The 143,168-nt window shown below is 38.1% G+C and overlaps 7 protein-coding genes and 1 long non-coding RNA gene across 13 annotated transcripts; 6 read left to right on the top strand and 2 right to left on the bottom strand.

The window, feature by feature from the left end:
• The first annotated feature begins 3,645 nt into the window (after positions 1 to 3,645).
• LOC119788143 lies at positions 3,646 to 4,766 on the top strand. The gene is made up of 2 exons (XR_005281424.1): positions 3,646 to 3,847; positions 4,361 to 4,766. It is a non-coding gene; the product is annotated as an uncharacterized LOC119788143 (long non-coding RNA).
• A 7,452-nt stretch (positions 4,767 to 12,218) lies between these two features.
• On the top strand, positions 12,219 to 20,873 carry adssl (adenylosuccinate synthase, like). Its single transcript, XM_038292289.1, has 13 exons — positions 12,219 to 12,519; positions 12,966 to 13,068; positions 15,606 to 15,674; positions 15,772 to 15,822; positions 15,906 to 15,972; positions 16,072 to 16,179; positions 18,482 to 18,563; positions 18,695 to 18,821; positions 18,892 to 19,046; positions 19,366 to 19,490; positions 19,569 to 19,666; positions 19,906 to 20,055; positions 20,170 to 20,873. The coding sequence occupies exons 1-13, from the start codon at positions 12,286 to 12,288 to the stop codon at positions 20,220 to 20,222; spliced, it is 1,422 nt and encodes a 473-aa protein (XP_038148217.1). The 5' UTR covers positions 12,219 to 12,285; the 3' UTR covers positions 20,223 to 20,873.
• A 7,504-nt stretch (positions 20,874 to 28,377) lies between these two features.
• Positions 28,378 to 50,157, top strand: LOC119788075 (potassium channel subfamily K member 4). Of its 2 annotated transcripts, none has more exons than XM_038292212.1 (8): positions 28,378 to 28,468; positions 35,435 to 35,564; positions 35,853 to 36,129; positions 43,551 to 43,674; positions 43,778 to 43,938; positions 44,033 to 44,219; positions 48,319 to 48,482; positions 48,585 to 50,157. In XM_038292212.1, coding segments are annotated over exons 1-8 (1,620 nt in total). In that variant the 5' UTR covers positions 28,378 to 28,467; the 3' UTR covers positions 49,161 to 50,157. The 2 variants fall into 2 exon arrangements, with proteins under 2 accessions (XP_038148140.1, XP_038148141.1); XM_038292213.1 differs by lacking the exon at positions 28,378 to 28,468 and adding an exon at positions 34,289 to 34,411.
• Positions 50,158 to 54,598: 4,441 nt separating this feature from the next.
• On the top strand, positions 54,599 to 74,404 carry esrra (estrogen-related receptor alpha). Of its 3 annotated transcripts, XM_038292226.1 has the most exons (8): positions 54,599 to 54,809; positions 56,372 to 56,474; positions 65,772 to 66,155; positions 66,456 to 66,572; positions 66,691 to 66,804; positions 67,342 to 67,509; positions 69,694 to 69,963; positions 73,832 to 74,404. In XM_038292226.1, exons 3-8 carry the CDS (start codon positions 65,777 to 65,779, stop codon positions 74,083 to 74,085), a joined length of 1,302 nt encoding a protein of 433 aa, XP_038148154.1. In that variant the 5' UTR covers positions 54,599 to 54,809; positions 56,372 to 56,474; positions 65,772 to 65,776; the 3' UTR covers positions 74,086 to 74,404. The 3 variants fall into 3 exon arrangements, with proteins under 3 accessions (XP_038148154.1, XP_038148156.1, XP_038148155.1); XM_038292228.1 differs by lacking the exons at positions 54,599 to 54,809; positions 56,372 to 56,474 and adding an exon at positions 58,745 to 59,135; XM_038292227.1 differs by lacking the exons at positions 54,599 to 54,809; positions 56,372 to 56,474 and adding an exon at positions 58,746 to 59,023.
• A 4,134-nt stretch (positions 74,405 to 78,538) lies between these two features.
• Positions 78,539 to 87,839, top strand: prdx5 (peroxiredoxin 5). 2 transcript variants are annotated; one of them, XM_038292180.1, is made up of 6 exons: positions 78,539 to 78,673; positions 81,093 to 81,227; positions 81,310 to 81,441; positions 81,538 to 81,576; positions 81,657 to 81,721; positions 87,518 to 87,839. In XM_038292180.1, the coding sequence occupies exons 1-6, from the start codon at positions 78,578 to 78,580 to the stop codon at positions 87,621 to 87,623; spliced, it is 573 nt and encodes a 190-aa protein (XP_038148108.1). In that variant the 5' UTR covers positions 78,539 to 78,577; the 3' UTR covers positions 87,624 to 87,839. The 2 variants fall into 2 exon arrangements, with proteins under 2 accessions (XP_038148108.1, XP_038148107.1); XM_038292179.1 differs by lacking the exon at positions 78,539 to 78,673 and adding an exon at positions 79,495 to 79,651.
• Positions 87,840 to 88,457: 618 nt separating this feature from the next.
• On the top strand, positions 88,458 to 93,189 carry banf1 (BAF nuclear assembly factor 1). Its single transcript, XM_038292224.1, has 3 exons — positions 88,458 to 88,612; positions 90,261 to 90,413; positions 91,659 to 93,189. Exons 2-3 carry the CDS (start codon positions 90,288 to 90,290, stop codon positions 91,803 to 91,805), a joined length of 273 nt encoding a protein of 90 aa, XP_038148152.1. The 5' UTR covers positions 88,458 to 88,612; positions 90,261 to 90,287; the 3' UTR covers positions 91,806 to 93,189.
• A 2,954-nt stretch (positions 93,190 to 96,143) lies between these two features.
• On the bottom strand, positions 96,144 to 100,771 carry gng3 (guanine nucleotide binding protein (G protein), gamma 3). The gene is made up of 3 exons (XM_038292225.1): positions 100,514 to 100,771; positions 99,819 to 99,918; positions 96,144 to 96,591 (listed from the first exon to the last, which is right to left on the bottom strand). The coding sequence occupies exons 2-3, from the start codon at positions 99,915 to 99,917 to the stop codon at positions 96,463 to 96,465; spliced, it is 228 nt and encodes a 75-aa protein (XP_038148153.1). The 5' UTR covers position 99,918; positions 100,514 to 100,771; the 3' UTR covers positions 96,144 to 96,462.
• An 8,126-nt stretch (positions 100,772 to 108,897) lies between these two features.
• On the bottom strand, positions 108,898 to 132,889 carry si:dkey-175m17.7. Of its 2 annotated transcripts, XM_038292268.1 has the most exons (5): positions 132,591 to 132,889; positions 120,919 to 121,022; positions 115,018 to 117,104; positions 114,305 to 114,607; positions 108,898 to 113,101 (listed from the first exon to the last, which is right to left on the bottom strand). In XM_038292268.1, exons 3-5 carry the CDS (start codon positions 117,086 to 117,088, stop codon positions 112,836 to 112,838), a joined length of 2,640 nt encoding a protein of 879 aa, XP_038148196.1. In that variant the 5' UTR covers positions 117,089 to 117,104; positions 120,919 to 121,022; positions 132,591 to 132,889; the 3' UTR covers positions 108,898 to 112,835. The 2 variants fall into 2 exon arrangements, with proteins under 2 accessions (XP_038148196.1, XP_038148195.1); XM_038292267.1 differs by lacking the exon at positions 120,919 to 121,022.
• Between the last annotated feature and the right edge of the window lie 10,279 nt (positions 132,890 to 143,168).

Genomic DNA, 143,168 nt, shown 5'->3' with positions numbered 1-143,168 from the left:
CACTATTGCTTTTCATCTGAAAGCAGGCTGACAGGAAAAAGGTGTGAGCAACAAAGTTTGACAGGAGCCGATGGCCTCCACATGGGTTACTAACTCAGCACTGGTTGTTTTTTATTTAGTTTATGTAATAAAATACGTATATATATATTTTTTTTTTTTCAAAAATGTTATTTTAACAACTGTTTTGTTGCTTTCTGTGTTAAATCCAAGTAGATCACATAAGAGAAATCTGATTAGTTTGTTGAAATATAGTTATAAATTTCCATTTCCCTGATTGGTTCTTTAAGGAAGATCCTAATTATGTTTGACGAAGAGGGAATCTTCTAGTCTTTTTCAAACTGAAGAAAACCCACCTCGAAATACTCCCCCCCCTAATTTAAAGTTTATATATCTGCCCTGTTTTTAGAGAGGTAAACATATACTGGTTACTGCAGATCCTGCTCACTTTCCCCTGCAATGTGTGCAGATGAGCAGTAGAGGGCAGGAGTTGTCAGATGCTCGCTGCACCTCTAAAGGTTTCATTTAAATAAAATTCTAATATTCTAACATCACATTTATTTTATTATAAGAGTAGTTGTATATATATATATATATATATATATATATATATATATATATATATAGATTCTCATCAGCATTTGAGATGAGAAACATTTTTCTTATTCCAATTGACATGCAAACTAGAATGAAATATTTCTTTGAAAGTATTACAACCATTTCTCTTTTTTTTTAGTAATAAGACGTCCAACACAAACTGTAGACTTTTGCAGCCCCTGAGTTTTTCTAAAACCCTGGGCTGCATCTGTGATCCATGCTATCCTTAGCTGACCTGTTAGTTTAGGCTGATGCACATATATCTTGCTAGGTTTGCTCTTTCCTTTTTCTTGGACGATGCCAAGAAGTTGGGATAATTCTTTAAACCTCAAAACATTTCTATTATGTTCTTTTCTTTCGCCTTCCTCCTGCTTAAACAGGTAGTTTAAATGATCAAATCCTGAGACTTAAGGTTTTAATAGTTTGGACTGGGTTTTATTCAGGGGTTATTGGCCTTAAAGGTCCTGAAATCAAATGCACACCACACTTTTCAGATTTATAGATAGTGGAAAAAAATGTCTTTTCGCTTGGTGATTGTGCACAACTTCATGTTTGCTTGTCACAATTAATCTGAAGTACATTCTAGTGTGTTTTACTGATAAGTTGTGGAGAGGTTTAAGAGTTAGGAACACATTTACCACCAAGCATACGAATTGCTGTTTTGTAGGAAAACTCATGTCAGACATTATTTTTACAGAGGAAAACTGAATCGAAATAAACCAAAGTCTCTCTGGGTAAATCTTGTAGCTACCCTTTTTTTTTTTTTTTTTGCATTAACCAGGTTTTTAAAAATCTGATTAATTACTTCTCATTCTTTTGTTTTAAGCCTCTCAGTAACTTTTGCTACAACTGAACCAAAGTCCAGAATCAGTTAAAGTAATTGTAAAATAAAGCTGAGATGGGAATTACCACAAAATACAAAACCAAGTTGCAGATAAAGATGCTTTAAACCTGAATTAGTCATTAAACTCATGGGATATACAACCCTAAAGAGTCAATCATTTCTGAAATAAGCTCATAGAGCTGCATGTGACACGATGCATGAGTGTTCAGCGAGCGGATGTAGATATCTGATCTAAATTGCTTTTGGAGTTATCATGACCTTCGTCACTGTCAAAGCTGCAAGGAAAGGCTTTATCTGGAAGGCAGAACTGCTGGAAACACTGGACTCTGTTCTCAAATTTACCAATCCCTTAAACTGCTTAGATAAGATAGCCAAAATGTAGGAATAAAAAATAAGATAATATATCAGGTATAAGAAGAGACGTGTCAGCACGCAATTAGTTTTTAACTAAAGCGTTACAATAAGGACAAGTAAAACACAATAAAAGAAAGATTAGTATAAATAGAGCATAAGAAAAAACAGGTTTCATGTTTCTTTTATTGTTTTAGATTAGTTCTGTTATGACTCTATTAGGTGAAAACAAACAGACCTTTACCCCTTGTATTCAAAGGAAATGAAAAGGCGAAAATCAGTTGGGTTTTAGTTTTTAAGTTTTTATTCCGCTGGTTTAAAACGCTGCAGCTTGCATTGTTTTCCAAGCAGTGATTTTTGCTGCAGTTTCTGTTGTTTGCCATGGTGAAGCTTCCCTACATTAAAACTACTAATTCTTTTCATGGAATACACCTCCGATTAGCTGTGAGGGGAAGGGAAGCAATAAAAAGTTCACTTTTTTTTGTCATAAATGCCGATCAGAAAATGTGGCATGAATATATAGTCCTCCACTCTACAGCGGACGGAGCACCAGTCGAAGACCTGTTTGCACTTTGCATGTAGAACATGGACACATGGTGGAAAAGGCTGCAGTCTGATGAGAGAAGGAATGTTATCTTTTATGCCAATGCGAAAACTGGTGTCTGTGGAAAACGAAATAACACAATTGCCGCTTTAATACAGAATTAGTATCATGCTGTGGGGATGCTTTTCTTCAGATGATGAAAATCATTGCAGTATAAATCTGTTGGAGGCAGCAGGTCTGGGTTGGAGGTTCTCCTTCCAGCAGGACGAGAGTCTTCAAAGTACACTCAGGGCTGCCGTGGAATGGTCTAGTCAAAGTCTGGACTTTTGGAAGAGGTGTTGAACTTTGTAATTGATGTTCATAGACATTCTCACTGTGAACTATAGTTATATTACTATAGTTATGGAGCTGTAGTTATTTTACAAAAAAGAATGGAGACATAAAGGCAACAGATTTAGGTTCTGCGGATTATTTATCAACAAATACACACCTCAGATTTCAGATTTAGGTTTTTATTCTTTATTTTTCTTTTAGGTTTTTACGGCACTGGTGTCTCATTTTTTGTACAGTGGGCTGATAGGAAAGGGGGTACGACAGAGGGGGAGACATGCAGCAAAGGAACACAGGTCAAGGACTAGGGAGTCCAAACATGGGTCATGCACCCTAACCACTGCGCCACTAAAGCGCGCCTTCAGATTGAGTTTAAAGAAAAAAACACATTTAGAAAACTGTATTTTCCACTTCTCACATAAGCCTTGCTTTGTCCTGGTCTTTTATTTCTCTCATACCTTTGCAAGATTCTGTAATCTGCTTGTACCAAAGGTGATTCCTGCAATCTTTAAAACAGCGTTTAACCTTTTATTGTATTATATTATCATCTAATCAGGCTCCATTGCTACAGATAACATTTTTCTTTTTTTGCTTCCTCATGTACCATTGCTTCACACCTTTAAGTTCTGCTTCCATCGAACCAAACTGCAGCTAGAGTGGATTTTTTTTCCTCTGTAAAAATAACTCTATGCAAATGTTCAGTTCACTAACCACTGTTTAATATCTCCAATTTTTTTTAAAGAGAAGTATTTCTATAGTGCTACGAGAGGTTCTGAATACATTTATATTGATGCAGGGGGACAATAGAGATGTACTTGAGGGCCCAGCCCCACCCTCAGTGCCACTCAGAGTGGAATCAGGATGTTGGACCGAGGGGCAGGGCGCTGGGCCTGTTAAATATTGACGGCGGGTGTAATAATTAACCCTCCAGCAACTCCCGATGACTTAAACTGACCGCCGTGCCTCGTTGCCATTGCCTCGTCGTCCTTGCTGCCACTTACATCGGTACATGGGTCCCCCACCCTCCCGTACCTGCTGATCTCTGTCACCGACTCGCACTGCTTTCCTGACCCCATCGTGCAGACCTCCTCAGCTCCTTCAAACCTTCAGCTCCTACAATCTGCTTCCTGGGTCACGACACCCTGCTGTTCTTCAAACCTTTGGCCTCCATGTTGAATTTGAAGGTGAGTAGGGGAGAACCAAATCTTCAGATGAACTTCTGAAGGTAAAAAACTCAGCATGTGTGATTAGTTCTTTTTAAATTATCGACGACTTTGACACCTGAAACAGACAAATTAAAATGCTTCTTTTTCTGCACTTTTTAAATACAAACTAGAGAAAAAAAGGCAGTTCAAATATTCTAAATCAGCCTCTAAGGCATTCTTTATGAAGACAAATGTCGGTGTTAGTGGGAAACCCGGGGCCTGCAGGTACACAGGTCAGACACACCCTTATACTGGCTTTCATGTTGACAGCTGCCATAAAATCTCTGTTATCTACACAGGCCTTGGCCCTTTGGCCGTGCTGTTGGAGGAGTGTGAGCAATGATGGTGTTTATACTATGGGTTATAAAAACTGGGAGGAGGAAATTATCGGGTCAAAGTCGCTTGGGAGTGGAGCTGCACTAGTACTAAACCTGACTTATCGAGATCCTCAATTCAGCCCTGTGTGTTTTTTTCGTTTGTCTTTCTTTAAAGGTAACTGAGGAGCGAGCTGAACTTCCACCATAATCATCATCATCATCATCAGTGATCCTTCTGGTTGTTGCTGGATGTAACAGCAACTCCATGTGGAAGCTGAGCTTATTCCAGTGGAGGTGCTGTTACCTGCAGAGACTAACCAATTCAACGATTGCTGCTGCGGAGCGGACAGGGGTTTGACCTGCAGGCAGCCGAGGGCTGGTGGGGCACAAGGTGATGACCTATGAATTGACAGCCAGTGATCTGAAGCATCTGCCTGTCAGTTCTGTAGGCCACTGCTGCGTTTGTTCCTCTGAACATGCACAGATTTCATTCCAAAAAGCTGCAAAAAAAAGATGGTGATTTGAAACTGACTGATTTTATAATTTTTGTGAATTTACAATAAAGAAACAATAAAATTAAATTGTCTATGAGTCTTTAATTAGTACTTCTGACTTTTAATAGTGTAGTTCTTCACTTCTGACCTCTGGGAAATCAGGAGATATTTATGAAACTGCATGGAGAGAAAAGTAAGCTTAGAAAAAAAATGGTCCAACCAGCGGCTGGTTTTTATAATCAGCCATACGGCTAACTACAGGGAGCCACTACCCACTGGGAATGTCTCAACGTTCAAAATAAAAAAGTATAAGTTGCCTAATTTCCTATATTAACACATCCCTTTAACACTAGAGCTACTCATTGATGCTATAAACAATACCTGCATTGCAGCTTCAGATTCAAGGCTAAATTAAAGGCCTATTTCATTACTTTATTATGTAATCTGATCATCTTTAGGTTCAATAGCCAATCTAAATGTAGTTTTTGCCATCTAAACTTATATTCTTTAAATCATTGTTAAGATAATTAAGTCAGCAGGTTAGTATAATTTAAACTGGGGTTAATTTGATTAATAAAATGTTTGTGGCTATGTCTAGTATAGCATTAGGAGGGGGCTCACCCAGATCACCACTCATGTATGAACTTATTGAAGGATGTTTTGCTACCTAAAAAGTATTTTAACAAAGTTTCACTGATGAAAATCATACCACTAATGTTAAAGTTTGAAAAAAAAAAAAAAAAAAAAGTTGCCTTTTTGCTTTAAAGGGTATCACTTGAAAATAAAAATAACAAGGAAGGCACGACAGGAAACTCAGCTTCCCAGGTGTTCCCATAATATACGATGTGGTTGTAATTCAACTTGTAAACTCTTTACTGGAATAAAACCTGCAAACAAATCTGGTCTTAATGAACCGCAGTGATTTATGTAGACCATACAGCTCCTGCAGCCGCCTTTGCTCTCAGCATTCCAGAGAAAAACACTTCACATATTTATTGGACTGCTCGGTCATACTCCGATTATTAATACACTCTGCTTGTTGTTTGTTCATAGAGTTCCCTCTCTAATGGTGAGTCTGTGCAATAAGTCTTAGGATGAATTCATATATAGTTTAAATCTCTAACACTCAAGATTTCACAAAAGTCCAACCTTTAATTGGAGTTTGATTGATCTCACTTCACAAAATATATCCCACCCCTGACCGTCCCTATAAACGTGATTTTCTGACATATTTCGATATACGGATACTTAAAAGAAAAGAAATCTAAATTACTCATAAAACATTTTAATACAATAGGTGAACAACTAAAAACAGGGACTTTATAACATTTAGTAAAATCCCATTTATCCCCTTAGGAAATGGCTAAAATTACATATGAGACAAATCACTTTGTGTTTGCATCATTACTCAGCAATTTTAAGTTGCTGTTGATATGATAGTGAATATATAATGGTAAAAGGACTCTCTGAGGCCTCTAAAAAATTTGTACCAGAATACACATCTGCTAAGGAATTAGAATAGAACTCAGAATGAATCAGCCCTCCCACATTACAGAAAATAGCCTAGAAATGGAGGCGGCAGATGTTTTCCTACTCAGATCTAAATGTTGAGGCAGGATCACCTGAAAGCAGACTGCAAGGTGATAAGTCTCCAAAAAATCTTATAATACCATCACAGAATTCACACCAGGGTCTTGTTGCTGAGAAAAGGGCAAGCCTGTATAATAAGAAAGAAAGCACAGATTAACTTTTATGGGATGTGTATGAGGAGGAAACCTTTGCTCTTTAAAAAGAACACAAGGTCCAGACTGAAGTTCATTACAGAAAACCCAGGATGTCTGTCTTATGTTCATTGGACAGAAGAATATAAAACTAATAATTTCAATATTTTCATTCAGAGAACACTTCCCCATTCACTGTAAAACACTGAGGTGCTGGTGTAATAGTTTGGAGATGAGATCTGGCCTGCTCATGTCAAAAGTAATAAAAGTCCTGGAGGAATAAAAAGTCCTGGGTCAAGTCAAAGCCCAGAGCTAAGACTTTTTTAGAGACTTTAAGCTGATTGGAAACTGGATGTTTAAAGAAACATATATTTATCAGTCAGGAGCACTCGGTGGGATTGTTTTAAATCATTTTCTGCAAGAGCAATCAACAGGGAGTTGCCACTTCCATCTATGGACTGCATGCCCCCTGTCGGGCTTATTGCTGAGAACAGGCAGTCCTTTAGCTATGGACAGGCAGGAGAATCCCTGATCAGCTCAGTTGGGTATCACTGGATTCAAGCAAAAACACTCAAGTAACCAAACTCTTCTAATATGCTTTCTATTCTTGCTGTTTTGTGGCTTTCATACTGCTATTCAGATTGAATGTTGTAAATACAATCTAAGCTCAATTCAATTCAGTTTATTTATATGGCGCCAATTCACAACACGTCACTCAAGGCACTTTACAGAGACAATTCAACCAGATCATACAGTCAAACTGATTCAAAGTTTTATATCTAAGAAAAAAACAGCTGATTGCATTGACTCATTGACTCGAAGGTAATCCCTCACACCAAGCATGCATGTAGCGACAGTGGAGAGGAAAAACTCCCCTTTGACAGGAAAAAAACCTCCACCAGAACCAGGCTCAGTGTGAGCGGCATCGGCATCGCCAGACCCCATTTACTGGGGCACGTGCCCCAGTATAAATGAGCTGTGCCCCAGTATAAATCTCATGAATATTTGCAACAGTATTACATTTTTTTAATGCATCAATTTAGATAATTCCAACGGAAGGAGACGTATATTTCTACTCAAATGCGCAGCAAGTGTGTTGGTAACTCCAAATTGAGGATGTATTAGCGCCTCCACGTCAGCGCATGTCACTGCATGAACTGCAGGTAAACTAACGCGCTGCTCTCAACTGAGTTGGATTGGACACTGTGCGGCCACGACACATTTTTAGTTCTGGTAACGTTTCTTACCTGTCAATTTTATTATTTTCCCAGTGAAACCACATGATTTATAGGCTACTGACTGAAAATTACTGCATTGGTTTGTAGATGGATATCAGGAAATTCCTCTCACGAAGCAGAGACAGGGAAGCAGTAAAACAAGATGAGAGAGGGAGGTAAGGTCCCGTAATGAATTAGTGATTAAGCTAAGCAGTTACATTAGGGACGTTATAAGCAATATGATAGATATTTACATAATTATAAATTTAAGTTTTTTAAATGTTTGCTGTAGAGAATGAGAATGAAGGAGTAGGAAAGGGAGGAGGAGGCGAGACTGACTGGCAAGAGACAGGTGAAGGACAGGAGAGACAGGACCATGAAGGTGATGAGGGAGCAACAACCAGCGTCCACAAACAAGAAGGGGACATTAGTGACTTAGGGGGAAAGCATGATGGTCCTAAACTAGTGAAGTTGTCCCACTATCCCCAGCACAAATTTGGAGTAAAAAAAAAACGTTAATTTAATTCAAAATTGTTTGAAAGCTTTTCCTGGTTAAAAAAGAAAGCCTTGTCATCAAGGATATGCAGTGTGTTTTCAACTTGCTTGATAACATCATGTTCCCAACACTAACGCAGGTCATTCAGATCTCCCTCACAATCACAATCAGCTGTAGTTGTGAAAGGTCATTCAGTGTGTTGAGAAGGATCCACACTTGGCTGAGGTGCACAATGGGACAAGACAGGCTCCATCATCTTGCTATTTTATCAGTTGAAAAGGAAGAACTTTCTAAGCTGAGTCACAGTCTAGTGATTGACCACTTTGCAAAAATGATAAATAGGAGGTGCACTTTAATGCTCAAAAAATAAAAGGAAAACTTAGCTCAGGATGAGTTAAACTTTCCCCTGAACTAAAACTCTGTAACCTAGGAATTAATGATTACTTCAGAATGTGTATAAGGAAACTTTTTATTTGTCAAAGTTGTTGATGTCTTATTTTTTTATAGCTGCAATGTTGAAAATGTTCATGTTTGTTAAAACAAATATGCTCTTATACTCATTAATATCTCAACTGGTAATTTTGGTAGGAATGTATCAGGGTTGGGCAGTGTGCTTGTCTGTATTTATGTATGGAAGGAGGGGCATATGCACTAGGGGGCCAGTGCCCCAGTAAAGCTTTGTGCCTAGCAACGCCCCTGGTGAGCGGCCATGTGCAGATGCCGACTGGGGTTCAAGGACACAGAAGCAGACTTAGAAAAAGAAGCTGAGATACACACAGCTCCACGTGTGGCCCCGTCCAGGAAACACACAGCCAGGCAGACGATCTCTGAGCCAGCTCCCATGTCAGAGGATGAAAGAGAGCACATACAGTTAGTCACATTCAGAGAAACAGGACTACACTGAAAAACAGCCCAAGCTCCAACATCCACAAACAAAGGTGTGGATGGTAGCAGCACAGCTGATATTTCTTTACAGGATGTTGTCAAATTCAAATAGAAAAACACCAGATGAAGCTTCTATGAGAAAAAGCAAAGCGAGCATAAAATCAGAGATTGAACTAACAAATTCTGCAGAATGGGATAACAGAGATAGAATGAAGCAGAATGTTGAAAAGGGGCTCCTATGTCCTCCATCAGTCTAAGCCTATAGCAGCATAACTATAGAGATAGCTCAGTATAACCTGAGCCCTATAAGCTTTATAAAAAAGGAAAGTCTTAAGCCTTTTCTTAAAAGTAAACAGTCAGCAAACTCAAGTCACACATGTACCTAAAGTTGAATAAATACAGTAGAAATACCCATTTTACTAACAGTACAATTTACTAGTAAAACCCCAGCATCTTTAAGCCACTCAGTTGCTTCTTAACCAGAGTTTAATAGAAATGCTGAATCTGTTCCTTTAAAGATTACCCAGTAAATGTTGGACAATTGCGTGACTAATGGTGCCCCTTGCACTTGTTTACACATCATTTGCAGCGTGTAAGTGAAAACCATGGCTAATCTGAAATAAAATAGAAGTCAAAGAGGAGATATGATAAGGATACTTGTTGAAAATGTCAACATGGTGCTGCCACCTGCCTGCATAGAAGATCTTTGCAAAACACAGCCTGCAGTGAGGCAGAGTGTAGAAACCAGGTCTGTTCGATCAAATTGGAGATTTGAGCAAAATGACACTACGGGAAGATTAGCGTGCTACTGCTCTAAAATTAAATGGGATATTAAAGAGAATAAGTCCTCAAAGCTGGTCAATAGGACTAAATCCATCAATCAATCTGGACGACATCAGGCATATATATATATATATATATATATATATATATATATATATATATATATATATATATATATATATATATATATATATATATATAATGCTACAAAGATTACTTAGTAATGGCTTTATCTGACAAATATCTGAAAACAAGATATTTGTCAGATAAATAATAATGGTACACTGTCCCCTCACATCTAGTGTCTGATCCAAAAAAAATCTAGAGATGTGACGGTACCATTAGCACCTGAGAAAGTGTGAATTACTGGAAGGAACTTATTCATGAGGTATTTATGTTTTTGCTCTTCGTCATTTGGTTGGGATTCTCCTAAGAGATATCAGCCTCGCATCAGTACCGATCAATAGCTTAACTGGAACTTATCAGACAGATACATATAGAAATTCCTTACAGAGTTCTTATATTTAAGACTTTTTCACAGATAAATGTTTAATTTATATTTATATTGTCTAATTTCTAAATATCAGTATCGAGCAGAGGTTACAGACTTTATCTAAAATACAGTTTTAAATGAGAGAAAGCTTTATAAACAACATCTGGCCTGTGCAAAGACACCCCCTCATAAAGTAACAGCATCTAACTACAAAACCTCAGGTCAACTTCAGCCAAACCCACATCAATCCATTGATTTAAAGAAATTCAATACCAGTAAAAAAAAAAAGGAACTGCTATTAATATCTCTCAGTTGGGAAATCCATGTTTTAGGTGTTGGATTTTTCGCTGATCCGCAGTGAGAGACACAATGGGAGTTAAAAAAAAAACGTAAATATGTCCAAAAGAAATTACTCCAAGAACCCATCAATAAATCATCAAGGAGGTCACCAAAAAACCCATAACAACACTGAAGGAGCATAAGGCCTTAGTTTCTTTAGTTGAGGCCAAATTTCATCATTTGTTAACATGGAAAGAAGACATTAGTGTGCAAAATCAGCATTTAAAGGCCATAAAGAGTACAGGTACAGGTCATTTTTTATCCAAAACACGCTTAGGGCCCCAGAGACACCAAGACAAAGCCAATTATTGAACATGGTTGATGCTGAATAGAATAGAATAGAATAGAATAGAATAGAATAGAATAGAATAGAATAGAATAGAATAGAATAGAATAGAATAAAATGTCCCTGTATTAGCTTCAGGGAGAAATTGTTATTTACATGAGACCAAGAGGATCTGGATAGCTGTTTTCATTAATGGATGTAACAATCTTTGAAAAATAATATTTAAACTTGCTTGTCTTAAGTTTTATAAGGTCAAATACTTTTTCCCAGACTTGATTTGCCGACTGTGGGACATTGATGAGAGCATATAAAAACTCATATGGGACATTTTATCCTTTTAAAATTTAGTAAAAATGTTAGCTTTTTTTAATGGTTGTATTAATGTTGATAAGTAAAACAAGAAGACATATTCTTATCACTGAGATGCAAGAAAAATTGAATAATTCTTATCTATCTCATAATCCAGAGAAATTGACCTGCTATTTCTTTGGTTGCTGCATCAAGTTCATAATTAAAGGATCAATCAGATAAGGAAACATCTAATTTAGGACTTAACTAATTTATGTCTCATCTATCAATAATTGAGCTGTCTATTTTATACATATTTCATTAACTCTTTCTTAATTTCCCCCTGCCACTCAAAATGTATATATCTTTTAATCATCAACCTAATTACACCACAAGGTAATATCTATTAATTAGCATAAAGGTAAGTCCTTGATTAATTTTCCATATATGTGATAGTTATTGATTACTTTTTAATTGCCATTAAAAAACTCTAAGTTATAAATAACCTCTTAAATAAAATAAAATTGTAACTAGGTCATCTCGTAGTAAAGTGGGATGAATAAATCATGATTATAAACTACAGTTTGTAAGCTTGCTACATTCTAATTATAAGAAAGATTCTTATAAGTGTGTAAAGGCTATTTTTATTGTCACAGTGATGGAAACAGGCGTCAAAGTGAATCGATTTCATTGTGTTTTATTTTCAGGTTCGAAGCTTCTGTGTTTAACTAAGGTGTCTAACGATCCTAAATTCCGAGATTAAACATTGCATATTTTAGTCAGGAAGCAAAACAGACTTTTCTTGTTAATCGAAGCCGGAAGTTGTATTGACTGCGTCAAGTGACGTCACATGCGTCTGGGTGCCGGTAAGTTAAAAATCTGCTAAAAATGATTAGAAATAGATTATTTTTCGATTATTCTAAATGAGTTTCAGGATTAAATGGATAGGTTATCATAAAATATGAAAATACCAAAAGAATAATTCCGGGTCATGTTTAGAACTAAAATAAAAGAAGGGAAACACTGCCCCCTAGCGGCGCCGGAAGGCAGGACTTCCCGTGGAGCAGAGAGAGAGAAGGCGCTAAAACAAGAAGCAGCATGGCATCCGACAGCAACATGGCTAACGTTAATGGGAAGGAGGCTGCTTCCCTCAACGGAGAGCCGGTGGTGAAGCGGCTGAGGGAGAACGTCCAGCAGAACGTGTCGCTCCGGACCCCAAAGGAGCCCCAGAACAAAGTGACCGTGGTGCTCGGAGCTCAGTGGGGCGACGAGGGCAAAGGAAAAGTTGTGGACTTGCTCGCAATGGATGCGGATATTGTTTGCAGGTGCCAGGTACTAAACCCCACCGAACCGTTAATATCACGCTTTCTGCTCCCGGCATATGTATGTTATTTATTTGGTTTTAATCTAAGGATTATATTTCCACCGATGAGTGAAAGTCGGGATGTTTTTTTTTTTTTTTTTTTTTGCTGCTTTTGCATATTCATGACGTCACCAGACCCAGCCCGGATGTGGGAAAGCTAGATCTCCAGCTACCATTTATCTTTTATTTAGTTTAACTTTACACATTCAATCACGACTGGGTTATGATTAGAAAGCCGAACGCCTGACCTCCAACAGCCGATAAGCGTTTCCACTGAATGCACCGTTATATAAGCAGCTGTCTTCGCTCAGGGACATTTAAACACGTGTTAAAATGACTAACAGCGGCACTGCAGCTTGATCTGACATTGATGATGATGTTTTTCCTACCTAAGGTGTCTGTTTTGTGTTTGCAGGGAGGAAACAATGCAGGGCACACTGTGGTGGTGGATGCAGTGGAGTATGACTTCCACCTGCTGCCCAGTGGTGTGCTTAACAAGAAGGCCACCTCATTTATTGGTATGTTTTTATTTAATTCAAGATCAGAAGATGGTGGGTGATTAAAAAAAAACAACAAATTAATTAGGGAAAGACAACATCCTACCCCAGAGTATCCTTATCTCATCACCAGCCACACTTCAGGAAGAGATAAGGACTCTCTATAGTAAGCAGAGGGAACTGAATGATGTAAACAACTATGCAAAGTGGAGCAGAAGCTGAACTCAACCCTATTGACCCAGTTTAGCTTCACTGGAGCTGATAAATGGACTCCATTTACGCTCCATGTTTTCACACCCTGTAAACTTTTGAAATAATCAGACTAGATGCGGTCATGAAGGCGTCATGAAGCATTTTGACATATTACCAAACAGCATTGATGCTATGTCACTGAATTCTAACACCTGCTTTGAGGCTATTGACAGACAACAATTTCTTTTATAACGTTTCTATGAATAAGTGTTTTTGTTGTTGTTCTTAATTAGCAGGATTAGTTCTGTAAAAAAGTTCTGTTTTGAGAATTTACAAGATCATTTCTAGAAGAAAAACCCAAAGTTTTATTTTTTTTTTATAATAAAAACTGATGTTTAATTGACAAAATAATTTTTATAAAAATGTATAAAAACGTTTTTTTTTTAATTAACAGAATTAGTTTTATTAAAGACAATAGTAAAAAAGCTCTGTTTTGAGAATTTACTTTATTTCTATAAAACTATCATTTTTATAATTAAAAAAATCTGATTTTTAATTCACAAAATATTTTTAATAAAAATGTATAAAACTTTTTTTTTTTTATTAACAGAATTAGTTTAATAAAAAAAAAGTTTTGTTTTGAGGATTTAAAAGATGATTTCTATAAAAAAAATATATATAAATTTATATAGATTTATATAAATATAAATCTATTTTTCAATTAATGAGATGATTTTTATTTAAAAGAATATAAAACTTTGTGTTTTTCAGAATTAGAGATTTTTTTTTTAATAAAAAAACATTTTGGCTTTCTTCATAACTAAGAGACAAGAGAATTTCCTAGAATCTGAATCCCAAAAGAAAGTAAAAATGAAAAAATAAACTCAAAAATACAAGAAAAAATACAAACGAGACATGCTGAAGCTTTTTTGAAGAAAAGGCGTCTCTTGCTTAGAAATCTTCAATGCCAAGAGTAACGCAACAAATCATAGCAGCTTTTCTCATTAATTCAGAAAAAAATTTTTTTACTTGTTTTTTTTAAAAATATCTTGTTAATTTAGAAAAACGTTTGAAATGATGGTTTGAAAATGAATTCGAATTTATATAAATCAAGTGAAAACAGAAGAAAAGGATGATACAAGCAAATTGAAACAAATATATTATTTTCTGATCAAATTAGTCCTGCGTGGTGAAAGCTTCTCTTTTGGCCGTAGACTATTCCATAATGCTCAATCTACCGTAATGACCCGAATATAGGAGAACCCTGATTATAAGATAGGGTTGTCACGATACTAAACTTTTCAACTCGATACCGATACTAAGGAAAATATTCGATACTCGATACCATTTTCGATACCACAAGGATAAAATTTCAACAGAAATATTTTGATTAATAATTAAAATACAATAAATAAATACAATAAAAATTAAGAACAACATTTTGAGGTTGTTTGCTGTGCACAGTATTTAGCAAGCTTGATAAAAAACTTACAAAATTAAAATTAAGTTTTCCTTCCTTGGCTATGCTTTGCACACATAACAATAACACTAGCCAAACCGGTTAAGAAACAAAAATAATTCTCAGCAGCTGCACCTGTTACAAAAAAAGTCTGAAACTGAAAAGTGCGTAGAATTATTCAATCACAGTGTTCAGAAAGTGCATTTTCCTCTATTCTGCACTTTAGATGAATGACTGTTTAGGTGTGACTGGTACTCGATACTTTTGAAAATGAGTATTGTATCCGGATACAACATTTCAGTATCGATACTTTTTTGAGTATCGATACTTTTGACAACCCTATTATAAGACAACCCCCTCTTACCAGGATCGGTTTTTAAGAGCCAAACAAAAAGAAATAAATGAAAATGAAAGATAAACCAAATTTATTTGATAAAAAAAAAAAACTATTTTATATTGAAGTGCTAATAATATTTCATTGAAAGATTTGTGCAATTCAGCAAAATAAAAAAGAATGGAAAAAAAAAGAAAGTGACTCATTTAAGTGAATTCTTGCAACACTTCAACTCGAATGCAATCTGAACTTTGCTCATGGAACGTCTTAAACCTGCATGAGCCTTTTTTTCTCAGTCGAACTTATGGGTCCAGCCTTGGCGTGTCTCATCAAGGTTCTGGAACCGTCTCATTGAAAGACGAGTGAAAACAGGGTTTGCATTTTTCTGCATGCCTTGTCTGACAAGTCTTCACTTTATGACTGCTGTAATATTGTTTCTTTTGTTCATCTTTTACTCAACTTTGTACCATCTGCCTATGTTTAATGTTGCTCCATCCAGCTTCAATAAATGGAAGGAATAATTAGTTTGAATGCATTAAGGATGTTGAATATTTCCTCCTTGTTTGTAAACAGGTAATGGAGTGGTGATCCACCTGCCTGGTCTGTTTGAGGAGGCTGAAATGAATCTGCGGAAGGGCAAAGGTGAAACGGTGTCTCTTGTTTTTCCAGTCAGACCACAGAGATTTCAGTTATTAACACAGATCAGGCCACAATTGAATGCTTTCTCTGTTTTCTGCAGGTCTACAGGGATGGGAGGAGAGATTAAAGATTTCTGATCGGGCCCACATTGGTTAGTCTGCACTCTTGGCTCTTTCATTTTCAGGTTTTTGATCGAGAAGTCTCTTTTTCTGATTGGACTCTTTCCACCTCTAGTGTTCAACTTCCATCAAGCTGTTGATGGGATCCAGGAGCAGCAACGGCAGCAGCAAGAAGGGAAAAAGTATGTCTTTATTTGCCTGAAAAATATGTCTGCGACTCCAGTTTTTACTTCTGTTTTTTTTTTTTTTTTTTTTCATTTCCGTGTCATTTTTTTTTCCAGTTTGGGGACCACTAAGAAAGGCATCGGACCGGCGTACTCTTCCAAAGCAGCTCGGAACGGTCTCCGGGTCTGTGACTTGGTCTCAGATTTCGGCGTTTTTGAAGAGAAGTGAGTGGATTGTTCTGGTTATTATCTCAATATATGTAACTGGCGGACCTATACCTACAGTCATATGAAAAAGTTTGGGCATCCCTATTAATCTCAATTATTTTTATTTCTAAATATTTGGGTGTTTCCAACAGCTATTTCATTTTGTTATATCTAACAACTGAAGGACGCAGTAATATTTCAGTATTGAATTGAGGTTTTTTGGACAACAGGAAATGTGCAATATGCATTAAAATAAATTGGCAGGTGGAAAAATGTGGGTACCTTAACCATTTTATTGATTTGAATACCCTTAACTACTTTTCTCTGACTTATTGAAACACAAAATTGGTTTAGTAACTTCATTAAGATTTGAACTTCAAAGCCAGGTGTATCCAATCATGAGAAAATGTATTTAAGGTGGCCAGCTGCAAGATGTTCTCCTGTTTGGATCTCCTCTGAAGCTTCATTACCTCAAAACAACTCTCAAATGATCTGAAAACAAAGATTGTTCACATAGTCGTTCAGGGGAAGGATGCAAAAAGTTGTCTCAGAGATTTAAACTGTCAGTTTCCACTGAGGAACATAGTAAGGAAATGGAAGACCACAGGATCAGTTCTAGTTAAGCCCAGAAGTGGCAGGCCAAGAAAAATATCAGAGGGGTAGAGAAGAAGAAAAGTGAGAATGGTCAAGGACAACCCACAGACCACCTCCAAAGACCTGCAGCATCATCTTGCGGCAGATGGTGTCACTGTGCATCGTTCTACTGTATGGGAGAGTGCGACAGAAGCCTTTTCTGCAAGCAAACCACAAAAAGAATCGCTTGAGGTATGCAAAGGCAATTCTTTTTGACAAGCGAGCTTCATTTTGGAGTAAGGTCTTTTGGACGGATGAAACAAAGATTGAGTAGTTTGATAATGAAAAGGTGTTATGCATGGCGGCAAAAGAAACACAACATTCCAAGAAAAACACTTGCTACCCACTGTAAAATTTGGTGGAGGTTCCATCAGGCTTTGGGGTTGCGTTGCCAATGCTGGCACTGGAAATCTTGTTAAAGTTGAGGGTCGCATGGATTCCTCTCGATATCAGCAGATTCTTGAGAATAATGTTCAAGAATCAGTTACGAAGTGGAAGTTACGCCGGGGATGGATATTTCAGCGAGACATTGATCTAGAACACCGCTCCAAATCTCAGTTATTCATGCAGAGGAACAATTTTAATGTTCTGGAATGGCCATCCCGATCCCCAGACCTGATCGTTGAACGTCTGTGGGATGATTTAAAGCATGCTGTCCATGCTCAGCGACCATCAAACTTAACTGGAATTGTTTTGCAAAGAAGAAAAGGATCCAGGAACTCATTAAAAGCTACAGGAAGCGACTAAAGGCTGTTTTTGCAAAAGGAGGATCTACTAAATATCAATGTCTCTCTTTTTGCTGAGGTTCCCGTATTTATGCACCTGTCAAGTTTTGTTTTGATGCATATTGCACATTTTTGGTTAGTCCAATAAACCTCAATTCAATACTGAAATATCACTCTGTCTATCAGTTATTCGATATATCAAACTGAAGTAGCTGTTGCAAACACCCAAATATTTAGAAATAAAATTAATTAAGATTAATAGGGGTGACCAAACCTTTTCATATGACTGTAACTTAGCCTCCTAACGAAGTTTTAAAAAGCAACATTTGGATTTATTTTTGATCAGAATGCATTTTTTTTTTGTCGTCAGGCGTTTATCTAAACCCTGCTTGTTGTGATTTGGGGCTTGATGCTCTTTCTGTCTGGTTGGAATTCCAATATCTACCAGTTTACTATTGACTAGAGCTCCAATGGCAGCTGGACCATCCTTGAACATTATAACCATTTCTTTTTTCACAAGGGGGTTAAAGTTTTTGGGAGAAAGTTGTTTTGAACGACTTGGATGTTCCAGCTGGATAAACATCCCAAATGCAGGTTAAAACTGTCAGTAAAACTGATAAACCGGCATATGCTGAGCTTTTAAAATCAACCAGACCTGTTTAAGGCTTCATGAATCAAAACCTTTATGTGTAAATAATTGAAACCTATTTCATAAAACTGAAAAGAAAAAAAAGAAAAAAAAAAATACAGTCATGTAGTTTACCAAATGAAATCAGCAGTTTTAGTTAGAAAGGCCTATTAGCTATATGTTCTTTGGCCAGCAGGGGGCAGCACCTTTCTACAGCCCAGAATCAGAGCTCTTGGGTCTTCCTGCCTTAATCTCATTGCTTCTGTAAAATTCAGGTTCAGTTGAATAAAAAAGGGACTTTATGAAGATTATTAAACATCTGTTTGGTTTGCAGGTTCCGAATGTTGGCTGATCACTTCCTAACCATGTATCCAAACCTCAACGTCGACATTAATGAAGAGCTGAAGCAGCTGAAGGTAATTTCTAACAATCTGTGTCTTAAATTTATCCTTATATTAGCCCTACATTCAAAACATCAAAAAGTTGATTAGAAATTAGACCAGGATGGATATCTGGGTATAATACAAATATTGTGATTGTGTTGAAGGAATACGCAGAGAAACTGCGGCCTCTGGTGACTGATGGTGTGTACTTCATGCACAAAGCCCTCACTGGTCCTAGTAAGAAGATCCTAGTGGAGGGAGCCAATGCCGCCCTGCTGGATATTGACTTTGGTGAGCAACATAGAATGATTAGGAAGAAAATGTTCCAGTTAGTGTTTCTAATCAATGTGTTCCTCTTTAGGGACGTATCCTTTTGTGACGTCGTCCAACTGCACCGTGGGAGGTGTGTGCACCGGACTCGGCGTGCCACCGTCGTACGTTGGCCGGGTCTACGGCGTCGTTAAAGCCTACACCACCCGTGTGGGTGTCGGCGCTTTCCCGACAGAGCAAGATAACGTGAGTGAGAAACTGCTTTACATCTGCCCGATGAGTAAAAGGAGTCATAATGTTCATAAAGCTTTAGAATCGCTTCTCTCTCTTCTGCTTGGGGGGATGAGGTGAGGAAGAGTCAGAGAATGAGGGAAGAGAAGATGATGATTAGTTCTCATTGGACTGCAAGAAAAAATGAATTTTCATGATTTTAACAACCAGCTGCTCACAAACCTAGCGAATAGTTATCTTACTGGAAAACATCAAATCCCGAGTTAATGTGCTGCTGTAGTTTTATTTCCTTAGGAATCAAATGAATTGTTTAATTTACCTGCTTGATTTGCAGGAGGTCGGAGACCGTTTGCAGGAAAGAGGCAGAGAGTTCGGCGTGACTACAGGCCGGAGGCGGCGCTGTGGTTGGCTGGACCTGATTTTGGTCAGATACGCCCACATGGTCAACGGCTTCTCAGCGTAAGGAACCTTTATAGGAGAAAAGTTTCCCTACTTTGGCTCCTAGAGCTCATTAAAGCGATGGTCTCGTTTGTGCAGGATCGCTTTGACCAAGCTGGATATCTTGGACACACTGCCAGAGATTAAAGTGGGTGTGGCCTATAAGATTGATGGAGAGCCCCTGCCCAGCTTCCCAGGTGAGTGGTTCCTCTAACCGTTTAGGATTTCCTGGATCTCTTGGGAAGTAAAAACTGTGTATTTAGCAGTGTTTTCCAAATGTGAATTATTGAAATATTAAAAACTAATTAAAGCCTTAAAGTAGACATGTCTATTACTCATTTAAGATTCAGTAAAGACGCTGATTTTGTTTTGGTTTAGAAACTGATGCGTTTTGGTCTTAGCTATTCTCTTTTTTTTTCTTGCTGTTTTGTCGCAGCTAACATGGACATCCTGACGCGGGTGTCTGTGGACTACGAAACGCTGCCCGGCTGGTGCTGCAGCACGGAGACAGCCAGGAGCTTCGAGGAGTTGCCTCCACAGGCACAGAATTACATTCGCTTTATCGAGAACTTCCTCCAAGTGCCAGGTTGGTAAAGAGATCTTCCTGCATTAATGGAGAAACCGGAGCCAAGCCAGGCCGCTTGGCTCCGCCCAGAACCCTGCCAGTCGCATCCTTAATGCTGTTCCTTTCTCCTTTCAGTGAAGTGGGTCGGAGTGGGAAAGTCCAGAGAAAGCATGATCAAGCTGTTCTGATCCCTGCTTCCCATCAGCAGACGACATTTCACACAAAGGGAGGAGATGGAGACGCACCAGCAAGACCACCTACCAAAGCTTTTAGCCGCTGCTCGTGTGCCACAGTAACAAGAAGTCTTGATCTGATTTATGCATTCTACACTTTGACCTCTATATGACCTTAGGGTGTTAACTTTTAAAGCGGAATCATAATGGACCCGTTCCAGTAGTAGTCCGATAAAGCACATTTTTCTTTTAGCTGTTGAAAGTTATTGATATAGTCAACATTTCTTCACCTCACAGATCTATTTTTACATTTTAAGAGGCACTGATGAACAGATGTAGAAGCCTCCGGATGAGAAGGACTTCCAAATAAAAGATTATATTTGTTACATGATAGAAAAATTATGATTACCCCTGGTATAGTCTTTTTTTTTCTGTTTAACTGATTTTAAGGCATTATTGCATCTCAATTGTTAAGTTTGTAGATAATTTGTGTGACGTGTGACTGAACAAAGCTTTGAATAAGAATCCAGAGCAAAAAAAGTGGTCGTCACATCCTTGCAGAGACGAGCTTTGGAAGTCGGGAAATGTTCAGATCGTGGATTGAAATGTACAAACTTGTTCCAGAGCTTGTTTTGAAAATTAAAGAAACCCATCATGCGTATTTGTTAATTTTTCAAGCTGTTTTGTCAGGCAGCACTTTGGGTCAACAGTGACATAGTCCCTGGATGTCAGTGGGAATTTATTCTCATTAATGCAGGATTGTTTTGCAGCATGTCCACTCATTAAAAAAGGGAAATTAATAAAATAATTATACATTGTACTGCAAGCAACACAAGAGGCCCCAGTTTGGTCAGTCAGCATCACTACCGGTTTAATGGATATTAAGCTCCACAAAAGCAGCAGATTGGATGTTACTGCAAGCCTGAGGAAGGACAACCAAAGATAAAACGGTCTGCACATAACATGAAAGATTTAATGCACAAACCCAGACCTAATTCTTCCCTAAAATCCACAAGCATTGGAAAAGTAACTGACCCACGTGAAGCTTTCACTGGATCTATGAAAATAAAAATGTTGGATCTCAAAAATCTTTGAATTTACAGGAGCTTTGGATGTGGAATAATTTAATTAAAGGTATAGTGGAGGATTTTTCGCGAAAATCTTTGAAAAGACCCGCCCTATCCACTAAAAAAAAAAAAAAATGCACATGCACAACCCTGTACCCTCTCCTAAGAGGGAATGCCTATTAAACGGGTGTGAGAGCATTTTTCCTCGTGCACGCTCTGTTTAAAAGTTTCTGTTTGCATCGCTCATACAAGCTTATGTCCCAAAACAAGATGTGCAATTTGTCCACCATGTCAGACTCGCCTGCGGTAAGTGAAAATGGGGACGAGCACGTAGGACGACCGTACGTAAACATTTCACCAGAGTGATTGATAATTAGCATGACCACTTATTTAGATGATCCACCCGGAAAAAGAACATTGTCCACTATACCTTTAAATCAGAAAAATGGGAAGTTTTGAAGTTGTAGTTTTGAGACTGAGATAGGAAAGAAAGCACAACAAACTCCAGATTTTGTAGCATATCTTAAGGGCGTAACAAGTTCCCTATTTTATTTACCAGTAGTAAAATTCAGATATTAAGGGGACATTTTGGGGTACTGCAAACAGTAACTACAGATCTGTTAGTACTTACGGTAAAAATTAGCAAATTAGAATAAACACTCAGCTATTCAATTTGTAATAAATTAACACTTAACATTTGATCAATGAACAGAATTTTTTAGGTTGTGTTTTTTCAATGTTTGAATTTAAATGTCAAAATGGTTGATACAGTTGGCCCTAGTTGTTTATGATTACAGGATTTTATTGTTCTTTAGGGTAGAAGATTACGTTTGTTTTTGGCATCTTTAGCAATTCTCCAGTATGAGGGTATAAGAGTAAGGGTTTTAGAAATAAGAGCATTGTTTGACCAAGGCTTTTGTTTATAGAAGTTATGATGAGCAAAAATCAGTGGTTAAAGAAGAAAATTGGCATATTTCATATAAACAAGATACTCAGGAAAAAATAGACCAAAATCAAACCTGAATTAGAGTCGTAGCCAGAGGAAAGTAAATAAATTTCCCTGAATCTTAAACATCCTGGGTCAAGAACTGCTCACAGTTTTGGATGTATTATGGTCTGGGCTGCAGCTGCCTCTCTTGCTACATCAATGGATTCAGGTGCTTCAGGGGAGTTTTTTTCTTCTTCTCCTGCACAGAAAATCTGTCTTGATGAAAGTTACTCATATTGGGGGATATTTTACAAATTTGGAAAAATTAAAAGCCTCCTCTAGAATCCAGCTCTTTTTGTTGCTGATATCCTTTATTTGATAGAAGACAAACAGCATGGGGCTTCGGGAGAAGCAAGAGATGCAGAAACGGTCAATGCAATTGGACTTAAATTTGTGACAGACACATCATAGGCTTTCATGCATGGATCACACACTTTACCGCAACAGCTGTCCCTCATCACTGCCTTTCCAAACCAGTAGGGCCGATCCAGGGTATTATCACACCCCCTCACCCCCCCATACATTAATCTACTTAAAAAATGAATTATAAAGTGCTGCATTTTTCATTTCAAATGATTGGTATCCATCTAGGATTCATTATTCAAACATCATTATTCATGGTCCTGGTGCCAGTTTGACGCAAAGACCAGCAAGTACCGAAGTAAACTTCTCTGAGACAAACTTATCTTTGGAGATCAAACATAAAGTTGATATTTTATCATTTATTAGATTTAATTATTTTTTTTTTTTATGTACAATTCATTTTTTTTTTCATTTATCAAAGATATTTGTTTTTGTTTTACAAGTTTTTATTTTATTTTATCGCAGTGGGAGCAAAAAAGTATAGACAACATGACACCTAAATGAACGGAACAACTTCTTTGGAAGGTTTCAGGCACTAAACAGCACTCCAGCAGTGAAAGCTGTTCCACACCAGGGAGAGGACACACTAAACCTGGACATAGCTGAAGTGAGGAAAACTCTGAAGAGAGTCAACCTAAGAAAGGCCCCAGGCCCCCACAAAAAAGAGTCGAATGTTGGCAGGGCAGGTGTTCAAGGAGTGTGCAGATCATCTGGCTGGTGTACTAACAGACATTTTTAACACCTCGCTGGACCAATCCATAGTGCCAGCATGCTTCAAGTCTGCCACCATTATTCTGGTCCCAAAGAAGCCTCATGTCTCCTCACTCAATGATTACCGGCCTGTTGCACTGACTCCCATCAAAATGAAGTGCTTCGAAAGGCTTGTTAAAGAACACATCGTCTCCAGTCTGCCGCCAACATTCGACTCGTTCCAGTTCGCCTACCGATGGAACCGCTCCACTGATTATGCCATTTCTGCTGCTCTCCACCTGAGCCTGACACACCTGGAGGAGAAGAACATCTACGCGCGAATGCTGTTCCTGAACTTCAGTTCAGCTTTCAACACCATCATCCCACAGCATCTGATGGGAAAACTGGAACAGCTGGGCTTCAATACACCCCTTTGAAATTGGCTGCTAGACTTCCTCACCAACAGAACTCAGTCAGTCCGGGTTGGACAGAACACCTCTGATGTCATCAGTCTAAGCACTATGCTTCCCTCAGGGCTGCATCCTGAGCCCCCTGCTGTTCACCCTGATGACACACGAATGCGTCCCCAGGTTCACCACCAATCACATCGTAAAGTTCGCAGACACCACGGTGGGCTTCATCAGTGATGACAACAAGCAGAAATACAGAGAGGAGGTGGAGCAGCTGGTGGACTGGTGTAAAGATAACAGCCTGATCCTGAATGTGGAGAAGGAAGGAGATCATCTTGGACTTCAGGAATAACCGTCCTAACCAAGCTCCACTGCTCATCAACAGCTCAGCTGTAGAGGTGGTCAGCACCACCACATTCCTGGGGGTGCACATCACAGACACCCTCACCTAGAATGTAAACACAACCTCGCTGGTCAAAAGGACACAAAAGCGCTTTTACTTCCTGCAGAGGATGAGGAGAGCCCACCTGCCCCCACCCATACTCACCACCTTCTACAGAAGCACCATAGAGAGCGTTCTGACCAGCTGTCTCACTGTGTGGAGGCTGCAGCGCCTCAGACTGGAAGAAAGTGAGAAGAGTAGTAAGAACAGCAGAGAAGATCATCGAGGCTCCTTTTCCCTCCATAAAAGACATTTTCCTTCAGTGATACCAACAGGACACTGTTCACAGTAAAACAGTCATCAGTGGACAGACACAACCTCTGTCCAACAATGACTGAATGAACCTTTAGGTGTCGGGTTTGTCCTATGATGTGAAAATCAGGACTGATTGACTATGAACTAGATCAGCCATGTGGGGAATTACCCTGTTAGAGAACAGCATGTTCTTTAATGAATACTGAAACACTCAATGGTTTGAAAGGTGCATGCATGTTTGGTAAAGCTTTAATCTGGTTTTATTTTGGCAGATGGCCGCTCACACTGCGCCTGGTTCTGCTGGAGGTTTCTTCCTGTCAAAAGGTAGTTTTCCTCTCCACTGTCGCTACAAGCATGCTTAGTGTAAGGGATTATTTTGATTCAATGAGTCGATGCAATCAACTGGTTTTCCTTTGATAGAAAACTTTGAATCATTTTGACTGTATGATCCGGTTGAATTGTCTCTCTAAAGTGCATCGAGATGAGATGTGCTGTGAATTGGCGCTATATAAATAAAGTTAATTGAAGTGGATTTGTACAAATGTTATTGCTGCTGAGTTGCTCCCTGAATCTTCCCCAAAATGCTGAATTTTATCCTGTAGTAGTTTGGAGTGGTGCTTGGACGAGACTGCCATAAAAACCACATGTTGTATTAAATTCTTTAAAATTGACTGGATTTACATCCTAAAAATGTTAACCGTGTTTAACATGACGTTATTCATTATTCATTATTGCTCACCTTTTAATATTTCCCAGCACGGACATTCCTTAGTCATCCCAACTTCTTTGCAGAGTGTAAAAGCCTTCTAACGCGTAGAGGGATCAGATTAATGTGTAAAGTATATTCCTCGGTCGATCGATATGAGGTGTAACAGGGAATGTCTTTACCAGATATTCTTCTCCATTCCAACACCTCAAAGCGTTGACTTCAGTCTGCAGCTGATGTGTTGCATCCTGATAACAAAGAGGTGAAATTAAACAGATAAAATGCTCAGCTTGTGATGTCAAATGAAGGTCTAACTATCAAAGAAGAAACACATCAGCAATTACTTTTTTTAATTTTCTTTTCAAAAAGTAGAGATTTGTTTAAAACAGCAAGACTGGAAGAACAGCATGAACACTAAATGACAACAGGGAGTTACCTATCATTTACACACTGAAATGATTTTCCATTGCGTTTTCCATGTCTAAATACAGGTAGTGTTGTTGACTGTGACAACATTGTAGGGAAGTGTGCACCCCAGAATATAAGCGGTTTACCTAGTCGCTGAAGCAACAGTTGATGGGATGTTTCCATCTCAATCTTAAGGTTTTATGTATAAAGTTGCTTATGGGTAATGTCTACTGAAATCTAATGTGTCATGAACCTGAACCTGCTTCTATGTCAACTGCTTCTATTTCTATTAACCCACAGTCAGCCTCAGCAGGAAGCTTTCATCTAACCATCTAAGCTTCAAACCTAATGCTAATTCGAACATTTTGAATTGAAAAAGCTTCCTGGATGGGAAGCGAAACGTCTTCAAACTTGGAAAGAAAACTCCAGTGGATTGTTTTTAACTTTTTTGGAACTGTCCTGGTTGCATATATAAAAACAAGAAGCCTAGGCCTTTGTTTTACTAAAATTAATTATGTCCATGACAGACGCAACTGCTCCACAAGACAAACAATTGATGTTTTAGTTTTCCTTGTTACAAGAACCTATGCAGTGCAGATTATTTGTGTCATAATAGGCCGTTGTTTGGTGGAACAAATGATCTGCTACCACTGAAAAAACGCAGTCTAAGATATCATCAAGGACTTTTTAAAATAGCAGTTCCTCTCCAATCAAAGGCATGCTCTATGAAGGTTGTGACAAAGTCTATAATATGGTTTTTGCTAATTTTTAAAAAAATATTATTTTTATGTGTATATTTTTATATACACTACTGTTCAAAAGTTTGGGGTCACATTGAAATGTCCTTATTTTTGAAGGAAAAGCACTGTACTTATCAATGAAGATAAACTAGTCTTAGTCTTTAAACTAGTCTTTAAACTAGTCTTAACTTTTAAGAAATACACTCTATACATTGCTAATGTGGTAAATGACTATTCTAGCTACAAATATCTGTTTTTTTTTCTGCAATATCTACATAGGTGTATAGAGGCCCATTTCCAGCAACTATCACTCCAATGTGTTTGCTCATTGGCTCAGAAGGCTAATTGATTATTAAAAAAACCCTTGTGCAATCATGTTCACACATCTGAAAACAGTTTAGCTCGTTACAGAAGCTACAAAACTGACCTTCCTTTGAGCAGATTGAGCTTCTGGAGCATCACATTTGTGGAGTCAATTAAACGCTCAAAATGGCCAGAAAAAGAGAACTTTCATCTGAAACTCGACAGTCTATTCTTGTTCTTAGAAATGAAGGCTATTCCATGCGAGAAATTGCTAAGAAATTGAAGATTTCCTACAATGTTGTGTACTACTCCCTTCAGAGAACAGCACAAACAGGCTCTAACCAGAGTATAAAAAGAAGTGGGAGGCCGCGTTGCACAACTGAGCAAGAAGATAAGTACATTAGAGTCTCTAGTTTGAGAAACAGACGCCTCACAGTTCCCCAACTGGCATCTTCATTAAATAGTACCCGCAAAACACCAGTGTCAACATCTACAGTGAAGAGGCGGCTGCGGGATTCTGAGCTTCTGCGGCTGCAGGATTCTGAGAAGAACGTTTGTGAGAAGCAGGACAAATGAAAAGATGCTGCAAGATTGCCTGACATCATCTGTTAAGCTGAATAAGGAAGGCTATCACTCAATTTTTCAACGCCATGTCATACCCAGTGGACAGCGCTTGATTGGAGCCAATTTCATCCTACAACAGGACAATGTCCCTAAACACACCTCCAAATTGTGCAAGAACTATTTAGAGCAGAAGCAGGCAGCTGGTATTCCTTCGGTAATGGAGTCACCAGATCTGAACCCCATTGAGCTGTTATGGGAGCAGCTTGACCATATGGTACACAAGGAGTGCCCAACCAACCAATCCAACTTGTGGAAGCTGCTTCTGGAAGTGTGGGGTGCAATTTCTCCAGATTACCTCAACAAGTTAACAGCTAGAATGCCAAAGGTCTGCAATGCTGTAATTGCTGCAAATGGAGGATTCTTTGACGAAAGCAAAGTTTGATGTAAAAAAAAAAGAAATCTTATTTCAAATACAAATCATTATTTCTAATCTTGTCAATGTCTTGACTCTATTTTCTATTCGTTTCACAACGTATGGTGGTGAATAAGTGTAACTTTTCAGGAAAACACAAAATTGTTTGGGTGATCTGAAACTTTTGAACGGTAGTGAATGTTTTATTTTTTATGATGCTGCGATGGACCCCAGGAAGATTAGTTGCTATGTGGAGGCAACTAATGGAGATCCTTAACACAAATAAACAAATATGGCTGCCCCAAAGTGGAGGGACTTGCCCAGGGTATCATTCAATCATGGAGAGCCACTGACTGTTAGTTTAATAAATGGATCATACTGTTTGACGTCATAGTAACAAGAAACCACACAAAGTGTAACAGATTGCATAAATGATCATTAGGGGGTTTGTTTGTGAAGAATGTAATGACCTAACTTTAAAAAATTACCAAAAATACCCCCCAAAAACAATGTTTCATGTAAAAGCATATATTTCACCTATTCTGTCATGTTAGAAAGTCTTCCTACCTCAAATTACCAAAGTTGCAGACGTTTGCGAACCACACAATTACCAGTCAGAAAAGTCCCTACATCATCAAATCTGTCAGAAAGTGTGGAGGCATGAGGGGCTTAATTGAAAATAAAGTGCTCATAATAGCAGTGTAGCCCTCCTCCTGCTCTCCCTCTGTCTGCTTTTCTTTACTACAATGTTTTATATGTCTGCAGTAATTATGAGAGCATCTATCATCAGATCAATCAGTCTGAGCAGATTATTGCTACACTGCCAGACGGGTTCTTTTATCTCCCTGTAGAGAACAGAAACCAGCACTATCTTAAAGGAACATCTGGAATTCTAATCACCGATCAACAAAAAGTAAGGATATTTTAAATGTTTTTCAATCAATGTTTGTGTGACTTACTTTTAGAGGAGACGTCATGCATATGATTGACCTAAAAACAAGGCTCTTATATTTTAACTGACCTCTGGCAGAAGAGATTTTAGACAATGATTCATCTTTTTTTTCTTGTCAGAATAAAATGCAGCCCTACTCTCAAGGGTTTAGCTAAACAGCAAACTTTTTTTTTTTTAAGTAATTTCTGCATCATGATTTATGCAGTCAGAGAAACGGGACGCATCTTTCACTGCAGTTGGACAGTGTTCAGTTTTTACCGAGATCAGACAGACAGAAGCTCTCACACAGATTGAATTGAAGCAGCTAAATGTATTTAACAGTTTATTTTGTGGAGTGCATAAAATAAATCCAATTCTGCCTTTCAGCAAGTCGAGGCCTCAGTGGAAGTTCCTGTATTTGAAGGGAAACGATAAGAAAAATGCCAAAGATGTGTCCATCTCAGCTCATTTTAAGTGATGGCCATTTGACAATCACTTCTGGACCACCAGCAGTTTAATGCTTCTGTTTGTGGCGTCACTGCAGTGATATAATCCTTGGCTTTAAGTATTCTGTTGAGCTATGATTGATGAAGCAGCATCTGCAGATTGTTATGGCGACATAATTAATCAACAAAATGAACATCCAAACAAATTAATAGAGAATTTATAGAAGCATATTCAAACTTAAAACAGTGCCTTGCAAATGACAAAAGTGTCTTCCATTTAATTTGATCTATTAGGCCAAAACAAATTCTTTAAGCTGCAAGTCCTAAAACAAGAAAAAAAAAAACACACAAGAAACTGAGGAGTAAAGTCTGAGGGCAACAAAAACGCAAAGGAGAATTAATGAAACAGGAGGAAGCTGGCAGAGATAACTCCTGGAGAGGTATTGTTGATATAGTAATTCATATTTAGGGATGAATCTTACATCCATTTCATATATATACTGTATATGAAATAAAAAAACAAGCTAAAATAAACCTTTTAAGGTCTCTTTCTTAGTTTAAGATCTTAAAAGACTATGCTGCCATATATTCAGCCAGAAAAATACCAGCAGCTTGTTGAAGGGTGCAAAAAGCTTATGCTGAAATGTAAATAATGTTATTAAATTTGTGAGGATTAGAGAAAATGTGAGGATAGAACTTGCCGAGACATGGAGTATTTTTTAACCAAATTACTAGATTGCTGGGAGGAGGTGGGGGTTAAAACATAAGCGCCTCACAGGATGACACAAAGCTAAAAGTGCATGTTTTGAAACCCGATGTGAAGACAGTGAAACAGCCGGAACTTGACGCCAGACTCTCAGTCACTTTCAATGATAAACATCAGTTTTTTTATTTTTAACATCTGAATGTAAATAACTATTCATTCCCTGTTTTCCCCTAAAATGTATGCAACTCAAAGTTTAAAGTCTCATTTTACTCATACTGGTACGAATTTATACATATTCTAACACTGTCATTAAAATATACAAGTTTTGCCTAAAAGCAGAGATATCATCTAAGCATAAATGTTTTAGGTTTTTTTCATTTTGTTCTCTTAAAACAACCCACATTTTTCATTTGATTTTTCTTTAGTCTAACCAACGAAGTTTGGTTTAAAAGCCCTTTAAAGTATAAAAAAAAAACATAAAAAAACCCCAAAACAAGTCAACAACTCAAACCACGCACTCCCACACCTGAGGCCTGCACAAAGAAGTAGGTTAATTGGGTTGGCATTGGTTTAACCCTCACTCTCTGGGACCTCTAAGTCGGATTAATTCTTAGTGATGCTAGTTACCATGGTAACATACTCTAAATGTCTGACCTGCTCTGGGTCAGGCTAGGCTAAGATTGATCTGAATCTTAGAAAACGCTGAACCCAGCAGCCACTCAGCTGTTCTGGAAACAATGACATGCCATTTCATTAAAGAGCCGATTTAATTTAGAGGGGGAAAAAAACTTAAACAAAACAACACCACAATAAAAAAAAAAAACAAGCACTTAAAAAAACTGAATTGAATGTTTTTTCCCCTATTTTTTGACATGCTAACCTTTTAATATTCTGTATTTGATTTCCTCTGTATCATCTCCTCATACATGGCTGGTATTCACTTGTTACTATTATGACTGATATATGAAGATAAATAAAAAAAACTATCTATGCTTATATAAGAAAATAAAAATCAGAGTGCAAAAATTTATCCTTTGGATCAATATGACAATATGAGAGATAAAGGTTTTCTCAGTCTGGATATATATGCCAGAATCCTGAAAGCTAGCCTGCTCCGGAGCAGCTTTGTCGTTCAGAGTACGTTACCGTGGTGACTAGCCTCGCTACAAAGAATCCAGCTTTGTGGTAACGGAAAATTAGGGTTAAACCTGAAGTTGTCTCAGTAACCCAGTAATCCTGCTTCGTGGTGCAGGCCTCTGAACACATGTTCATATTTTGTTTTGTTATGTTGTTTTGTTTATCTTGTAGCAGCAACTGATCAGTTCATACAGTACAATCACCATCTGTCCCCAGCGGGAGGTGGAGGGGAGGTTGTGAATGCAGGCAGACATGCAGGAGCCAGGGAGAAAAAGATGTATTTAAAAAGAAGGAGCGTCATAGTTCACAGAGCAGCTGAAGTTACAAAAACCAAGGTTTAGGGAAAAGGATTGCAGAACAAACTTTAGAAGCGAAAAGCCAGAAAATTATCGTGAAACTGTATAACTTTAAAAATAAAAAATAAAATAAGCTTAAAAACAAACCCTAAAACCCAGGGGCTGTGACACTACCCTCTCCTTTTCTTTTAAAGACTGGAGAGGAACAAAGCCTTTTCATTCTTAGATTCGAAATAGACTTTAATCTATTGCTAGGATGGACAAACCTGCTTGTGTTATGATGTGTCTATACAATATAGTCACAGACGATGCTTCTGCCTCTGTGGAAGTATGACCTAATAAGGGACCACATAGAGGGTCCAGAACTAGACCAACAGAGGTCTATAGATTCCAAAGAAATAACTGTCAGTATGGCAGTTATTACTTGATTGGGAAATATGTGATTTATAGGTCAACATAAACATGAAATAAGGACATTTAAGCTGGTCAGAGTTGGTAAGAAAATGGAATGAGCCAAAAACGGAGTAATCCTGGGAGTTGAGACGGGCCATCTGGGTTAGGGGTTCTATTGCCTTTCCACAGAAACACCCTAAATATAAAGGGATCTGCAAAGTGCACATAAAAGCTTAATCAAAAGTTAACCCTTTAAAACTGTCATAAACGGGACAGATGGACCCAATATTCAAGGTGAGTCGGACAATGGGAAGTTTCAAAATGTTTTAATAACAGAGAAATAATATAACAGAACAGAAACAAGGGCTGCTGAGGATAGGGCGGACCGCAGCGGCGGCAGGGGGATGGGGCGGACCGCAGCGGCGGCAGGGGGATGGGGCGATACCAATCTCGGGCACTCTGGTTTAACAGGTCACTCCATCCTCTCCGAGGAAGTGAAGATCCTGCCGATGGACTGCCAAACGAGATGACCAGAGCAGTCCAAAATGTCCAGATGCAGCAAACCCAGTGAGCAGGTAGGAGACCAGTCCAGGTCAGAGAAACAGTTCAGAACCGGACAGTTCCGAGATCTTCGAGTCCTTAGACTGACCAGGGGTTCTGATCCAAACAGGTAAAGACAGGGTTGCTGGAATCTTCAGAGTGTTTAGGCAGGTTCAGAGTTCTATGAGTCCAGCAGCGTGCTCAGACAGACCCATGCAGATGAAAACAGGCAGGCTCAGTGGTATAGAGGAACATAGACAAGACTTGGTACCAGGATAAATGCCAAACTTTAAACTGGTCACCACCTTGGAGCCAGGCTCACAGGAATTAAAACTGACCTCCCCTGCGTTCCGTGCCAAAACCCTAAGGGATCCGCAGAGAAGAGCCGGGACATGACCAGGGCAGAGGAGACAAACACCAAACCCTCTCAGTCCACTGGCCCCCAAGAGTCAGGACATGAACCAGGGACTTAAGTCTCATGAAACAAACATAAATAACTGACATGAAGGAACAAATAAATGAATAAACTAAGAATACAAGAATAATGATCTGGCCCCGATAGCTGGGCTGAAACGTATATATAGCAGAGGAAGAAAGTGAATAAGACAAATGATAATTAGAAAGCGGGGAGGGCTAAGCAGGTGAATGAAGTGGGTAATTAGATCAGCTATCTGGGCTGCAATCATGACAAAAGCCAAGCGTGTAATATTTGATACATGAGTTTTTGAGACCTCTGCATGATCAGTGTGATATTTCTTTCTTGAAAACCCAGATTTACACAATGAGACACATGTAATGAGCAGAAAACCCATAAAATATTATACAGAAATTCCCACTGTATCAAAATTGATGCAAATAAATCACATAATTTAACAAAATGTATGTATTTTTATTTAATTTGTCAGAAATTCAATCATAATTCTAATCATAAAAAGGTAGAATTTTCTGACAATTATTTCATGTTCCCGGGTTTAAAGGTTTAAAAGGGCTTAGTCAAAGTCTATACCCAAATCAAATTTAGAAGCGGTGGCAAGATTTGAAGAATGATGGCCAAAGACACCTTACATTAAATCTGACTGAGCTTTAGTCATTTTGCAAGGAAGACTGAAAAAAAATCTTTGGATATCAACACACAGGGATGTGCAGCTATAGGTGCAGAAAAAAAGTAAAACCTTTGTAAATGAAAATTTATCTTAATCATGCAAGGAATAATAAATAATCAAGCAATGTCTTTTGTTTTGTGAGTTTTTATGGCACTAGACGGTCGTGTTCTGTACATGGGTCGTGTTCACTAACCACTGTACCACAGAAGCACGGCCAACCAAGCAATGATTTTAAATATAGTACAATAACAAATGGCAGTTTGAGAAGCTTTAATGATTTTTTAAATTAATAACTAAAATAACTTTTCACAACAAAATGACATTTAAAGAACCAGTAATATGTTTTAGGTCTAGTTTTTCTCATTAAATGTTAAATTTTTTGTATTTCTTTATTCTTATATAAAAAACAAAGAAAATGTTTGTTCTTTAATTAGCATCACATTACTATTTCAATTTATGTAACAATAACTAGACTTTTATCAAAGAAATCGTGTAATATTTGAGGCTCTGATCAACAACTTTTGCTAGACTCAGGGCAAAATGGTTCTTTAGGTTCTAAAGGTTACTGACCCCTGGACTTTCACATTAAAACCCAATAAAACACACAAGTTGGTTGTTTTAATTTAAATAAAAACACTAGAAGTCAAGGGGTGTAAATATCTTTGCAAGGCGTTGTATGTGTGACCATTGTGTTGCTGCTGGGATGGTTCGCCAACTATCAAAATGGAGTATGACATTAAAGACTGATGAATGAAACTTTGGATTGACTCCAGATGAGCCAAAAATAGTATGAATGTAAGCTTGTGTATGTTGGCGAGGTCTCACTGGGCTCAAGGGCTGGAACTCGAAAAATCTCTGCAGAAGACCCAGGGCTTAGACTCCCTAGCTAGACAAACATGTTTGGACTGCATAGGGTTTAAACACACAAATAAAAAAACACAGCACAGATAAACCAATGTACTGAAGCTTGACTCAACTCAATCCTGATATTATGTTGCAGCTTAGCTCAAAGTTAAACAAGATTTATGCAAAGAAAATAATTTAGTATTACTTTTGTGAAAAGAAAAAAAAAACAAACCCAAACCAACAGCATGTCGCTTTAAGTTTCCAAGCTTTCTCTTTGATTCCCTCTCTCACTCTATATAAAAAGTCCATCTGATCAAGCACCTTTTTCCTCTGTGGTGTGCTCGACACAAACGCCCCTCCTCAAACACGCTTGTCTGCATGCGGCTGTTTGAACTTCATGTGACGGGCTGCATGGTTGTTACTGCTGCTCTGGATTCCTGAAGATCCTTAAGTCTGAGGTAAGAGTTAAAGCGTCTGCAGCATCGGTCAGGACAAATCGTATAGATTTCGAATGGGCTCCTAAGTGGCAATAAAAGCGGATCGTTATGTAGGGGCTGCGTTTGCACTGCTGCAGCAACCCTGTTGGCACTTAATGCTGTTTCCTACTGTCAAGTGTTTGCAAGAGTGTTTTTAAATCTGAGGTGTTTATTCGCTTGAAAAATGCATATCATTTGTAACCAAAGACTTTGGTTAATTGTTCATAGACTCAAGGTTTTAAATGTGATGCAGAGTAGTTAAATAATGAGATTACCACTGTGGTTTCTATTAGGTATGTTTTAACAAATCAGTATAATGTGTTTTTATCATTTCTGATGAGGTGTGCATTTGTTCAACCTGTTTCATCGACATTTGGCTGTGATGTACTTATATCTGAAAGCACATCACATTTGTTTTCCCAGCAGCTGTAAACCTGGTTGGAGTGCACGTCTATTTGGCTGTCACTATGTGGCAGTTTATGGCTCCAAATTTGGACCAGGACCAAAGCGATCTGCTGACTAAAGAACTCCAATCTCTAAACTTCAATAAACAGTTTCTGTTTGTTTTCTCAGAATGCAGCAACGCAAATCAAATTGTGGATTGTAATCCCAGCATTCAGGGAGAACTTATCTGTAGATAAATTCATTCTTTACTTTTTAATTTAGAATCTAAGGAAACAATAACTTTTTTCGGTTTATCAAAGGTGGACTGGTGCAGAGTCACATCCTCCAGTTTTGGATTTAATAAAAGAGAGTGCCCTCTTGATCCGAGCCAACAGTGATGATCAGCATCCTTGTACCAAACCTGTTCTTTCAAATATTTCTCTTTCGACTAATGAAGAGGAGAAATCTGCATCCTCTGTAGAATAATGAGCCAGTCTGAGTAAAGTTTCACAGCTTTGCCTCGGCTGCCACTAGCTCTATACATAAGAGGAGGGAGCAGTCCGGTTTGGATTGGCTCTAATTTTCTGGGATTTGATGTGTCTTTGTGGCGATGCTTTCCAGTGTCCCCTTCCTTAGAGTGTGAGGGGGACGAGTTCCTTAATGGTTACGGATCCAGGGACTCCATCATCAGAGCAGATGCAAAGAAGGAACGGAAAAGACCGAGGCGTGGGCAGATAAAGAGGACAGACAGGTGAGTTTGATCTGTTCGTGCATTCATGACATGCATCATGTGTGTTTCACAGACACCCACACAATGACATCTGTTCAGAGTGTCATCAGGCAGGCCAGAGGACAGTTTTTTTATCTCAGTTGTTCCATCTCCCGTGTGTCAGCAGTACACAACAGCCTGAGTTGATTTAATGCCTGGTGCAGCTAATATAACTGACTGTCTGCTGCAGGCATGTGGGCAGTCAGAGTCCCTTTCAGACACTGTGGTTAGTTGATAATCTGTGTGCTTCTGTGGTTGCTGATGTTTCAGCTGGATCAGCTGGGATCGAGGCCCCGTCAGAGCTGAGGGAGGCACAGAGAGGCAGCAGACTGAGTTTGGGCTGAGTGGCGGTGTGGCCATGCGCTGTTCAACTTTACTCGTTATCTTCACCGGGGTGCTCCTTTACCTGGTGCTTGGAGCGTTGGTGTTCCGCTCCTTGGAGGCTCCTTTAGAGGAGAAAGAACATACGGTGCTGATGCAGAAAACCCTGGATTTTCTGTCAAACAACTCCTGCATTGACCGGAATGTCCTGAATGACTATGTAGAGGTAAGACAGGGACAGCTTATTCTGTCAGTTATTTTCTAATTCCTCAGTCCTTTCAAATTGCTTGTGCCAAATTCTGGGACTTTGTGTTTGTTGAGTCTATATGGGCCAAGAAGATTCATCAAATCCTTTCATCTTAAATTTGGGGGTGCTGAATTTTCAACAGTTCTTTATGACTTAAAGGATGCTAAGATGTTTAAAATCATAAATATTCTCTTTTTTGTATAAAAAGAACAATGTCTTTGCTTTCTGGAATCAGTCAGGGGAAATATTGTTTCGCATAAAATGCATCTTCAAAATAACTTCTATCTATTTTATTGCAAAATATTCAAACAAACGTTCTGAAAAGTAAGTAAAAACTACACCTATGTGGTATCTTATCAACCATAAATAAAGACTGAAATATATATAAGGTTCTCAGTTCGGTTCCACAGCATCATTGGATATAAATGTGTGTGTGTGTGTGTGTGTGTGTGTGTGTGTGTGTGTATTGTTTTCTGTGTGTATCTGGTTGCCATGTGACAGATTGGCAACCTGTCCAGAGTAAACCTGACTTAACTGCTGGAGACCCTGTAGAAATAAACAGATTCTGCGTTAGCTAATGTGTGACACGGTAAAGGCAGTCATAAATATTTGGAGATATGATGGTGACACATAAGGAGGCTGTCTAGGCTGATAGTACTGTTCTGTAGGTGCCAGCAGTCCCCAGTGTTGTACAAATCTGGACTAGGGAGTCAGTCAGCTCAAAAAAATAACATGACTTAATTTAGGGAAAGCTCAGGTTCTTAGAAAGCAGCAGGATGAGGACCTAAATTTGAAAAAGTGTCAGTCTGGTCAGCTGAAGAGGACTGTAGACAAAATACCTTTTAATAATCTGGTTAATTTAAAAGAACTTCAAGTTGGCAAAGTGGGCAAATGTTGTCACTCTAACATGTAGGTTGATAGACTTCTGCTGTAGGTGAATATAAATGGAGCTCAACAAAATGTTTCTTTTCATATTTGGAGAGGTTTGGTTTTATTCCAGGGTCAAGGTGCAGAAACAATCTCTAGACAGGAAAAACAATTTTCTGTTCAAAAGAGGGAGCTTCCTGTTTTAACCGTCCTCATATTTTTGTAGGCCTATTCGCTGTAAATCCAAATCGAGCACAACGTCTGTGTTCCATGTGAACCCCCCCACCACCACCCTATCACCCCCCAGTTCTCTCTAGCAGGATGAGTGCAGTATGCTGGATAACAGGTGTGATCTGAGCAGCTATGTGCCGTTGCAGTGTGTGTGTAAATGCCGGAAAGTTGATCCACATATAAACGGAGCATTTACACTGCTGATTTGGCAACTGGGTAATGATCCAAAGATGCCTGTCCTCGCTTCAGTAGGAACATCGTAAATGACTGTTTTTAGCTCACTTATGATATCTATAGTTGCGGTGGCTGACATTTGCAAAAAGGTTAAAAGTAAGTGAAGGACACAAGAGTTTGTAAAATAATTTAAAGAGAAATTAAACAGATAAGAAAAAAGTTATCCAAATATTCCTCTGATAAATAGAGTTAGCTAGAAATAGCTAATGGGGGTAAAATGTTAAAGTTACAGTATAATATAAGAGGAGAAACATGTTTTCTGGAACTACAGCCATCAACACAACCTACTGAGATTAGAATATTGCAGTGAAATTTTAACATCTAATAATTTCCTATTTTATCCTTTTAAGTTAAAAAAATAAATGTTGTACAAAATAGTGGTTTAATTAGGATAAGGGATGTCCCTCTGGTTTATTTTTTTAGGTAATGCTACAGTTCATAAAACCTACAGTATTAACTACAATTTGTTTGCTTGAAATGATAAGGATCTAAATGATTAGCAGATAATTTTTTTCGGAGAAAGATCTTAAGTTCATGGATGGGGAGATGCAATCAGTACTATTAATGCTGGAATGGGTCATGTTAGAAAGTCAGAACTTTGTCATCAAACCTGATCAAAACTCAAACAGCCTTGTCGCCTGTCTAGGATAGCAGCAGATTCACACATAAAAAAATCTGAAGCTGATCTGGCTAATTTAAAGTCCTCAAAGCAAGCAAAACATTTACAGATAGATGTCATCAAATGTTTTCTTAAAGGCATCAATTCAGACCAAGTCATGAAACACTTTTTTTCTCCATTTCAATTCTCATCCCCAGTTCTAAAAACAATAAAACCCCCAAGAGCAAAAGCAGTATTGACCTGAACTCTTCAGATGGAGAAGAGCTGGGATCTAAGAGGGAAGAAGACCGATGAGGGCTTTGTAAATAGTTACATGCCAGTGTCTCAGCCTCTTCAAAGACAATGAGCACCAACCAATGTGTTTATACAACAAACAATGATGAGTTAGTGATCTGGAACTTGTGATGAACCTCAAGGCTCAGTGATACACAGCATCAAGAGAACAAAGCGTCTAAGTTGAGTCATCCGTGTTTTACAGATGGCGACCATTTTTTTTAGATTCAAGAGAAATTTTCATTTTATCCTAACATTGAAAACTAAACTTCAGATTTAATCTTTTTACCAGCGGCTGCAGAGTAAAAGACAGATTAATAGATTAAACGGGGAAAAAAATGTGCATGTCACAAACTCAATGTGTGAACCCTGCAAGGTGACAATTTGGGCCAGGTGGTGCGATTTCTCCTTGGTGTTTCAGGGATGCATGACCTCAGAAGGGGTTTTTAATCTTAAAAGTTTATCTGCATTTTAAAATGTAGTTGTAACTGGGTAACTGTCCGGATTGGGATGTCGGCTTTACATTTCATCACAGTGTCATCAGCACATAAATTACAATTTCTCTTTGGGGATATTTAAGTAGATGTTAGCAATTAGAAGAATTAAAAGAAGTGACCATAACCCCCCCTTGTACAGACTGTTTTCTGTCTGCTTAGTAGTTTTCAAATCAAGAGTTTCAGGAGACAGACCTGCTCTAGCTCGGCTACACATTAACAGTGGTTTTGTCCAAACGTCCACCCTAATCTATATAGTGGTTAAGCCATTTTATATGATGACACACAGCAAGTGAGTGCTCCACAAAGTCAATGAAAAGTGCTACCCTGAGAATTTACACAGGAATGCTACACAGTATTTTTTTATGTCAATAGAAGATATACTATTCTTAAAAAAATTGCAGCGTTTTTTGTACTACGTCTTTTTTCTAAAGCCAGACTGAAAGTCACAGATAACCAGTATAATCGTATTTCTACCTAAAACTGTTGAAGTTAGTCATTATAACAAGAGACTGGGGCTGTGTCCGGACGTCCGCCCTAAACCCTAAATCTCTCAATCACTATATAGATTTGGGACTATATAGTGGACTTTATTTTGAACTCAGCTAACTGACCGTTTGGACAGATGATCACTACTTTTTGCTCCCCATTGGTCACGTAACTCCGCCTACCCACATGGTCCCCTGCCCCATCTTTGTTATTTTTTGGCGCCACAACAAATCCCATGATGCTCTGTGAGGAGAGCTCTCGCAAAGCAATCTGGGATATATCTGCTCATCTAGTGACCATGGATGATCACTACTTTTCAAGGTGCATTGTGGGAAATTTTGAGTCCACTACTTTTTCATCAACTAGATATTCAGACACTCATTTAAAATGGCGTAATCACTATATAGTGCCCTATATATGTCATAATTTTATCCAAAGATCTGACCCACATGCAGAAAACCAAATAGAGAGACCAGGGGAAGGTTTAGCAGGTTTATTATGAACTGGTAGAGAAGGGTCCAGTGCTACTCTGAACACTGGTGAACCGGGACTGAAACGTGAAGGGGAAGATCCTGCGGTTAGTTCAGGCTCAGAGGGAAATTTGTGTTTCGATTGTTAAAGGGAATAAAGGCAACAGGACTCATTTTTCCAGAAAAGGTGTCTTTCTTTGAATCCAGTTGGTGTGGGTTGTTCCAGTAATACACTTGTTTGTTGGAGTGTGGACAGGGTTTACCCAGGTTGAGGTGTTTCCTTGAGGAATGGAGGAGCTGACTGCCATTTAGATTTCCTATGGTACTTGAATGGTTTCTTATGGAGATGAATCCCCTGCACAGTGTGAAGCCCAAACAATCCTTGGGGAAAAGTTGATCCAAACCACCTGTTTTATTCCTCAGCACAGTTTGACGCTCAGACAATCCTTCCAGGGGGAGAAGGTCCAAAAAATTCAGTTCGCAGGATGACTTCCTGCCGAGAGGCAAAGACAAAAAAACAAGGTTAAGACTCAGGTGACAAAAACTCAGTTTGACTCAGCAAAGCTCAGCTTGGCCAGAGTACCCAGAACTGGCAAACACTCTGGCGTCGAGGTAGTAACAATGTAGTGATTAGGGTGGATGTTCAGATGGCGTTTTTTAATATGTATATATATACCCTTTTATGGGATTTGGATTTTAATTATTGTCAGACAGGACGGAACCCATAACAGGTTCTACAGATTGCTGCGGCCTGATCCAGCATGAACTCCATGGCCAGGATCTTAAGTATAATATGGAGTTCATCCCAGCCAAATCTAGTTTCCCCCCAAAGAAGTATTAAAGTAATCCTCATAAGTAAATAAATTGTGAACCTGAGTGAAGCATTATCAGCCAACATTACAAATGACTGGAGCAAAAGGAAAAAGTGTTTGTCCTCCGGTCACAGCAGCACTTCCTGTGTAGCCACAGCCAGGAGTCTGAAAGGAAGTATGCTTGACAGATTAGATATGAAAGGCGATAATAAGATAAAATGGTCATGAAGGTGAGGCAGATTCCAGAGGACATTTAATAGACTCACTGCTATGAATTCAATATGTATTGGTTATGTTTGTTTATTAAGAAGATGATGGAAAGCTGGTTTTGTTGAAAACAATTATTTTTCAAATGAGGTGTACACCATTCATATATGAAGGGAAGAATTATGGACTGATGATTGCTAAGGCTGGACTGGTTGTAGGATGAGGGTTTGTCTGGCCTTGACAATGAGCCTGGACCTTCAAAGACCCTACATGGTAAAACAGTGTCCTATTGGCCAGGTAGAGTTCCTTGTTTTCTGGACTGGTTAAAAGTGACAAGCTTTGGCTTTTCAATTCAGATCTGACGCCCGCTTAGATCCTTCATTGCCGAAGACAGGCGCCCCAGCTTAACCGCATCAGGAAGGAAGGAAGATGGAAGAAGAAATAAACGTTGTCTCAGGGCAGGGGATGAAGATTTTATCGTTTTCAGGGTTAGAATAGGAATAAGTCACCAGGAGAAATCAGATCAGATCACAACCTCTGACGAAAAGAAGAAAGAAGCTATGTCAGGTCAGGGGAATATGAATATGTTAAGTATAGGAATACATCACCAGAAGAAGTTTGAGTTGACCAGGAGGGATGCTTTAAAGATGTTCTGGGGAATATTTAGCGAAAGCAGTTACATCATCCAGGGGTTAGATTTAGGCTATTTAGAGAAACTATTCCTTTTGAAAAAGAAAGAGGCAAAACCGAGTTAGAAGCGGTTAGCTTTGCTCAAAGTTCCAAAAAATATACTTTGTAACTTCCTCTTAGAAAAGAGGAAGCTGATGTCTTGAGGATTTCTTTTAGGAAGTATGTCTAGTATCCCCCCATCCCTAATATAGCTGTCCAGCAAAATTAAAAGGGGTTTTGATGTTTAAATGGAAGTATTGTATTTATCTTTGATTTTTTAATTTTCCGTACATCTTGGTGCTACTATGCTATTTCTTTTTCCTGCCAGATGCTTGCCAATATAATATCATTGAACTTCAGCATATAAGTGGTCAGTGCATTTTTTGAGATCTATTTCCTGAAGGCATCCTCAAGTGTGGAACAACTGTATGTGTGGCTTCTATAAAGTAAAATAAGAGTTATTTTAAAGGTTACCAATGGCCAAAACTTAAACACTATCCTAGGGACCTGTAGTGGTCTCTAAAAATTACAGTTCAGTATTTCAACTGTTAATCGAGCTCAGAGATAATGGACCCGGGTGGGTTATGTAAGCTGAGGCCAGGACAGATGTAGGGGTGTCAGTAATGACATTCAGATTTTAGCACATGCAATTTAGGTCACTTGGCCTCTGATTTCAATGCAGCAAAATGTTGTTGTTAGTTTCAATTGTTTATAATGTTAAGTAAGACTTGGCAACTGGTTTTTCTTACAAGTTGAATATAAATAGAAAAAAATCTTATGGAAAAACTAGAAAGCAATTGCATTGTGAAAATTGCTCTACGTCCCTTATTTTACTGTTGTTTAAATCATATTTTTATGTCCTGAAAATTACATTTACTGACATTATTTCATGGTATACTAGCAGGGATTTGCTAAATTATTTCATTATCACAATTTCAAATGTCCATTTATGTGCAGGATAAGAATAAAACTTTATTTCAAGTGAATTAGAAATGATTTAAGAAACAAACAGGTCAAGAGATTATTTCTATGACCCTGTTTTGAAATATATGTCTAGAACAGTTACTCAACAGGACTATACAGGTAATGACAGCTTACATAAGAACCGCTGTCCTTTTATTTATGGTTGAGCTGGCTGCCCTCGCACAGTTATTCCTCAGATGTTGATCCCTGCCCCACGTTGGTACTGTGTGTCAAGTTTCAGTGAACCACATGTTAGATACTCAACATTTAATTGGTTCTGTCAAAGTTTTGCCTTAGTGTGTTGTTAAATTTAAGACACATAGATCTATGCAGCAGATCTAAGGATTTCCTGTTAAAATGTAATCGATGTCAAAGAGTGATGCTTGGGTGCATGGTTAGGGATAATCTATTTTTGACATATCTGCTGCTGTGATTATAATCATTAAAGGAAATTGTTGACTGTATTTCTTAAATTTTATTTTTTTGAAGTCTTGTGGATCGATAAAAGGGGCATCAAACTGATGTTTATATCCCGCCAATAGGGCATCATCAAGTAAGGACTTGTTGCTGTTGTATAAATACAACTTTTGTTTAATTGTTTCATTTAAAAAGAGCACACTGCTCTGATGTTATCACTTTACCCCCATTTATGTTGCATTTTTAGCCACTTTGTACACTTTAAAATAACATATGCATCTATTTATTATATGTCTTTAGAGTGTGACATGTGCTAAAGAAGATAATACTAATGACAGGCATTCTCTAGCAGAGAAGATCAAACGATCAGAGACTATTCTGTCTATAAAAATATTATTTTTAATGATGTGTGCATGGACTATGTTCATTTGTACAACTTGCATGAATCTGAAGTTTAGTAATGTATTTACCTAGCAGCAGAAAGCATGAAACTGAAGCAAGGAGAAAGATCTTAAGAGCTGCCTGGTTTTCTTTGCAGAAAACAGAGTTATTAATGTTCTTTTTCTACTGCCTACTTTTCTTACTCTCTATATATTTACTTTGCAGTCTTCAATACACCTTCACCTTAATACCTTCTCCTTTTTCCCCTTCTCAGAAGGTGCTTGACGCTGTGGGTGCTGGAGTGTCTGCAGAAGCTGCTATACTAAATGAAACCTTTATCACCAACTGGGATATAGCGAGTGCTCTTTTTTTCTCAGGGACAATCATGACCACCATCGGTAGGTGCCTGCTAAAAGATGCCTCGTTTAGACATTGTATTTTGTAAATGTGTTCACCTGTATTAAAAAAACTGCTTCTTCACCTCTGACTTGATATGTACAGGCTATGGAAACATCTCTCCCAAGTCAGATGGAGGGAAGCTTTTCTGCATCGTCTATGCCTTGGTTGGAATCCCAATGTTTGGCATCCTGCTTGCTGGGGTCGGTGACCACCTGGGTACTGGTCTACAGAAAACTGTCGGAAAAATAGAGAAACTCTTCCTGGTCAGAAGCTTTCATAGTGGCTACTTTATTTCACTTCACTATATTTCTTTTTTCCCCTTTACTCTTATAATGAATTGTATCACTTTCTCGACAGAAATGGCGGATCAGTCCCACCATTGTGCGTGTGATCTCAGCAGTCCTGTCCATCCTGCTGGGTGTTTTGCTCTTCCTTGCTGTGCCAACTTTGGTTTTCCAAGAGGTGGAGAACTGGTCTCTTCTTGAGTCTGCCTATTTTGTGGTTATCACGCTGACCACAGTGGGCTTTGGTGATTATGTTGCAGGTAAACAATCAGTACCAACTTAACCTGGTATTTCTTAACAGATCCTAATATATAAAGGAGCAATAGGTAAGACTGTAAAACAAGCCTAAAATAATTGGCATCTCTTGTTTTTTAGGATGGAATTAACATGACCTATAAACAGTTGGTCCTCTATTAAAATTATCAACATATGGTCAAAAACTAATCATGTGCAGTGTGTTGCCAATCACACGAGAGCTCCCAGAGATGTCAAAAAATAGAGTGAAGCATTTGGTATTTTATGTTTGTAAAAGTCTACAGGAGAAGAGAAGAGAACCAGAAGTACCTACAAAGTTCCTGCATCAGTTCTACATCAGTACCTTGAAAGCTTCGGCATTGTTTAAAACCCTTTGTACACAAAATAGATTTCTAGAGATGATATTGATGTGACATTTTAACCAGATGTTGGTAACATTTTAGTTCTTTCCAGAGATTTTCTATTGGATTCAAGTCAGGTTATTGGCAGTGCCATTGTGGCAGCTTTATTTTCGTTCTCTGAAAAAAATTGAGAGTTTCCTTGCCTGTGTGTTTGGGGTCATTTTCTAGCTGAAATGTCCATTCATGTTTCATCTTCATTATCCAGGCAGATGGCAGCAGATTTTTATCAGGAATGCCTCTGTAAATTTTTTCATCAATCCTTCTTTAATTATTTGAAGTTTTCCAGTACCATTTGCTGAAAAACAGCCCCACGCCATGATGTTCTCACCTCCAAACGTCACTTTTGGTGTGCTGTTTATGGGGTGATGTGCATTGCCATTTTTCCTCCAAACATGATGTGTATTATGGCATCCAAACACTTGAATTTTGGCCTCATCTGACCAGACTATATACACCCAGTATTTCACAGGCTTGTCTAAATGTGCAGCAAACTTTAAATGAGCTTCAACAGTCTTTTTCTTCATCAGTGGAGTCTTGTGTTGTGAGCGTGCATACAGGCCATGGCTCTCCACAATCAGCCTTTGGCTCTTGGACAACTCTTCTGATAATTATTTTAACTCCTCTGTCAGAAATCTTGGGAGGAGCACCTGATCGTGGTCGGTTTATGGTGAAATTATGTCTTTTCCACTTCCGGATTATTGTCTCAACAATGCTCACTGAAACATTCAAAAGTTTAGAAATCCTACTGGAACCAAGGCCATCATTATTTGCAACAATAAGGTTGTGAAGATTCTGAGAAAGCTCTATACTTTTACCCATCATGAGATGTTTCTTTTGTGATACCAGAGACACCTTTTTGTAGGCCATAATTTGAGACTTAAAGGGAAATGCCGTTTTTTTTTTACATTGTGCCCTTGATTTTTCATCATTACATCATGTTCTACCCACCCATATGAGTTTTGTGTCATTTGGAGCTGTTCTGAAGATATTCGGTCAGGTTATATCCAAGTAATGTCTTCCTATGGGCAACGACTTGAAGGCACAAACTAAACAGTTCATAATTTATAATTTATGGTACGCCAGCATTCATTACATGTAGGCGAAACACTGTCCCCCAGACATCCGCGGTTATATTTCTTATATTCATATCTTTTTAAAAGTAAGCGGAGTGTGTATGATGTCATCCGTGCGGTGGACTGGAATTGTGACACGCAGCCAGGGCCGCAGGCGGCTACACTCTACCCCTTCTATTCATTCGGCTAGCTAATATAAATCGTTCAATTCCATTTCGAGAACGAGATCATCTGTCGTAGTAGCACTAGACATCTTCCACGCATGTGAGTAAAACTAGCAGCAGTTCAGCAGACAGGAAGAATGAACGGTAGCCGGCGTACACAGATGACGTCATACACGCGCCACTTCGTTTTTAAAAGATATAAATATAAACAATATATCCGCGGATGTCTGGGGGGCAGTGATTCGCCTACATGTTATGAATGCTGGCGTACCATAAAGAATAAATTATGAACAGTGTCATGATTGGCTAATGGACTTAACCCACAAGCAGAACACCAAACTGGAGACAGAGGAAAATTTAACAATGTTTATTTAGGAGGAAACACACAGATGGACTGGTTCTGGTACAGGTCCGGGACTGGTTTCACAGATATCTGAAGGGATGAGAGTTTGATTAGCCAGGCAGTTAGATGGTTTGACGAGTGAGTAATTTCTGAATGTACGTTGAAGAGGTTCTGACAGATCCTTGAGATGGGGAACCGGTTGGGTCCAGAGATTGTGGAAGTAGCAGAGAGCTCAGCAGCAGCAGCGTCTAGCTTCAGGTTAGTGAGACTCTGACGTGGGTTTTGTTCCTAGCTCTTCCCTGAGAGCTGAGGGAGGAATCCAGACTGAGGTCTTCAGGTTTAGCTTCCTAGCTCTTCCCTGAGAGCTGAAGGAGGAATCCAGACTTAGACCTTCAGGTTTGGCTTCCTTGGGCAGACAGGCAGGTTTCCAGGTAAAGCTCATCCAGAGCTTCAGACTTCGGTCAGGTTTTCTGTGAGTAAAGAAGACAGAGGCAGGTTAGAATCCAGTTCCTCTCTAGAGTCTACTGTGATTCACTATGTTTACAGAGGCTTAGGTTTGCTAACCAAACTTGGTCAACACTGGGGCGTCGAAGGAAGGTCTGACTGCTGCTTATGTAGGAAGGTCTCCTGATGGGCTGATGAGTTTCAGGTGTGCTGGAGTCTCCAGCCCAGGAGACCCACAACGCTCTCTGCTGGAGACAGATGGTAGATCTCCAGATCCCAACAGTAACCCCAGTCCCTTACAGAAAACATAAAACAGAAGAGGATCCTCGGCGCCCTCTGGTGGGCAAAGCCTCAGGATCCCAACAAACAGTTTAGTTTGTGCCTTCAAGTCGTTGCCCATACGAAGACGTTACTTGGATATAACATAATGGAATATCTTTAGAACAGCTCCAAATGACACAAAACTTATATGGGTGAGTAGAACATGATGTAATAACGTAAAAACCAAGGGCACAATGTAAAAATAAATGGTGTTTCCCTTTAACCAGTTGATATTAATTTGCACTGAAAATGGCTTTCTAATTACTGAGAGATTTCAGGCTTTCCATGCCTTTCTGGACCTCAATGTCTGCAGATGTTCAATACCTTTTCCCTGTTCCACTCCACATTATCACACATAACTTAATTTATGAACATCTATGATTTCTTTGCATGTGTAGATTGTTACAGACATCCGATGAAGATGTCATGTTAACAGGACCCCTAAAAATATATTTATTAAGAAAAATAATGGCGTGTTCAATACTTATTTGATTGATTTATGTGCTTTGTTCAGATTAGAAACACTAGGTATCATAATTACTTATTGCTTCTTTAAGTAGAGGGAAAATGCTTATTTTATTGATTTCTGAAGCATTTCCAAAACACTTCCTCAGTTGTCTTCTACTTAAGCACTTAGAACTGTCATGTCTTGGATTACTGAGAATCTAACCAAGCATATTTTCTCGAAAGCTCCACTTTTGCCTCTAATGTATTTTGTTATATGGAGGTTTCAAGCAGCATCTTAAGATGTAAGCTAGCAAGTTTAAACATGGTTTATAAAGGCTCTTGCAAATGGACAATGTCCCTCAGCAAAAAGTTGCTTAAGCACAAGTTTACCACAAAAAAGGCTTAAATCGGAGGCAACTGGACGTTTCCTTCAGTTTTTCTGAAAACACTTTCAATACCTATCCAGAGGTCTTTTCTGGTGGCTTGTAATAGAGCACCCTGTACCTGGAGCACTGATGTTTTTAAACATCTGGAGGCCCAGCTTTAGCAGATTCCTAGACAGATGCAAATCAATGACCCAAAAGTGAACGATGGCTGTTTTTTTCTTTGTTCTATTCTACATATTTTTGCCACTTTACTAAAATCATTGATCTTAGCACATAAGACTTAATTAGTCATCCATAAATACATGTCAGTTGTAAAACATTAAGTTAGCTTATTTAGAATAGGTATCATTAATTATTCAAATGTTTTGAGTGAGAAATGAATTATTGATTGATTTGGGTTCTAAACAAATATGGATGGATGGATGGATGGATGGATGGATGGATGGATGGATGGATGGATGGATGGATGGATGGATGGATGACCATTAACTTTTCCTTTTTTTACACTTTGTATTTGTATCGAAGGGGGAGGTGAATCTATGAAAAATATTAATGAAAACCTGTTGCCGGAGTTGTGGTATAAGCCTTTGGTTTGGTTTTGGATCCTCCTGGGTCTTGCATACTTTGCTTCCATCCTGTCAATGATCGCTAACTGGCTCCGGGTTCTATCAAAGAAGACGAGGGCTGAGGTACTTTCTTTCTCAGTTGTTTTACCTGGTTCTTGTACATCTATGTTTCTGTTCTAAAGAGGAGATAAACTGGAGAATGTGATTATCATGTTCTAATTTTAGATGGAGGAACTGAGAGCCCATGCCACAGACTGGACCCAGAACATCCAGAACATGTCTGTGGACTTTCGCATTCCAGGAAACTTGGATGACCATTTCAAGCGTCGGCGGAGGAAGCACCGCCATCGCAGCCACGGTCACAGCCGCTCTGCTAATGGGGCCAAAGGAGAGAAGGGAGAGCATCGTGAGAGTCAGACCGAATCTGAATCGTACTCCTCCTCCTATTCATCTTCTGAATCAGAATCTGGATCTGAAACAGAAACAGACTCTCAGGCCACTCAGACTGACCGGGTTCCTGCTACAGAGGCTCCTCCGGAATCCCTCCTCCCACAGCCTCTGGACTTCTTGGCGGAGAACTTTGCCTTCATTGATGAGTCGTCAGATGCTCAGAGTGGCAAAGTGGATTTGGAACCTGTGCAGGAATCAAAACCACCCAACTCTCGTCATGCAAAGAGGAGACGACATAGGCGGCCTACTCATAGAAGAAGCTCTAAAACCAACTACTCCACCAGAAACAAAAAGCAGCCCAACGGAGACACAACACCTGTTCCAGATGTCCCAAAGAAGCCTCCTGAATGAGAGCACTACCAACTCATGAGACTACAAACAGGAGTTGTAGCACTTACTTTGTATGCAAGTGCTGCCTGTAGACTGTCAGCTCAGATGGAGACACGGTGCTCATGCCTTATAAACCTCTGTGTGGTTTGCTATATAACTTTTCTCCTTGCATGTGAGTGGGTATGCAACAATCAAAGCAGATGAAAAGATTAAGTTGCCATAAGTACTACCGTACATCTTTGTAAGGACATACTGCTCTCTACTGGCCTAACACGGTATTGCACTATTGCTGTGTTTTTCTTCTTTTTTTTTTTTTTTAACTAATTTATATATTTCAACCAAATCGGTGTCAGGAACTTGCTGCTGCAGCGTGAAGCTTAACTTGGAGGAAACTTTGCTCTTACCTGAGACAACAACCATTGAGTCCATACCAACAATTTCAGAGGGTTTACATGTTGGCACCTAACTAATTTGTAAAAATATAATGCAGATATCATTTGCATATTTGGTGGTGGAATTTATTAATGTTGCTATTGTGCATAAATACATTAAAGACCTTTTCTAAAAAGAAGTCATTTTTTATCTTTTTTTTCTGACCTCCAATGGTTTTAAGCCAATAAGTTCACAAATGCTGATTGACACAAACAAAAAAATTAGGTCATTTTTGTCAGAATATGAAAAGTTCTCTATATTTGGTTTGAGGTTCACCTTTCAGCAAGACAAAAATCCTCTACATACAAAGAGAGCAGCAGTGGAATAGTTTTAGATCAATGTTGAGACTTCATTCCAATTGAGAGTTTCTAAAAATACCTAAAAATAACTTTTCACAGGAGCTCTGCATCCACTGCTACAGTCAGTATTGCTGTTAAACTGCACTGCAAAAAATCTACCTTCATTTTTTATTTTAGCATTAGCAGTAATGCATCATATACTAAAGTTTCTGACTGTTATTTTTTTTTAAAGAACAGGGAAAGTTTCTTTGTCCAGATGTGAAGAAAAAAAAACTGGAAGAGGTTTACCTTCAAAGACTTGCAGCTGGAATTTAAATAACCATTTATGTTCCTTTCACTTGATTTGAAAAATACAATAATTTATCCTAATTTATTGCATAAATTCCCATTAAATACATCTTAATTCATTGTTGCAATAATGTGTGAAAATAAAACACTTTTCCTGAGCATCGTGATGTGTTTTTGTTATCAGTAATCTGATATTTCCACCCGTTTCAGTTCTATAGGTGGAAATATTTTAAAAATTGAAGGACTTCTAAACATTTTAAGACCAGGTCAGGAATATGGTTGCAGAAAAGGACATTCTATCTTGTGTGATGCGCCTGCAGTCGTGAGTTGGGCGTTTTAAGCTGTGTTGAAGCTTTTCAGGTGATCCTGGTAAGTGATACTCTGCCGGAAACTTTAGCTTGATTCAGCCTGAAACAGGCACCGAAGAAAAGCACTGCTGTGGAAACTTATCAGATGGTTAATTTTAAATGGCATAACAAGCAAATGCTCATAAAGATATTTCCGTACAATTGGTTTTCCAAGAAAATAAATGTTGATTTGTGTGTATTTTAAGACAACCAGCAGATGGCAGAAAAGATGCAGCCCTTCAGTGCTTTTGGTATTGGACTGATTTTTATTTTTTGTTGACCTTCTGATTAAGGATTTTTATTCATCTTATTCGTTGGATAGTAGACTGTTTAATACAACACTAACACTAATCCCTGCACTCTCGGATTTGCCAACTGAACAAATTAGTGCTTTTAAAATAATCTAGCCTTTAGAAACCTGACACTGTCCTGAAGGACACAGAAGAGGAAATGTTGAAGGATTGCAACCAAGAATCCAGGACGGAGAGGTGATGTGCAAAGGCAGTGGGTGACCTTTTACTGGAGGACACACTCTCAGCTGCTATAACGTCATCCACTGCAGCCTGCGCCTGCTGCCACTAGAGGACGAATGGTGGGCAGAGTCTGAAGTGCCAAGGCACACTCCTGACCTGAATTCAATGGGAATATCCGTGCTCAGTTTAGATCCAAATATGGTGTTTATATCCTACTGCAGATATCCCAAGATATAAACTGCAGTCTTCCTTTCTATTAAGATATACCTAGAGTTTCCATGAAAGGACCCTTTTTATAAAAAATTCTTGTAACGGTACATTACTAACCAAGATATAGAATCAACAAGACGTCTATACAGTGAATAAGTTAGTTATTTTGCCAACGTAGCACTCATTAACCTAAGGACATTATCTCTGACCATAGGTCAGAAAAAGAATAGTAGACTTTGACCTTATGGGTAATTATTACAACTTAACTCATACATAAATGCTTCAAAGTAAGACACAGCTAAGATTTATTTAGGCATTTTTATCATGTAATAAGTATTGATGATTTTTTTGTGTGCTCATTTCTAGTTATCATTCTGCAGCAATTAAAACCAGCTTATATATTATCATTAATGTACTGGTTTAAACATTACCTTCTTTTGATTTAGGTCAATTTGAAAAAAAAAAAAAAAAAAAATCTGTGTGTATAAATCATTTGAGTTCAAAAGTTTATCCAATACATTTGAAAAAATGAACATCAGTAGTAAAAAAGACAAATTGGTTTGAGATAAATGCACAGAGTGTCAGTGATATACTGCAAAACAGTTTGAATCTAACATGTTAAGGTAAGTTATGCATATTTTCCCTGAACAGGGATCAGCATTAGCGCTACTGATAAACTAGCTGGAGTTGTGTTATTACAGAAATTTGCTGAGCAACGAAACCTATGAATGATTCCTAATTATCATGAGTAAGCACATTTGTAATAACCAAAATGTTTTCAAGTACAAAAAGAATATTTGAAATTAATTATGAATGTTTTTCTTTGGCTTTGACAATAGCAGATTTAGAGTAATTTCTTTCTATTTTAGCCTGCTGTAAGAAAATGTGGTTGAATCAGGGTTCATAATTTCTGTTATTTTTGTTGAAGGCAAATGGGCAAAACAGGCAATAGAACCTCAATGAATAGAAAGAAGGTAAAATGAATTTAGAAATAAATGCAGGATTTAATAAAAAACAATGTAATATTTGAAGATTTTGAGGCTTTTTATCAGAATGAATTACTGAATTGTAAACAAATATACAACTAATATGCAATATTTTAATTGCACAAGTAGGCAATGTAGTATTATGGGGACAAAATAGCAATAGAAAATGTTGAAAGGCAAAAGCACCTTTGTAGAATAGGTCATTTTTAACCAGTCTAGTGAAGAGGTATCATGCAGTTCCATTTCGACCACCTTTAATTCTTCCATATGGCTTACTACTTTATAATATATATCCTATCAGCAACTTTAAATGCTGATTAAAATAACCACTTTGAATCTTTTACCTATTATAATCAGTTTCTTATGTAATATTTCCTATAATTACCTATATCATACAATATGAAAAGTACATGGGTGAAACACGTTTTGTTTTTTTTAAACATGGCAAAATATGATCTCTGATCTGATATGTTCTTGGAGTCCTAAATGCATTCACAGATGGTATTAGATGGTTTATATGGAAACGTCCTGGTAGACATGAACATTTCTTTCCCTAAAAAAGTAAGATATGATATGATCACAACCACAAACACAAAAAAACAAGCTGGTGTTCTCCCAAAACTCCCCTAAGCTAAGTGAATAATTTGAATTGTACCATTATGGATTTCATTTAGAAAAAAAATGAAATAACTGATCTTGGATTTAAGTAAAATGAATTGATAAAATGTAATTTCCTTCACAATTCATTTTTATAGTTCACTGTGAGGATGTTTGGTATAAAGGAGAACATTGGTTTTCTGCTGTTTTCTCTAACACCATATTTGTCTGTTTACTACAGGCACAATGGTTCCCTGGTATTTATAAACCACATGAGTCTACACCTGTCTGAGGTCATGACCTGCAATAAGGAGCACCATTGGGACCCCAGCTGGCATCCACCACGCCTTCATTACACCTTCACCATAACTCACCATATGATACACATGATGCTCAGATTTTATTTTTTTTTTTTAAAGAAAAGATCACAAACTAGTAAATCATACTTAATATACGCGTGTTTTTTTTTCTTTTTTTCTTCACGCGGTGAATTCTTCAGCGTGACGGCTTTCTCGCTCGGGATAATGCCGACTCTGCAGCAGAAGGCTGTGATGCAGCCCCGCAGGGTTGCAGCGTCTGCAGCACAGAGTGAACGACCTTGTTCAAGGTCGCGCTGACAGCACCGGGAGTTTTTTTTTTTTTTTTTTTTCCTCCCTCTCTCTCTCCACTGAGTCTTGAGCCCCGCCGCCGCGCGCATGTGACCACACAAAGATCCAACAGCTCCGACACAGCGACAGAGGAAGCGTGACCGCGTCGGTTCCGACCACACTAGAACTAACGGGACTGGGCTATATTTAGAAGCAGATAATGGAGGAGGGGGGGTAAACCCTACACTTACCCAACTTATAGTTTGAAAAAAAATCTGCCCTTATTCAAAGCGCGTGAGTCAACGTTGATGGTTGAACACCATATTTGTTTGGTCAACTTTGCTCTTTTTTTACGCACCAGCTGTCATATTGGAACTTATGCTTAGATGCTGAGGTCTACAAGTTGGAACAGAGAGAAATAAAACCACAAATAATCAACTTACTGCATTTATCCATTACTTTTCACCTAATTTCAGTGAACTTGTGAACCATTCTTTCTTGTACTCTTTCCAATTAGTGCTGATGTCGGTCACTGTTATAAGACCAGCTGCATGACATTTTCCATAGTGGAGTCCCACATGAGATGCAGTTGGATCTCTTTATAACACTCAAGTATTTTGATTTTTTTAAAGCATTAGCAAGGATTTATATATACCTAATAACATTTAAAATACACTGTTAACTCACTATGTGTAAATCCGCATCAATCATGTCTGAGGTGAGGTGAAACAGTGCTGGTTAGTGGGCTGCACCGCATATGAATTAGTTACCTAGGCAACGTCATGATGAAAGCTGAATTGATTGAATTTATTTTATTTTGGGGTTGCAGACCCTTGTTTTAACGCTGCTGATGACGGTAGTGGGGGTGTCGACCGACGTAACGGAGAAACAGCGGACGCAGACTGGGGCAGAGGGAGGAGAAAAGAGCACGAGACAGAGGCTGCGTCATTAGTCCATCAAGCTAGCAGGAGGAAGCTGGGAAGACACCGGAAATTTAACCGCTGAGTTTACAAAATAAAGTTACTTTTTATATTTAGTTCTTCACACACAATTCTTGATCATTTTTTACTATAAATATAAACTCACTCTAAGTGTAAGTTCACCAATTTAGGAAAAGCTGCTAAATTGTTAACAATTTAGGAAATGTCGCAAAAAAAAAAAAAAAAAAAAAAGTTTTACTTTTAATTCCTCTAACCGGAAGTTGTTATTTTTTTCTAGCCTTGACGTTAATATTCAAATACAGCCTAGTTGTAGAAGCCTAAACGGGAATTGATATCGCCAGAGTCCAGGAGCGAGCAGCCGTGTCGCCGGTTACCGTTGCTATCATCCTGCGGGATGATTTAAACGAGACGTGATGTGAAAAAGAAGCAGATCGGTCCAACCGACTTTCCAACCAAACAGACTTGACTGACTTCAGACTGAATAAAAAAGAAATGCTTCTCAATCTGCCAGTAAGTACAACGTCCTACACTACAAGGTTGTTTATTATTTGAGGCAATATTATTGTTTTTGTTATTTTTTTATTCTGAGCATGCTTGATTGATTGCCTGATGTGCGTGCACGACCCGCCCGGTAAATGTCTAAGTTCCCCCTGACCGTGTTATTGGGCTAAGGGGCACAAGCCGCTCAATAAGTAGTTGCAGAAATTGTGTAATAATTTGCGGCACATGCTTCCTGTCTTCCCTTACAATCCTCTCATGTGATCTCTATGCTAATTCACCAGTTTGCTCTGTCAGTCTGTCTAATGGTTAATCCCTTAACTCCCCCCATCAAACACTTCTGGAAACTGTTCAATTATTAAGGTAAAAATATGAACATGCTGATAAAGACAAAAATGAAAGGATCTGCTTTAGTTTACACAGATATTGACATCCATCTCTACCTAATTACTGCAGTTTTCCATTCATGAGAATAATTAAAACCCTCAGCAATTGCAGGAATATATATATATATATGTATATATATAAAACTCTGTGTAGGTTTTAAATATATCCAGTCATTCGTCTTGATTTTCATGCATTGAACTCTGTAAGTAATCGTGCCCACTGGAGCAGGATTGGGATCAGTGATCTAAAGGAATAATCCACTTTTGCAATTAACCTTTCACCGGTCCAAGATCAGTAGACAAGGTCACCACTTGGGTGCTGCTCCAGCTCCACAGAGCGGCGTATTTGAAAGCCTCAAACTGAGTTTAGAGTGAAGTCTGTGTGATGCACTTGCAGACACCCCAGCTCCCTCTAACTTAACTGTTATAATGACAAATCTGTTTAACACTTTAATACAAATCTTGGTCTGTAATGTTTTACAACATGAAAAGTATTATTTGGTTTTATTTCACTTAATAGTTGAGGATGAAAACTGAATAATGATCATTTCACTTTCTAACGTGGACAGCAGAGCGTCCTTTTCTTCAGCGTACGATTCTGTCTTTACAGTTGGATTTCTATAACTGTTTACAGAAATAGGGAATAGTAACCAAACTTCTGCTTACATGGCTTTAGATGAATGAGGGACAAGGTGTTGGCTTCACTCCCTCTGTCCTTCAAGCATTCCTGTGACTGTGACCTTTGGAGTGTGTCATGCAGCATTCAAGGGGGAGGGTAGAGTGAAGATCCAGCATAGACACACAGTGTGTATTTTTTTTTTGAAATAGGAGGCTGTTATTTTTCATTTTTCAAAGAACTGATTTTGGATCAAGAAATCAAGACTTGCAGATCGCATAAAAATGCTTATGGTAGAATAATCTTATTAAATAATAATACAATGTTATTGAGACACATTTTTTTCAAATAGCCAAATCTGTATTTTTTTTATAGCTAAAGAAAACTTTTTTTTTCAGCCAGCTGAGCAGCTGTGTGCAGCAACAGGTTAGGGAGGGGCAGCATTTTGGGAATGAAGTTTTGTTGTGTACAAAATATCTATAAATTATGGCCTAAAAGGATTTATATAAAAGATTCCGCTGTTGGCTTAAACTTCTGGGATGAAACTAAAAACAATTTGCTTTCTTTTGCAGATATCCTGATCCCCACAGAGTTCCACCTGCAGCTAGAACAAGCCAGTGATTGGCCACAAGGAGCGAGTAATATATAGGCTTCAAGCGCCTGTTCACAAGACAGGTAAGCTGTCCTCACTTTATCTTTTACGTTAATGAAAATATGTGATCACTAAAGTTTGATAAAGTAAGGATTATAGATATTTGGCTGACTCACCGCTCTTAAATCCTGCAACGGACCTTCAGCTGACATTGTTGACGTCTGTTTTAAAAAAGAGTCTTTCTGACTAAAGATGGAGGATAAATTAACTAACAACATGTGGAAGGATTTAGCTTTAAATTTTGAATCAAAATAGACCTGAAGCAACATGCTTGACGAATAATTATTTCCTCCAAGCACTTCCACTCATTAAAGCAAAAGCACCATCATTGTCCACAATGCTGGCCAGAAAAATAAGCCAAAGAATGATCAAGAAGTGGCTTTTGAGAGGGAAGACTGTCCTCTGTTAAGGAGGCATAAATGGTTTGAGAAAGTGCAGATTTAAAAAAGAAAAAATCCCCTTAAAATATAACTTGTTTGTTTACAAGTTGGGGATCATTATAAGTAATTATAGTCTAATGTATAGAAAAATCACATCTGCCGAACAGCGCAGGAACTTCTAACCCAAAGTAAATTAAGGAAAACAGGCTACAGGCTTATAGATCTATCGGCGCTGAACTACTGAGGTGTCAGTCTGCTCTTCAAACCATGTTTTAGTTGTAAAGGATCAAATAAAAAGGCAACTTTAAGATATATTTCAGTAAAAACTTGCATAATGTCTATTTAAATTTATAAAGGTGTTAGGTATTAGCATTTTATCACTAACTGTTTCTAAAAATTCATCAAGATGTTAACTACAAAAAGATATAATAAAAAAATGATATGATAACTTTTAGGAAATGGAAATGCTTGTCTTCTTTTTGCACACATGAAGCAGCAGCGACTGAACTGAGTTCTCTATTTGGATGACTAAACTTGCTTATTTTAGAAGCTTGTATGGGGGAATCAAATAGCTTTTGGTTGTAATGACTCCTCACAACAGTTGGTGAGGGTCAGACATGAGCAAAGAGCTTTACTTTTTTGACTTTGCTCTTTGCATGCCAAAACATGCAGCGGTAGGGCCTGCGTTTTAATCTGATGGACAGATTTGGCCCTCTCTCCGTCCTACCATCAAACATTAATTGACTTAAAATACAGTTATGTGACTCCAGGAAATAAAACCAGCCTACAGGAGGTTGCTTGGGTTATATTAAGGATCATTATCTGTCGTATCATATCATAGTTGACAGATCAAACCCAGAATAAACTGAAATAAGATTTATGCCCACAATTAACTTATTAAAGTGTATGAATGAGATGGTTCAAAGATTTTTTAAAAAGGGAAGTTGGAAGGGACATTTTAATATATGCAAATGATATTGAAGTAGAAATGTCAGATTAACAAAGTTGGTTTTTGCAACTCATCCTTTGATAATGCAAACTAAAGTAAACACCAGGTATTAACTGCGTGTCATGCTTCTAAGGAAGAGGATTAGATCCACTGGGGAAAAAAAGTTAACTGATTTTGACATTTTTTTAAAGTTCTGACTTTAATCTCAGAATTCTGACTTTAATCTCAGAATTCTGACTTTAATCTCACAATTCTGACTTTAATCTCAAAGTTCTGACTTTAATCTCAGTATTCTGACTTTAATCTCAAAATTCTGACTTTAATCTCAAAATTCTGACTTTAATCTCACAATTCTGACTTAAATCTCACAATTCTGACTTTAATCTTAGAATTCTGACTTTAATCTCAGAATTCTGACTTTTTTCTCGCAGTTCTCACTTTAATCTCAGAATTCCGACTTTAATCTAAAAGTTCTGACTTTAATCTCAAAGTTCTCACTTAAATTTCACAATTCTGACTTAAATCTTAGAATTCTGACTTTTTTCTCACAGTTCTCACTTTAATCTCACAATTCTGACTTTAATCTCACAATTCTGACTTTGATCTCAGAATTTTGACTTTGATCTCAGTATTCTGACTTTAATCACAGTGTTCTGACTTTAATCTCAGTGTTCTGCCTTTAATCTCACAATTCTGACTTTAATCTCACAATTCTGACTTTTTTCTCACAGTTCTTACTTTAATCTTACAATTCTTACTTTAATCTTACAATTCTGACTTTAATCTCACAATACTGACTTTGATCTCAGAATTCTGACTTTAATCTCAGTGTTCTGACTTTAATCTCAGTGTTCTGCCTTTAATCTCACAATTCTGACTTTAATCTCTTAAAGTCAGAATTGTGAGAAAAAAAGTCAGAATTCAGTCTTTTTTCTTATGTTATACTGAAATACAATTTGAAATTCAGTTATTTATTTATTTTTATTTCTTCCGTATGCTTCCTTACAAGAACATCGAACATAAAAATGATTTAGAAACAGCTACTGGATCTAATGTGTTCAGCCACAGCAGATTCATCCTCATCACTGCAGCTTTTAGTGAAATCCGAATTGGCCCGGCCCATGTGAACACGCAGCCGACACAAGCTAAGCTAGCAGAGGCTACCAGTCCGTCCACCCGGTGCCATGAACGCGCTCAGCAGGCAGACTTAACCTCCAAGCACCGCAGTGGTCGCGGCTGTACGGTAGGACGCAGACATGTCTGTGGGCAGAGTGACAAAAATAACCCGCGGTGGGAGAGAAGGAAACCGGACAGTCAGGATTAACGCTAGCTGCTAGCCAGCTTAGTTAGCTAAGGTTAGCTACAGCTGTCACCTTAATGTTGATACTAGCTAATGCTAACAACACAACTCAAGTGATTGCAGGGGTTTATATTGACCAAACGCATGTTTATAAAGTTGATAAGACACTATTTTTGCTATTTTTAAATTGACACACGGGTTTAATTATGCCCCTCTTTAAATCTCCCATAAACCACGCAGCTTTAACGGCCTGTGTGTCACTTTTTTATGGTAACCTCTTGTTTTCTGCCAGTGTTGCACGTGGGAGGAAAATTGGTCTGTTGATAATTTAAAGCACGATGTCTGCTGGGGTTGGGTAAAGGATTCACTCTGCTTTACAACTCTGTTCAAAGAGGGTAAACTTTAATCTGGCTGGGTTTGCTGTGACCCCCCCCCCCCCTTGTCAAACAGTCCTCATATCCAGAGAGGGCAAACTCCAAAAAACCTGTGCCAGCCCCTATAGGGTTGAAATAAAAGCTTAGAGGTGAATCTGTCTTCATCAGGCAGGTCATGTTGTTTATAGTTTGACTTTTAAGACTGACTCATATTTCCTAGTAGCACTGTGGGTGGGTTTTTCCTTTTTTTTTAAATCCTTAAACCCAGTTTGTATGGCTGAAATGATCAGCTTTGATTACCTTCACTAACAGATCACGACTGTGGAATAAATGGGAAGCAGATTAGTCAAAACAGTTTATAGGGACTATGTTTATGTTTGTGTAAAGGAATGCAGAAACGTTGGGGTCACCTTAAATAAATGCATAGAGTGATGCGAGTCATATCTGGCTCGTCAGTAGATGCCGGTTCAGACTAGACACCTTTGGTAAGCTGTTGGGATTTGGACAGTTTAAACATGATAACTGAGTGTACAAAACTCAGATAAAACTCAGTGCAAGTCAAGACTGGCTTCCATAAGGCCTCAGACAGAAAGTATAGAGTTTTCTATTCTATGAAACCTTTTATTGCTATTTTAGTGTGTATATATATATATATATATATATATATATATATATATATATATATATATATGTATATATATATATGTATATGTGTTGATTTAGTTTTCTAACCTTTATTTTCAGAAACAAATGTAGGTTCCCATCCAGGTTTTATAATGCTAGATTCAGAGAGATCATTTAAAAGGGAGTATCTCTGAAAAAAATGTTGAACACTGAGTGAATTTTGTTTAATATTGTTGTAAGTAAAGAACACTTTTTGTAAATTGAAACAAAAATGCAATCCATAATTAGAATGCTTTGTTTTTTTTGTAAAGGTTTTAAGGTAGCCCAGCTTTTTTACAGTTTCTTTTGTTTTTCAAGCTTTATTTTTTTCAACATTCTTTTTTACAGTTTTGTATATATTTTTTTCAGCTTTTATTTTTTCTAATTGTATATTTTTGAGTTTGATTAATGTGAATGTTAATATTGGGGACTTGGACGAATCTATCGACAATCACTGATAGACTCAACCCTTTGACTATCTTTTTATAAGAACAATTTTTGTTTTTTTTGTTTTCTTGGATCTATGGGTTAAGACACAGTTCACAATAAAAAAACAACCTAATGCTGTTTTTAATGTTACACACAAACCCCTTCTAGTTTGCATTTTTCCCCAGTGCCACTATGCCGCAGTGATTTATCTAGTTAAATTTGAGACGGAAAGAAAGAACTTATCCAAAACAGAAACTAGCTGGGTTTTTTTTTTTTTCTAACAGCCAAACCAAAACCAAGGAGAAGCATTTTTTTTAAGTGTATTTACAGGCTGCTCCGTATGTTACAGATTTGGTTTCAACACAAGAAATACAAGATTAAACAGCAAAAAAGGAAATATTCTTTCCCCCAGTGAAGCTGTGCGCTTTCCATAGAAAAAAAATATCGACCCCAGTTTTTAGTCTGCTCGATTTTACGCATTCAGATTAATGAATAACGATCAAAAAATTATAATGCATTCTAACATAGAACAACTGACCCCTAGAAGGGAAGAGAATGTGATCTTTAAAATGAGATTTGAGAGCGATGCAATTTGTAGAACTCAATCAAAAACAATAAAAAAAAAAAAAAAATTTACATTTAAAAATATTAATCTGTAAAAAAAAAAAACAAATTGGGGTAAAAAAAAATATGTAAACAAATGTGTAAAACTTGAATTTTTTTTCAAATTTCAATTTACAAAATGCGTTTTGTTAAATTTCCATTTCCAAGCCTCGTCTTTTCTTGCAGCCAGTGTGCACCCAGGAGAAGCATAAAGTCACGTTCAAGTCTCGGCTTAGCGGAGGCTATTTAGTCTGCTCCCATCCCATCCTCCTCATGCATTGATCTATTAGGTGGGAACAACAGCATAATGTCCTCAGTGATGATTTGAAACCCAGAGACGGGGAAAAGGCATAATTGTTCATGTTAATGTTCGCCCCGCAAGTCAGATTTATTAGTCCATTTGAGTGAGAGTTTTAAACTATACAGTTAGGGCCAGAAATATTTGGACAGTGACACAAGTCTTGTTATTTTAGCTGTTTACAAAAACATGTTCAGAAATACAATTATAAATATAATATGGGCTGAAAGTGCACACTCCCAGCTGCAATATGAGAGTTTCCACATCCAAATCGGAGACAGGGTTTAGGAATCATAGCTCTGTAATGCATAGCCTCCTCTTTTTCAAGGGACCAAAAGTAATTGGACAATGGACTCTAAGGGCTGCAATTAACTCAGAAGGCGTCTCCCTCGTTAACCTGTAATCAATTAAGTAGTTAAAAGGTCTGGGGTTGATTCCAGGTGTGTGGTTTTGCATTTGGAAGCTGTTGCTGTGACCAGACAACATGCGGTCAAAGGAACTCTCAATTGAGGTGAAGCAGAACATCCTGAGGCTGAAAAAAAAGAACAAATCCATCAGAGAGATAGCAGACATGCTTGGAGTAGCAAAATCAACAGTCGGGTACATTCTGAGAAAAAAGGAATTCACTGGTGAGCTTGGGAACTCAAAAAGGCCTGGGCGTCCACGGAAGACAACGGCGGTGGATGATCGCCGCATACTCTCTTTGGTGAAGAAGAACCCGTTCACAACATCAACCGAAGTCCAGAACACCCTCAGGGAAGTAGGTGTATCCGTCTCTAAGTCAACAGTAAAGAGAAGACTCCATGAAAGTAATTACAAATGGTTCACATCTAGATGCAAACCATTCATCAATTCCAAAAATAGACAGGCCAGAGTTAAATTTGCCGAAAAACACCTCAAGAAGCCAGCCCAGTTCTGGAAAAGTATTTTATGGACAGATGAGACAAAGATCAACCTGTACCAGAATGATGGGAAGAAAAAAGTTTGGAGAAGAAAGGGAACGGCACATGATCCAAGGCACACCACATCCTCTGTAAAACATGGTGGAGGCAACGTGATGGCACGGGCATGCATGGCTTTCAATGGCACTGGGTCACTTGTGTTTATTGATGACATAACAGCAGACAAGAGTAGCCGGATGAATTCTGAAGTGTACCGGGATATACTTTCAGCCCAGATTCAACCAAATGCTGCAAAGTTGATCGGACGGCGCTTCACAGTACAGATGGACAATGACCCCAAGCATACAGCCAAAGCTACCCAGGAGTTCATGAGTGCAAAAAAGTGGAACATTCTGCAATGGCCAAGTCAATCACCAGATCTTAACCCAATTGAGCATGCATTTCACTTGCTCAAAGCCAGACTTCAGACGGAAAGACCCACAAACAAGCAAGACCTGAAGACTGCGGCTGTAAAGGCCTGGCAAAGCATTAAGAAGGAGGAAACCCAGCGTTTGGTGATGTCCATGGGTTCCAGACTTAAGGCAGTGATTGCCTCCAAAGGATTCGCAACAAAATATTGAAAAAAAAATATTTTGTTTGGGTTATGTTCATTTGTCCAATTACTTTTGAGCTCCTAAAATGTGGAGTGTTTGTAAAGAAATGTGTACAATTCCTACATTTTCTATCAGATATTTTTGTTCAACCCTTTAAATTAAACGTTACAATCTGCACTTGAATTCTGTTGTAAAGGTTTCATTTCAAATCCAATGCGGTGGCATGCAGAGCCCAACTCGCGAAAATTTTGTTACTGTCCAAATATTTCTGGCCCTGACTGTATATCTGTAAACTAACTCACTTTGTTGGCTTTTAATGGAAACAAATGTTTATTATGGCTGATTTTTATATGGTAAAGAATAATGTTGTGCTATCTTTGCACTAACATTAGTTCACTCACAGCAGAGGAGCAGTGGGAAATGGATTCCTATTATATGAGTAAAGGGTGGATCGTAGAGATCGGACTGCTTTTAGGCTTATTGCCTCGTTTGCAGTAGATGTACGTCTTGGGACCAGGTTGACCTCTGAACAAGTTGCATTTCTGTCAAACTCTATTTTTTATGGCTTTAATAAATAAAATGGTAGAATCTATTGGAGCGTTTGAATATATATATATATATATATATATATATATATATATATATATATATAGATATAGATATATATATATATATATATAGATTTGTGCTAATTAGTTGCCTATTTTCTTGATTGAAGATATGCATACAGCCACGGTGGCGGGTTACTGCAGCACCCTTACTGCATTAACAGAACATAAGTCATATCTCTGGATCTGAAGGAGGAGTGGCCACTGTTTATGAGCACAGTGACCTTCATTCTGTCACCTTGGCAGTTTTAATGACTAGAAACACAAGCCATAGACTTCACACAGCGGCCATCGTCCGGAGGCTGTAGAGTTTTGTATTTAAGTGTTAAATCTTACATTCTGATGTCTGGATTAAACGTATCAAAGCATCAGTAGTGTTGGAAATGAACCGGTTAGTTTAGCAATGTGAAGGCCTTTTGGGAACATCCACATTCAGCGGTTTAAAAATCAAGGTGCTCTTCACTGTCAGGACGCTCTTCACTGCTTGTTTTGCTCTTTCCCAAATGGACCGGCACGTTTTCTACCAAACTGAGACCGATTTGTCACCGCAGTTAATGTCGAGAGGGTTTTAGTTTTACTGTAAAACTGTGCTTACAGTCAACTCTAGCCCTGTGTCTGACATCAGTGTAAACTGTACAGCTGGCTGAGATAAAGGCTCAACAGCATAAACCTGAGGATGATTGTAAAATAATTCACCTCTATAGTTAGTGCTGAAATCAAAGCTTCGCTTCCTCAGCCAGGAGAGTGTAGATGATTTTTTAATGGTTTGTTATAACTCACTATATTATGACATTGACCACATTTCTTGTGGTTGACACTCAGTTGGTTGATTTATCAATTAGTCAATATTTCTCATGTTGGAACATAACTCTCTAAAATTAAATAAAATATAAAGTTGATAAATGGCTTCAGTTTTAATTCCTGTTGATGTAAAACATCTAATGGAGAATTTAGACACATTAGTTCATGGCCCAGAGGATTTAACGGTGTGATAACCTATTGCATAAGAATAGACTAATAATTGATTTTTAGCCATTATGAAAACATTTGGGGAAAATCTGGATTTTATTTTCTACCAATGTCCTCCTTGGGCTTCCATAGGTCGAATGTAAATCGTTTTTTGCATGTCTACTCATAACCAATAAACTAGCTCACTATGTAACACCACTAGCAGCAAATATTTAGGTATATTGTTGTTTTTTGTTGTAAATCGGGATTGTTTTACAAGCATGTTTAAATTAAGATGACCTCCTAGAGGGAATTATTTGATTTTTTAAAAGTATTATATGTTGTTTTATTTGCTTTATATCATTAAACCGAAGTGAGAAAAAAATTGATTAGGGTTGGTGGTGGCTTAGTGGTTAGAGCGTAGAGCTTGGAAACCAGAGGTTCTGAGTTCAAGCTCCACTCCCACAGACTGCTAGTCTGGGACTCTGAGCAAGACCCTTGGCAGCATTTTGGTTCACAGGAGGAAACTCAGTTCTTCTCCAGACTGTGAATGTGATGGATCCTCCCTGGATTCACGCCCACGGCCAGGAGCAGCAAACTTCCTAGCAAACATGATGCTGAATCTGCTGCGACTGCAAACCATCTTTTTCTTTTTTTAATTCTATTTCTTTTTGGGGTGGGCGCTAAACAGCAGCTAGGTTAATACTGCGATCAAAAACATCTTTTTATGCAGCCTGGGCGCCACCAGGTGCTTTAACTGATGCTTCTATGCAGCCGTGCATTTTGCATAAGTTAGGCTGTTGTTGGACCTAAGTTCTGGACTCATTATGAATACGTTATATATGCCCAAAATTGAAAAAAATACATAGAAAGTTCAGCGTATGCCAGCGTTTTAGGAGATTCTGGGACACCAGGCATACGCTAAATCGGCAGGGTGTGACAAGGACCTCAGATAATTAGATAATATCTACTTGAAATAATACAATGCAATTGTTTTTTCTTATTTTAAATGTAAATTGTCTTGTTCTGTTATCAAATTGTCTCACTTACCTCCTCAATTCAAGAAATAATTTATAAATAAAAATATTGTTTTAAGAAAAAAATGACTAATTTAGATTTTTTTCCAGTGTAAATAGCTAAAAGTTTTCAGATCAAAGTGAAACTGCCCAGTTTACGGCTTTACCTTTCTATGTTTTGGTTTAAAGGGCAAACCCATAATGTTCTACACCCATATTTACGTTGACCTTTCTTTGTTTATGTTTTCGTCTGTCAGGCATCATGTCTTCCCGAGAACGTCGCTCTGATGTCTACATAAAGGCGGAACCTAGCAGCCCAGATGGAGGCGGGGGAGGTCGGACCAGCCCCGGCGGGGCCTCCTCGGACTCCTCTCAGAGTGGAGGCGGGGGAACCCGAGGTGATGGGGCCAAGCGTTACTCACCGCCCCTCTACACGCCGGCCCTTCGCTGCCATTTCAAAGACGAGGGGGGCGATGGGGCGGAGGAGGGCTCCACCGGAAACGGAGCGGGCCGATGCAAGTACGCCCTGAGCACACTGCCCAAGAGGCTGTGTCTGGTGTGTGGGGATGTGGCCTCGGGTTATCATTACGGCGTGGCGTCATGCGAGGCCTGCAAAGCCTTCTTTAAGAGAACCATTCAAGGTGTGTGTGTTTTGGTGGAACGGATGTGTTGGCATAACATAAAGAGCATATAATTTGTTTATGTGCCCTTTATGCATGTTTGTTGTGCCTTTATGAGGGACGGTATCAGTGAAATCAAGAGAGTTTTTCCAAAAAAAAGTTTTTATACAGCTTGATAGATAACCAAAACTGAGCTGAATAAATCTTTATGAAAAAAATTTCGTAAGAAGCCTTTACTTTCTTGTATAATCCATGATGTTTATTCTGTTTTGATTTCTCTGACATCTTGTTGACTTTAAGCTGCTGTTCTCTGTCATTAAGGTAATATTGAATACAGCTGCCCCGCATCAAATGAGTGTGAGATCACCAAAAGGCGAAGAAAAGCCTGCCAGGCATGCCGCTTCACTAAGTGCCTCAAAGTAGGCATGCTGAAAGAGGGTAAGTGTTTGACCCATCTTTCGCAATTATTTTTCTGCTTTTCCATCTTCCATCATTTGCTCTTTACCGATTGGTCGGCTTAGCTCGAAGTCGGTGTAAGCATTTTGTTGTGATTTAGGAGTACGTCTCGACAGAGTCAGAGGTGGGAGGCAGAAGTACAAGAGGCGCCCGGAGGTGGAGAACGCAACGTATCAGAGCGCCCCTCTGTCTCTGACTAAGGAGAGCGAAAAAGGTGATCTTTATCTTATATCTGTTTATGTCTTTAGGCATTGATTTATTTGAGCTGTATATGTTGTGCAAGAACCCAGCTGAGACGATATTAATAAGCTCCTCTTGACATGAGCCTGTCCTCTGATGATGTCTAATAATGAATATATAACCCCTGCATATTAAACTAGCCAATATCTAATGAGATTATTAAAAGTAACCGATTCAAGAGGATCTGAAATTTAATCAGATGATGAATTTTTTTCAGAATTAACTTATTTTTATTGAGGCTTAAATTCTTTCTGAAATCTTTACAACTTAAATTGACTGTGAAGTATGGGAGTGACATTGTAAGGCTGTTAAGAAAGTGCAGTCAAGTTGCAAAAAACAATCAGTGCCTTTTCCACTCTGTTGAAGTTTAAAGCAGATCCATGTGGAAATTGATTGAAAATACAATTGGACTCAAAGGGCGCCCTCTACTGCCTGCAGAGACTCACTATAGGACCCGGACCAGCTTTGGATTAGCAGTTTGATTAACCTTTTTGTTGTTTTTATTTTACAGGTTCTTCCAACATCATTGTGTCTCATCTTTTAGTGGCAGAGCCTGAAAAGTTGTTTGCGATGCCAGACCCTCTGCAGCCTGACACGGCCCAGCGTACGCTTACCACCCTTTGTGACCTCGCTGATCGGGAGCTGGTTGTGATCATCGGCTGGGCCAAACACATTCCTGGTAAGAGACGGATGACAGGTTTACATAAAGTGTTTAGGATAAAAATGGGTCCTGACAAAGTGGGAAGATTTTTCTTTTTCATATTCGGCTCAATCAGAATGGAGTTGTATTCTGAATAAGAGGGATGGTTAATATGATTAACATCCATATAAACACTTATTCTGCTCATGTCATTCTGATTGTGTGTGTTTGGACAAAATTTGAAGGAAATTTTTCTGTATTTTTGTTTTAACGTAGATTATTCTATCATTAGTCTAAAAGATTGCTGATATGTGGTGCTGATTTCTTTTTTCTTTTCTTTTTTTTTGAGGTGATTACAGTAGCAAAATACAGTACAAAATATTACAAAATATTCGCCTCTAACCCTCAGAACCTACTGTAAGAGAATTCTGGGTGCTCTGAATAGAACCAATGCGCTTGTTTTGATTCTTTCAGCACTAGAGATGTTCCGAAAGGAGAATTAACTCTCTGCCCATCAGTGGGCTGCCACTGTTCAGCACCCGAGGTGCAGTGGGGGGGTTAAGGGTCTTGCTCAAGAACCCTGAGTGGCAACCTGTGGGGCTTGAACTCGAAATCCCAGGATTCAAAGCTCTATGCACCAACCGCTAGGCCACCACCTACCATGATATCCGATAAAGATCTGTTGAATGATTGAACCATTTATCTGGTCGTGTGAGTGAAGGCTTTAACCTTGAAAGAAAAAAAAAGGTAACAAATTAACACAGCTGTTAATGTATTTTTGATTATTTATTAACAAGAAGCAAAAAGAAATAAATAGCAATTCCATGTATCTGATCCAGGTATCGGATAGGTGCATGTCTATCCTGCACAGAATAAAGAAGTGGATTAAAAGGCCTTTAGAGAATCATTCCTTACAGTATAATAAATGCATTGTTATCATTCCCCTACAGTATACCAATAAATGCATTGTTATCATTCTACAGTATACTAATAAATGCATTGTTAAAAGTATGTTGATCATTATGCTGAGCAATGGAAATTTGATGCTAAAGGCCATTAAAAGCCAAATGTCAAGGTAACTGTATGTGCAGAGCTAATGGTAGGACTGCTAATGCGATCAGGACATGTAGAGCCTATAAAACGCCTAAAGGCTGCTGCATTCATTAAAGGAGGTATTTATGATGTGATGGTAGAGCTGCAAGAATTATCAGGCTGCTCTTGAGATCCATCACCTTTGAGCAGGAACAATAGCATCTCTACTGCAGCGCTTACCCCGTCATATCTCCTCATCCTTTGTAGGGATTTGATGTTTTTTTTTTTTTTTTTTTTCTGCCCACCTTTTCCATCGACTGATGCTTAGTTTAGTTAACTCTTGTTGAGATCACTTATAAACAAATGACTAAACTGATCTCTACAAAGATGTCATTGCTTACTAATTCTAGCTGAATCAGCTGAGTTTACGTTCTGAAATGTAAACTCAACATGGAAAAGGTTGTATGATGTATTTTGAACCATTAGGATTTTCCTTGGACATCCATGATAAACATAAACTTTATATTGTTTCTTTCTATTTTGTTCTTCCTGTTGATAAGCACTAACAAGCCCATAATTCATAGTTTCATAGCTGGATGAGCTGCAGAAATCCCCAGCTCAGGTGGGATAAGTAGGCGTGCCACAAATTTAGCTTTCATTAAAAAAGGACAAGATGAAAGCCAAAAAATGTCAGTTAAAGTGTCCAAAAGTCATATAAGGCACAAAGCAAATATGTTTAAAAGAGATTGAAGAAGAATTTTTGTCAAGAGAAATTTAAACTTTTCCACTGCTGGTCAGTTGATGGATGGAGCCATACAGGATTACAAAACCTTTTAGAGATGGCAAAAGTTTAGACTGCAGTTTCATCTGCTGTCAGGAAAGTAACCAACAACATGCAGTCAGGACTACAGGGGAGGAGTTTAGTTAAAGCAGAAGGGCCTAATCAACACGCAGAACTTTCTGCTGTGTATAGAGGTTGTTTCTTTGCTCCCCAATGTGGTACATTCAGAATACTAACAGTGGTGCTAAGTATCCGTTAGGCATGCAGAATGTATTGGCTGACGTTCTTTTTTTATGTATTGGAATCAGTCCAATAAGCAGAACGCGGCCAATATGATTAGGATTTCCATCTCGTCGCCGTTTGTGTTCATTCTAACTTTTCTGGATCTCTGTTTGTCTCGTTTCCTGCAGGCTTCCTGTCTCTGTCTCTAGCAGACCAGATGTCTGTGCTGCAGTCGGTGTGGCTGGAGGTGCTAGTGCTGGGCGTAGCTTACCGCTCCATTGGCTGCGAGGACGAGGTGGTTTTCGCTGAGGATTTCGTCCTGGATGAGGAAATGTCGCGTGTTGCTGGATTGACCGAGCTAAACGCCGCTATTAGCCAACTTGCGCGGCGTTTCCGTGCACTAAATGTGGACCGGGAGGAGTTTGTCATGCTAAAAGCCATCGCTCTAACAAACTCAGGTACTTCCAGCTCTACCTCTCCCCTCCTAATTAAAGATAAATGGATTAGACTGATAAGCTATGTGTCATTAAATTAGTTTCACTCACTTAGAATAGCAGCTTCTAGCTTAACGGTGTTCTTCACCAGTTTAACTACATTAGTTTGATTATTTTCATAGATTGGCTCAATATTCAACATGTGCAATAAACTACAAAAGGGTAATAGATATTTTATCAAGACAAAATAGATTCAATTAGATGAAAAATAATTCATCTCTTATCAGGGTTGGAATAAACAGCCTCTCAGGAATGATAATTTTTATATTTTGAGGCTAAGGAGTGTAGCAGGAGAGGATAAGCAGTTTGTATTCAGTTAGTGCTGATCCATGCAGGATGTTTCTCTTCTAATTCAGCATAAATCTCACAAAGATTACTTAAAATCAAATCAGTTTCATCCATTAAGAGCTAAAAGTATCTAATCAATCCATTGTTGATAAAACCTTCATCTACTTCATTAATTGGATAATCGTTAATTGAAGACTGTAAAACATGCTGATTGTAAAATGACTAACCCAGTCAGGTGAAATATATGTCCAATGGCTGTTTGTGTTTTTTTTTTTAATCGTGGTCATGCGTCAGTGCCCCCTCCTTCGTAAAAGGTTTCTACGCTGGAAACCCCTCCGCAGATAGATTAGTATTTCAAAATGGAACATGGATTGGCTAATCTTTTGTTGGCCCCACCACAGACAGAGTTTATGGATTTTCTTTCTTAGGAGGAGGGGGAGACCATATGTGCGAGAATGCCAGCCATCAATTAAGTCATTTTGTTAGAATCTGGACAGTTAATTGTTTAGGAAAATCGTCTTTCATACCTTTGAGACAAAACTGTGTATAATACAGCTATTTGCCTTTAAATTATATATGACTCTCCAAATAACAGTGGTCTAAAATCCATACAAAACTATCTCCAAATAACTATATTTTGCTATATGATATTTAGTAGTTCACTGAAAAAGTAGCCAATAGCTTAATTGATTAGAAAAACAGTTTTCAGTTGCAGCCCTGCAGCAATAATCTGTCTGTCTTGTGTTATCAGACACAATATTAGGTTTTGAGAACATCTGCTGTATTCAGAGATGCACCAAGAGGAGACGGGTCACTGGATTTGGTGAATTTTTCTGTCAAATAACGTGACTGGAGACAAGCAAAATACACATATGAATACAAGTATTTTTCTATAAATATTAGCTGTTCTAATAGATATAATCATTCTTTAAAACGGCAATATGTTTGTAATGTAGTTACAAATGAACAGATTGTTAAAAATGTACTTTGTCGCGAACTCCCAAAAATACATCCTGCCAGGAGCCGACAGATGCGCTCGAAGCGATACAGAAATGTTTTGGACAAATGAAATGCAGAGACGTATATGTCGTCAACCAGAGGTGGTAGGCTGAAGCACAACAAACTTCTGTCCACTCAGCATACCCTGTCAGGCCAGCATACTCATAGTAATACACATTACATAGTGTCTTCTCTCTCTGCTGTCCTTACAGCCAATCATGCTGTTTTATTTCCCAATTTAGTCAGGTTTTTGTCGTCGTTTTTTGCATAAAACGACAAAACAGGTCCACCACACAAATTAGTTTAAAAAAATTTAAGCATTGCATGTCCATTAGATGAGGACCTTATTAAAGAATGATCATCATTTTTTGACAGAATTGAGTATTTATAGGGAGAGGATTCTACAACTCAGTGACAGGATATGAGATTTATTTGTTTTTAGTTTGACATGAACAATATGTGGATTGATTTTATTTATTTTTACTGTACATGAAGAACTACTGAAATTATTTTCAGATTGCACTTAAATAGATTCATTAATTCCGCAGGGGAAACTGAATAACTTTAGGGTTAGGACACTTAGTGATTACAACCTAATGAGTCTACTGGCACAATCTGCAGCCATTGTATGGGACTGATGGCTGCTAATAAAGATCATGCATGCGTGATTGTTATTAGCGTATTACTACGGGTATGATGACCTGAAACGGTATGCTCAGCTGACAGAACACCGGCTTTAGTAACGCCCACCTTTTTATAGCTTGAGCACAAATGTATTGCATACCAAAAAATGCCATTGGCCTTTAAAATAATAATATAAATCCCACATGCTTGTGATTTATCTAAATTGAAGTCTAAGACTTTCTAGTTTCTGGAAATATGTGTACAGGGTAAAACCCTTTTTAAACAATAAAATTCAATTTTTATGTTATATCTTTTGTATAATTCATATTTGACTTCTCCCACCTACTACACTTGTTCTTCATGTTGTGGCCATTTAAACAACTGTGTAAAATTTCAAAGCTGTAGTCATAAACATTGTGAAACTATGAACCTTTTTGTATGTAAAAGGTCCATTTGTTACGATTGGAGCAAATGTTGCAAACTAGATTATTTGAATTTTATGACTGACTTGAGCTTATATACCAATATTTCCAGTTTTGAAGCCTCTCACTCCTTACGCAGGTAAATAAACCCTATATTTTCAGTCTGCCCCTACACTTCCCATATATCATCACAAATATCTTATTTTCTAACGAAATATGTCAATCAAGGATCATTTGGTTCCTATATTTTTGAGCACCAGCTGAACAAAACTCTATGACGCATGCGCATGGGGAGGGCCTTTTTTTAAGGTAAAGGAATTTTCCATACTATTGTGGATAGTCAAAATGGAAGTTACACTCAATGTATGGAGTGAATAGGTAGGTGAATACGTCCAAGCAACGTAGATGATCTAAAATAGCGGACAAGTAGCATTACGGAGATGAATTATATGTTTTCATTCTTATGTTTTTACTTTTTTTATGGCAAAAAAAACAACTTTTGGTGGATTATTTCGATTTTTATTTTTTTGGGGTAAACTACTGGATATTACTTTTCTGTGGAGTGTTACGGACAAAATGAGCCCAATTTTTTTCACCGTAAGGTATTTTTTCTAATCGCAAGAACAGAAAAACAAGGTAGGATCTTATTATGAGTTCTGAGTTGATGACGATTTATTAGTTATTTGTTTTTGTAGTATATGGTTTCGCTCATATTTGAGTTTATGGTCATTTTCCTTAAGAAGTATAATACGCTGGGTTTCACTTTGATATGAGCATGATATTTGATGCGGAAAATAATGTAATGTAAAAACATACAAATATACTGCGGTGGAAGTTAAGAGGTTAGCTGGAATACCCTCTTTTTTTTTTTTTTTTTTAAACAATAACATTTTTTACCTCTGTGGATGGGAAGATGGTTGCGCAATTCTTCCGATGGGATTTGAGAAAAGTTTGATTCATCAATTAACTGCGTGAGAATTTGATACGGAGGCAGGTACCCAATCAGCTCAGAGAATTGCACTGAATATCTCTCCTTTTTGCGAACACTTTCTACGTGAGGATTTCCAGATTGATACCGTGTAGAATTCAGAATTAAACATTTAAATCTAGCTTGATACAGGAAACCTTCATTTACCCTGCAGGTGTGCTCTGCCAACACTAGCTGAATGAATGAACAGTTGTTTTTCCAGCACATAGCTACATTCAGGGCTATTTATACTTTGGAGAGGGGGAAAAAAACTCAAGGACAATGTGACCAAATTAGCAGCTGTGGGAGGAGTTGTAGGAGAGTCTGCAGCTTGAGTCGTTGCTCAGATTTAAAGGGAATATGTTCAAATCGGCGAGAAGGAATATTCTAAAAGTTTGTTCCATTTTCAATCAACAACAACAAAGAAAAAAATCTATTTTTATTTGGAGACAGCTTGCTAAGCAGGGAGGGAAGCAAATTAAGCTAAATGTGCTACAGTGATTCTAACCATGTGCTCCTGCTGTTGTGTCAGACTCTGTTTACATCGAGGACATGGAGGCTGTGCAGAAGCTCCGGGACCTCCTCCACCAGGGCTTGTTGGAGCTCGAGTGTCAGCGGCGCCCGGAAGACCCCCAGCGGGCAGGACGCCTCCTCCTCACGTTGCCTCTCCTCCGACAGACCGCCGGCCGGGCTCTGACCACCTTCTACAGCATCAAGACCCGTGGTGGCGTTCCCATGCACAAACTATTCCTGGAGATGCTGGAGGCCATGATGGACTCCCCTTAGAGGATGGAGCGAAAGACATCAAGATAGGAAAGAAAAAAGAACAGAGCTTGTCTACAAGAGGGGACTAGCCATTTATGGGGGAAAAAAGGAACGTTTTAATTAGAAGTAATAATGAGGGATTAATGCTTCTTATTTTAAGCTGTGTAAAGGAGGAGAGTATTTGAAAAGCAAAAAATGTACTTCTTCACCTTTTTTGGAGGGATTTTGCTTTTTTTACACCATGAGGTACCTGCCAAGATCCACGAGCTATTGCATAATATTTAACCACTTCATGGAACGCTTTGAAAAGACAAATACTTTACCACTTAACCTTTAGGTACACAACAACAGCAGACTGCAGTTTGTGTAGCGTTGGAACTTTTTTTTAACATAATGCTACATCTGCACATAAAAGCCATAATAAGACATCTGGCATCAAACTTGAGGGTCCTTTGAGGCAGGGTGAGGCAACCGGAGTTGTAGGCAGACCATAGGAGTAACTTGCAATACGTTAAAAGCAATACTGTTCAAAATCCAGATTAAAACCAACAAGATTTTCACTAGTATTTGTGCGTCATCGGCTGTGCTCCAAACTCTGCACCCCAAGTGCTTATTATTTTTTAATTGGATCATCTCGTATTCTAGGAATACGGGAAAGACTGCAGCTCTTTATACAAGTTGAATATGAGGGTTATTTAACTTGAAGCCACGGAGAAGTTCTGGATTTACAGCTAAAAGTCGTCCTGCGGCACTGATGGCACGCGATGGGGAATATGAGATCAGGGAAGAACGCAACTTTTTTTTTAACATTATAGCTTTGGCGGTGGGATCAGCCTCATTTGTTTGTTTTTGTAACACCCCAACACCCTCCACTACAACCACACTTTGACCTCTGCAGCTGTGTCTTTTAAAAGAAAAGAGAAACACTTCTTTCATATTTAGGCTGTAACACTAAACTAAATGACTGCTATTGTGTGTGGTGAGATTTTTCTTTTTTTTTTTTTTTGCTGCATTTTCTGCAGCATCGATGAACATTGCATAAAAGATCTTGAACTGTTTAGTTTGAGATCCTCCTCCTCCTTCTTCTTCCTCCTCCTCCTCCTCTGGATGCACATCTGTTGAACTTGAACCGGCGCCCTTGAACGGAGCTCAGAGCTGCAAGACATTCAGCTTATACAACATCTTCCTTTAGGATGTTGCTGGTAACGTGTGGAAGGTCCTACTCTTTATTAGAAATATTTGTATAGTCAGTGTAAATTATCATTTAGTTAAACAAAAAAAAAACATCTGATGTTTAAGAAAATAAAAATCAGATCCCTATAACTATTTAGAGACCAAACGGTCAGCACTCTTTTAGCTATGTACAGTTCAATTTCAATAACCATGCAATTTGTAGTGGAAGCTAATGAAGCCAGCAGATGTAATACTAATTCCCCCATCACAATATTTGTGCAGCTTATTGTGTGCTGATGTTTGTAAAGATTTGAAAATTAGTTTTCATAGTTTCCCTCTTAGGACATAAGGGTATTTGCATTGTGACTCTCGTGGGTTTAAAATTACGCTTCACATGTGATCTGTAATCTTTTTTTAGTTTAGGGATCAATTTTTAATGGCACTATAATGCAGCGGCTTAGAGAGGCTACAGAAGGCTACCTCAGGAGGCAGCATCAGCCACATGGCCAACCAACTGTGGAGAAAAGAAAGCAAACATTTTGATATCGGGTATAGTGACTTTGTTGAGCCTTGAGTTTATTTCTGTTTGCATTATTTTTCCGATGTAATAATCCTGCTTTAATAGATGCAAAACGATGTGCTACATTAGCAGCGGGACGCTGGATTTTGACTTTTTCCTTTTTCTTTCCATCCTCTCTTGTTTTGGTCCTATATGCAAAGATGGAGTTGAGTTTATCTTTCCGAGTATACCTGCGTGTTTGCGGTACAGTGGGTTGGAGGGGTTTGATAGACTGCTTTTAGTGTCACTGTTCAAATTATACAGTCATTTCTAGGTTCTATTACTAATGTGCACATTAATATAAATGAGCAATACAACAAATTACCAAACCTCACACATTTCCTTGTATAGCCACCTTGTACATTCAACATTGCCAGTTATAATTATGGAAACGACTTAATGTTATCTAATTTAGAAAAATTCAAATCAATGTTTGTATTTTGAAAGAGTATTTAAATGATTAAATTCTATTTTTTACTCAATTTACTGTCGTTTGTTGACACTGCTTTAATTTTGTGTGCTATACTGGCTGTAAATTTCTGTGTAGGCTTTTTTTTTTTATTTAGGTAAAGAGTTTGATGTCCTTGTCTAAACATGTTCACATTAAATCCACTGTGAAAAAAAAACAAAAAAAAAAAACAGGATCTTCCACTGTCTGGCTCTGCAGGGAGTGGATAATTGTAGGTGCTTTGTGTTGTGTAATAAACGGACACACCACCACCACATATCATTGGTCTCATATCTCTGTGGATGTGTGCGTAGGTGTGTGTGCTGTTGTGTTTTACACCCGCTGACCATCCCCATGCAGGCGTCCACACTGGAAGCCTTGGTGTTAATGCAATCCTTTTAAAGTCAATCGGCCCATTCCGCTAAATCAATTTGGCTTTAGTTGGTCTCCATCTGTTTTTTTGTTTTGCCTTGTGTCTCTGAAATGACCTGTGTAAGTTCCTGATTATATTGCTCTCAGGTGCAAAGCATTTTCTTTTATTCTTTTTATTCTTTTTTTTTTTTTACATAGCTATTCATTGTGAAATAAGTTTTTAATTTATTTTCTTAAGATTATCCAAGAGTTCGGTAAGGAATCATCTATAACAATAAACCTATATTAGTTGTTCTTGCGTAAATAATCCACACTAATCCTTATTGATATAAATATAGCAGCAATTAATTAGAAACACTAAAACCCTTTCACTTTTTTTACTGAAACAGATTGTGACCTGTGTTATTTTTATTTCTGAAGGGGCTAAGCCGAAGCTTAAAGCCACTGGCATATCTCTTAACCAGAATCTCATGGTTGACCCGCGTTTGCTGGGGTGACAGGGTAAAAATGTAATTTTAAAACTATGCTCCATAAATCCAGAGCCTATTTATTCTACTTTAAACTTCTTATACACAAAAGAAAGTACATAATGTCCTGCTGTGTCGTGACAGCGTATTTCCAGCCAAGCCTTCTAAACCGATTAGCCTTTTCTGGTATAAAACACACATCATTTCCTGTCTTTTATTGACTTCTCACAGCTTCTACAATATTAATATAGCTTGGTTAGGTTGGATGGAAAGTGTCTGAATATAAATCTCTTAAAAGTAGAGTGAAGGATGCTCATCAAAATAAGTGGTCCTCCTAATTGTCAATTATTCTGATATGTTTACGTAAGGCTGTCCTTCATGCTCATCCCCATTTTCACTTACTGGTGAGTCTGACATGGTGGAACAATTGCAAATCTTTTAGAAAGTAAGCTTGTATGAACAATGCAAATGGCAACTTCTAAACACAGCGTGAACTTGAAGAAATGGGCTTGTGCATTCTCTCATGCTTTTAATGGTCGTTCCCTCTTTTTTTTTTAAGTGTATAGGGTGGAGCTTTTCAAAAATTAGCAAGAATCCTCCACTATGCCTCTAAGTCTTACCACAGATTTTCAGTTGGATTTAGGTATGAACTTGGGGCCATTCCTCAGGGTGCTTGTTCTGCTGGAAGTTTGGTCTCTGCACCATTCTTCATGTCCTCTGCAGCTTCTAAGAGTAAAAAGGGAAACCAGGTTTAAAATCTGAATTGATCTCCATATCTAAACATCTAAAACTAAACAATAGCTCAGCAACAGTCGGATCATGGGGTTAGCTCCTACCACAGGCTTTTAGCTGGTAGCTAATATTTGGGCTGTGATTAAAATTTAGCAGGCCTGAACCTGAGAGATGTCAACTACAGGGTGGGTCACGTCCACAGGCTTGCTGGAGTCTGAGACAGTAAATAACTTTAGTACAAGTGAAAACAGTTGAAGAGATCTAAATAAAATGCAAGACTGTGGGGGTAATAGCTGTACAAATGGAAGGCGGAAAGAAGAGGTAGTCGTATCTCGACTTAGAATTGGTCATGCTGGACTTAATAGTTCTATTCAGAATAGGGAACCAGTACAGAGACTTGTACTTACTGTGCTAGCAATCAGTTAATTTGATTTTCTTTTAAAACACTGGATAATTTAATCGTATTTAAAGTAATATAAGTGTGTGTATGCATGTGCATATACACACATATTAATTTATATGTGAGTGTGTATGGATATTGATAGATAGATAATATGCAGATTCGTGGTATGAATTAATAACTTCCCTCTGACATCATTGATAACCACTCCAGTCTGGTAGGTGGCGGTAACTGAACCTTAAGTTGGTTGCCATCCGCCAATAAAAAAATAAGAGAAGAAGAAAAATGTGACGCGACGTCATGGCGTCATGACGCATTCCGAAACGCTAGCTGGTTAGCTGCGCAGCTAAGGCAGGGCCATCATGTTAACCATCACAGGCTCCCTCCTTAAAACCCCCAGGGTCCTCTGGTGCGTCAGACTGCTGCACTGTTCTCCGCTCAACAAGATGCCGATTCAGGTAACAGATAACGTTAGCTTAGCTGTACGCCGTTTGTTCTTTAAGGAAGGGGGGCACGGATTTGTACGGTGAAACGCCTAGTTAGATTGTGCACGGCTTCCAGCTGAAACCATGCATTGCTAACTTTTATACCGTCGCCATGACTGCCGCATCTGAGATTCTTGCATATTGTTGTTTACCGCTTTGCATACTAGCAACAGTCGGATCATGGGGTTAGCTCCTACCACAGGCTTTTAGCTGGTAGCTAATATTTGGGCTGTGATTAAAATTTAGCAGGCCTGAACCTGAGAGATGTCAACTACAGGGTGGGTCACGTCCACAGGCTTGCTGGAGTCTGAGACAGTAAATAACTTTAGTACAAGTGAAAACAGTTGAAGAGATCTAAATAAAATGCAAGACTGTGGGGGTAATAGCTGTACAAATGGAAGGCGGAAAGAAGAGGTAGTCGTATCTCGACTTAGAATTGGTCATGCTGGACTTAATAGTTCTATTCAGAATAGGGAACCAGTACAGAGACTTGTACTTACTGTGCTAGCAATCAGTTAATTTGATTTTCTTTTAAAACACTGGATAATTTAATCGTATTTAAAGTAATATAAGTGTGTGTATGCATGTGCATATACACACATATTAATTTATATGTGAGTGTGTATGGATATTGATAGATAGATAATATGCAGATTCGTGGTATGAATTAATAACTTCCCTCTGACATCATTGATAACCACTCCAGTCTGGTAGGTGGCGGTAACTGAACCTTAAGTTGGTTGCCATCCGCCAATAAAAAAATAAGAGAAGAAGAAAAATGTGACGCGACGTCATGGCGTCATGACGCATTCCGAAACGCTAGCTGGTTAGCTGCGCAGCTAAGGCAGGGCCATCATGTTAACCATCACAGGCTCCCTCCTTAAAACCCCCAGGGTCCTCTGGTGCGTCAGACTGCTGCACTGTTCTCCGCTCAACAAGATGCCGATTCAGGTAACAGATAACGTTAGCTTAGCTGTACGCCGTTTGTTCTTTAAGGAAGGGGGGCACGGATTTGTACGGTGAAACGCCTAGTTAGATTGTGCACGGCTTCCAGCTGAAACCATGCATTGCTAACTTTTATACCGTCGCCATGACTGCCGCATCTGAGATTCTTGCATATTGTTGTTTACCGCTTTGCATACTAGACCAGATTTATCCGCTTACGTCAAACTTTGAGACATAACGTTTGGTAATAAGTGAGAATTGTAGGTAGCACGACTTTTTTTCCAACTGTTTCTTAAGTATATGTTTTTTTTATTCAAAGACGCCCTTTGCGATGCACGTTTATTTTCTACGTAAATTAAGCTGTGATGCAATAAAGTATTTAACAAAGATGACTGTACTGGGACTCATAAAGCTCTTAATCGGTTTGTTAATGACAACAAAAATCATCGATGTGACCCTGCTTAACAAAAGGTGTAACCATGCCTCAAAGGAATAGTATGATGTAATATATTTTAACCCTTCCAATATATTTTTTAAACTTTGAAATCGGTATTTAATAAAAAAAATCAAATAACATAAAAAAGTTGTATATAACAGCCAATATATGCACTTTCATGAACGACTTTTTTTGTGTTTCATGGTATCCTGTTTTCTTGCATTATTTCACCATAACGGATGTCCGCTGTGCACCTTAGAGTTTCTAATAAAGTTAAGTTTTAAAAAAAGGGAAAGAAAGGGTTGATTTGTCTCCATCTAGTGGCCATTAGCCGATATTGCGTATTGTGGAATTTTATCGCTCTGATTTTTGTTTTACCATCTAAACAAGTTTGTTTTCATTATTTGCTGTTACTCTTTGTTAGAATCAATGCAGTTTATTCATATTACTTCAACTACTCGGGTTTAATTTATTTTCAAGTAAATCAAAATTGATTCACGTAATTTCAATCCAAATCATTCAAAAGGAATTTCTTTTTAAAATATTTGTTAAAAAAAAAAAGTCATTTAGTTGTGGATTTTGCTGTAATTTATGTGCCTGTCAAACACATTAGAAACAAACTACCAGAATTTATAAATTAAATATATTTGTTTAATTATTATGAAATTGCACTTGCTTTACATTTTCCTCTATAACCATATTTGTGTCTACTCTGACAAATTTATAAAGATTAAAGGAAGTTTTTATTAAATCATAGTTTTTCATATGGTAAAAATTAAAACAATGCTTGGATTGTAAAAAAAAAAAAAAAAAAAAAAAAAAAAGTGCCTGTAGCTGGTACAGTATAAGAAAGTTAACATTTTACCAAGTCTCAATTTATTATTTTCATTAAATGCAAATTAGGAGCAACATTGTATTTTAGTGTTTATTTCATTGAACAAATGCTTGTTTTCTTAAATCCTTGGATCCAGTTTATTTATTTACTTTTTTTTTTATGTTAAATGGCATCAGGTTGGTGAAGCTCTTCCTGCTGTGGAGGTTCATGAGGGCGAACCAGGGAATAAAGTAGCAATGGATCAGCTGTTTAAGGGGAAGAAAGGCATCCTCTTTGCTGTACCTGGAGCTTTTACCCCCGGCTGCTCTAAGGTGAGCCCAACCCATTACCAGCGCTTGGCCTCTCCTCTGCCCACTGATCTCTGCATCAGCTGACCGTATTTGTCCTTTACAGACTCATCTTCCAGGCTTTGTGCAGCAAGCTGGTGAGTTGAGGAGTAAAGGTATAGATGAGGTGGCATGCATCTCCGTCAATGATGCATTTGTCATGGCTGCATGGGGAAAGGAGCATGGAGCAGAGGGAAAGGTAAATGATTGAGAGGGAGAAATAAAAAAGCAAATTTATGTAGAAATTCACAATAAGTTTGGGGAATTTGTTTTGATTGTCAGTTTTCCTCTGCAGGTTAGAATGCTGGCTGATCCCACTGGTGCATTTGCAAAGGTAAAAATAAATGCCTCCAATATGCCCGTTTGGCTCAGAGTCTCAAGTCTGTGTTCACATTAGCTCTTGTGTTTCTATAGGCAGTCGACCTGCTGCTTGACAGTGACAAGATTGTGCAGGTACTGGGCAACCAACGCTCCAAAAGGTAACCATTTGTTTTTCATTATGAAATATCCGATCGAAAGCTTTGCTTTTTACTTTTAGTTCTGAGTTAGTATATATATTTTTTTTTTTTCTAAAGTCGAGTTAGAATTTTTCACATTAAAAGGGCAAATTCATGGTATTTAATGTGGACTCAGTGTTTTAAACTGGCACAAAGTAGCATATGATCATAGAGTGGAGTTAAAAATGGAAAAAGGGCCGATGCGGCAGCACCGGGGTTAAAGCATGTGACCATTTACAGCAGCCTTAGTCCTTGACAACTGTTGTTAATTTGAGTCCTGGACCTGTTGACCTTTACGAAATGTCTTCTATTTCTCTCCCAATATCATCTCCTTCCTTCTGTCCAAAATAATATGAATAAAGGCAACTGGTGCATATTAAAGAAGTTAGTATATTTATATTAGGCGTTTGCACTTTTAGCTGACAACCTTTACCTCAGTGCCCTAAAAATCCAGAGCAACAAACTACTGCCAGAAGTCCTAGGGTGGTAACTAAATGAGCTCAGAAAATATCCAGCTGCCCGGTAAAAGCCTTTTTTTTTTTTTTTCTGGAGGGAAGTTTGTATTTCAAACTTTGGACCCATCGCTGAATATGCTAGATAGGAGAAGCAGTCTTTGGAGTGGCTGAGTCATACCGCCCACAAATCTGCCCTTTATAGAATGAGAGAAAGAAAGTAGAGCTGGGTTATAAATACACAAATATAAGTCACATTAAATTGCATGTAACTCAGAAATTGCTCCTATTGTGTGCATCACATTTTAAGATGTCTATTTCTGAATTAAATGCCAATAACCTATGCAAATAGTTTCACATCTACATCACGATCTGAACCGCCTGGATTATACAAGAATTTAACGCTGTAAAGTCGTAGGGAGGTCATATTTAAATTTCAAATCATTCTGGCTTTAACATGCATATAAATGTACTCTTTATCAGACCATATCGTCCCAAAAGTTAGAAAATGTCTATTTAAGAAAAAATCCTCTTAAAATCTGTTTTTTTGTTTGTTTTTTTTTTGTCATCTTATGCAGGCCAGTTAGTTATACGTTATTTTGTACACCTAAATTCAGCCAATCATGTATCAGCGGTCATCTGTCAATCAAATTTTTTCGGTCATAGCATCTTGATTCATATGTCGCAGCCAATATACGCAACAGTTGAAATAAGAATCATTTCCTTTCCCATTGAGTTCCGTCCCAGTGTTCATGGGGATGGACGTCTGTGTCTTCAGCAGGTGTAGAGCTAACAGAACTGGCAGCGTTGCGAGGCAAGGGCTCAATCATGTATGGCTGTAAGCCTTCTACACCAAATCAAGCTTCTGTCGCCCTGGCGTCCTCTTCCACAACAACTTTGCCCCCGCTTTCCTCCTCTATATAAAAAATGTATGATGGAGGAGACTCATCCACTTCCGACAGAAAACTCTCCTCCTCTTGCATGTTACTGCTGTCCATAGTGTTCCTTGACAGTGTCGTTGCTCAGTGCTACTTGGTCCCAATGTAATTTCCCATTAGGAACCTACTAGCACTAAGTTGCTAACTTGTTAGCAAGATGCTTCCGAGACAGCGGCCGCAACCGAAAGCTTGCAAACCTTCCGCCACAACAATCCTGCCCTCTTAATAATTGACCAATCACATTCACTTTATTCACTCTTGTAAAGCCGGGTACCACTTGGGAGAATACAGAACTACAGCCGTTGGAACAGCCGCTTCCCCACGACTTTAAATGCCTACAGATAACTTTGCTTTGCATCACCTGTAGTTTTAAAATCTGTCGGAGAGAACAGAGAGAAAGCCATCGTTTAAAGTCAGAAGAGGTCCTGTTTGGAAACATGAGGACGAAGGTGTTCTGATTAGATCAACCTAAAAATACAAATGCTATGAGGAAGAGCTAACCCTGCTCATCATCCTGATGGTGGTAGCTTCGTGTTTTAAGAGTCTGGCTGCAGACCTGCATTGTCAGGACCCTTTGTTTGCAGACCTGCAAAATGGGGTCTCCTGCACTGTCAGGACCAGAAGTTTATTTCGGAGGTTGTATTCGAAGCCTTCAGGAATTGCATGCAGCACATGTTTGCTGCTAGACTTGAGTTTATGACTGTAATATACTGAGCATAGGAGCGTTTTCAATTATACGGTAAGCAGAAATCCTCATAGGACAGCCAACCTCCATTGTCGTTCAAAAAATCTGTTATAGACCAAATGCCCTTTTCCATCCAGTGATCCAAATACAGAGACTTTTTTCTATGTAGCACATACAGGTGCTGGTCATAAAATTAGAATATCATGAAAAAGTAGATTGATTTCAGTAATTCCATTTAAAAAGTGAAACTTGTATATTATATTCATACATTACATACAAACTCATATATTTCAGATGTTTATTTTGTTTAATTTTGATGATTACAAATGACAACAAATGAAAATCTCAAATTCATCATATCAGAAAATTAGAATATTACTGAAGACCAATAAAAACAAAGGATTTATAGAAATGTTGGCCAACTGAAAAGTATGAACATGAAAAGTATGAGCATGTACAGCACTCAGTATTTAGTTGGGCCTCCTTTGGCCTGTATTACTGCAGCAATGCGGCGTGGCATGGAGTCGATCAGTCTGTGGCACTGCTCAGGTGTTATGATAGCCCAGGTTGCTCTAATAGTGGCTTTTAGCTCTTCTGAATTGTTGGGTCTGGTGTATTGCATCTTCTTCTTCACAATACCCCATAGATTTTCTATGGGGTTAAGGTCAGGAGAGTTTGCTGGCCAATTAAGAACAGGGATACCATGGTCCTTCAACCAGGTACTGGTAGCTTTGGCACTGTGTGCAGGTGCCAAGTCCTGTTGGAAAATGAAATCTGCATCTCCAAAAAGTTGGTCAGCTGCAGGAAGCATGAAGTGCTCTAAAACTTCCTGGTATGTGGCTGCGTTGACCCTGGACCTCAGAAAACACAATGGACCAACACCAGCAGATGACATGGCACCCCAAACCATCACTGACTGTGGAAACTTTACACTGGACTTCAAGCAACGTGGATGAAGTGCCTCTCTTCTTTTCCTCCAGACTCTGGGACCTTGATTTCCAAAGGAAATGCAAAATTTACTTTCATCAGAGAACATGACTTTGGACCACTCACCAGCAGTCCAGTCCTGTTTCTCTTTAGACGCTTCTGACGCTGTCTGTGGTTCAAGAGTGGCTTGACACAAGGAATGCGACAGCAGAAACCCATGTCTTTCATACGTCTGTGTGTGGTGGTTCTTGAAGCACTCACTCCAGCTGCAGTCCACTCTTTGTGAATCTCCCCCACATTTTTGAATGGGTTTTGTTTCACAATCCTCTCCAGGGTGCGGTTATCTCTCTTGCTTGTACACTTTTTTCGACCACATCTTTTCCTTCCCTTCGCCTCTCTATTAATGTGCTTGGACACTGAGCTCTGTGAACAGCCAGCCTCTTTAGCGATGACCTTTTGTGTCTTGCCCTCCTTGTGCAAGGTGTCGATGGTCGTCTTTTGGACAACTGTCAAGTCAGCAGTCTTCCCCATGATTGTGTAGCCTATAGAACTAGACTGAAAGACCATTTAAAGGCTTTTGCAGGTGGTTTGAGTTAATTAGCTGATTAGAGTGTGGCACCAGGGGCCATCAATTTTGAACCTTTTCACAATATTCTAATTTTCTGATATGATGAATTTGAGATTTTCATTTGTTGTCATTTGTAATCATCAAAATTAAACAAAATAAACATCTGAAATATATGAGTTTGTATGTAATGTATGAATATAATATACAAGTTTCACTTTTTAAATGGAATTACTGAAATCAATCTACTTTTTCATGATATTCTAATTTTATGACCAGCACCTGTATCTATTATACCAGATAGGAGTTTGGTGGGGAGTAAAACTGCGCTTGTACAAAAGTTTGCAGCATAACAGCACTTCTTTGTGAAAAGAAGGTGGCTTCCCGGGGTGTTTATAGAAGCTAGCTTTTACTTTAGAAAGCCTTTGAATTAACTTCGCTTTTACTTTGAAAGTCTTTGAATAAGCTTCCTGTTCTAACAGTGGGAGAGATTTCACAGTGCAGCTCTGCAGCCAGACCCCTCTTTCATGATATGGGGTGCTTGTTTACTGAATATGGTGTTTTTTTTTTAATATGACAAACAGTTGCAGGGTTTACAAAATTTTAAAAGTATCGCTAAGCCAACATGGAAGCAATCAATCTGATCTCTGATTATCTCTGGAACACTTATAAAATGATTTTACAATCTTTTTATGATTGGTTCAGACTAGGGCTGCAACTAACGATTATTTTAAAAATCGATGAATCGGACAATTATTTTTTCGATTAATCGATGAATCGGACAATTATTTTTTCGATTAATCGATGAATCGGACCAAAAATATTTTTTATATTAACCTCTTTATTCCAAAATAAACATTTTAGACATAACAAACAAGCACACAAGTACAGGTTGCTCGTTAACTGTACTGGTGCAATATGAAAAATAAATGTTTGTGTTAAAACTACGCAAACTTACATGAGAAATGTAGATGTACATCCACAAAATATAGGCTACTTTGTTTCATAAAGCGCAAAAAAAGACATTTTTGTTTTTAAAAGCCCCTAAGGGGTTCAAACAATAGGCCCCCCCCATTTCAACAAATGAGTTTTTTTAGACTAGAAGAGTTCTGCCTTTTAAGACAGGAAAGTATAGCAGTTAAAGTTGCTACTTGAGAAAATACTGAACCATAGAGATAAAAATTGCCTGTGATTCAAATTATAAACTGTATTTGGAATAAAAATGAGAGAACTAGGGGTGCTAAAAAACACATCCTCCAAAGACAGATATTTACATGTGAATGTGGCAGATAATTAATTGACATATTACTGATCTTGCTGGATTTTATTCTGCTTTACTTCCATAAATTGCAGGATCTTCTTTATCTTCGCCAGAAGATTTAAACTTTAAAAGCCTTGCCCTCATAATTTGCAAGTTAATTTATTTATAAAGAAAATATAAACGCTGCTTAAGCTAATTCAAATGAAATTAAAGGTAAAATAAGTAGCCAACCTTATCACTGTCTGTAACCTACTAACACGGTAAGGAAAGCATCAGATGAGCTACCTGAGAAACTACCGTAACGTTTCCCAACTTTAAAACCAAACAAACATGGTGGTTCCGTGCCATGTTAATTTCTTTTGAAAAAAGTTGCATGTTATCACTTTTTTCGCTTTACAAAGCGCAGGCTATTTTAATTATTGTGATCAATTTGCGCCGTCAATCCCGGTGCATGCGCGCTTCATTTGCAGTCTGGGCGCTGAGGCTCTGACTGCAGCGCTGAGAGGGACTCCTGCGGGAAAACACGATTGGGGTGGGGGAGGCGCCCCACGGCAGAGTAGGAACGATACATGCCTTCACGTAAGAGTCTCCAAAAGCCGCCAGTGACACCGAAAAAAGTCGCCAGATTTGTCGCTAGAACGCTTTTTTGAAAAATAGTCGCTGGAGGGGTCTGAAAAGTCGCTGAGTTGGCAACACTGCACCTGCGGCGCTGACTCGCTCTGCCTTTTTTTTTTTTCTTCCTCTTTCAGTCAAGAGGCAGTGATGGCGGCGCGGCGGATGACGCAATAATCGCGCGACACAACTAATCGATGATGAAATTCGTTGCCAACGCTTTTAAAAGTCGATTTTTATCGATTCGTTGTTGCAGCCCTAGTTCAGACTCAGCTTTACACTTCTACAAATAGACCTTTGGATTACGGTCTAAATCTGTTCTGATTTACGTTTTTCAGGTATGCAATGCTGGTGGAAGACGGAGTCGTGAAGATGATCAATGTGGAGCCTGATGGCACCGGCCTGACCTGCAGTCTCTCTTCCAACATTCTAGCTGAGCTGTAGGCTGCTGCTGCTTCTAAACACACGCCATCCCCGTCACCTCATACCCACTCAAGCTTGGCCCTGTTCCCAAAGACGAATACAAATGCTGGAGCCTAGTTACAGGAGGATGGTGATTAATGCGCACAATTATGACAAGAAGAAAACTTCCTAGGACAGCCCATTAGTCTTTGTATACTGTTACTTAATAGTTACCGTAATAAACTTGAGTAGTTTCCTTGTTGTGTGCTTTATTTTGATCCATTTGTTTTTCTGTATAGAAAAAAAAAGTAATGCTCTGCTGCTTTACACTCTACACTTGTTCAGCAACGTTTGCAAATAAATGCAAGCTGATTTGTTTACAGACTGTATTCACAATTCTGGTCTGAACAGGTGTGGCAAACTAGTAAACACTTAGCTGCTGGAAAAAGGGAATGTAAACATGAATGAGTTAAAACTAGGCTTAATAATAAGACATTCTTTGAAGTCGTAATTATTTGATTGTGAAAACCTGATTAGCCCCCTGGAAAGACACAGACATACATTTTTATTCTACCTAACAAAAGTCAATTAATAGAACAGGCTAAATGGAAGTTTGCCTAAACGGGTCTTTTTTTTTTTTTTTTGCCGTTAAATCCACAGTTTTTTTTTAACAGGAGCCAAAACATCAAAGAGGTATTGAGTTCTCTGGGCTGCAAAAAAAGGCGCATATAACGTAAACATGAAAAGTAGAGGGTTAGAAATCTGCTGAGGTTGGATTATTAGTATCTAGTCATTCCCATTTTGGGGGTCAGTCCAGTCAATTCAGGTTGGTTTTCTTATAAGATGAGGGTTATAAAATATTTACAAACGTAATTTACCAGTTCGCTCTGCAAGCCTGCAAGTTCACACGCAGGGTAAGGAATTCCCTCCAACGTAGTGGCGCTGGCGCAGTGCATTGTGGGTACCGGTGGAAACTGAAAGCAAACAGCTTGTTGCTTCGGCTTCATTTATTCCAGACAAGACTCTATAAGGTAGGTTCTCTCGCGGTTTAATTGCGTGGCTTTTTAAACGGGTTAAAAGTTTCTAGAATAATCATAAAAAAAAGTCAGAATATGAAAGGAAATTAGATGTAAAATAAGCAAAGAAACACAGTTGCTATTTTAGCCAAAAGGCGCCATCCGTTTGAGCTACATCATGTTTCAAAAGCGCTCATTTCAAATGTTGAACCCGCTGTGAGATTTTAGATTGATTAGGAAATGATGGAAAACAGTAACTCGCCTCTTGGTTGCGGGATTTACGGGATAAAGTTTGGTTAAAACGACGTTTAGCTGGAAACTAGCAGAGAGCTGTGGACGTCGCGCGCCCATTTCACAGCTAGCTTTCTGAGAAACAGGAGCTTCTGATCAGTTAGTAAAGAAATGAAACATTTTCCACTGTGGTTGGAGGAAGACACGATATAAATGACTTGTAAGGACACTAGGAGTGAACTTTGCTCCTGTTTTTTTTTTTATTCAGCGCTTGATTAAAGGACTAATCCGCTGTTTCTAAAGATCTCAACTTTTATTTGCTGTAGTTCAAGCTCCACCAACAAAGATGTTTCAATAAATACAGCAGAAAAGCCTTTTAAGTGTTAAAGTGTCATTTATGATTAAATTTCCTTAGATGAGTGCACAACGCGACACTACAACGGTATTATCTTGTGCAATGTATAATGTGCAGTTTACCATTTTATACCCTGTGCAATAAATATAAATATCCATTTATATTTACCCTGTATAGGGCACTCAGTGAAATACTTTGAAAATTAACATTTCACTGGAAAAACGATCTAGAAATAAGTTAAAATGTATTAAATTAAGTGTATTTACCCTTAATTTGAGTAGGTACATGAGATAGCTTCCCAAATGGAGTATTTTTACTTTTAAAAATTAGATATTTAGATAAAATGCACTTGAAATAAGACAAGGCAATTGTGTCTTCTTATTTTAAATGTAAATTGTCTTATTCCATTGGCAAAATGTCTCTTTTGCTTACTCAATCCAAGAACAAATGCACTTATTTTAAAAAAAAACTAGGCCTATTAACTTTTCAACTTTATTTTTCAACTTTTCAATTAGCTTTTTACCATTTTTTTTTCTTGACATGTTAACCTTTTTTTTTTCAACTTAATTTACAGTAGTTAATATATCATTCAAGAGATTATCTAATTGGCCAAATGCCAAAGTAAGATGTGCAGCCATGTTGCAGGATCTTTGCTGAATGGCTGGATATAGATCTTGTGCTTCTAGACCTCATTGCGGGACGGGTGGGACTCCATTTAAAAGGGGTATGAAAGGGATGAAAAATAATAACTTGCTCTATAAAGGGTTAATACCCATGTAAACACCCTATGCAATAACCCTGTATAATGATCCTATTTAAAAAAAAAGCTGCCATATGTGGATGCACTGTATGTACTATATATATCCCATACAAATTTTTCCCCACTGAGAGATTAATAAGGCTCATCAATTACTCAATCAGCGGTTTATATTTTTATTAGTAATAATTAAAAAGAAAAACTAAACCATATCAATGAATTACTCCTGTTAAAAAGAAACTCTTTGGTAGAGGAATGATTTTAATTTAGAAAATGAACTTCTTATCAACTGGTCTTCTTTGTGCTCCTTCATGTTGCAGCTCTGCCCTCACATTTGTGACCCAGCCATGTCTTCGACATCCCAAAAACATAAAGAGTTCGTCGCCGAACCCATGGGGGAAAAGCCTGTGAACGCTCTAGCAGGCATCGGAGAAGTCCTAGGCAAAAAATTGGAGGAAAAAGGCTTTGATAAGGTGACCATGTTTTTATTTCTTCATGTATTAAAAAATACCTTTTTTTTTAAAGTGTTTTCGTTCTTTTGAATGCCAGTTTAGAATAGAATAGAAAATCCCTGTATTGTCCCACAATGGGCAAATTGTGGTGTTACGGCAGCAAGAGATTATAGAAAAAGTGGTCACACAAATGTGGACCTTAAAAATCTTTTATAAAAATAACAGAATGAGTGACAAAGTTAAGAAAATAAAAAAATAAAATACTGTACTGTACAGTGTTTTTACAATATAAATACTGTGCATCTGGAAAAATACTGTAATGTCCAATACTGTCTGCAAATTAAGTCTGATAATAACCCTCCTGTTCATTTTTTTTCTTATGCTTGGGCTGTTTAAGTATGTAAAGTCTTGGACAGAAGTTTTTGTTTTAACTCCGAACAAATAAGGAATTAATATTTGTATTTTCTTATTCTTTTACAATTGTCCATATTTATGCATCATTTCACAAATTTCATCACCTTTTTTTTTTTAATCCAAGAAAAAAATTAGCTGATTCCGATCCACGGCTGCGTTGTGCAGCAATGGGCTTGTTTTCTAAGACCCAAAGGTCATTGTTTATCATGTTTTTAATCAAAACAACCTAAATGACCACCTAATCATCAGGGGGCTTGGACAGGTATTGTTTTATAAATACCTGTAATGTTAATGTTGAGTTGACGTTCCCAAACAGAACACATTCTCTTGAAATGAAAAGACAAATAAATAAAAAATCAAACATGCTTCATAGTAAACTGCTTCAGATGATTAACTCTAAACTAAGTATGACAATAATGATGAGGCTGAACATAAAACTGAAAGAACAGTAATAAAACAATGCAGCGATGGAACAGTTTCAGAAAGAATGTTTTTGTATAAAAGAAACGTTTTTCTTTTTTTAAAGGAATTAGGACAGGAATCAAATGAGCCTTATTCCTGGAGAATCAGAACATTTATGACACAATGTGTTATCTTAAAAATAATCTAGAAGTCCTTTTTTGGATTCCAGATGATAATAAATTTGATGATAGTGACAGGCCTAGCTTAGAAATGTGAAAGAGTACATTTTATTTCTCATTTTCTGTTTGGTAGATTGTTGGAAAATGGCCAACTGACTGTTGTATAAAACCTGTTGACGCTTGAGCTTTTAAGCTCCTGTACAACAGGGTTCCCTTACCGGTTTAATGCTGTATTTTTTTTAACGTGCATGTTTTTTTTCTGCCTCCCCAGGCGTACGTTGTCCTGGGCCAGTTTCTAGTTCTGAAGAAAGACGAGGAGCTTTTCAAAGACTGGCTTAAAGACACCTGTGGAGCAAATGCCAAGCAGCAACGTGACTGCTACGGCTGTCTTAAGGAATGGTGTGACGCCTTCCTATAAATCCTGTTGTTGATCTTTTTTTCTTTCTTTCTTTTCTTTCTTTTTTTTTTTTACTTCTGAAGTCTGAAATGTACATTACCTCCTCAGCTATCCCCAGACAATTCTGCGACAAATCCTCACTAGTTTTCACTAAACCACTAAAGTAACACACAGCCTTTATTTCCATTCAACAGATTCCTGCTCAGTTTTAAGTTAATGCCAAAACACATCGGCTCTGATTTTATTGGGATTGACTCAGCAGCTGTTTGAAGAGTCGAATCTGAGCGTGTAGAGTTGGATGAAAGCTGTGTGTTTCAGCTTTTAAGCAGTAATGACACCTTCTAATGTCTACTCACTCTTAATGCCCTTTTTATGCAAAACAGGTGAAATAATTTCCAATGTTAACACATCTATACCATCACTGTCTGTATTGCTTGTAGTTCACGAACAATCCAGGTTGTGGTTTTTGCTCCTTTTACTGTAGCTAGGGCTTTTAAATGTTATTACACTTCTGTTTTATCGTCTGGAATAAAGATCAGCGCTTAACTTGATACCTTTGTTTAAATATAAAAAAAAAAGTAAACTGCATTGAAAATTTGCCATTCTGTGCTTAATACTCACGCATGTAGAAAATCACTGTTAGTTCAGAGGTTTTTTTTCACAAGGACTATTTTTAATTGTAGTTCCCGCTAAAGATAAGCATGATGCTGACTAACTGCTGTCTACAGGGCGATGTTCAGTATTAGTTTTCTACCACAACATTTGTTAGCGAACAAAAAGTTCAGTTTTGCTCCATTTGCCACTGCTGTTGTAGAAAACTGCGATGCTGCCTGCATTTAACACACTTGCTAAGTTTGACAAAAGGATTTTTTACTAAATAATAAATTCTGCTCTAAGTCCTTGTTAGGCTGTTTTGTTGGACGACTCAGAAAAAGTTGCCTTTTCTGCTAAAAATAAAGCTGGAATGATTTGATTCTTGTTCTAGCTGTAAAGTCGTAGAAAAGTTTAGAAACTGATCTTTTCTGTTTGGACTTGAAAAAATGAAGGAACATCCCCATTGGGTTACCTGGAGAGGGAAATGTACATGACTGAAGATGCTGATGCAACAAACCTGGAAACCGTTCAGATAAACTATATTACCTGACTTGTAGCTCGAACACTTGTGCACTGCTTTTTAGGTGACGATTCGCTCTGACCCTCGTTAATTTTTAGCTGTCAGAAGCCTTATCGCATGCTGTTGTAAAGATGTATTTATCACTAATTGGGATATCGATCACAATGCAGATTGATATCTAGACGCCACCAACAGCTATATGAAAATGGTCATTGAGGTATCTGTGAAAACACTGGCCCGTTCGTTTTGATCTCACTGAAAAAAAACAATAAATGACATGTGTCACATTCACACAGGACTCGTGTTCATTTAAAGAAATAACACACAGTGTGTCTTCAGTGACAGGAAGTTTATTTCAGAGCTTAATTTTTCAGGATAACCTTTTCTACAGTTTTAGATTTAACAGTTTATTTGTAAAATGTTGAAAGAATGCAATGGGGTCGGTCACTCCAATATTCGATAATGTTCAACATGCTTTTTCAAGATTTATAAAACAGCTAACTACAGATGTACAGATAGGATACACGGATCAGATCTTGGCTCAGGTTTTAATTCGCTGGATAAGATATCAGACGAATAACAAAGTCCTTTATTTTTATTTTTTTTTCAGCTCTTATTGTCATTACACATTCACAAATAGAGAGCAACAAAAATTAACTGCATTTAACCCATCCCCTTGGGGAGCAGTGAGCTACCATTGTGCAGCGTCCGGGGAGCAGTGTGGGCTTAAGAGTCTTGCTCATGGAGCCAGAGTGTCCGTCTGTGAGAGTGGGGCTTGGACAGGTTCCCTGCAGATCCTTAAAAAGTCTTAAAAGGCATTGAATTCTTCAATATAAAAATATGACCTTAATTGGTATTAAAATGTCTTAAATCAGACTTTCATAGTTGTTGAAATTGTCACCAAGTCATAAACAGGATTTTATTTTTGTAATTCATATCTAAAAATTATAATAATTCATGATCATTATTTGAAATTTACTGAACGGCTTCGCTGGAAGCATTATTAGTTCTATCCTGACAGCAGAACCAATAAAAACTATGTTGCAAATACACCTTGGGCTGATGCAATAAAAAATTCTATAAAAAATCGGCTATCCAGCCAAAAGCTTTCTGCATGGCTAAAAACCGGAGCCAGGTGATGTGTATGAGGAATGGCGTATTTAGAGCAAGAAGTCATTCAAGCTCGGCATTATGGGAATCAAAGCTGTGGAGTCAGACATGTGAAGAGTGAAAAACAAAGCACTAAAGTGAAGTTACAGAGAATCAGCAGCTATTTCTCAGTTCTGTTCCACCCGTATCTCTACAGCCATCTCCGACTACAAAAAAAGGCCCAGTAGCACCAAATCTCTCTTGGAGGTTCGCCCACAATGAAAGCAGAGCTATTATGGACTTTGAGTAGGGATCAAAACAAAGTTTGTGAATTCCAATCATTAGTTTTTAAAAATATATCTGACATTAGTGTGTTTTAAACCATCTTCCTATATGGAAAGTTTTTCAAAATTATAAACATTTCTACTGGGCCAGAAAGTAATTTTTATGTTAAAATAAACATCAGGTTAAATTTTTTGCAACCAGGGTTTCTTGTGTTTATTGGGAAGTCGTTCTTAAAGGTTTATTTCAGGGAACAAAAAAGTGTTAAAAAAGTGTTGAATTTGACTTGCCTTATGTTGTAGGAATTCCCCTAACCACTAGGCCATAACTCCCCTTAATTTAGTAATGTAAAATAAAATGTTAATATATTAATATTTTGTGCTGTAATTTATTAGTAACAGCACATTTTAGGCTTATGCTCTATTATAATATCTATTTGCTGTGAACATAGAAGTGTTTATTCATTTTTGCTGCTAATATTCAGTATTAAATTACATCAAGTACATTTATATCTTTTTCAATATGTAATTGAAAAAATATGTCAGGTTCAACAGCTTTACTGACATAAGGTATATAGGTGATTTATTCAACAGTATCAGACTGTATGTAGTATTGGCCGTTATGCTCAGCCCAGGAATTTGATTTTATTAGTAAACTACTAGATTGGTGCATCGCTCCAATTAACCTGATTCTTAATTGTTAAGTAAACATGTCGAAGTAACAGTCTCTTTCCCAAACACTGTGAAAGACTTTCTGCACAGGAGTATCTCGTTTTAAAAGGCTAAAGAAACACTTGTCTGTAACAGCTTGCATTTTACTCATAAATCACAATACAGTTTTTCTACTTTTAGCATAGCAAATGCATCTAAATGTCATATTTAGGTGTTAGAAATAGAGATCTGTTAATGAAAGTGAGGCATGACCTGATTGCTTAGCTCAAATATCCCCAAATGTAAACTGTACTGAAGATCTGCCTTTTATGTGTTCGTAATTAAACAAAGTAAAAAAAATCAACAACAAGACAGAGTTCATCTTTGATGAGAAGAAGTTTATTTCAGTGCTTCATTTTCCAGGATAACCTTTTCTTCCACAGTTTCAGATTTAATAGTGTAAATCACTGGGGGTAGGGTGGATGGGGGGGTCCAGATATCGTTTTAAATATGTTTTGGATTTGTAAAGGAACCAGCTTGTTTGTTAAATACTGTATACAATGCAGTTTCCACAACAACCTCTGTTTTAAATGGCCACATAATCCCTTTTATGGACAGAATATAATCTACCATCATACTTCAATAGATTATAACTGCTGTAGTTAATTTGTGCTCTAATGAAATAGAATATTATTCACACAACAGACTTAACCTAAGCTGATTTTTGCGGCTTCGATTACAAATAAAAGGTCCATGAATAATTCCTGGGATTAACAATAATGGGTCAGTGCACTATCAAACTATAAAACCTCCAAATTACAGTGCTCGGGTACTTGGACCTGTTGTTTAATTTTCATACTAGCACCTATGCATAAACACACGCTTCCACATCCACGCCACAGCAACACTATAAATGAGTATAATGCTAAAAATATTGTCAAACCCTACAAATGAATGAGCTGTAGGATTGAGTTTTAAAATGGCTGTTTTCTTTTATTTAAACAAGTAACTGCCAAAACATGAAAAATATATAAGTCTTGGTGTGAGTAAGGCTGAAAACGAGGAGTTTTGGCCTTTTGGTAGAGAAAGCAGAATATCATCAGCATATATGTGACGCCGAATGAAATGTTGAATTTATGTCTGGCTCCTTTTTTTCCAAATCTGAGCTTATAGCACCACTTAAACTATGAACTAAATGTAGAAGTGACATATCCATGTTTGTCCATAAGAAGCGAAAAAAAAAGAAACCAGGTGATTCGTTTATTGTCCATTTTGGCAGTTACTTAACGCATGAGGTTCATCGCATTTTAATTAATCCGAAGTTTCAGTTTTGTCTCAAATCCTTGAAATGTTGCAGTTTAAGAAAATTAAATATTTTGACGCTGATTCTTAACTGTACATTGACAGCTATTTTTTTGTTGTTGTGAGGTTACTATAGTACACCGACATTTTGCTTGAGTTGGAAGTACAAGTACACACTGTACATACATGTACATACTGTACAGTTGTACTTTGATTCAACAACAATCCCTGATGATTTGTCTCAAAGCAGAGCACAGAAGAATTTCTTCTCCCTGAAAGGGTTTTCTGAGGTGGGCACCGGGGTGATCAGGGGGTCGTCGCAGGCGTGGGCGTCGCAGTACGCCATCAGGTCAGCTGCTGCTTTGGAAACCTGCAGGTAAACATGAACACTTCTTAGACATGTTGGAAGCAGCAGAACATATTGGTGTTCCGTCTAATTAGACAAAGGAATGGTGAAATACAATCAGAAATGTCTGTCATTGCTCTGTGATGATTGTGCATCCACTGTTGGAAGATTTAAATAAGGTGCTGGAACTTCATTCAGCTGTATATATAAGGGATGGCATTTCTGTTTCAGTCATTAAGTGGATTTAAACCTATATATATATATTTTTTTCCCATTGCACCATGACATAAAACTCCACAAAAATAAAATAAATTCTTTGCAAAATCTACAGCTTTGTTTAGTATAAAAACTGCTTGGTAAAATATTTTTGATGATGTGGAAGTGTGACACCGTGTGTGTTTTTAAAATGAGGCGGATTGAATCGACTGCTGCATAACACTTGTCAGGAAAAAACGTAGTAGTTTGAATCATTTATCCAAACATTAAGATATTTCTGATCGAACATAAAGTACACCGTTGCTCAAGTACTTTACCTTGGTTTGGTTTGGTTTGATTTGTTTCAGTATAGTAGTTTTTTGCTTTATCTTTTCCTTTTTGGCTGCACCTTTTTGTTTTTTCTATCGCTTTCTCTCCTTATTTTTCATGAAAAGATCTAAAATGATAATAATGAAATAAAATACAGACTTAAGAGGTTTGAATCCTTCTGCAGGGCACTGTCCTCAACCCCTGATTTATTTTTTCCTGAGCTCTGCTTTTTCTTTTTGTACTATCTTGAGGTTGCCTACTGAGAAAATGTACTCATCCGTCTGTTTCCGTCACAGGTTTATTATGTGTCATTGCACACATTGTGTACGGCCCTAATAATAACTCAGAATAATGAAAAGCATCATGGCAGAGCCCCATCCTGAATTCATACTTGGCTTTTCATTCTAGGTATCTTGCTCACTTTACGTGGTCCAGATTTTGATCATAAAAATGCGATGTTTATCTTAAACAGTTATGAACATGGGATCCTAAATGAAAACAATTGCATTTGCATTTTTTTATCAAATAAAAACTGGAAAACTAAACTGTTGTTTTGAAAAATCTAAATAAATATCTATGTAAGCCTTTCCTGTATGATATGTATATTTAGACTGAAACTCTATATAAGAGGAAGATATGGTTTTACAAAACCTAACAAGACTTTATGAAATAATGAGTTTGCTTTTAGATTGAGAGGTTTGACTGGTTTATATTTGGTTTTCATCTTTTAAATGATACGATGCCTCAGAAAGGTTTCCTTAAAGCCACGAGGGACATCAGAGAAGGATAAACTGCTTGGAAACGTTCCAGTGGGCTGCAGTTCACTGGAGGTACATCTGAGAAGGTCAAAAGAACCTTGCTGCAGTTTTAGTCAAATTAGTTTACAATGTGTTGAACCAATGTGGTAAAGAGAAAATATTTCTGCTTCCTTTCTGATTTAATGTTCCTTAATTTTTTTTCCTCACAAGTAAATGTCTCAATCCAACAAACAGGTTTTATGTCAGACAAAGATAACCCGATTTAATTGATTTGATCTCTTAAGAAGCGCATCAATCTAGCTCTATCTACAGAAGCAAATGTCATATAAACGCTCTAACTCATTAAGTTGATGTCAAGAACTACTAATAACTCTGTTATAAGTAATGATTTTTAGCCCACTGCACAAACCTTTTTTAAATGAAGGGAATTTTGAGCAACCTGTTTCAGGTCATGCTACAGCTTTTTAGTGGTCTTTACTTTGACTAGGCCACTTCTGTTTTTCTGTACTAAATGTGCTGATTTGATCCCAAATGTAAAAAAAAATAAATCAACTCTCTTTTCTGAGATAATGTAACCACAATGAGGTTTTTGTTGTAGACGACCAGCTCAGAATTCCCATGCAGAAAGCGGTCATAACCTCAAAAACGTACAGAAATTACATTAAAAACATAAAACACAGTTAAAAGAAAAAGAAGAAAAAAATCTAAACCCTTTTAACTTTTTTTAGGTAAAGTCTATATAGAATAGGCTGTTGGTCTATTTGGGTGTCAGAGGGGGTGTTTATGTGTGTATGGGACTTTCCTTGTGAGTGTTTTGTTGTTTGTTTGTGAGGAATGTGAGTGTCAACAACTGGAAGACACTAAGCTTCACAGCTTTAGGATTTATGAGTAAATGTCCCTGCATGGTTTTCCTGTTGGCAGTATGGCAAACCAGCCCTTTTTCTGGACTTACGTAGCATAAAGTACTTCTAAATCTGTTAAACAGCATTAAATAATGTCCTGTACTGTCCTCACCTGTTCAATTATTCCTATCCTGTCCATTAGAGCTTGAAAACAACAATATCCCCTTGACAGACAAGATGCTTCCAGCTGTAGAAGTTTTTTAAACAGCTGGGTTTAGAGTCCAGAGGAGCAATTGTAAGGCCTTCTTCACCAGCTTTTAGTTTCAGTCGAATATTCTCCCAGAATTATTTGCAAGCATATATTGTTTAATTTTGTAATGACCTTAGGATCCCATGGGTGTCATTATTGCCCAGTTCCTTTCCTATTGGTGAATCATGAACATTAACTGGGTCTATCATGTATTAGATGTTCTCTGAGGTTGTTTAAGGACTTCTAGAGGTGTCATCAGAAGGTGCAACCTGACTCTATTAGATGTTTTTTTTGTTTTTTTTTTACACGTGTGAGTAATAGCTGGTACTAAATTAACTTGATGTTTCCCATCCCATGCATGAGGCTGTTGTAGAGCTGGAGAGCTCCTTCAGCTATAAACTTTTTTGCTGCTGCAAACAACAGAAATGTACCCATTGTGCAACAATAAAGGGATTTTCTATTCTATTCTATTCTATTCTATTCTATTCTATTCTATTCTATTCTATTCTATTCTATTCTATTCTATTCTATTCTATTAACTTCCAGGTCTTTGCTTATCATCTGTTTATGAAATCTTTAGATCAGAGTCCATTTCATATTGTCAGACGGGTTCTACATAGTTCTTAATTATAGAGGGTGTGGCTGGTTAAACGATTTCAAAAATGTAGCTGATTGTACCAGTTTCATTACAGAACAAGTTTAGTTTGGTTGGAAAGGCTGGCTTGTTTACCTTCTATTAATAAAACTGTATTTTTTCTTTATATTTGGGCTATATTCCTATGATACTAGCATTTGTTAAATAATCTGAAACACTGAGTTGTGACAGGAAACGCAAACACAGTTAAATGATATTTTAAAATACTATATCTGTTTTACCTTTATCCTGCAGAAACTAGCCTCGATCTTCAGCTGTTCTACCAGCTTCCTGGCTTGGCCGACACTCATGGTGCTGTTCACTGGGGTGTCTCCTTTCATCCTGGCCACAGAAACAGCAATATTTGTGGTTTAGAAAAGAACATTAGGCCTGTTAGTGCACTGCTACATGCTTTTTAACCAGATACACAGTGATGCACCCTTATGTAGATGATGATAAGATCTTAAAAATATTCAAGTTAAATGGCTCTGGCTGCACAGCAAGGTTAATTCTGGACATCACCAGTTAGAAACTATGAATATGTGTCAATATTATGCCATAGATTAATCATAGCTGATTTATTATGTCATTCTATAGTGACAAAAGGCAGCATATTTTTATGACGAGGCCAAAGCAACATAAATTAGGCCAACTAGGCAAGACTATTCAAAAATTTCCCCCAATCTGTGCATGAAAACCATAGAAAAAATTAAATGCTAGGAGCAAATGATTGCAGCCACTGAGGCAGGTGTAAGACGATGATGTTATATGCACAGGGAGGCTTATAGAAGGATATCTAAAAGAAATGATGTCGGATGGGTTATGGAAAAGAAAGAAAAAAAGCTGAGGAGAGAAAAGAGCAAATCTGGTTCTTTTATTCTGGACCTTTCCTCATTGTCTTCCTCCTCTCCCTCCATCCACCCCCCCTTCTCCTTACCCGTATGATATTCCTCTTCAGGTGCAATCTTCCCCCCTCTTCTCTCGTCTCTCTCTTTCTTCTTTTCTTTTTTTTCCTCCTGTCTTTTTCCACCTCTCTGTGTCTTCTTCTATAAGCTTCTGTTTTTTGGTGGTATGAGTGTAGCCGAACCCCACCCCTCACAGACAGCAAGCCTTGGATGGTACCCTGCCCTGTACAGTCCGGTGCACTGCAATTCTGCCACAGTGAGCACCAGATTTGTGGTGGATGGATGGGATCACCCCCCTCTTCTGAGAATGGTACCTACCAGACGGAGGGATGTGTATGTGTGTGTTTGTTTGGGGGTGGGGGTAATGTCACTGGTGATGGTTCTCTTTTGTAAGTGGACTGCGCCACATCTGTGTGCATGAAATCAGGTCCAGCTGGATTCACCCCGGGTGTGATACTAAAGTCTAAATCAGAAATTAAAATATTTAAGTCGTATATTTATTACTTAATCAGCATTAAATAATTTAACATTTCGTAGAAATCTACCACCCCCCACAGACATGATTGGTATTGTGTCCCTCTGAGATCTATGATGCCTACCCTCTCCTCCGTTGCTATGGTGACTGCTGCAGTCTTATATTTCTTCTTATATTTCTTCAAATGTATAGCTTTTCACTATTATTTTAATAACTCGCAACTGGAATAGGATAATGTCTTATTGTTTATCCTTTTCTTAGCTTATGAGAATGACACAGAAAAATGAATAAACTGGCAGAGCGGGTTTGTGTTTTTAGAACGCTCTCTGACCAAACACCCTGTAAAGGAAAGCTGTCCGCAGACTTATCTGACACCGCGGATACGTTTCACTCCCTTGTGGCGACCTAGAAAAGTTTTTTTTTAATGTTTGTAGATTATAAATTTTCAATAAACACTGTGTTTTATAACAAGTCGATAGGAAGACCCGAGAGAAGACAACATGACGATATTTTCGTTCCGAAAGCATGGTTCGACGCCATGTTTGATTTATTTTCTTTAATGGCGCAAAGTTACCGACTTGTGTTTACCAATGGAGGGACATCTTCTCTGTTTTACTGCCTCTGTCTTCCGGTTTATGTCTGCCGTAAACTGTCGCTGGTTCGGGGAGACGCCATGACCAACTTCCCTTACAACCGTTTTTTAAAAAGTGTTTATACAGAGAGAAAATAAATAAATGTAAAAAAATAATCTCTCTCTCTCTCTCTCTCTCTCTCTCTCTCTCTCTCTCTCTCTCTCTCTCTCTCTCTCTCTCTCTCTCTCTCTCTCTCTATATATATATATATATATTTTTTTTTTCTTTTTATATATGTATAAAAAATATATTTTTATAAATAAACAAATACAAACAAAATAAACAATGACCAACTTAACTTACAGCCCTTTTTAAAAAACAGAAAAAAAAATAAAATACAGAATGTATACATTTTTATATCTATATATATATATATTGGCTCAATACATGCACCCTTCCCAGAAGGGAATAGGGGACGGGCACAGCGCGTTGCATTCTGGGTACGCCGCCATATTGACAGCTAGTTGCTACGGTAAACAAAGACCTAAAACAGCACAGAGAAAGCACAAAGACGAGTAAACAGTGATGTTAAAAGCGAAGAAAGGATGCGGAATATACCGAGACACACTGCAGAGGGAAGCCAGGGACCGTTATCTGCAAAAGATGGGCTTCATAAACGGACTTGATCCCTACGAAGTAGCAAGCAAGGACTGGTGCGTTGGGGAAGAATTTCTACCGCCGTTTGCGAGGGAGGACATATTTTCCTATCTAGTGTGTGGCGTCAGTGCCTACACACATGAAGAATTTCGCTGCTACAAGTCGCTAGAGGCTTACAAACAGCTGACAGATGGAAAAGTTCACGACATGGAAGTAATCAAACCGAATGAGAACACAGTCATCAGAGCCAAGGTAAGTATGTTCTGTAACTTACCAGAATGAAAATGCCGGGGACACACTCTCATGGACACTGGGATTGAGTTGAAAGTTATATTTGGCCGTCTTACAGCAGCGACCCATGCTAGCCGGCGACTCTTTGTTATGGAGGACATTTGTTTTCCATTGAGACGCCTCCAGGTTGGAAAACGGTAAAAAGACAATCCATTTGGGATTTTTTTCCCCGTCCAGTCACAGCTTGCGCTACTACACCCTACGACACAGCAACGGGTGACCATAACGACAGCAGAGGTAAAATGAAACGGCAAAAAACTAAGCAAACTACTAGCAGAAGAAAGCAAGTCCTTACAGGCGCGAAGTCGAAGTGTAAACAATGGGCTGACCAGCTTTCAATATGGCTGCCGCGCAACGTGTGACGTCATGTGCCCGTTCCTTATAGGCAGTAACACCAGAGGAGCCAAGCACCAGCTACTAGTGGATAGAGCATTCACTTGAGACTGTAAGACCAGGCAGACAAATCTGTGCACTGCCCGGATTGACTATAAGAAAGCCTACGACTCAATGCCACATACATGGATACTGGAAAGCTTGGAAATGTTCAAGATCAACAGGACTCTAAAAGCCTTCATCACGAACTCAATGAAGCTGTGAAAACAAGTCTGGAAGCCAATGCAAAGCCAATTGCACAAGTCACCATCAAGTGCGGCATATACCAGGGCGATGCACTATCCCTGCTGCTGTTCTGCATATATATATATATATATATATATATATATATATATATATATATATATATATATATATATATATATATATATATATATATATATATATATTATTATTATTATTCATTTATTTGCATTTTGTAGCATTACGACAAGAAAATGTATATTCCCAGCAAAAATAAATCAACACAGATCATTCATGATTGCACTCCTTTAGATTTTAACACTCCTCAGAGCATGAAATGATTTAAAAATTCAAAAGCTTATCTTTTTACTGGCCTTTGATTAGGTCAATATTCCATATAGCTATCAGAAACCTATGTTTTATCCATTTATTATGTTACAGATTTATTCTTTATATTTTGATAATTTGTAGTTATCTGTGAAGCATTTTGGCCATATGTAGGCCTACTATACTATATAATTGAATTTATCTCTAAAATGAATTATAATAGGTCTATTTGTACAAGTTATGTACAAATAGACCTATTATAATAATATTCACTTTTTAAGTGCTAGGTTTCAAACATACAAAGTTAAATATAGATCAGTTCTTTACTTTGCAGAAAGGCAAAATATTCCCTAGTTGCTATTTTACTTTACTAGAGCAGAAAACAAAAAGCGTTTTAGTAGATGGCTTTAGTTTAGGACTCCATCTGGTGGCAGCTTTGAATGACTCCTGCTCATATAGAAACTTGAGTGTAATAAGCCTCGTCAATATATCTAACAGCTGGAGGTCACTCACTTTTGGTTACCTTAGATTAGAGAGTCAAATACTCAGAGTTCTTATAAGAATGTATTATTCATTTTTTCATGATTGGGAGGAGCAGAGCAGATTAAGCAAAACTGAGCCGAGCAATGGAAGCAAGGTGGAATAAACCCTTCGGTGAACTAAGGTTATTCACACATCTTTCTAAAATGAGTAGAATTCAAGTGGAAAAACAAGTAAATATGCTCATCTTAAATCATACAGGCCCGTATACATGATCAACAGACCACATTTCACTGGATGTTAAACTCCTTTGTATTTAACAGCTAAATACAATTTTCCACCTACTTAATTAATATGTCCTAATTAAGTTCAACTCAATTACTGTAGAGGCACACGGGACCTTTGAGTCTGGAGACACTAAAACTCAGATACAACCTGCCTGCTGGATTCACTGCACTTTTATTTCCTGCAGCCGACTGCAGAAACAGCTAAAACCAGGCGAAAGCTAAAAGCAAACTTGCAGAGCTTCAGAGCTTGTGCTTCACATGTCTGAAACTGAAGATTAAAAGAGGTTGGAGGCAAAGGTTACTTTTGAGAATAACGCTGGTAGAAACATGGTTGAAAAAAAAAAGAGTTTTCTTCTTCAAAAAAAGTGTCCATGTTTTGGTCTGCTACATAGGATCTTAATAAAGTACAGTGAAGTTTATTTAATGTGATGAAATGGAAAAAAAAAAAGGTTCAGTGGGTAGCCTATGATTCACTTTTAAGGCACTTGTATATATGCTCTCAATGCAAAAACAATTTGATGTCCTGTGATCTGATTTTAAAGTCTTTTGGCAGATGAGCTCTAATGACTTAGTGGAGATAAATAACCTCACATTCAGTGCAAGATGACAGGCACTGGTGCTCCAGCCTTTCACTTTATGAAGCAGACTTCAAGTTGTAGAAGATACGTTTTGTTTCAACTAAGGCTGACAGCTTAAAATTGGTGTAGAATGACCTAAAACTCAAACAGTGGTTGAAGTTACAATAGACCAAAACCAAGCTTCTTTAATGACCTTCCCAAAACCTCAATCTTAACAGCAAAGATGAGTAATAATTATGGACTACAACTTTTTATGGTCCCTTTATCAAAACATTTTTTTGACAATTTTGCATATTTGGGCCAATATGCACAATTCAATAATTTTATTAGCTGGAGAAAATCAGTGTTGCACACTTTAACCATTATACTTACTAAGCTGCACGATGAGTTATTATTCCTCCAAGGAAAAAAAAAAAATAATGGGGTTGAAAGCATCAATTTCTAAAATATGTGAGATGTTCATGTCTAGGATGAAACCAGAACAGTAAACGGATAGGTTTAAATGATTAAAAGAACCTGGTTCTCACAGTTGGCACAGCAGAGCTGTTTGAAGAAGTTACATCAGGCGGATGCTGAGTTTGTTTTAACCTCTCTGCCTTTCTGATCGATCTGCCCTCTGGGTGCCGCAGCATGCTGCTGAGAATCACAAACCGCCCTTATGTAATGATGATGATCATTCGAATCATCAGCTGCAATTGTCCATTTGCATTGACGGAAACATAAAGACTCAATACTTTCCAAACAGACACTACTGGCTTCATTCATAGAGTGCCGGTGATCTGTTGGCGGTTCCAGCCTATCACAGAGAACGGTTTCATTGCATGTTTGAGCTCAGAGGAGCTTTTAGTGCATTAACCCACACCGATCCCCCCTCTCTCTCACACACACACAAACACAAGCATATTATCCCCAGTGACAGTCTGAGAAATCATTATTTCTCCTTTTTAACCAGTTCCAGTGTGTTAACACTTAAAATCCAACAAGAAGAACTCTTCCAGTCACATCCTCAGGTTTGGTTTGGCTTACATACAGTATGAAACTTGGTGGGAGAATGTAGATGGCGGAGATCTGCCTGTTTTTCCAGTGTAGTCCTGTTTCTCTGACTGTGACTGGCTGGATATGCTCTCTTCATCCTCTAACATGGGAGTTGGCTTAGAGTTTGTCTGCCTGGCTGTGTGTTTCCTGGATGGGGCCGCTTTTTACAGCTGCTTTTTTTAATCTTTGCTTCTGTCTCTTTGAACCCCAGTCGGCCTCGGCAGATGGCCGCTCACACTGAGCCTGGTTCTGCTGGAGGTTTCCTCATGTTAAAAGGGGAGTTTTTCCTCTCCACTGTCGCTACAAGCACGCTTAGTTTGAGGGATTGCATCCGCGTCAATGAGTCGATGCAATCAACTGGTTTTCCTTAGATAGAAAACTTTGAATCAATTTGACTGTATGATCTGGTGAACTGTAAAGTAAACTGAGATGACATGTGTTGTGAATTGGCGCTATATAAATAAACTGAATTGAGAACAGCAATCATATCATTGGTACAGAATATACAGTATGTTTCTAAATCTAAAATATGTGTATGCTGAGAATATGTGAACTGATTAGCATCTGTGTCTTAAAAGAGCTTTTATGAAAGTTCTATTCTAAACTATAAACTTGAAAGACATGACTATGTGTGTCCAACACCTTGCGAGTAAAATCCCACTTAGGCATTTTGTGGATGTCATGCAAATAACAATCTAAAGTAAGAGTATAAACCTGACGCAGGGGGAATATAAAACAAAATGAGAGCAAATAGCATTAAGAACAAATTATTTACATGAGTAAACATGGTGGTGGCAGCATAAGGCTGAGGAGAGGCTTCTCCTGATAGAAGATATAGGCTTATCCATTCCCTTTATGCGTTTCAGAGTAATTACTTCTTTTCTTATATCTGATCATCTTTCACTTCAAGTTAGAAATCAATTCTTCATTCAAATTACATTCTCTCCCTGGTTCTAACAGTGTGGTTTTTATTTTCCAGTGAACATGATGAGGGTTTGACCAAATCTAATATTCATCTAAAAGCTGGAACCAAATATCTAACCATTGACAAATCCATAAATGTCTAATCAACAAACAGCCACACAGCATACACATCTGCATCTTTATTATCCTTTGCATCATGTCATACAAACTTCTCAAAATCTTAGTTTCAGCATGAATGACTCAACAGTAGTTGAACGGTCGTCATAAAACAAACTTCATTGTACCAAAAGTCAAAAATAATTTTATGCCCGGACTCCAATCGGAAACGTACTATAGATTAGAGATGGTATTGGCCAAAAACACTTGTCCTGCAGAAAAAGCAACCTGCAAAAGTGACAGGGCAACCAGAAACACTTTGACACACTTTGCTTTCGTTCCTTTTCTTTGACGCTTGCAGAGGAAGACCACTATGGACAGCTACAGATCCTGCAGTTGTGCACTTCAAGCTGGGAAACATCTGAGGCAGCACATTGGAATTGAATTGAAATAATTTAAGCAGGGCTTTACCTGCATAGTCAGCGGTAACCATCTGCTAAATGCGATCGGCAGACACACAGTCTTTGATATAGCAGCATCGTGTTTGTCACAGTGCACCTCAGAAGGATTATGAAGAGTATAATCGGTACATAGAGGTAAAAACGACTAAATACAAGGATCGGATGCTACAATATGAAACTGGTTAAAGAGAAGATTCAATATGAAAAGGGAGGAAGCAGGAGAAAAGCATTACAAGGAAAATCACATGAGTTTCTAGGTCTCGGGGGGGGGGGGGGGGGGGGGGGGGTATGAAGAAACAGCACAGCATTAATATGACAAGTCGTACCTGAAGGGTTCATACCCCCATCAGGAAATGTAGTAATGTCGTCTTTTTTACTAAGTTATCTCATTAATAACTTTAAATTTGAAAAAATTGGAATGTTAAATTAAATAGTTCCCATGAAAAAGCAAAGCTAAGATATACAATGTTCCTGGATGCGCAGTTACTTTAACCCCCTCCAACCCATTTTTCAAGAGAAAAACACAAGTAAAATCTGAACACACATATTAGACAGAAGCACACGCATACACACTTTCACACACAGAGAGGCCCTTCAGTTCCCACAAATTAAAGAGAGATTTTTCCGTCAAAGTGTCTCTCGGTTACAAACATCTTGAGGTCAGCTACGAGGCCACTGCGTAGCCAGTCCACACACTGTGGCCTTAAAGGAATAGTACACCCAAAACATGATTAGCCTTCATTTTCTACTCACCCCCATGCTGAACAAAACTCTGGAGTACTTTTTTGATATCTCAAATGCATCTGGAGATCTGGGAGGCTTCTTGCTGTCTGCTGACATTCAAATAATGGAGGTCTATGGCGCCCGAGACAGAAAGGTCCACAAAAGTCCACAAAAACGTGTCAATATTCCTCCATACTGCTCGTCCAATGTAATCTAAGTGTCCTGAGTGGGTAGCATCCAGAATTTACTCGAAACGAAGTCATTTAGAACGTTTTAGAGCCTAAACAGTAGTGTATAGGATTTCCTAATAGCGCCCCCATGTGCGCTCACGATTCTACGGAAGCCGGCAGACCAAACCGGAAGGAAGTGCGCATTCAGCGTCTGCTCTGCCAATAATGCAAGCGTAGAAGAAGAAATGTGCTGTTTACCTGTGCAAAGAAAGAAACAACGAAAGAAAAATGTCTGAGGACTTCAGTGTTGAGGAAGAGCATGAGTTCTTTGCCGAGCTGAATGCGCTGGTTTGGTCTGCCGGCTTCCGTAGCGTCGTGAGCGCGCATGGGGGCGCTATTAGGAAATCCTATACACTACTGTTTATGCTCTAAAAACATTCTAAATGACTTCGTTTCGAGTAAATTATGGACGCTACCCACTCAGGACACTTGGAATACATTGGACGAGCAGTATGGAGGAATATTGACACGTTTTTATGGACTTTTATGGACCTTTCTGTCTCGGGCGCCATAGACCTCCATTATTTGAATGTCAGCAGACAGCAAGAAGCCTCCCAGATCTCCAGATGCATTTGAGATATCAAAAAAGTACTCCAGAGTTTTGTTCAGCAGGGGGGTGAGTAGAAAATGAAGGCTAATCATGTTTTGGGTGTACTATTCCTTTAAAGTAATTGCTTCAGCAGCCATTTTGCATATAAAGTTCATTTGGAAATCTGGGAGCCACAGCAGGTCCTCTCTCTTTTTAAGGTGATCTGAGCTGCAGAAGAGACGAGAGGAGTGGTCAGCATGCTGGGCTGACGTTTCTCAAGCTGAAAAAAAGGCGAGAGGTAAAAAAAAACAACAAAAAAAAACAACTAAAACAACAATGTTGACCCCCACTTGCCAAGATCCAAACTGCCATGGCAGAGTCGGAGATTTATTCTGTCCATGCAGACCCTTATATTTAAAACCAGAGAGACATGTATTATAATAAAAAAGAAAACACTCATGTAAAACTGTGTATCCAACAAAAATTAAGAAGTCTGACTGTAGAAAAATATAAAGACTATAACAAATTTAACTTGCCAGAAAATAAACACATTTTAAGGATTTCTTTCACTCTATGTACCAGTTTACACAAACTAAAGGCATTGTGGTTTTCAGAGAACTAGACCAAGGTTTTCTCTTAATCACAGCTCGATCGCGGAGGAAAGAAAAATAAGAACTAGAGTTAGAAACAAAGAAAAATCAACAGAATATTGCTACACTTCTCCTTCCTGCTCTATCAGGTGCACAATATGTTTATTTAAATCGTGTTATTGTTTAGTTTCTGGGAATCTTCCATCTAACTTTTGAACTTCAAAATCATCTTTACTGTAACTGTTCCAAGAAATGGGTCAAAAACCTGTAAACCTATCCCTCCATAACTTTCACTGAAAAGAGTAGCTAGCCCAGTCAGTGTTGTAAAGGGTTCAATAATTAATTTCAAACATTTCATGATGACGAATTGAAATTGCCCTGCAAGTATTTAAACCTCATTTTGACTCACAGAACCATAAACTTTAATGCATGTTATTGGATTCTTATGGGTTGAAAGTAAAATCTCAAATGTTTAGAAAGGCATCTCTATTCAGCCCCCTTTGCTTTGATTACTCTAGATAAAATCCAGTCCAGGCAATTGCCTTTGACTACATTTTATGAAAATGAAAATAGCACGACTAAACGAGAAATCTATCAATCATGGAAAAAATTGATCAAAGAATCAAAAGAGGCCTTCTGTAAACTTTGAGGAGCTGCAAAGTTGCTCAGGTAGGACAGATAATCTGCTGACAAAGTCACTATAAATGATGATTCTCAAGCACAAGTCATAGATTTTTCAAATCTATTGAAAGTCTTAAGAAGTCCTGTTTGCAGTTTGCTAAAAGCCATGTAGTAAAAATGTGCAAAACAGGTTTTCTGGCTAACCTCCATGCGAACCTGTGATAGAAAACTAACATTGGACATTCTTGCTGGAAGGGTGGTGGCAGTATAATGCTGTGGGGATGCAGGGAAAGGAAAGCTAAGATAGATCAAGTTTAATGGAAGACAGTCAAGGAGGAAAAATACCGCCAAACAATAAACAAACTTGAAGCTTCCTTCCTTGCAGGACAACAACAGATCTGGACCAAAATAAAAAGCTGAATTACTGGCAAGACTGGAATACAGTTATTCAGAGATGCTCTCTGTCGTTTCATCTGACGGAACTCTCGCTAATTTTTCTGCAACTCGCAGATGTGATGGGCATGAAGAGTGGTTTTTAAGCAAAATAAACCAACAAAACTTTTTAAATTTGATAGGTAAAAAAAAAAAAAAAGAAAAAAAACAACATATTTCCCTTTACTTTTCATGAAATGTTTGTGCTACTTTGCATTAAATAAAAATCCAATAACAGGCATTAGAAAACATTGGTTTTCACATGACAGAATTCAACACATAGTTTTAAAAGGCTATAAAATTGCATGATTTGCTGCTAAAAGAATACATATTTTACAAATATTAAATTAAATTAGATAACAATATCATGTTATCATAATCATAATGTATATTATATTATTAGTAAATTATTTTAGAAAACCCTTACCAACCCAACACTTCAGATCTAATTAGATACATAGCTTAATAATGTTCAGCTAGTGGAAGATCTATTGGGACGTCACACCATTGTGTATCATTGTCAAATGATCTGTTTTTTAATTAACTTAGATCAAGTTATTTGATTAATTTTATCTAATCCTCCTGTGCCTAATTAAACTCTCTTACTAAACAAGATCCAAATTTGAACTGCTCAGAAAACAATTCACAGTGAATCAAACACAAAACGAACTCTTTGTTATCAAGATAATGCATAGTAATGAAAGACATGGCTGAGAAGGTCAGTACGAGCTGTAAGGCCAAATCTGTCAACTTTTTGAATAATAATAGTAAAAAACGGGACCGATGTTGCAATTAAAATATATTTCGGCTTGAAAACAAATCTCAATAAAAAAAACTGCACTGGCAGCCATTTTATTGACCAACTTCATAAAGACACGCAAAACGCCTGAGAATTAATTGAGCTTTTCTTACAGTAGCATATCTTTCATAAAAAATATATATACATCAATAAATAAAATACTATATCCATGATATTCTGCCTCCATGTTTATCATCTGAATACACAATGAGCAGCAAGGCAAGGGAACTTAAAAAGAAAATTTGGCTGTTAAATTTTTTTTGGATGAATTCCTTTGAATAAAAAAAAAAGGTTCAATGTTGGGTTTACCTTTAATAACGGCTTACTGCCTGAATTTGTAAACTCTTTCTATAAAGGACTGCGTTGTCTTTCTTGAATAAAACTAGATTTGTTAACAAATTCATTAAAAATCAAATCAAATTAAAAACTGCAACAAGAACTATGGTGGAAATAATTAAAAGCTGGCTCAATCTGCTGTAAATTGAATCGATTTAGTAAAGTTAAACTGATATTGTACTGACAGCAGGGGTACCATTCATTTTGCACAAAGTTCTTCTGGTAATAAAACATTTTTTAAATTAAAGTAAAAGTTTGGGTTTCTTTAAATGTGTAAGATAATGCTACTGCAATAAAAACTCATTTTAAACATTTTTAGAAGTGGTGTCTTTAACTTTGTCTGGCACTGTGCTATTTTAAATTATCTTTGCCTGGTATGAGTTGCCATTCTAAAAAAAAAAAAAAAAACCTTCTCCAAACTGCAGCGGTTTTTCCATATAGAAAAATAAATGCATGACCCCATGAGCTTTTACTGGAGCTTAAAAGTCAACCATGTGCTCATTGATTTCTGAAATACCTTTGCAGGTTTGTTTCTCGCTACATAGTAAAACACAAAGAAATACAAGTTAACATAAAAAGAGACATTTTAAAGCACATTATAACAGCAATAAACATCCTGCAATCCCACACGTATGTTAAAATGTACTCTAGAAAATGCCCCTGCACTGTTGCATTCAAATGCATTTAAAGTGACCTTTTTCTGTTGTATAACCTGCATTTTTAGGTGTAAATTTCCCTGTCCGGACTTATTGTTAACCACTAAAATAAAAAAAGGTGCTTCGTTGTGTTAACTTTTCATAATAGGTCCATGCTACACTGTTCAAATGTAAGCAAAAGATTCAATTTAAAAACAGTTAGTGAGGTCTTCTCTTTATGATTATTCAGTGGGTAACAACTTAACTAATGCATGAAAAATAAAGTGCACTTCTCTGCTACATGTGGCAGGAGCGTCAAAAAGCTGCTGTAGATGAATGATTAACAATTATCCCCTTTCCAGGGTTTTGTGTTCTGCATGCATTTATGATTTAGGGCAATAAAGTCACTCTTTCTTTGTGGAGATTACTGTAAACAGGAAAAAAAGAGTTATTGGATAAAAAAAAAAGAGAACTGAATTATACTGGAGCTGTACAAAATATTGGCACATTATCTTATAAGCAGAATACTGGATGGGGATCAAATTGTCTAACAATTGAACAAATGAACCATCCAGTCCTCTGGCTCATGTTTCACGGTATTGAAAGTGCACTATTTGCCAAACCCACCAAGACTTTCCACTATCCTGTACATGCGGTTCTAAAACTGACTGCTTTTTCTCTTTTTAATGCTACATACTCTTTAGACCTGCGTCTCCACACCGCTAAGTTTAGGCATCAAAATCCGAGGAGTCACCCCGGAATTAAGGTCCCTTTCAAACTCCAAGAGCTGGCCCATGAAGTTCAGGTTGGGCGACACCACAGGCCGACGGCTCCGCACGTATTTGTAGGCATCTGTCATTGTCATGAGGGTGTGCTTCATAAGGTAGGCGATGACGATGGTTGCAGAACGGGACACGCCTGCCTGGCAGTGAACCAACACACCCTGCCCACTCTGATATGCCTCCTCTGGGGATGAGAACAACAACTTTATCAATTCTTGCATGAAGTAAAATACGGAAATATTACAAAAAAAACAGAGCCTTTGTATGTGTCTATAAAACACGAGCAACTGAAACATTAAAAACACACACACACACAAAGACACAAACACATACAAAACAGAATGTTAATCGCCCTGTACTGGCTTGGATGTTTGCTTTTAAATCAGACAGCATGTATTGTAGCTGTGTAGCTTTGACTTGCACTGCGACCAGACAATGGCCATTTCTCAATACGTGTACTTGTGTGTTCTCATGTGCTTGTGCAACATTATCAGCCTCAGCCCTAGTACTGTTCCAATTCACAAAAAACACAAGACAGAGAATGGACAAAGTCCCTGAATGTTGTTCTTGCTCCTCCCACCTTACCCAGCATGCATCAGAGCAGACTTGTCCGCTCTTGAGATTGACAGCTGTCGCAGCATGCACCACGGCAGCAAAAATTTCCAGTGGAGCGCTCGCAGAGCTCAGAATATTAAGTTAAAACTTCTGTTTTCTGTTTTCTAAGCATTAGTGTATGGGCCATTTGCTGAAAGCAGGGAGAAAACACAAACAAATTGTACATATAACTTGCAGTGATAACACCGGCAGAGATCTCTTCTGCTTATGGAGATTTCCTGCTGACTAGGTGCATCCTGGCACTTTGCGGCCTCTCTAGATGAAATACAAAATTGCTGGCCGAGGTGTTTCCAGCATAGATTCAAATCAAGGTTGGCCATGTTGAGGACTAAGGCCTCCATACATGGGTCATGCATGCAAACCACTGTGCCACCAAAGGATGCTCAGTTGTGGTATGTTTATAAGGGTAATTGCAAGGTATCCTTTATTTTGATAGTAAAGGATGAGAAAGGTGTTAGTTTAGGCTCGTTGATCAAACATATGTCCAATTAATAAAAAAAAAATCAGTACTAATAACTCAATAATAGAGCCCTCATAATAGCTAAAAGATGAAATGACTACAAAAACAATGATTTAATTTAGCCTAATCTTCAACAAAGAGACTGGAACTCGTGCTTCCTGATTTATCTTTCCCTGGATGAAGAAATGTGATTGAAAGGTAAATGGTAGTAGGCCAGTAAGCAAGATACCATACTTCTCAAATCCTGAGAATAACGCTAATGCCACATACACATTCGTACACACATGAAGTTTTTCAAAGTCTGGTTCTCACCAATGAATTCAAAGACCTCCTCAAAGTACTGCCGGAGGTTTTGCTTGCTGTTGTCAGTGGCCGGGAGCCTCTTGTAGCGCAGCCCCAAGTTGATGTGGTAGAGCGGCAGGTGTGTGGTTACATTAACGACATAGCCAATATTGAGGCGCAGCAGCAGGTCCAGGTCCTGGGCATCTCTCTCGTTTCCCAGGAACAGGAAGGGCAGGATCGGGCTGATGACGGCGTTCTCCGCATCGGGACTCATCAAAGTTTCATCGGACAGTGAAGCTGGCAATGATGAGGACAGTGGCAGAGACAGCCTCACTGGGAAACAAAAAAGAAAGTATGGAGATGCATTGGTATTTCAAGGAGTTCAAGTGACCTTAAGAACCACATTTACAAAAACGGATATTTATATATCTGGTAACACTGCAATGTTTTTGGTAAAGATCACATTAGGAGTAAGTAAGTTCTGACAAGAAGTACATTTTCTAACTAATTTAAAGTTAGTACAAATGCTCATAAATGCATTTAGGTCAAGAAAAAGTTGAACATTTGTTTCCACTGTTTGTTTTACTCCCAAAACATGATGAATGAAGTTGATCAATAAGTTGCTTTACAGGTGTTTTTTAGACTTAAGATGGCCAGATTTTGCGTTAAATATATGTACTTTTTTTTTTATTAGTAAAGGGACATAACCTGCTTTACTCAGTTAAACTGCAGTATGATCTTACTTCGGCTGTTCTCCTCGTCTTGATCTCTGTTAAGGGAGTTCAGGGCCAGGTGAAGGGATTGAGCCGATGGCAAAGGGTGTCCTCCTTCCCTGTCTCTCTGCCATGGTTTGGGTTTGATGAGTGTACTGGGGGCCGATGGTGGAGGGGAAAAGGACACAGGAGATGGTGGAGACACAGTGTGGGGAGAAGTGGATCTTAGATACACTTGGTTATGCTCAGGACTGTCGCTTATTCCAAAATCTTCTGATTTATTTAAGAGCCTCTTCAGCGAGTTACGGCCATCATCATAGCTAGATCCCAACCTGCTGCCTACAAAACCAAGTGCGGCAATTTTTCCTTGCTGAAGGCGTCGTCGGCCGGCATGGTCTGTGAGATGAGTCTGTGTGTAATCCTGAAGGTTCTGACAGTCCAAGATGGCCATGCCGCCTCCGTCTCTGCCATTCTCGGCATGACTAGAGCAGGTTTTCCCAACACCCATCCCAGCACAGTTGTTCTTTTGGGTTTTAGAATGGGTCATCTTCTTGGCCAATTCTTCAGGCCAGATGGTGCGGACACTGTAGTCATCATCATCAGCTTGTAACATAGTCATCGGTTGAATCGGCCCTAATCCTCGTCCAGGGGGTTTTCCTCTGCGAGGATTGAATGTAACCACTATTGGGTCACTGCTGCAGTAGCTGCAGGAAGAACTGCCAGTCTGGGATGCTTTGTTGTTGCAACCAGATACACAGCTTTGAATCGCCCGCAAAGGGGTTGAAGAGGTCAGAGAAGTACAGGGAAGACATCCCCCTACTAGTTTTTTACGAAGGATAGCAGGACTCTCAAAGTTTCCAGCCTCTCCCCCACAGGAGGCACAAGGTAGAGGTTTGAACCGAGCTGCTCGACAGTCAGAGGCGGTGCTATTCGTTGAGGAGGTGTTTGATGTGGAGGCGGTGGAGAGACAGCCACCCAAATTCTTTAGGCCCATGTCTTTACTTCCTCTCTTCACTGCGCCAACATTGTGACCACAGGAAAATGAGGTAGAAGTGCTTCCTCCGCCTCCTTGGTAACTGGAAGAATCTCCTTTACACCCTGTACATTTGACCAATCTCCAGCAGCCACAGTTGAACGGGTGTGCACAGTCAATGGTGCAAGTGTGGTCTGGACTAGGGAACCCTCCAACCCGGGAGGAGCAAGGGGACAACGGAAGACCTTGAAGAATGTGGGGCCGGCGATCCCTTGTGTGAGACGGGTAAGGTTGGTTATGCTGTTGAAAAGAGACAGGAACATCAGGGGGTTGGGGTGGAGGGGAGGAAGGATAGGAAGAGTTTATGATGGCAGCATGGGGCACAGGAACAGAGTGGTGCTGGTAGGGCAGACTGTGGTTATTATGGCTTTGACGAACAGTTCCCAGCTTGGAATTTTTCCTGTGACCCAAAGAGGGAAATTCCTGGTCACTTCTGTTATGAAAAGTGGAGTTTTCTTTCTCCTTTTCTCGTCTGAATGTATGCTGTTGTGCCTGAGCAGGGACAAATTGAAGGATCCCTCCAGGGGAAGATGAAAGTTGACGAACTCGCTGAGGCTTGTGCTCCACTCCACAAGGCCTCCCAGAGTTTCCAGTTTTTCTCTCACATTGTCCTGGATTCAGCTGTGAAGAGACACATTTCCCTCTACCCCCTTTTACACTTCCAGTGCGCCCTAAGGAGTTGCTAAGTCCTCCTCTTCCCCCTTTGTCCACCGATACCTTGATATCAATAGTATGTGTATGGGAGGGAAGTCGTGGGCCGAGTGTTACTGTACCATTGCTATGGCAGTGGCTCGGAACATGTCGGACTGCTGCTGGGTTGGCGGGCTGGTCGCCCTTGAATCTCTGCACACGGGACGACCTGCGCTTGCATTCCACACTTAGAGATTTACACACAGGTGAGTAAAAATGGGAATGAGCAGCATGGATATGGACAGGTCGGGTAACTTGTCCATTGGTAGAGGCTGTTACTTGAGAGGAATGGTGTGGGACGGTTTGTGGGGAAGCCTCATACGCGTTTTTGGGGCGTTGAATGACCACTATGCGCTCGTCGAGAGGGAGTGGAGGCATCTGGGTTTATGCAAAGCTGGCAATGAAAAAGAAGAAACAATCATATTTGTCAGGAAGTTACAACTTTGTCACGTATACTGGACTAATTAGACAGACCTTTACATTTCACAAGTTGGGATGTAAACAGCACATACATACTCATGTTGATTGACACACAGTTTTACAAAGGAATACATAGCATGACACTTATGCAATTTGTTTTTATGTTAAAAATATAGGGATGTTTATTACAACAAATAAGGTGAATGTGAAATGTAAAGCTACAAAAGTATTGGTACCATTTAAGCCTTTTTAAATTTCATGTTACATCTAAAAATGCCAATGCATTTTATATGAATCTAATTTGAAAGACCAGCAGAAAACTAGTAAATAATTATGTGGAAGGATAATCATTTTGTAGATTTAGGATTTTGTTTGATTAAATGAGATAAATTGTAAAGGGCAGCTTTGAAGTCTTGCAACAGACGAACAGTTGGATTTAGGCCTGGAGTTTGACTTGGCCATTCTAACACAGGGATAGTATTTTATACTAAACCTTTGTATCGTAGTTATAGATATTTATAGTCATTGCCTGGATGGATGGAACAACACTATGCTGTGCAATGTCTCTCTCCTTCCACTTGGAACATTTTTAATGCAGCCCAAATAGTTTGAATGATTCTCTCTTTTAGTAGTGTTAATTTCTGATAGCTGGTCCAAATCTGAGACTAGGACTTCTTATTATTACGTTTAATTTGGTAATTGCTTTCTTCTGGCTACTCTTCAATAAAAAGAGGTTAGATGAGCTTACAAGCAGTCTCCAACAGTTTATTGTAGCTGAACTGTGGGCCTCATTGCTGCTTGTGAGATTATTTGACAGTTGGTGATACTTTCATCATAAAGTGTCAAAGAAGAAAAAAGTTTTTAAATTGTGTATTATAAAAAGAATACATAATAAAATCTGAAGAAAAATGTTCAGCATTCAATAATGCACCACCTTGTGTTGGCCAGTGACATTACATTTCACAGAATGCATTACTGCTTTTGGTAACATGACTAAATGTGAAAGACCTCAAGGATATCAATACTTTTGTAAGGAACAGCAAATCAAAAATTAATTTGGTGACACATTTTCATAAAAAAAATCATATGTTTTGCATTTGCAAGTCACTGTAATATTTTGCAGGACAAAACATGACTTAATACAAAACAATCTGTAAAGTTAAACCTTAGTTTTGATCCTGAAGAAACATTTTCAGGAAGTGAAGGATAAATTTAACAGCAGTTCGGTTGCATGTTTTACAGGAATGGATATGGCAGGGTATAACTTGATCCATTCAATCATGCAGCTCAACGTCTGATCTGCCTTACACCATGGACAACAATGCTTGTCTTCAATTACGTTCCTATTTGTTTTCCTCCTAATATCCGAAGGTGCTAACCTTTTTTGCTATTAGCAACACATAATCCCAGCTAATCCTGATGGCAGCAAGGCTCCTCAAAGGCTAAATAGGAAAAGCTGTGGAAAATGAGCTGTAACAATCTTTATCCCTCTGAGGGGAGATGAAAAACTAAAAAATTATCAAATAAAACACCATCATGGCTGATGTTGTAGTTAGCTAAAATCACTGTAATAAAAGTGAAAAGGTGAGTCAACAATGCTTTTGTTTTCACTTTAAGGATATTACCCTTTGTGCAATAAAGATTATTTTCTTGAAGTAGATTTGCTTGTTTTTGCGGGGAATAGAAAGGGTAATATGTAAGTTTATGTGTTGTATATTAGATTTCAACATTTAAAAATGCCTATTTTTCTACTGATTTAACCAGAATTGATTGCGATGGATAGTAAAATAAAAAAAGAAACTGGATAAAGTATAGCTTTTCAGCTAAAATACAAAATACAAGCTCAGAGGGGATCGTGCTTTTTCTGTGGCAGCTCCTAAGTTATGGAACGATCTAACTCTGAGCATAAGACAGGCCTCTTCTCTTGCTATTTTTAAGTCCCTTCTTAAGACTCATCTTTTTTCCTTGGCTTTTGATACAATTTGAGAAGTTTTACTTTATTTTATACTGTTTGTATACTAATAAGTATTTTACACTTGTTTTTTTCTATTTTATAATTTTATTGTATTTTATGATTGTGTACAGCACTTTGGTCCTGTCCGGTGCATAAAGTGCTTCTTAAATAAAGTTGGTATGGTATGGTAAAACAAGCATTTGTCCATGCCATAACAGAAAACCACATACACAGACAACACAGAACAATTACATAGTCATTTTTCACTTCATTTCCAAGTAAGAAAAGATTATCTGAGAGTTTCTAATAAGTGAACAGTTGTGCAAAATCCTCACAATTTGAATGGTTTAAATTGCTCCTGTGATCAATTCGAAAGAATTGCTACTTTGGTTATTGAAGTTTGATACCAACATTCTTGCAGTAAACTCATTTTAATGTTGTTATTATAAACCATTAGAATGAAATATTACTGCCATTTAAATGAAAATCCACCCTCTTGATACACTGGTAATTATAATGAGCCCCTGATCTTTGCTTGATGAAGTGCTTTAATTTCCTCTTTGGGTGGTTCTGACAGTGCTGGCCAGCAGGGACAACGTTATCGTGCTAAAATTAGCATCAGGATAAAATCTGTTTTGGCTGAAAAGGCTCAGAGGTTTTCTTTTTGGAAACGAAATCAAGTTGAGAAAGATGAGCTCCATTTTTGACTGTTTCTCTTTACATCGACGGGTTACCTTAGCCCCTAAAAATGGGTGGAACACATTCAGTATCAAGTGGACATTCTGAAGTTATCTGATATGGATTAAATATCTGATACGCATCTGTATGTGATTTGGAAGCCTGACAGATTATTCCCCTTAGGATGTTTTCCCAGCACATCCAACCAGTACAAGAACCTCAGAATTTGCTGAAGGGATTATCTTTCCATTTAGACCCAAAATAATTGAACTACATGACTGGCATTTAGCCAGTAGGTCATAGCATCTCTAAAACTGTAGCATGTTTCTGCTTAACAGAGACTACATGCTACCAAAGGTCCCGGACAACAAAGGGCTGAAAACAGGATTTATTGATAATCTGTTCCTTCTAATCCTCTGTAAGGCCGTCCCTGTTTCAAATGCTTGAAAAAGTTCCTGCTAATTTTGATTTTCAGTTAATTAACCCCATCGAAACTCTGACATCATCTATTGCGCTTTCTTCCGCAAAGTGAATGAGCTGTTACTGAGATTCTGACATTTTGAATTGAAAAAGCTTCCTGGATGGGAATTGAAAAGGAAGCCCTGTGTTTTTTTTTGTTTTTTTGTTTTTTTTTATTACTTTTTTGGAATGATCAAGACCTGGATGACTTAGAATCTTCACCATTATATTGCTTTGGATCATCTATATCAATTGGGAAGGGCATTTTGAGTAGTTACAGTTATTATTTAGTGATTAAGTAATCGAGGCAGAAAAGGAATGTGCTAATAAGGAAATTATGACTGATTACTCGTTTTTTACCATATTTATTGTACTGGAAAGCATTTCAAGGAACCCTCAACCGTCTGTAACCCCCCCCCTCCCTTAGGGTGGATTTTCATTTCAACGCATCCTTCGCTGTCCCGTCGCCATTGTATGAAAGATTCCTTTAGGAAAAGGGAGATCAATGGGAGGCCCTGGAAATGCACAACACTGTTTGACAGTAACAAAAGTGGGCAGAGATAAAATACAGAGGAACAGATCATACTGATGCACCATAAACCACAGACTACAGGGAGAGGAAGGAACAAGTCAGAGCAATCTTGAGGGTGGGGTAGGGCGGCGGGGAGTTCAACCCCTATACAACACAGTTACCAACCCATCGGGAAAGCACAGCACGCTCCAGTGTCTCCATGTTTAAATCCACGCGCAGTCTGGGGATGGTATCCACATCTCTTTCCACCCCCCCTCTTTCGGCCTTGCCTGTAGTGGAGGGGGGTTGGGGTAACATTGACCCAGTTTTATCATGGTGGAAGTCACAATCACTCTGATCACTTTCCCCTTCACAAACATAGTGTGTGACAGAGAGAGCGGGGCTGGCCACTGGCGTTTTCACTCAACTACAGTTACAGCTTTGACCAAAACAGAGATGTTAAAAATTCTCAAAATGAACCAGCAGTACTGTAGCTGTTTGATGTTTACATTGGATTTTACAGCAAAAATACTGAAGAACGAACAAAAACATTAGTAGAAATCACTGCTAGGGCAGTAGCACACTATGTAGTGATTAGGAAGATCTGATTTGTCGCTTCATCTGACAGCAAGATTAGGTCAAACATTCTGCCTGATTGGCTTATTAAATCCAATATCCAATTGGATAGTCTGAAGTAAGTCTCATAAAGTGTGAAGCCTATGCAGCTTGTTTGAGGCACCTTTAAATTCTCCTGAAACCTAATAAAATAAAAAAAATATTTAGTTATATTTATTTCCTATGGATTATAGGGCTCCAAGTACATCTAGCACTGGTGATTATGGTATAAGGTATACAATTTTCAATTGCATTGAATAATAAAAATAAATCAGTGTTGGGTGGTGTACCTTTAGCTAAACATACATATATGTTTCCCCTTTTTTCACATCCTGAAGGACACTGTATGCTGCTTAACTTTGTATAATTGGTATATACTGAATCTGGAATTATTTATAATCATGTAATCTGTAAACTGACTCGTACAATGTTTATACTTAGTGTTTTAACAGCTCTTCCCCGGTGGCCAAGGCTGTAGGAACTCTAAAACCAAAACTACATTTGCTATCTTGTCATGTCTCTGCTTTGTTTCCTCTGCACCCAAAGGCAAACCGCTTCAAGAACAAAACCATCTAAATAGGTCGAAGAACTGGTAATTAGGAGGTTAATCAGAGCTGTGTTTAATTAACCCGCTTTGTGTGAAAGCACTTCTGTTAGTTGTTCATAATTAGTTGGCTAAAGACATTTAGAAAGAACTGAAGGAAAGCATCTATGTTACCACGCTGAGCTCCTCTTGCAGCTGCCTCACTTGAAGCATGTTGCCAAACAGCAGAGTACAAAGCGTTTAGGGCCCGTCTGATGCTTGTCGGAGGAAAAAGGCTGTTGCTCTTGTGATCAAAGAACTTACTTGTTTTGGTTTTTTTTCTCTCTGCAACCTTTCATTTTGTCCACTTGTTAACCGTTGAAGCTGCCATACGGCAGAATGCCTCTGAGGTGACAGCCAAGTAAGAAAAGGGGATGAAATAAAGGAAGGCTGAGCATAGTGCTACGGATAAGAGTCAGAACACAGACCTAGTCTGGCTTAGGGCTGACTGGGATACAGACGACAAAGACTCTTCCATCAATTTAATGGCTCAAATCAAAGTGTTACTGACTTGGGACCCATCAGGCAGTGTGTAATAGCAGTGAGTATTGGCAGCATAACAGCTATCATCAGCAGGTAAAACGGCATTATATCACATTAGGCAGAAAGCTATCAGCATATTTCAATAAAAGGTGTGATCATATTTCAGGGTCATATATTATACTAGCTTAATTTTTCGAAACATAAGAATACACCTAAATGCCTTAGGGTGATATTTGTGGCCAAACTATTGTAAAATGCATGGGTTCAGGTTTGAATGATCCTAAGTAGGGAGCACTATGAAATCCCTTTAGCTGCCTCCGAACTGGAGAACATGAAAGCGAAATGATTTGAAATTCAAACTCACACAGATAAAAGACACACAAAAAAAGAGAACTGAGGAGCAGCACTCAGTCTTAACGTAGCAAGAGCTGCACAAGTCTTCAGGAGGAGATCCTGACGGCCTCCCTCGGCTAAAAACACACCAGCAGAGAGACGATAACAGCTTTAACAGTCAGCCAGGAGCCACGAGGAGGAGGAGGACGGTGCACACGTCAAGGTTTTTCCAACAGATTTAACTTCCATAAACAACTAACTCACAGCTTTAGTGTTTAGACAGATAAAGCCTTGCAAAAGTATTCACCTCCACTAAACTTTTTTGTAAAGCTGTAACTTCAGACCACAGTTTATTTTTATTCCACTTGAGATAGACCACAGTAGAGTGGAAGGAAAATATAATTTATAGGTATCAGTATTTTTATTTCTATTCAGTCCCTTAACTTTAATAACCCAAACAGAATTACCCTATGATGTCAACTAATTAGTAAATGCATTTATGCATGTATTAAAGGTATAGTGGAGGATTTTCACGAATTTTTGAAAAGGCCCACCCTCTCCACTTAAAAAAAAATCCACATGCACAACCCTGTACCCACTACTGAGAGGGAAAGCCTATCTAATGCATGTGAGAACATGCACAAGCCCATTTAAAAGTTTCTGTTTGCATCGCTCATACGAGCTTACTATCCAATAGAAGATTAGCAGTTTTTCCACTATGTCAGACTCACCACCGGTAAGTGAAAATGGGGACAAGCACGTCGGACGGCCTTACGTAAACATCACCAGAATGATTGACAATTAGGAGAATCTCTTATTTTGATGATCTACCCGTAAAAAGAATATCCTCCACTATACCTTTAAGGTTAATCCAACTATAAATTCAGCTGTTCCATCAAGACCTGAGAAGTTTGTGACGAAACAAGACAGGAAAGGTATAATATCTAAAACTTCTGTCAAAATGAAACAAACAAACAAAAAAAGATTGTGGAAGAAATGAAAACCTAAACTGACAGGCTTTGTGAAGGACATCGTTAATCAGAGAGGCAGCAAAAATAGAGCCAGACTAAATAAGAGAAAGTAGTTATGGAATTACTATTGTACGCCATGAATCTAGCCTTTTTGAGGCAAAGGTATGAAGACAGGTATAAAAACTCTACATGCCATGCATGGGGCAAGGAAAATATTATGATGGAGGCACTTTTTGTAGATTTAGCTTTACAGCAAGACAGAGTCTAGCATTTGCAATGTAAGACTGTATAAAACCTTCAGCAGACTTCTCATTCTCCTGCAGGCTCCACAGTCATCAGTCACAGGGCTTGTTTGGGCCATGGGGTGTACAGTTCTTCTCCAAATGGAGAGGCGGAGTGTTTGGGGACAGGCTGTTCAGGAGGCTGGTGTTTCTTGCTTTCTCTCTTTCCGCGGGAAGGGTGCAGATGGTTCTCTGAATGTACAAGATTGATGAAGAGCTCTGGTACCCACTCTCCAACTTGCTTTTGTGCAGCTACTTCATCAAAAAGCACAGGACAGGGCCAAACGCCCACACAGCAGAGCGGACGACATCCGAGGGACAACGAGAAAATTATCTCAGCGGCACAGTCTATTCTTTTGCTGCATTAGACTTCATCAGCCACCACAGCAAATATTGGCTGTTTACATCGGCAACAAGCTTCTACGATCAGTGATAGCACAACTGTTATGTTTGTTTTGTGAAAACTCTAAGGTGTGGACTCAGTTTACCGTAGAGCTGCTGCTTTGATGGGAAATGCTGCATCCTTAAACGTTTACTCACTACTGTCCATGTAGTTGAAACCTGATAGCTGCAGACTGAAGAGGTAAATCTCTAAACAGAAGCATCAGGAAGGCTGATTTGAATTTGATTCACAACTTAACGCCTGCAGCTGAGAATTTTCATGGCCTCTAGAAAAATATTACTGCTGCTGACTAGACAGGAATTTGCTAACTAACCAATCAGCTTTTATGATATATTCAGTGGATACTAATGAAGTGCAAAATATTTGGGCAGCATTATTATCCATAAAATGATCGAAGCTGCCGCTTTTCTGTACACCTCCAGGACTCTGAGGCATACAGGGAAGATTGTGGCTGACCCCTCGCACTCCAGTCACAAACTATTTCAGACACTTCCCTCTGGCAGGAGTTTGCAGTCCATCAGGACCAAAACTTCATGCCACAGGAACAGTTTCTTCCCATCCACTACCAAGGCCCAGAGACCCCTTTGACACTGACAATGCCTTTTTCCCTCCCCCACCCAGGACCTACAAGCTACACCAACGTAGCATCTCCAAACCTCCTGCATTACATTAATGCACAACCTACTGTGTATATAGTATATAGCTATATACTATATATATTATATTGCATGTTTTATATTGTATATAGCTATAGATTCTATATTGTCTCTATATATATTTTTCTGCACCATCAACACATCAAATTCCTTGTAAGTGCGAACCTACTTGGCAATAAACTTGATTCTGATATATATTTCAAGGAAGCACAGAGAAAGAAACTTTGATATTTCTTGTAACTATCTATGGATCTATAATTTTCTGCTTTAAGTTCAAACTTCTTAAATCTACAGTAATGCAAGATGATGCTGCATTAACTCTGGCATTTAGTACCTATTGCATATACCCACTGAGCAGCAGTGTTTTCAGACCCAGGCCAAATAAATAATGGATCCAGTAGGTTCAATATTCATCACCTTTATATATTTCTAATCTGGGTATCCTAAGTGTCACAACGGTGTTTCTTCTACCACACTCTATTTCTATATTATTTAGAATGTTGCTACCACTGCCCCGGAGGTTTCTTTCAGATTTGTTTTTCTGCTTTATTAAAGGCGCTACTGGCTCAGTTGTAACTCTTGAAGGTACAGATGGACAAAGTAACTAAGTGACAAGTTTTTTTTTGTTTTGTTACATTACCTTCATTTACCCTTGTACTTTTTTTTCTAATTGAGTCTATCCAAGGCCCACTGCTTGAGTGTTTTGCCATGTTTATTACTGGATAAAGCCAAGTCCTGTTATTTCTCCTTCTCATTTAAAGTACACTGGATTTTGTTCTTTTGTATTTTACCATGTCTCATTACTGTTTGAAGCCATTAACAGGGGTATTGTGGCCAAAAGACCTCTGCATAAATGTGCCCCTCTCTTTTCTAAGGAAGTTCATCAGGACATCCTGTGTGTTGCTCTGTTCCTTCGTTGGTGAAGCTATTAGCAGAGATCCTTCAGCCTCAAAACTGCTGTATATTTGCAAATTTCTGCAAAATAAAGCATAATTTAGTTGTTTTCCCCCCCATAGAAAGTATGCATAGCGTTTTCCTTTTCTCTTTAGCTTCATAGCCCCATTAATGGACAAAGCAAATCATAGAGCTAGACCTGCCATTAACTTTGCCAACCTTCTCATTGTTTTTTTTTTTTTTTATTAAAAGCATTTCTAAACCAATTATTTCATGTTTGGCAATACTCTTTAAATAATAAAACCACTTGCAGGGATAGTGCTGCCATCAATGCACTTAGCACTGGACCAGAACTACCAGGTTAGAAGTACTGGTCCAGGCAGACGGACAAGGATTTTAAACCTTGTTCTTGTGAATGTTTCTTTCTCTTTAAAGCGAATCCTTCCTCTCCACTGTCACCACATGCTTGCACTGTAGAGCGAATACAATGTTCCTTAGATAGACTACTTTTTATCAACCCTTATTATAAAATCTATCTAAACAAATTGTGGCAATATGATTCTATTGTGGTATGAACTAGACAGAACACTTGGATACAATCTAGGCCTGTTTATTTTCTAAAGTGCCTTAGGATGATATTTATTTTAAATTGGCACTTCATGAATAGACCAAACAGAATTGAATAGCTCCCCTAATCTAAACACAAAGCTACACAAGAAAAAGACATAAAACCAATTCTGGCCCTCAGTTAACTACAAGGAACTAATCAAGGAATTACATGCAGGCTGCTCCATTTGTTTTAATGCAGCAGTAACATTTGTGAGAGTGTGCAGAAACGGGTCAATTGGACAGATTGAATGCCGAGGCATGGATCAGAGTTTGCTCGATTAATCCAAATAACGGGACTAAAGAAGACATTCTCCATAAGAAAAATGTTTGCTTTATGAATAAGAAAAATAACTATCAATACCTTGTAGAGGTATAAAAGGATCCAGTAGGCAGAAAATGGGTTCACTCACATATTAAGCATTAAATAAATAAAGGGCAGAAACAACCACACTGATGTGATGCTTGACACGAAAAGATGCACTTGGCTGACTATCAGAGGCAGGAACGAATACATAAATAAGGCTCAAACCTATTTGTTATTAAAAAAAAACAGATATGGTCAGGAAGGCATCAGAGGAGCCTTGATGTTTATATAGGATCCCTTAGGGGGCCTAATGGGGCTTGGCCTCAGAGGAGATGTGCTGTATATGTCTTTATGACAGACAGAATGGAAATAATAACTTTACTTAGGTCAGGTTTTAGGATGCAGATAGTACAAATGACTGATAAACAGTTTAACCAAGTAGAGGAAAGTAAAAACAAGAGGATGCATTCCAGTCCTGATGACTCAAACACTATTCAGGCTTATGTTACAAATCTAATGATGTCAAAAGAAATAAACAATGTGACTCAGCTTAGCATGCTTCTCGCTATGACTCAGGCTCCCAAATGAGAGCGTTGCGTTAACACTGGCATGGTCATACCCCAAAAATGACCCACACTGTTTGATTGAGGTTTGTTCGGATAAAGTGAGGAGGAAAACAGAACGGCACGTTTCCAGTAAAGCCCTTCCCAGGCTATTGCTAAATTCGCTTCTCACTGGCTGACATCCGCCTCTCCATACCTCACATCACGCCGGGCGAGAAAGGGGCAAGTCAAAATAATTACATCACTTAATTTCCGCAGTCAGCAGACAGAGAGTGATTGAAGCTGCGGCGTGAAGAGGACAGCAAGCCAACAGCATGATTGCAACATGCAGCAGACAGAATATGTAGAATTAGATTTCCTGTCTGAGACAAAAACAAGTTTTATGCTGTTTTTTCATTGGTCAAAACAAAGTAACGGAAAACTGAATCTGTAGGACCAAACGTTTGCTAAGCCTCTCCTATAACCATCTCCTGTACAGCTCAAAGGAAGAGCCTTAAAATAAGAAATCAGGACTGTTATCTCTCACAAACTTAGAACAAAAGGCATCCAAAAATAGAAGTCTCTGAATAGAATCAGAAAAAAGAAGCTTGAGAAGAAGGTTTTATAGCTGGCTGAGATTTGGGCCCCCTGACAGGTGAAGATAAAACGAACCGTAATCTGCTCTGAATACATTTCGAATAATCTCCTTAAAAGGCGGACCAACTTGGTGGATGACGGCCTTGAAACTGCGGCAAACGTTCACGTTTTAATGCACAAGCCGGCTTCTCAAGCAGCACACTTTCTAACTCAGATAGTACCTCGCTAAAATATAAACTAAAAAATATGAATGTGAAAGCACTTCTCCATGTGTCTCCGCATTAAAATGGAGATATCATGTGCATTTCAATAGGATAATGAATCACAAATAAAAAAAGCCAATGCCACTTTTTATTCTTACACTCTGAATCAAGCATTTGATGCTGTGATCTCATGATTTTGTGAGGTACTATAAGGTGGAGGAGATAGCATACAAAGACTAATATTATACGTCATGATATTCTAGATTTAGGTTGATCTGAAGCAGCTTGGCAGCTAGACTTTAAATATAGCCTTTAAAGACTTCAGGTAAAAAAAAAAAAACCTTTGGAGAAAAAAAGCATCCCCCAAACCATTTAGTGTTCAGGTATGCTGGATATGACACATAATGAAAAAAATCCTTTTGACAGGAGTGGGATAAGCTTGGACATACAAAGCTAACCATAAGTTTTGTGAGCCGCAGTGACCGACAACAAGTCTTTTGTTTTCACCCTCTGCAATTTGCACCAGACTTTATTTTAGAAGAGATGTTGAGGCAAAGAAAATAAAGACAACAGTGCCAGAGGCCAAATGTCATAGAAACCTACGTCCATATCAGTAAACATGGTGGAAGGGACTCCAAGTACGTCATTTTGGAGTTCTATGTACCTACTGTCCAAGACTAAAGAACTGCGTTTTCACCCTATATGTAGGAAGACAAAAACAATATGGCATCTTTCAGCTCTGCTTCAGCTTTAGACTAAGAAAAGCCTGAAGTCCCCAATATGGTAACCTTATTCCTCCAACCACTGATGGATTGTAGGAATAACATGAATTTTCAGGCCAGCACTGTTACATATAGACAAAAAATTACTTATTTAGGTAAAAAAATAAGTTGAACCTATCAGGGCTAAGTAAAAAACAAATATGTGTTTCACTCTTTCTACTGTGGAAGAACTCAGACACAGACTTTGGAGGATGTCATGACTGCAGCATTTAAGAGCATTCAGCCACTAATCACTAAAGGAACACAATCTACCTAGATAGCGAATTAAAAAAAACAAGCTACAGGAACTCTAAAGTCTTGGCTGCAGGAACTGAAAGATGCCAAATTGTTTTTGTCTTACAAGACTACAGAAAGACTACACATTTCTGTAGTCTTGGAGAGTAGGTACACCGGGCATACTTGGAGTCCCTTCAACCATGTTTACTAGCATGAAGACCCCAATACGGTAGCCTTGTCCTCCAACCACTGATGGAATAACGCAAACTTTTATGTTACATATAAACAAAAAATATTATAATATGCAGGAAAATGGATGATCTTTGAAAGAACTAAGGTTGACATGAAGATAGTGACAATGCCTCTGCTAATTTGAACTAGCATATTTAGCTGCTTGTCAATAAATAAAATCCAATTTGACTAAATGCATGTTATTTCTGTACTTAAATTTTTTTTTCCAACTCTCTTTGGCTTTAATAAAATTTAATGTTTTTTTTTTATCTAAATGCATTTTAAGTGGGATTTTTTTCAATGCAGTCTGAAAATGTGATCAGAATGGAAATACTTTGGTTATCATGAACTGATTTGATTATAGAAGCACTGCTAAAGAAAATTAACAAGCTGATAAAAATGATTTCATGTTGAATAATTCCTAATAAAATTAAGAAAATGATGAACAATGGTGAACCTCATCCTTATAAGAAGGTTCACAGGCTTCTGCAAGACACACCTCTACATATAATCGTACTACAGTTATTAACATCTACAACAACACACTGGGGGAAGAAAAAAAACACTACATATAACAACAACATTCAGTTTTCTTTTAGGAAAGTACTGAATTTCATTAATTTCTTTAAATAAGGTGTTTCTTTTATTTTGGATGTCTACGGCCAATTATGACACACAGAAGAGGTTTTTCCCTCTGTGCATTTAGGCTTTAGGCCTCACAGGCTTTTCAGTGATTGCTTCAAATTTTGAAGAAGCCATGTTTCCTGAGATTCCTTATCTGGTGCAAACATTATCCACTTCTAACAGGTGGCACACCAACTTGTTTATTGCCCTTGGGCTTGAAAGAGTCATAATACACTGATAGCAGGAATAATCCGACTGCACTTTAGGTTCATGTTTAACAAACAATTGCTGAAACCACAAGTTTTGCACCATGACTTTAAAATGGGTTTCCTTTTCTCCTACACTGTTTACATTCTGATTACTTCTGCACCTTATAAGTGGTAATGTTCATTTCAATTTTGAAAGCTGTATGCATCAAGATTTTGTTTTGTATACACTCTATGTATGCAAAATGACAATAAAGTTTGTGTAAGTCTAACTTGAGCTCTGTCTGATTTTAAATCTGTCTGCAGAACAAGTACCAATGTAAGGCAATGTAGGGTTTTCATAGGAATCCTGTGTGTCCAAAAGGACTAAAGAAAGAAATGGAACCAAACAGAAAACCCAGTGGCTTTTAAATACAGTTTAGCCAACAGTCTAAGCTGTTTATACTGGTATCTTATAAATCCAATCAGGACTGAATCACAGATGTTTCTAAGCACAGTTTGAGACTTAGGGTAAATTTGGAAACAAAAAGAGAGATTTTTAATTTTGCCATAAACATCTGAACATGTTAGTTAGAACTAAATGTTATGAGCAATCTTTTCTCATGACCTGGGGGATGTAACGACCTCTTTTATATAAAGGTCTGAAAAAATCATACACAAAGTTCAAGTCAAATAAATGTGTCTCTCATATCTAAAAGTTGTCATTAATATGACTAAATAATCTATTTATTTTCAGATCTGAGACACTGAGGCATTAAGTGGTGTTTTTGCTGCAGTTTTTTTCATTTGGCTGGAAGAAGGTGTGAAAGGGCAAAGCTTTCTGTTTAGTGATCTCTAGTTCAACTATGACTTCACTTTATGGCTAAAATCCATGCTTAGCATCAGACAGTCAGTCAGGTGATGAACTGGTGACAGATTATTCTTATTTATTATGGCCAAAAAAACAAACAAACAATGTTCTATACTATTTAGAGACCAAGAGTTGGATTTCACACTCTTATATTTAAATCATTTTCTTTTTATTTTAACAATAACGCTGCAAATATTGCTATTATTGGCTCTACTGATTCTAAAACCTATTTGTTTTCAAGCAACATCAGATATTTAAGCGTATAGCCAACATACAGTACCTAGTGCTGCACAAGAAATACAAGGTGATTGATTTTTGCATTTAGAAATGTGAAGGAGTGGACTATGCACACACACACATCAAGGAATGAAGGAGCCCTGTCTAAGTACACCATCAAAAACTGTAAACTAAGCCAATCAGAAGGTGCAAACTGCTCATAGGTAAGGGTTGGAGCTGTCCTAATGTCAATGATTATCATCAAACCACAGAGGAAGTAATTTTTAGTGCAGCATCTTTTTCTTTATTTTAATTCCCACAAGCTTTTGTGAATAAAGCTCATTAGTGAGACATCTCTCTGTCACCACCATGGGTTCCTGTGGTTTTATATAAGCAATGAGTCAGGCCTATGATGTGTAAAACTGTGCTGCTGAGCGATGGCTCTCAGCGGGGTGATCAATAGGAGTGACCCTGTCACATTAAAGACTTGTGTTGCTGTCTATTTTACATGCAGTGCATAAAAAAACAACCTTTTTTGGTTCGCTTAGCATTATTTTACCTTTGCACAACAATTTTGTATTTTATCATTATCCATTATGTTCTATGCAAGCAATCCTTCAGCTCCAACTCTATGTAAATAATCTTCAACACAGCTCATCTTTTAAACATATTAACCATTTCACTAAATCAGGAACCTAAAGATTCCCATAATGCCTTAAATATGCACCACAGAGTGACGTAAATCAGCTTTTAAATCTAGCTGCTCTTCCTCCACATTGTTTTTTTTTTTTTTTTTGCAGCTACTCTGCAGGTCAGAGATGAGGAGAAAACACACGCGCAGCGCTGTTTAAAGCGCACCTAGGTGGCGCACTGCGCGCTTTGTTTTTATCGCATCTTTGCGGTTTTGCAAACAGCAAATAAAAGGTGATGAAGGCCCGAGCCTGCTGCAGACATGTCTGCTCACTTCAAGCTGCTTAAATGTGCATTTATCCAATCAGGGGTTATTCTGCACACATTTACTCCTCAGAAGAAAATAAAGAATGTTGCTGCACATTACAACCTGCTATTGCGTTGCAGGCAGGAGGAAAAACACGTTGCTGTGTTTGGAGCACATAGCCTGACACAAAGCCAAGCAGGTGGAGGTCCAACACGTAGAGCTGGTGGAGAAGCAGCACAGCGGTCCTCCTGCTGCTGATGGGAACCAATCACAGCCTGTGGGTCGAAAATTACCAACATTACTGAGATCAGACATGACTTACATCAAGAGTCCCGCTGTGTGATCATCATTTACGCGCAGCGGAATCACAAATCCTCATGCCTGCTGCGGACGCACGTGGAATGATGATGATCCAGATGTGGAACACCTTTTATAAAAAAAGAAAGATGGGGACATAGCAGTGGAAGGAGATATAACCCCGGCGAGAGTGGCAGGTGCTCAGCTGTTTCAGCAGCGAGTGTCATCAGAAGTGCTTTTGGCTCACTCAGCTGGCGTCACGTCCGAGCGTGTGTCACACCGAGCCGCGGTGCGCGCGTGGCGAGGAGACACCGAGGGGGAGGTGGGCTCTATTGTCTTCGCTGTGGATGACATCATCCCCCACCAATGGTGTAAGCACGAGACAAGCGGAGCAGGGGCGAGCACGCGGCACGCGCGGGCTGGTGGGGGAGGAGGATTCAACGGGCAATATGGGGGGGTAAATATAATAAATAAAAACATCAAAATACAGAATAGAGTCTCCCCTTTCTGGATTTGATATTAAACATAAAAATATCTAATTATGCTTAAATGTTAATTTACAATGTTATTATTGTTAACTAAAAACATAATAGATAAAAAAAAAACATTTTGTTAACTGAAATAAAAATAAAATGTAGGTCTTTCAAAAAAAAATCTAAATCTAATTGAAAGTTTTATAGGAAATTAAAAGTTTTGCTCAGACTGGTAATCTGTGATATCGGGCATGTCCCTGGTTTCATGGTTGTTTTAAGAGATCTGACCCACATGCAGGGAACCACTCAGAGAACCAGGGGAAAAGTTAAACAGGTTTATTGGGGGAATTAGTACAGGAGTTGGATCTGGAACTCAGAGAACTGGTGAACCGGAACAGGAAGGTCTGGAGGGGAGATCACAGCAGGAACCATAGGAAAAGTGACTGAAGCTTGAATACTGATGGAGTGGGACTCACGTTTGAGGGGGTTCTTGTTTATCCTTGAATCCAGCCACCGTGGGTTTATCCAGAGAAGAGGGAATGACAAAAAAAAAAGTAAGACTCAGAGAAACAAAGACTGAGGTTAGACTCAGCTAATCTCAGCTTGGCTAGAGTACCCAAAACTGGCAAACACTCTGGCGTCGAGGCAGTGACAGCCCACTGCTCAAATACTCCTCCAGTAATGATACAACCAGGTGTGCAGGGAGGCCCAACGAGGACGGAGCACCACCTGGTGGTGGAGGGAGAAAAACATACAAACAACCCACACAAACTGGATTCCTAACACCCAGAGGGCCGGTCCTATTTTCAACAAATCATACTGGCTCCAACATTTACTCTCCAGCCGATGCACCTACCTGTGACAGGAAATAACTCAAGGGGCTCAAGAAGTAATACAATGTTAACTCCTTAAATTATGCATTTAGTATATATAGCCCTTCCTTGTCATGCTCATCCTTGTGATGGTTGGCATATGGTGTCATTTTCTATTTCTTCAAACTGTAAAATCCTATTTCTTCAAACTATAAAATGCAACAAACTAAATTATAATAAAACTAAAATGCTTTCTTTAAACCAACCTACGATGTTCCTCTTATATTTAGCGAATCTATGTTGAATTATATTGCAAAAATATGTTGCATCCATGATGGGGTTTTGCATCTAAAGGCAAAAAATTTCCCTTCTTAGGTCCGTTGTTGCCAGATTTCCCAATCTGAGAGTTTAGGAATGGCGGCCTATGGGTAAAACATGTTTTTCTTTAGTTTTATGGCCTAAGAGATCAATAGACTTTGGTTCAAATTGGGCGAGATTTCATATATCCAGGCGGTTTATAAAAAATTTTTGGGATGGAAAACTGAGTCGGCAACCCTGCTGATGTGGTGAGTGGGAACATTATGCAGCAGCGTGTAGGGAAGGGTTGGGGCAGGGGGCGTTGTAGATGGGCCGGTGTAAATGGAAAAATGCCAGGGCCGAAAATTGTTCTCAGTCCGAGCCTGGGTGCAGGTACAGACGGTCAGGCCATTTATGTTGCAGCAGCTAATTGAGGTTTTATTTCAATTATTTCTTTTTTTAAATTACTTGTTCTAATCTCCAGTATGTAAATCGTAAACTGAAACAATGCTTAAAAAAATACAAAATGAACTAAAGTAGCTAACAAATACTTAAAATAAAACTGAAAATCAGAAGTGAAAACTATATAAAAATAAAAATAAATGAAAATGTCAAAATTAGTTAAACCTTTTTCACCCTCTTACTCTCTGTGTTGTTTTGGTTTTGTTTTAACAGTAACAACTTGCAAAAGTACTATAACCACAGAAAGAATGATAAACTTAAACAAAGACAAACTAGATCATATTTGTGATGTGAAAGAAGCGGAAATTGATGCATCTGTTTTTAAATACATTTGTTATGAATAAACATCTGTAGACATAATTTGGTCTTCATAAAATGGATGAAACTTAGGTTAGATACATCCATCTCTAAGCATCGTTTTAAAGTCCTGGAACTGATTTTAACCTGGCTTTGGGTATTGGTTTCAGATGGGCCTTTCTAGCACATCCTTAAGAATTTGTTCTTAAAACCAAAAAACATCAGAATGTTACAAAAGCAAAAAAAAAAAAACAAAAAAAAACAACAAAAGAAACACAAGTAATATAAGTGGCAAGTACAGCTTTTTTTAAGATCAGCAGTGAACCTTTATGTCATTCTTTACTTTTATTTTTTACTGCCTTTACTGTCAAAGATAGATTCAAAGATGATGCTAATAAGAATAATGCGGTATTTAGCTTTAATTACATGCATGAATATTTTCTGTGTTGTCTTAGATCAGGGGTCTTCAACGTTTTCCAGGCCAAGGACCCCCAAACTGATGGCGAGATAGCCACTCTATTAAAAATATTATTATTCTAACGAAAGTAATTTCGCCCTGGGATTATTAAGGTATTTCTTATTCTGATTCCTGGTTGATGGAACAGGTGTTGTGAATGAAACGGTGCTCAGCTTGAAAGAGCTCCTGTGTGTCGCTGAATGTGTGCATTGATGACTGAAAGACATCTTCTGCCTCCATTTATCTGCTTACTACAGTGTGTTGAATTCATGTTAATGTGTATTTAAAGACATTTCAATTAGTAGAAAAAAATAGCAGGAGGAATATAAAAAAAAAGCCTAATAAATCAAAACTTTCGCGACCCCCATGCAGTACCTCCAAGGACCCCCTAGGGGTCACGGACCCCCTGTTGAAGACCTCTGTCTTAGATCATTTAAAGTATTATTTTATTATTATTATTTATTTATTTTTTTTTATTCCCTGAGGTTATATTGGATATATTGTAAATAACTTTAGCTGGAGACCTTATAGTTTCTGTTTATTTAGTTTTAGCTGTCTGTTCTTTATTCTTGCTTTCTAAATAGCTGGTTTCTTCTTAGTTGACTAAACCACAGAGCAGCTGGTTTATTGATTGATTGACTTTATTGATCTAACAGTGGAGAAATTCACTTGTCACATTGGCACGTGACATATTTCCCTCTTAAGAAGTGTCAGGTGCATTATAAATCCAATATAACGTAATCTTTATGATCAATTTAGATAATTTTTTGATATTATAAATCCTTTTTTCTCATTCAATTATTTCAATAAAAAAATTAACAGCTTATTCTTTTCTCTATGGACTCTTTTGAGGCTGTATTATCTTTAGTAGCAGAGCGCCCTATTTCTCTGCTCTAAAGAAAAGGAGATGATTGGCAGGGATGTCACATTGACCAGAAAGTCATTTTCTCATTGTGTAAAATCTCAAAGAAGTAGAGAGCCATGAGTTGAAGGGCTAATTTCAGCTCTTAAAGCTGCTTTAGATGGCATGGCTGCAGAGAAAAGGGGTGAACTGTGTCTGTGATGGAAGGTCATGTTTTATCTATCCCCTGCACTGGAATGATCCCTTTGTTTTTTTCACCCTTTTTCAATATTTGATATTGTTTTATGTATCTTAGCTTAATTTTACTAATGTAAAGCTCAGTGAAACTGAGGTCTGTTGTTGCTGCAGGATATAATTATCTTTAAAGCCTCAGAGAAGATCCACAGCTTTAGCTGCAATTTGTATTAGCTTCTCTTCTATATCTCCTGAAACACATGTTGCAGTTTCCCAAAGAGAAATTATGACTTAATGATAAATCCCCTGCCAACACTGAAATCACTTTATCTCAGCAGTGCTAGTCACAGCTGTTATTTTAATGGATAAAGTATTTTATATTTTCAAATTAACACCCTGAGCCTAACAGTAGTTAACATCCCATTTGTTAGGGGTCTTGGCATATGTTGCTTCTGAAAAAATAATGTGTGAATCTGGTATGTGAAGGGATTATCACATTCTGATAATATATGAGAGTATGATAAGTTACGTATATAGTTACAGCTCTAAAACAAGATCATTATGAAATGTTTAATGTTTCTTCTTTTATTTCCACATTTTAGAAATCAAGACTGATTTTATATTATTTCAACAAAGGCCTTGATCTACTAAAATCCCCAATAAGGTGCCCAATAAGCTGCATTAAGAACAACTGTAAGAAGATGGTCACAGGAAGCTGATGAAGCCCCACAAGCTATAGACTGGGGTGCACTGTGTCAGCCACATGGAGAGGACATCAACGCATTGACTGAGTTTGTGACTCACTATATAAACTTCTGTGTCAATAATGCCATTCTTACTTAAACAGTGAAATACTTTCCAAATAATAAACAATGGCTCACAAGTGATCTGAAGCAACTGCTTAACAAGAAAAAACAAGACTTTAAAGAAGGTAGACAGGTATTTAATGAGGAGTATGAAGAAACAACTTATGGTCAAGAAAAGAGAAAGCAAGGATGCATACACAAAAAAATGCTGGAAGAAAAACTCCAGCAAAACAATATCAGACTTTTTTGGTCAGGGATGAAGAAGATCACCGGCTTCAAGCAGAAGGATGATCAGACAGATGGATGTCAGAACTAATGAACTCAATACATTCTTCAATAGGTTCAGTTCAGGAACAAGCTCACCATCTTCCCCTCCTAATCACAGTCACATGGACATCATACCCTCCTCTGCTATTACTCTCATGCTTCTATTAGTTTGTTAACAACCAAATCAGAAGACAGTGTTTTTTCCTCCACCTTTCATCTGCCTGTCTCTAGAAGTCATGTGAAAAGGCAACTGGAGAGGCTGAATCACCAGGTCCTGATGGTGTCAGCCCTTTAGTCCACAAAGCAGTTATACTGAAACTCTATAGTATTCTAAACCTGAAATCAGGGAAACTCAGAGTTTTTTATTTCACAAAGAGAGTTTACTCAACCACTGTTTCTGTTGTCGTAGTAACATTCTCTGGTCGAGAGCAGGTTTTGTTCAGTAAACTCAGAGTGTCCTCTTCCTCAGCTCTCCTTACAGCCAATCACGTTGTTTTCTTTCCTGATTTAGTCAGATTTTTGTTGTAGTTTTGTGAATTAAAAAAAAGTAAAAAACATTTACCAGGACCCTTAGACACATTTGCTTTTAAAAACAAACATTGCATGTCAGTTTGATGAGGATCTTATTAAAGAATGATCAGCATGTTTTCACAGAAAATTAAATATTTATAGGTAGAGGATTGTACAACTCAGTTGACAGGATATGAGATTTATTTCTCATTGGTTTGTTTAATATGAGCGAGATGCGGACTATTTTCTTTTTATTTATTTCCTTTCAAAGTACATGCAGAACTACTGAATTTATTTTCAGATTACACATAAATAGGTTAATAAATACCATGGGGCGAAAGGAACTACTTTATTGTTAGGATTAGGCTTCACTTGGTGATAACAACCTACTGAGCCTACTGGCACAATCTGAAGCCATTGTATGGGACTGATAACCGCTAATAATGACCCTTTATTGGTATGATAACATCCAAAGCAGCTGGAAACAGCCACTTAGTAGTTACTGTGTAAAGAAGACTGAATCAACCTGAACCCCATAATACAAAGGGGATCCAGGTATTAGAACATTTTTATTCTTCATCTTCACCTGCTGCCAGATGATTGACCCTAAATAGATGTATTGGTTTACTACCATTCAAGAAATATACTGGTAATGATATTGCGATCACAACAGGCTAGTGGCAAGCTGTTAAGATATATATTATTTAACTGAACATGTATTCCTGATATCTGAAAAAAAAAAAACATTTTTCCTTGTCAACATGATCATTTAAAAAAAATGATACTCTTCACACTTAGAATAAATATTCTGGATGTCTAGAAATTAATTTCAGATTCCTATTGTTACTGGTCAGCATTTGTATTATTTTGATGGAGAAATGTATTACAGAGGTCATAAATACATATTCAGTCAAGTTGATACATTTTAAAATGTGTCAACATTTCTAGGTATATAAAATTTAATTCTTACTGGCATAATTTTCCCCCCGAAATTCAGTAACTGCTGCAAAAATGTAAATTAGAAAATATATTATTATAGTTCAGCCTAGGGGTGTGATTTTGATCAGGAAGAATCCTGTTTTAGTGATCGACAAATGGAACAGAGAGCTTTTAAAAAATGTTATATGGAGTCGGCCTGCCATAGAACTAATGCATTAAGTCGAGCAACAATCTCCTCCTTTGCTGTCTTCCTCTCCTTTGTCTGTAGCATGTTTCTTGGTCTTATAAACACCTTCTCAATTTTTTTCCATTTCTGTATTAAATGGCTTTTCATACTTGCTATGCATGTGTTTAATTTTGAGGGGACCTACTCACAGTTGATTGAACTAATCCATAGCCGCCGTTGTGAAACCGGAAACTCAGAGTTCCCGACCTTAGGGTAGATCAGTCTTGTTGAGTTGAGGATTTGAATCCGAGTTTTTTAAACCTGCTTCATTAAAAGGACCGCTAAAAGCCTTTCCAGAACAGCTCTGTGGGATTCCACCATCAATTCAAATTCTTCTGTCAAGTGCAGAGGAAGCTAAAAAAAAAAACATTTCACCTGTAGCTAAATTCATTTTACGGTGGGATTAAAAAGATATTGACTTGAAGGTCCCCACCAACACTTTGTCTTTTTTTCTTATTTGGAAGTTGAAAACGAGAAACCATCCTATATTTGAAAAAAAAAAAAAAAACAACAACCTGCCATTAGAAAGGTTAAGAGATCCAGATTAGGGGAAGTGTTTGGTATAAAATATATACAGCAATCTAATTTCAGCTGCGAAGCATGAAGGTAGAAGTGTGATGGTTTGGATATGCTTTTGGCACAGCAGGACTGCAACAGCTCATAAAAACTGAACCCACTGGAAACTACTACTAGTCTAATATATTAGAGAGTAGTCAAGGTATGTTTAGTCATGTGACATCATCAGTAAAATAAATACAAGCTGTAGAGATTAGTGAATCTCTTAGCTTTTACATAGTCAAAATGTGACACATAGTAGTTGGATTTTAGGCATTCATGACATCTTCTGTGTGCTTAATTCTCCTAAAGTGTTGCAGAACCCACAGCCTCTCCTGTACACACGCCGCATACAGCATAATGGTAAGACACGGATATGGCAAATGATAGTGCTTAAGCTTTGCAATTAGTGTTTTTATTGAAACATTTAATGTAGACACAACAAATTATTAGTTTGGTTATTTTTTTATAAATAATGTTTAATTTCCACTTTTAATTAATGTGACTTGGATGGTTCTTCAATCCTTTGTAACAATGTGGCTTTAATTGCTCTTCAAAAAGTGACCGCAAGGATTTTTGGAACATGGATGTCCTCAGATGCTCCCAATTTAAACCCCCCTTAGCATTTTGATACTCAGCCGGTTCTGCAAACGTGACGTGAATTCAAATTATTTGCAGCAAGTTAAAAGGGCTTTTTTTCCCCATCACATCTATAGAAGGCAGAGAAACAAGCACTTTTGAGTTATAAAGCGGACCACAAGATAATTTGACCGTGAACAGAAGATTGCATGCTCCTACAAGTAATAATAATAATCTTTTTTTTCTCACCAGGGGGTTGTTTCCGAGTCAATGTGTTTGTAATTAGTGGATGTTTTTTTCCTGCCATAAAAAGACAGTTATTAAGACACAGTACTGTGGTTTGGAAGGGTTATTTCAGAACCCTTTTGCCTCTTTAACATAATTTCCTGTATTTTTCTAAAGTTATTGCTACTGCTGCTAGAGAGTATGTAGGTAATTTCGAAAGTTCATCATTCTTACATTTGTTTCTAAACATTTTTAGCCCTGCTTTAGAGCTCTGTTTTGCCTGGAGTTATAGTGATTAGCTTTATGTGGTTCCAAATAGAGTATGGCATGACCAGAATGATAGATAATGGTTCTTACAGGTTCCCCACTTCCTCCAGCTTTTGGATCAGTTTCTTTCATAGACGTAAACATGCATAAATATCATGCAACTTCCTCTTCTGTGTATTTCATAAGGATCACATGTTTATATCTCATTAAAACACTCCACATGTGGATGCTGCTTAGATTCCACGCTTAAAATGTTCCATGTACAAAAAGACACAAAGATTTTCAAGAGGTAGACATTGAAGCTAAATACATCCTTTGAATTAGCTAAATAAAAGCCTACAAAAACGAAATGGGCAGAATTTAAAGTAAAAAACTCAAATAGCGACTGGCTTTCAATGTGCAAAACTCAACAGTCCTCCACATGCTCTAGAGGCTGGAGGGAATTTGGCTTAAAAAAGTTGATATGCTGCTTTATAAAACCTCAGTTACAAAATAAATTACTCCATATTCAGCAACAATATTGGAAGCAATGTGGACAGATGAATGCCAGTCACCTTTCATATATTTTGGCAGTGTACAAAAATACAAACCTACTGGGATCAAGTTGTTCAGGCTGTAGAAGAAATAATAGGGTACAAGATACCCAAGGACCCACGTATTGTGTGCTTGGGCTGGCTGGAGAGTGAAGAGATACAAGGGAAAAACATCCATCTCCTCAAAATATTGATAGTTACAGCTAAAAAGGCGGTTACCAGAAAATGGTTAAAAAATTACCCTTCACACTTGATGCAATGGATATCAATAGTAGAGGAAATCTTTGCAATGGAGAAAAATGACCTACTACCCAAGGATCAAGTCCAAATACCCGAAACAACAATGGAGAAAGTGGCTTGATTACACAAACCGGAAAGAACTTACCTGCAATAAGACTGGAACGCCAGATACCTCTATACAAGAAGACCTGTGCAATAGAACAGGTGATTTGATGATTGCAGTTCATTAAAAGTCTGTTCAACAGCTAGAAATCAGCTGAGGTGAAGCAGGAAAGGTCTAAAACCTGCAGGACAGCAGCCCTCTAGGACCGACTTTGGGCATGCCCAGTCTAGACAGATGAATTTAAAACCTTTTTTTTTTCTTTTTTTTTTTTCGCCAAGTTTTAAGGAGGAATATTTGCAAATCAGCACCTAGAAGGTGGGGAGGTGTATTTTTTCTGTGTGTTGTTACAATTTGAAACACTAGGTGTCTTTATTACTTGCTCCTTTAGAGAATTTCTTTAGTGATTTCAGAGAAAAAAGTAAAACTGCAAGAATAACCCTTTTGATCACCTGACCTATATCCAATTGAAATCTATGGGAAGAGCTGGAGATCATCAAGCAGAGAAAGAAGCAAAAACCATCCATTTCTCCTGCATGAATATTGTAATTTCTAATATCTTAAGTGCACCCAGTGTAACTTTTGTCCACTAGGGGTGTGCCTTTTGGTTGACAGACCTCGCTGAGCATCTAGGTTCACCTCTGAGGGCATGAGAAATGCTGCTTCTCTCTAGATAGCATTTACAGTGCATGCCGGACTATGCAGTGCCAGTGCCACAGCTCCAGTGACCAGCCACTGGGTCGGATGGGATGTCTAGGTTAGCTTTTGTTTGTAGCCTGCTAGCTTTCTCTGCCTTTATTTTGCTTCTACTAAACATAGAAAAATATATATGACTGTACACTACGAGTAAAGTGTTAACGTACCAGTCTAATAATAAAGATGACAAAAGAGAATCGGTTTTACATCTGTCTTTTTCTTTCAGCCTGTGCCAACGAAAAAGCGATAGGTTCTTCCAGGTCACATGGCCTGGGTAAAAACGGTGCATTTTCTCCCAACTTGCAGTCGATATTTTAAGAGGGAAGAGCCGCTCGTAACATTGATAGTTTCAAGTGCTGTGTACTGGTCTGATGAATAATTTAAAATAACTCATAGGCATCAACTCCTTAGATCACAAATTCCATTATTTGCCTTTAAGTTGTATTATAACATCAACAATGGTAATAAAAACACAGCAAATCTCTTTTTTCTATATTATGTAAATGACACCAGAAAAATGCAAACTAAAATAACAACACTGTATGGGACCATAAATCAACATTTATTTCCACCTCTTTTATTTTTTTTTTACAATGAACATGCGTATAAATAAAAGTAAAACAGATCATATAAATAGCTCTACAGTAATACAGTAACAATAAATATGGCTATACATACTCTAAGTTAAATAAACAATAATAAAAAACCTTTCAGCATCAACGGCTGTGTAACACTGCAACACTCTCAATTAACACTGTACACATGTGCTCTTTTTAACACATTTTTCAGGTCAAACATTTGGTAATGGGGTTATGATGATTGCTTC

Source organism: Cyprinodon tularosa, unplaced genomic scaffold, assembly GCF_016077235.1.
Source record: "Cyprinodon tularosa strain WSP-4 unplaced genomic scaffold, ASM1607723v1 ctg31, whole genome shotgun sequence".
Taxonomy (NCBI): domain Eukaryota; kingdom Metazoa; phylum Chordata; class Actinopteri; order Cyprinodontiformes; family Cyprinodontidae; genus Cyprinodon; species Cyprinodon tularosa.
The sequence above is the reverse complement of the archived record's forward strand: the minus strand, read 5'-3'. Positions and strand labels throughout refer to the sequence as shown.

Excerpts from the sequence above, each read along its gene's own strand:
- esrra (XM_038292226.1), top strand. The coding sequence starts at position 65,777 with ATGTCTTCCCGAGAACGTCGCTCTGATGTCTACATAAAGGCGGAACCT. Across the intron at positions 66,573-66,690 it reads AGTAGGCATGCTGAAAGAGG|GAGTACGTCTCGACAGAGTC; the intron begins GTAAGTGTTTGA and ends GTTGTGATTTAG. Across the intron at positions 67,510-69,693 it reads CTGGGCCAAACACATTCCTG|GCTTCCTGTCTCTGTCTCTA; the intron begins GTAAGAGACGGA and ends CGTTTCCTGCAG.
- gng3 (XM_038292225.1), bottom strand. The coding sequence starts at position 99,917 with ATGAAAGGAGACACCCCAGTGAACAGCACCATGAGTGTCGGCCAAGCC. Across the intron at positions 96,592-99,818 it reads CTAGTTTCTGCAGGATAAAG|GTTTCCAAAGCAGCAGCTGA; the intron begins GTAAAACAGATA and ends GTTTACCTGCAG.
- banf1 (XM_038292224.1), top strand. The coding sequence starts at position 90,288 with ATGTCTTCGACATCCCAAAAACATAAAGAGTTCGTCGCCGAACCCATG. Across the intron at positions 90,414-91,658 it reads AGGAAAAAGGCTTTGATAAG|GCGTACGTTGTCCTGGGCCA; the intron begins GTGACCATGTTT and ends CTGCCTCCCCAG.
- prdx5 (XM_038292180.1), top strand. The coding sequence starts at position 78,578 with ATGTTAACCATCACAGGCTCCCTCCTTAAAACCCCCAGGGTCCTCTGG. Across the intron at positions 78,674-81,092 it reads TCAACAAGATGCCGATTCAG|GTTGGTGAAGCTCTTCCTGC; the intron begins GTAACAGATAAC and ends AAATGGCATCAG. Across the intron at positions 81,722-87,517 it reads GGCAACCAACGCTCCAAAAG|GTATGCAATGCTGGTGGAAG; the intron begins GTAACCATTTGT and ends TACGTTTTTCAG.
- si:dkey-175m17.7 (XM_038292268.1), bottom strand. The coding sequence starts at position 117,088 with ATGCCTCCACTCCCTCTCGACGAGCGCATAGTGGTCATTCAACGCCCC. Across the intron at positions 114,608-115,017 it reads AGACGAGGAGAACAGCCGAA|TGAGGCTGTCTCTGCCACTG; the intron begins GTAAGATCATAC and ends TTTGTTTCCCAG. Across the intron at positions 113,102-114,304 it reads GGAGGTCTTTGAATTCATTG|AGGAGGCATATCAGAGTGGG; the intron begins GTGAGAACCAGA and ends TCTCATCCCCAG.
- LOC119788075 (XM_038292212.1), top strand. Across the intron at positions 35,565-35,852 it reads CAGATAAAGAGGACAGACAG|CTGGATCAGCTGGGATCGAG; the intron begins GTGAGTTTGATC and ends CTGATGTTTCAG. Across the intron at positions 43,675-43,777 it reads GACAATCATGACCACCATCG|GCTATGGAAACATCTCTCCC; the intron begins GTAGGTGCCTGC and ends TGATATGTACAG.
- adssl (XM_038292289.1), top strand. The coding sequence starts at position 12,286 with ATGGCATCCGACAGCAACATGGCTAACGTTAATGGGAAGGAGGCTGCT. Across the intron at positions 13,069-15,605 it reads GAAGGCCACCTCATTTATTG|GTAATGGAGTGGTGATCCAC; the intron begins GTATGTTTTTAT and ends GTTTGTAAACAG. Across the intron at positions 15,973-16,071 it reads CAGCAGCAAGAAGGGAAAAA|TTTGGGGACCACTAAGAAAG; the intron begins GTATGTCTTTAT and ends TTTTTTTTCCAG.